The sequence below is a fragment of the Parambassis ranga genome, chromosome 4, assembly GCF_900634625.1.
Source record: "Parambassis ranga chromosome 4, fParRan2.1, whole genome shotgun sequence".
NCBI classification, from domain to species: Eukaryota; Metazoa; Chordata; class Actinopteri; family Ambassidae; genus Parambassis; species Parambassis ranga.
In genome coordinates this window covers 134,794-276,699 of record NC_041025.1, presented here as the reverse complement: position 1 = coordinate 276,699, position 141,906 = coordinate 134,794, and the positions used below count along the sequence as shown (strand labels likewise).

At 40.8% G+C, this 141,906-nt stretch overlaps 10 protein-coding genes across 16 annotated transcripts in view; 2 read left to right on the top strand and 8 right to left on the bottom strand.

The window, feature by feature from the left end:
* Positions 1–11,228, top strand: part of LOC114434137 (desmoglein-2-like) — a 15,138-nt gene extending 3,910 nt beyond the window's left edge. Inside the window, exons 4-14 of one of the 2 annotated variants that reach the window (XM_028403105.1) lie at positions 737–875; positions 1,651–1,820; positions 2,080–2,214; positions 2,531–2,716; positions 2,852–3,420; positions 3,859–4,001; positions 4,348–4,569; positions 5,266–5,508; positions 5,787–5,914; positions 6,808–7,119; positions 7,225–11,228. In XM_028403105.1, the coding sequence (XP_028258906.1) occupies positions 737–875; positions 1,651–1,820; positions 2,080–2,214; positions 2,531–2,716; positions 2,852–3,420; positions 3,859–4,001; positions 4,348–4,569; positions 5,266–5,508; positions 5,787–5,914; positions 6,808–7,119; positions 7,225–9,438 (4,461 nt within the window). In that variant the 3' untranslated portion in view covers positions 9,439–11,228. Of the gene's footprint in view, positions 1–736; positions 876–1,518; positions 1,542–1,650; positions 1,821–2,079; positions 2,215–2,530; positions 2,717–2,851; positions 3,421–3,858; positions 4,002–4,347; positions 4,570–5,265; positions 5,509–5,786; positions 5,915–6,807; positions 7,120–7,224 lie in introns of those variants that run through there. The other variant, XM_028403107.1, reaches the window with a different exon arrangement.
* A 6,058-nt stretch (positions 11,229–17,286) lies between these two features.
* Positions 17,287–20,233, bottom strand: ndufa11 (NADH:ubiquinone oxidoreductase subunit A11). The gene is made up of 4 exons (XM_028403113.1): positions 20,107–20,233; positions 19,469–19,561; positions 17,892–18,014; positions 17,287–17,464 (listed from the first exon to the last, which is right to left on the bottom strand). The coding sequence occupies exons 1-4, from the start codon at positions 20,183–20,185 to the stop codon at positions 17,352–17,354; spliced, it is 408 nt and encodes a 135-aa protein (XP_028258914.1). The 5' UTR covers positions 20,186–20,233; the 3' UTR covers positions 17,287–17,351.
* A 961-nt stretch (positions 20,234–21,194) lies between these two features.
* mrpl55 (mitochondrial ribosomal protein L55) lies at positions 21,195–23,753 on the bottom strand. The gene is made up of 3 exons (XM_028403114.1): positions 23,611–23,753; positions 22,513–22,720; positions 21,195–21,460 (listed from the first exon to the last, which is right to left on the bottom strand). Exons 1-3 carry the CDS (start codon positions 23,652–23,654, stop codon positions 21,314–21,316), a joined length of 399 nt encoding a protein of 132 aa, XP_028258915.1. The 5' UTR covers positions 23,655–23,753; the 3' UTR covers positions 21,195–21,313.
* Positions 23,754–27,470: 3,717 nt separating this feature from the next.
* On the top strand, positions 27,471–38,591 carry ctns (cystinosin, lysosomal cystine transporter). 2 transcript variants are annotated; one of them, XM_028403111.1, is made up of 12 exons: positions 27,471–27,573; positions 28,017–28,090; positions 29,069–29,163; positions 29,280–29,358; positions 30,090–30,180; positions 32,280–32,383; positions 33,949–34,086; positions 34,431–34,530; positions 34,759–34,878; positions 35,605–35,775; positions 35,901–36,018; positions 36,308–38,591. In XM_028403111.1, exons 3-12 carry the CDS (start codon positions 29,088–29,090, stop codon positions 36,454–36,456), a joined length of 1,146 nt encoding a protein of 381 aa, XP_028258912.1. In that variant the 5' UTR covers positions 27,471–27,573; positions 28,017–28,090; positions 29,069–29,087; the 3' UTR covers positions 36,457–38,591. The 2 variants fall into 2 exon arrangements, with proteins under 2 accessions (XP_028258912.1, XP_028258913.1); XM_028403112.1 differs by lacking the exon at positions 28,017–28,090 and having other exon boundaries at positions 27,486–27,573.
* Positions 37,076–70,931, bottom strand: trappc8 (trafficking protein particle complex subunit 8). Its single transcript, XM_028403108.1, has 29 exons — positions 70,618–70,931; positions 64,467–64,676; positions 62,295–62,384; positions 61,796–61,970; positions 61,438–61,591; positions 56,310–56,403; positions 53,775–54,037; positions 53,191–53,306; positions 52,915–53,065; positions 52,235–52,335; positions 51,669–51,774; positions 51,447–51,578; positions 51,094–51,318; positions 50,319–50,424; positions 49,174–49,368; positions 47,214–47,380; positions 47,054–47,119; positions 46,648–46,753; positions 46,319–46,476; positions 44,986–45,419; positions 44,318–44,474; positions 44,110–44,206; positions 43,470–43,538; positions 43,331–43,380; positions 42,691–42,897; positions 41,758–41,859; positions 40,970–41,109; positions 39,012–39,101; positions 37,076–37,897 (listed from the first exon to the last, which is right to left on the bottom strand). Exons 1-29 carry the CDS (start codon positions 70,772–70,774, stop codon positions 37,663–37,665), a joined length of 4,353 nt encoding a protein of 1,450 aa, XP_028258909.1. The 5' UTR covers positions 70,775–70,931; the 3' UTR covers positions 37,076–37,662.
* A 2,458-nt stretch (positions 70,932–73,389) lies between these two features.
* commd2 (COMM domain containing 2) lies at positions 73,390–76,936 on the bottom strand. Its single transcript, XM_028404848.1, has 6 exons — positions 76,783–76,936; positions 75,527–75,604; positions 74,809–74,891; positions 74,558–74,632; positions 74,388–74,486; positions 73,390–73,841 (listed from the first exon to the last, which is right to left on the bottom strand). Exons 1-6 carry the CDS (start codon positions 76,847–76,849, stop codon positions 73,635–73,637), a joined length of 609 nt encoding a protein of 202 aa, XP_028260649.1. The 5' UTR covers positions 76,850–76,936; the 3' UTR covers positions 73,390–73,634.
* A 513-nt stretch (positions 76,937–77,449) lies between these two features.
* On the bottom strand, positions 77,450–94,751 carry lmnb2 (lamin B2). 2 transcript variants are annotated; one of them, XM_028403024.1, is made up of 14 exons: positions 94,642–94,751; positions 94,259–94,505; positions 92,487–92,623; positions 90,247–90,403; positions 88,792–88,917; positions 88,412–88,510; positions 84,704–84,775; positions 84,509–84,634; positions 84,177–84,397; positions 82,999–83,236; positions 82,745–82,852; positions 81,926–82,045; positions 81,760–81,846; positions 79,062–79,097 (listed from the first exon to the last, which is right to left on the bottom strand). In XM_028403024.1, exons 2-14 carry the CDS (start codon positions 94,475–94,477, stop codon positions 79,062–79,064), a joined length of 1,746 nt encoding a protein of 581 aa, XP_028258825.1. In that variant the 5' UTR covers positions 94,478–94,505; positions 94,642–94,751. The 2 variants fall into 2 exon arrangements, with proteins under 2 accessions (XP_028258824.1, XP_028258825.1); XM_028403023.1 differs by having other exon boundaries at positions 77,450–79,097; positions 94,259–94,698.
* Positions 94,752–95,525: 774 nt separating this feature from the next.
* lrrc40 (leucine rich repeat containing 40) lies at positions 95,526–108,806 on the bottom strand. Of its 2 annotated transcripts, XM_028403022.1 has the most exons (15): positions 108,612–108,806; positions 103,500–103,678; positions 103,211–103,284; positions 102,622–102,751; positions 101,706–101,829; positions 101,245–101,384; positions 100,971–101,143; positions 100,708–100,798; positions 100,250–100,295; positions 100,014–100,116; positions 97,431–97,538; positions 97,248–97,358; positions 96,649–96,726; positions 96,084–96,269; positions 95,526–95,897 (listed from the first exon to the last, which is right to left on the bottom strand). In XM_028403022.1, exons 1-15 carry the CDS (start codon positions 108,751–108,753, stop codon positions 95,792–95,794), a joined length of 1,791 nt encoding a protein of 596 aa, XP_028258823.1. In that variant the 5' UTR covers positions 108,754–108,806; the 3' UTR covers positions 95,526–95,791. The 2 variants fall into 2 exon arrangements, 1 of the variants encoding a protein (XP_028258823.1); XR_003670468.1 differs by lacking the exon at positions 95,526–95,897 and having other exon boundaries at positions 96,129–96,269; positions 97,282–97,358.
* A 4,491-nt stretch (positions 108,807–113,297) lies between these two features.
* On the bottom strand, positions 113,298–122,151 carry pde6d (phosphodiesterase 6D, cGMP-specific, rod, delta). 2 transcript variants are annotated; one of them, XR_003670505.1, is made up of 6 exons: positions 121,866–122,151; positions 116,618–116,706; positions 115,710–115,835; positions 115,002–115,107; positions 114,670–114,816; positions 113,298–114,547 (listed from the first exon to the last, which is right to left on the bottom strand). XR_003670505.1 is itself a non-coding variant. In XM_028404137.1 (5 exons), the coding sequence occupies exons 1-5, from the start codon at positions 121,913–121,915 to the stop codon at positions 114,735–114,737; spliced, it is 453 nt and encodes a 150-aa protein (XP_028259938.1). In that variant the 5' UTR covers positions 121,916–122,151; the 3' UTR covers positions 113,300–114,734. The 2 variants fall into 2 exon arrangements, 1 of the variants encoding a protein (XP_028259938.1); XM_028404137.1 differs by having other exon boundaries at positions 113,300–114,816.
* A 2,208-nt stretch (positions 122,152–124,359) lies between these two features.
* Positions 124,360–127,711, bottom strand: rpl36 (ribosomal protein L36). Of its 2 annotated transcripts, none has more exons than XM_028404138.1 (4): positions 127,618–127,711; positions 125,294–125,388; positions 124,823–124,957; positions 124,360–124,487 (listed from the first exon to the last, which is right to left on the bottom strand). In XM_028404138.1, the coding sequence occupies exons 2-4, from the start codon at positions 125,384–125,386 to the stop codon at positions 124,398–124,400; spliced, it is 318 nt and encodes a 105-aa protein (XP_028259939.1). In that variant the 5' UTR covers positions 125,387–125,388; positions 127,618–127,711; the 3' UTR covers positions 124,360–124,397. The 2 variants fall into 2 exon arrangements, with proteins under 2 accessions (XP_028259939.1, XP_028259940.1); XM_028404139.1 differs by having other exon boundaries at positions 127,622–127,681.
* Between the last annotated feature and the right edge of the window lie 14,195 nt (positions 127,712–141,906).

Genomic DNA, 141,906 nt, shown 5'->3' with positions numbered 1-141,906 from the left:
AACAACACACTGTAACTGAGTACTTTGAAATGAACCTGTGGTGATGCTTTATATGGGTGGCATCTAAATGGGTCCTGTTCTCATTTCTATTTTATTGAAGCCAAAAAGTGGCAAAGAAAAACTCCCTTTAAACAGGAAGTAACCTCGAGCAGGATCCGGGTCATAATGATAGCCAGCTGGGTAAAGGAGGCTATTGTCTGTTCCATTTGCACAACAGCAGCTGAAACTGTTTCACAATCAGTGTTGATCCTAACTGCACAGGCTGATTTCACAGAAGTCTGACTGACTTGGAGTTACATTTTGTTCTTTAAGTGTTCTCTTTATTTTTTGAGCAGTGCATATATTTTGCTAGGTAATTGTACTTCTACTTAGGTACCTAGCTTCAGTACTTCCTCCACAGGTCGTGATCAAAAATATCTCAAAATTTCCTCAGTTGTGCTGGAGGCTATGGTGATATTTTTCTCACTGATATATATATATAAAAAAGTTATGATATTGAATCAATATTATTTTCAAATCGATGACAAGTCTTATCCAAGTGCCAACTTTCCACTTGCTAGATTTATTTAGTACAAGCTGTACAAGCAATATTCAAAATATAAATAATTTATAGGTAATACCAATATTACCTATAAATTATTTATATTTTGAATATTGCAGTTGTTTCATGTATACCTGGGTTTCTGTTTCTGTTTGTAAATCTGTCATTCTTATGCTACTTTTGTAATTTATACAGCTGAAAGGAATTGCTAGATACAGTAATGGGAGCACAGCTGAGGAAGACATACCCCTTACTGTCATGGTTCTGGACAAGAATGACAACCCCCCTTACTTTGAACTTCACACTGGCAATATCTCAGAGGCAAGCGAAGCAGGTAGTTTAAATTCCATTTCCTACAACATTTTGTGAATTTCTGCCAGGTTTACAATGTTACGTTTTGTGTAAGGAGATCCAAGAGATCCTCTGAAGGTTTGACAGTTTTTATTGTATAAAAAGTAGCAACTAAAAACTTCCTTGAGAGAGAAAAAAGTCCAATTCGAGCAGGTCTGGAGGACTGCAGCAGAGACTAGATAGGACCAGACTGAGCGACTCCTACAAGGAAAAGAGGTTTGTATTAATAATTGGTAGAACAGGTCATACCGACCTTTTTCCGGTCAAGAACCATGGTCTCAGACATTGAGGTGCTGATTCTCATTCCTGCTGCTTCATACTTGGCTGAAAAGCGTCTCATTGCACACTGGAGGTACTGGCCCGATGAAGCCAGCAGGACAACATCATCATCATCAAAAAGCAGAGATGAAATGCTGTGGTTCCAAAACCAGACCCCTCCAGCCTCTTGCTGCACCTAGAAATTCTGTCCATAAAAATTAGAAACAGAACCGGTGACAAAGGGCAGCCCTGCTGGAGTCCAACAGGAAAAGGTCTGACTTACTGCCGGCAATGAGAACCAAACTCCTGCTTCAATCATACAGGGACCACATCTTCTCCAAATCCACAAAACACATGGTTGGGTTGGGTCCAATGAACCCTCCAGTACCCTGTGGGTTGCAAAACCACATGTAAATAGTTAGGAAGTAAGACCAATCTCACCCTCACCAGGAGTGAATGTGTGTACCGCAACTTTGCTGACCTGATGTGTTTTATTGCAGGAACCTTTATTATGCAGCTGGAGGGTAAAGATAAAGACCAACCTGGTACAATTAATTCACAGATCTCATACACCATCATCAGTCAGGAGCCAAGAAGCACAGGCCACATGTTCACTTTAGACAAAATGTCAGGCAAACTGTACGTCAAAGAGCCCACACTGGACAGAGAGGTGAGCTCTCACAATACGCTCATTTATTGTTCATTACTTACCTATAAAATAATCATCCTCATCCTATTTCTTGAGCTATGCTCTTTAGATCACAATTTCAAATGAGAAAACTTTAAGCATTTTACTCATTATGCTCCCCGAAGTAGGCTGTAGACAGTACTACTAAATTATACAGACATCTAATTTTGGCGATGTGTGTAGGCACAGTCTTTGCATTTTAACTGCTGATACAAGTATGTGCAACTCTTTTTTATGACAGACTCATGACTTCTACAAGCTGATTATAAAAGTCACTGATATGGGAGGGGCTGAAGGGGGGCTAACGGGGACAGGGACTGTGGAAATCAAAGTGCTTGACATCAATGACAACCTCCCCACTCTGGAAAAATCTGAGGTAAAAAACTACATGGAACTGTACACACACACACACACATCATTTGTCTAGGTAGCTTGCCACCACTGTATTGTAGCCTTTCAGGTCATTACCTGGTCATTACCCATTGCCTTTCAGTCAGTAACCTTACATGCTGGCAGGTGTGCATTCTCTAACAGTGCAGAATACTTTTGCATTCTCTCACATTTGCCTAAGTCTCTGTCCACCCTCTTACTAATCATTTAACCTGCTGCTTTCTTCTTAGAATAAGCACCATTGTAAATAATAATTAGTAAGCAACACAGTGGGGCATGATGAAATCTCGTTCCCTTTGCAGTACTCTGGGTCAGTGGATGAAAATGTTGTCGATGTGGTTGTGATGAAAATCAAAGCACTGGACAAGGACCTCATTCACACAGACAACTGGTTAACTGTCTTTAAAATTGTGAATGGAAATGAGGATAATCTCTTTTCAATTGAAACTGACAAAGAAACCAATGAGGGCATCCTGAAGTTGATCAAGGTATTTAGATTTGTGTTATGTCCCAAAATACCTTTCTGCATTTCTTTTTATGTTGCATTTCAAGATATTTTTCCTGCTTCTAACATTTGCTGTTTTTCTCACCTCATCTCATAACCTCCATCCTGGACCAAACAGCCTGTAGATTTTGAAGAAGTCCAGAATCTTGAGCTTGGCCTGCTGATTGAGAATGTAGCTCCTCCTGTGAAAGGTGCTGCTGTATTGATGGATGTGAATGTTCAGGTTGGAGAGGGTGGTCCTATAGCTGCTGGGACTGGAGCTGGAGCTGGAGCTGCATCTGGAGCTGGAGCTGATTTGAGTGTAAATGCAGACCTGGGAATTGATTCGGATTTGGATGCAGGAGTTAATGTAGATGTAGACGCTGACCTTGAAGGAAGCATGGCCGTAGGGTTGGATGCTGGACTTAAACCTGAGGCAGATCTTGGTCCTGGAGTTGGGGTTAAGCCTGGTGCAAAGCCCGGGGTGGGTGTTGGGCTCAAACCAAAACCAAAGAAAAAGCCAAAGGCACAAGGAAATAGCTATCCAATCAAAATTGCAGTAAATAATGTGCCAGAGGGCCCAGCATTTGTTCCTGACACAAAGAATGTCCCTGTGTCTGAGGACCCAAAAGATGCACCTGAGAATGGTACAATCACTGTGTTTGCTGCTGTCGACCCGGATACAGGAAAACCAGCTGAAGATGTCAGGTTAGTGCAGCTGCAGTAATCTGGAGCCAACCTAACAGCTAAAAAAGTTTGGTATAGGTTTAGTGTACTGTTACAAAGTGTTGTACAAAACATGCAGTATATTCACAGTTTTATGGGAGTAAGCCGTAAATTAACGTACTGACAAGGACTGGCATTTTGTCATGCTCATAAAAATCTAGTAGCTTTCAAGACATTTCATTTAAAACCTAAACTATCAACCTTACATTCTCTGAAGTGTTAAATAAAACAATTGTTATCACTAGCCTCTCTGCACAAAACCATAAGTCAGCCATTGAGTTTAAGTTGAGTTGTTTGGAGACACACAGGATAAAGCAATTGCATTTTTACCAGAAAGTTGAACTACTGCTGACCTATCTGCTTTTGATGTCTTGAAAAAAGACTGTAAGCACCATTACTCATTTTGTCTTTTGTTGTCAGTTATGCCAAAGCCTATGATCCAGACAACTGGTTTACTATTGATGAAGAAACGGCTGAAATTAAACTCAACATGGTGCCAGACAGAGAGTCACCATTCTTAGTCAATGGTACCTATTTTGCAAAGATTCTGGCAATAACCAAAGGTAATGAAAAAGTCTCCTACTTTCTGCCTTCCCCACAGAAGGACTTGAATATCATTTCCAAGCCTGCTTTATTACCAGTGAGAAAAGCTTCAAAATCCTGTTAAACCACCTAGCCATAGAAGAGAGGCAAAAGAGGCACCGTTAAAAAAAAGGCTATATATAAAAATATAAAGAAACGTTATTTAATTAGGATTCTGTTTACGTTTAAGGATACCTGTGGTGTTAGAAAGAGTAAAGAGTAAAAATTGCTTGTTGTGTACATTTGCTGCAAAAACATATTGTGTATGTGTTTGATGTATTGACTGTTGATGTTCCGTTTCACTAACTAAGCTGTTATCACCCTCAGACATGCCATCGAAGACAGCTACTGGAACAATAGCTATTCAAGTCATTGACTCTAATGACCACTGTCCTAAATTAACCACCACCCACAGCAGAGTGTGCTCAGATGAAAAAACTGTTTATGTCACTGCCCTTGATGAGGATGCTAGTCCTAATGCTGCTCCATACACATTCCGAATCATCCCAGATGGGACACGAGGTAGCTGGGATGTAGAAGTCCTCAATGGTAAGGAGAGTTAGAAGAATTTAAAGGTAGGGTAGGAGATTTTGAAAACTCAGTGAGAGTCAGCCAGATTTTGAAAGTAAACACACGCCCCTTTCTCTCGGAGCTCACCCCGAAGCCACGCCTCCCAACCAGTCTGTGACTTCAGCCATCATTCACGTACCTCTCTGGTGCTCACAGAGCAGGAAGAGAGTGACAACCAGCCAATACTCCGCGCAGGATTGGCTGATGTTTTTAGTGTTTTATAGCTTCCACAGATGATTCATATTCTTCGTTTTAAAGCGAAACTGCCGAACTAATCGGTTGCTATTGGATTGTAAAGAGAAGTTACACTTATTTAACAAAAAGTGCATCAGAAGGAAATCTCCTACCCTACCTTTAATGAACAATAGGAATAAAGTTAAATGTAAAAAATCATCTAGTGTTATGATAAAGTTATAAAGGAAACCATTAATTGTTGCTAAAGATGCATTCAATATTGAATCAATGGCCAATAAATAATAAGAGTGGCTAAAAGCTAATAAATAATGACATGTTCAAAATAGGTTGTATTTGCCAAAAACAAGGACCCATAACAATTAGATATGTTTTTACACACAATAAAACAGCTTGCTTCAAGTCAGTTGAATACGTGGCAGTGTAGAGTAGTAAAATGACTAATGACAGTTTGTCTGACAGCTTTCTATTTGTTGTCTCCAGAGACAAGTGCAGCTCTTCATGCCCAAGAGTCACTGTGGCCTGGCTCATATGAGCTGCAGGTAGAGATGTTGGACGCTCAGGGCCTGGCATGCCCAGTCAAAGAAGTTTTCACTGTGGATGTTTGTACCTGTGTGGGAAAAGAAGACTGCACAGTTTTAAAAGCAGCCAGACTAGGAATGACATCAGCTGATCTTTCTGCACCAGCCATTGGTCTGCTAATAATGGCATTGTGCTTACTGCTGTGTGAGTTGAGATTTAACCATTTCCAATAGAACTTTGTGTGACACTTGCTTAAGGTATGCAAGTTTCTATAAAACTGATATAGATGCTATTAATAAAATAATATAATAATAATTAATAAATAAAACTGAAGTGAAAAACTGACAGAAAAAGCAATACACATGACTGACAGTTGTTCAAATATCTTACCGTATATCACATTATTGTAGCCTATTACTTGACAAGATAATAGTTATTTTTTGCCTTAAATGTCATTCGCGATGGTTTTCTTCTCTTTGCAGTCATTCCACTTTTCCTGCTGTTCTGTCAGTGTGGAGGTGCAAAAACCATCTTTCCCGACCAATTTAGTGATCTTCCATTTGATACCAAAGAACACCTCATTTCTTATCACACTGAAGGCAAAGGCGAGGTGAGTTGACATTTTTGTCTTCCTTTAAGGGAAAATGACAAGTCTAATTAAACATTTTGTTTAATTCATCAATGCACAGCATGAGGTACTTCCAGTATTAATGCAAGTGTTTAGAAATCATGCAGCATGTTAAAGGGGAAAGAAGGGAGCGCATTCAATTACATTTTCTTTGCACAACCTGCCAACACACATTTTATTTTAAAAAAGGACAACCCTCATTTTTTCTGACACCCACTATACAGTGTTTTCATAATAAAAGCATTACACATAAAGGATCTGCAACATTCATGCAAAAGTTCTGAGCAGGCATGCAAACTGAAAGCATGATCATCACTAATTTGGGGACAATTAGTAAAGCAATGATAACTGTGAACAACACTTAGGCCCCGTTCACACTGGAGAAAGTCATTCCAGCTAGAGTAGGATTGAGCCCAGACAGCCTTTAAGCTGGATGCGTTCAGACCTATTTTCAAATCTGGCTAGCACACAGTTGTGTCCGCACTCAATCTGGCTTCATCCAGCGTGTTTGCTGTTCTCCATACCACTAGGTGGCGCCTCGTAATATGGCTAATAATGTGGCAAGCCGGATTCGCTAGCCACATTTGCGTTCACACCTGAGCCACATTTGAGCCAATCCTGCTAGATCCACCTCTCGAGGGTGGATCTAGCCGGCTTGAAATCAAACTGGATTCAGCTGGATTGGAGGTGTTCACACTCGGAAAAAAACACATCTGGATTGATCTGGATGCGGCCAAATCCTGCTTAAGCCACATTTTTTCCCCAGTGTGAACGGGGCCGTAATGAGCTTTCTTGCCAGGTGGGTGAACTCCTTTATATGCAGGACTATAGATTATGTTGTATGTTGTTATGTATTATTATTTCTTATTTTTTAGGAAGCCCCACTCCAAAGGCATGCCATTATGCTGGGTACCCAAAATAAAGTTGAAGCAGCACCAGCACCAAACCACATAATCTCCTCAGCATTCACAGAAACTCAACAGACAGCAACCTACAATGAATCTGTGCAGACATTTCAGGAAAGATTTAGTCAAAATTTAATGGAGGTTGACAACGCTTATGAGTCATTCAACCATGGAAATGTGAGTGCTACATTCAACAGGCAAACACTTGACATCCAACATATGGCAGCTCTGTATGAAGATATTGCCCTTCCCGAAGCTTTCCTCAAGGACTACTACTCGCAGGTAGTAGTCCTGTCATGCTGTGTGTTTAGCATACTTTTGTCAACAGATTTACATACATATATTTATCATTAACATAACTTTATTTGTTTTTTTCCCTTCAAACAGAAAGCATTATGTAATGTTCCAATGACGGACAGCCTGTTGGAATATGATTTTGAGGGCCAAGGCTCCTCTGCTGGATCAATAGGTTGTTGCAGCCTTCTCGAGTCTGATAACGACTTGCACTTTCTCACTGATGTTGGGCCAAAGTTTAAAATGCTGGCTGAAATTTGTTCTCCACTGACACCAAGCCTGCAAACCCACCTGGCAAACAAAATCGTAGCGCCTGTCAAAATTACAGATGGTAATGTTAAACCAGTTTCTAAGCCCACACAGGAGCATATTTCTGAGACAAGCCATAATGACATGAACTCTAAAAAAATTGTGTCAACCACTAACATTTTAAAATCATCTGTAAGTATGGTAGGAGCTCCCCCACCACCCATGACACTTCCTCGCTCCGAGGTAACTAATATTAGTCATTCCTCTAGTATTAGTCGCTCTGCTACACTGCCCTATCCCGCTCATCCAGTTGTACTACAGCAACAGTCAATTTACTACACCACTACCCCTGTACTGCAACCCAGCCACTATGTAGTTGAGCCACATTTGCAGAACTCACTTCTACTGGCAGATGGGTCCAGTGGAACAAATCTTGTGGGCCTGTATATAGTCAGGGGTCCCCAGAGTCCTTCTGGGCTTGTAAGTAATAGACCCCAAGGCTCTCCTTCTGGGTTACTTATCCAGGACACTGGTAATGGCAAGGGTCCTAAAAGTCCTACTAACACCAGTCCAATCAACCCCACTTTGTTGATACCAGGTAGTCCTGTTGTGCCTCAAGGGTCTGTGCTTATGGCAGACTGGAAAATCATGGGGCCTAATGCTGTTGGTAAATATATTTTACCTAAAGATCAGAGTCGTCCAGAAGAGGGATTTGGTCCAGGCTCATCTCAGGGTACTTTGCCCAGTGGTGCTGTCCTGGTAAAAGAGACTGCCCCTCCTCAGGGGGTGTTTGGTTTGGCAGCCCGGGGAGGAGAGACTAGCAGTCTGCCAAGACACATTGTTACTAAAAAGGGGGATATTGCTGTAAATAGACCTTTGGAACAAACATGGATTGGACATAAAGTGAAGATGGAGTTAGGGCCAAATGTTTTGGGACTTGGAACTGAGCAACCAGGAGTAGGGATAGGACCTGTGGTGATAGAAACTCCAGAAGATGGGATAAGGCCAGCTTTAGATGAAAAAATGGAGGACACAGTAACAAAAAAACTCTCAAAACAAAATGTGATTACCAGCACACCAGAGGATAAAGTTCTAAACAGGGCTGTCCAAACATGTCCAGAGTCTTCCACTTTGAATACTAAAGAAAATGCTGTTGAATTACTACCAGGGCAAGTTTTGCACAATCACTTGGATAAAATCACTAAGATTCCAACAAACAAATGTACAGATGTAACAAATGTGACAAATGAATACATTTCCTCCCCCGAGAATGCAGACAAAAGAAGCGTTGTGAAATCAGAGAAAAAATGTCATGTCTCCTCTTCTAAGAATCATAAATCTCTGACCACTCAAATTTCCTCTACAGAAGCCTTTTCACATATATCAGATGCCACTATTTTATTTAATACAAATGGAGAAAAGAAAGAAACATCAATGTTTCCTCGAGGAGAGGAATCCACTTCTACTGAAGATCATAACATTGTAGATGATGAAATACGTGATTGCACAGAACATTGTGCAATTAGTCCAACAGAGAAAGGTGTATCAGACTTTGAAAACAACCTGGTTACTACTTCTACTATTCAGAAAGAAGAGAATATAGAGATGCCACCTGCCACCAGTGAGATAAGAGACCTGGGGAACTTGTTAGAAGCAATGCCAGAACTGCAGGTAAATTACAGAGATGGAGATGAAGAAGAAATTGCTCAAGCAGAGACAGAAACTGATAAAGCTAAAGCTTTGCATCAAACTGACAGCACCATTTTAACTGATCAAGAGAAAGGAGATCATAGTGAGTCCTGTGAAGTGCAAATAGAGGGCACAAATATTCAAACCGTTACAATATTTGAGCAACATCTACTCAGGCGAGAAGATGGTCAATGTGGCTACTCTGAAGCTAACAATGAACAAAATATATCAGTATCAGTAGACTGGGATCCACTCGATGCAGACTCAGTCAGTGTGACTGGTGAAGCGAATGAGGAGATTATTTTGGAGGAAGTGTCTCAGCAGAGTATGAGCAATGGCTATGGCCAACACGGGGACAGGATGCAATGAACTCAAATTCTCAAATGGAAGATAGATCAATCTTAGACATTACTGATGAGAAGGAAGATGAGTATGAGGAAAAGATATTGTCACTGGTACAGAATATATAAACTTCTGAGATAACGATTGAAACTGAGGATGCATTGAAAGATGTTCAGATCATTGTGTTTAACAGCATAAATACTAGAGAAAAAACGTATGGAAAAGGTAGCAGACTCACCTGTAGACACCCTCTCAGAAGACTGAGATGAATACATTTAGGATATAAGTGATTCGGTGACAGAAAAGCTGTCAAGACTAGTGTTACTTTACCAAAAAATATGGTTTCAACAGCTTTATCTCTGACATGACACTGTCCAACCAAACAGACTAATATCACATTATTGGATTGTCCTTGTGATGGGACGTGCTTGTTAGGTGGATTGCCCCTTCGAGTCTGTGTATGTTGCCCTGCAATCAATACCTGTGCAGGGTGTACTGTGCCCGTGGATAGCTGGGATAGGCCTCAGGCTCCGTGCAGCTGATCTTCTTTTCTGTCACTACATGTTTGCAGGAGGCTCTCTCTCTCTTTCTGTCTCTGCCATGCTTTACCCACTACCTTTGATAAAGTATTTTATATACAATGTTGCATATGTTTTGCTTTGCTTTGATTTGTTTTACCATATAACCATGTTTTTAAATGCAAAGAAGCACATATTTGAGAATGAATATATCGGGATTGAACGTGAATGTAACTTGCACATGCATATGGAGTGATTATAATTTCATCTTCTTGTCAAGGGGTAATTGCAAGCATCTCTTAAAACAAGGCACACAGTAGGAATCCTACATTTCTGTGTGTTTTGTGTGAAGTGAGTGTGCTGTTTGGGTTTTTCATATTAGTGCTAAAATAATTTTATTTAGCTTTCTTTGTAAAGTAAACAAGGGAAAGGTGTCTGTTTCTCTGCAAAACCATTTTAAAAGGTTTATTATTTTTATGATGACTATTCATGATGATTTTCCTAACCTTTTGTAATTAAATGCTTTTATATTATTGTTTCTTCTTCTTTTACTATAAAAGGCTGTGTGTTGTGGATTGAACCTTTGTGCTGTTTCTGTTGTTTTTCCCTGCCTCAATTGTTATTTTTACCCTTCCTGTCCTTACCTCTCTCATGGTGTTCCTTGTGGTCCTTGTTTTTCCTGCCTCTGTGATTACCTGCTCCTCCCTGATTGTTCTCACCTGTGTCTTGTCTCGGCCCTCTATTTAAGTCCCATGCTCCTCTTTGTCTTTGTCAGTTCCTTGTTTGTCATTCCTCTGTTTTGTGCTCCACCGTCTTACCTGAGATCAGCCTGATGTCTCCCTCCGTTTCGTCCTCCGTGCCTCGTTTACTCCTTTGTCCTCCTGTCACCCTCTGGATTGTCTTTCATTGTTTGGTTTGTTTGTTGATTTCTCTTCTTCGTCATTATTAGCACCTTATTGTTTGGAGTTAGTTTTTCCCTCATTCGTCTCCTTTGTTCATATGACCTTCCCTGGATTATCCTTTTGGTTTGTGTAGTAGTTTTGCCTTTTTGCCTCACATGGTTTTTTGTTATTTCTGGACTCTGATTTATTTTGGTACTTTGTGGTTGATTATGTTTTTCCCTCTGCCCTGAGTTTGGGTTTATCTTCGGTTGGTTTGTGGAATAAAGATCGTCTTTTTTTACCTTAGTTCCTTGTCTGAGCTTGGGTCCTATTAACTGTCACATGACACTGTTTGTGCTCTGTGTCTGGAGTGATGAGAGACTTTGGTCAATATAATTAATCAACAACCTCATTAAATGTTTTGTGTCTTTTCTTAGGGGTTACTAGCAAATGATGGAAGAGTTCATCCCCGACAGCACAGAGAGGGTCAATGCACAATAAAAGTCCAGGGTACATGGAAAATACCACTTTACATACAGCATTTTTAAATGAATATCTTCGTAGGTGGTCTAACTGTCTGCTGCTGGATTTTCTATTTATTCAATGATTTTTGAGCCTCTAGTTCTGCTAAAATCCTTGCACATCTCAGCTGGACCTGAATTCATTTTATCACACTACTCTTTGACAAAGATTATATTTTATTAGGTTCATGGTAAACACAGGCCTATTCAGTTTAATACTGTTCTGTGTTGCTTGGCAAAGATAATAATACATTATTTGTAATGCACTTTACATTTGTCAACAAATCTCAAAGTGCTGCATAAAATCATCAAGGCAATATTAATAATAATATATAATTATAATAATATGAATCAATAAATAGGAGCTGAAAGAAGAAAGAACAGCACAGAAAGAAAACAGCATAAAATGTCTTAGCGAGAATAGCTTCTGATTAAAAGCTTCGACCGTCTGTGGAGTTCTGAGGTGGTCTGGCAGGGTGTTCCACAGACAGGGAGCTGTATTTTTTATTAAATGTTTTTTGTAAAACAATTTTTTGTGTATTTATAATACACAATATATAAACAATGACATCAGATACTATAACTACTACTATGAAACTATCAGCATCATTTGTGGAACTGGTTTTGTGTCTGGGTTTTACAGTGTAAAGTTTGAGAATGTTTGAGGTTTCTTGTTCTCATGTCAACAGGTGTTTAATGTGTTTTGTCCCAAGGGCTATGAGGTGTACTTGTTTTTGTTGCAGTGTCACGCTCAAACCGGTTTTCATTTGCACACACACATTATTAACACATTGGCACAATGTGTTCGAACAAAGAATTGCAATCTGTTTTACAGCTTCTCTGTTTATATCAATGTGACTACTTTGTAGTGAGAGAATGATTAAAACATATAGCCCCACTTTCAGTCACAGAGAAGAACCATGTTATTTATCAACAAAGCCAATCTTTATTCAGCCAACTTTAACACTCCCACACAAGCCAAGAATTACTTAAATAATAAAACTGGTTACCAGGAAATTACATTTTAATGCAGACAATGTTTTACCAGGGAAGTTAGCGTGGTGCTAGAGTACATCTTGCAGGTATACAACTTGTAACACCCTTGTGTTGACAGCCTAACCCTGTGTTTGCACCAAGAGTGACCAAATCTGTAAAATTGCTTTGGTCGCTCAGAAAGTAGAGCTGCTTTAAAAGTTCTGTTCGCTGTTCTGTTCTCATGACGTGAGAAATTCAAACGTTCGATTTTGCTTATCTATGTAAAGTTGCCGTATGTTTTTAGTACAGGCAGCTTGACAGCTGTATGCTAAGACAGCTTCCACTTTTTGTGGCACACCTTAACTATTGAACAGACAATGGAAAACACACCTGTCATTTGGTATCGAGAGAACGTGTGCTCTTACTTTAAGGTCAGGCTCCGTTTAGTGCAGGAACCATTTGATAAAAGTAGTAGCAAGTGTTTAATCAAACAAGTGCACATTTTCTCAATAGATGCCTTGTAGGAACACTAACAACTAGCATGCTAGGAGCTCGATTACCAGGCAAGTATCACGCCTCCTACTTTAAAATATTCTCACACATTTAAGATTAAAAAACCCTTTATTTGTCCCACAATGGGGAAATTGCATTGTTGCAACATCACGGATACAACAGTAATAAAAATAGGATAAGATAAAAATAAAAGATATAAAACCACCAATAAAGATACAATAGGGATCAAAATGATGTTGCACACATGAGTGGAGGAGAGGTTTGTAGATTTAACTGTACATAGTGAATCAAGAAGCTAAATGAATAAATATTGTACTGTACAATGTAGTGTAGGAATACTGCACATGAAAGGCTTTCTGAATCTCTCTTTACACTGTGGAGCAGTCTGTCACCGAAGCTTCTCTCACACGTCAGTTTGATTGGAGCTGAAGTACAGTAGGAACCAAAGTTTGTTCCTCGAGTGCCATGCAAGTGAAGAATGTCTACATTCTAATTGGTTGTCAGGGTTTGATGTCAGTGGGCCTGATTGTTCTTATCCACCTACTAGTATATGAATGATAGGTTAAGTTCTCAATCTTTTTGACCTCTTTTCATTTCAATTGTTTCGAGTCTTGGTTTGATTTGTAATAACTAGATCAAGTCCACTTAAGGATTAACAAGCTAAAACATGAAATGAATGACATGACCTTTATTTTATTATAATCTATCGTGTATGTGAACCTGCACCTACAACTAAAGGCATTATATATCACAACTATCTAACTATAAAGTCTCAAATCAAGTTCATTAACACATAAATCAAAATGACAAAAAAATATAGAGACTTAGATAGACTCTCAAAAAACTGAAGAAAGAATAAAATTCTGTAGTAATGAAATAATAATTCAGCTCTGCCTTCAACACAATCCGCCCAGCTCTCCTCCAAGACAAGCTGTCCCTGCTGCATGTTCCAGACTCCATCTGCCGGTGGATCACTGACTTCCTGACAGACAGGAGGCAGCATGTGAGGCTGGGGATGAATGTCTCGGACACAAGAACCATCAGCACCGGTACCCCCCAAGGCTGTGTACTTTCCCCTCTGCTCTTCTCCCTGTACACCAACTGCTGCACCTCCAGCCACCAGTCTGTCAAGCAGTGTTAATTTTGTTGACGAATCATCGTCAATCATGGAGACGAGATCCAATCAGAGCAGATTTTGTTTGTGAAAGGGAGGGACGAATCAGGAGCCGGCGGCAGAGAGCCAATCAGTATGGCAAGCCATTCATATCACATTTCCGCCATACTTTAAAAGCGTTTTCCAAACGGCCACTCATAATGCCGTACAGCGTTTTCTAATATTCTAATGATCTCCGCCCCATAACTTGCTCAGCCACTGCAGTTTACTCTTTATCAGCAGAGAAAAAGGTCAGACCACACTAATTCATCACCGATCTCCTGTGCCAAAAAGGATCGCTTCGGTCTGGATCATAGAAGACTGTATATATAAGCCTGGATAATGCACAGCCATCATGTTTCATGAAAGAAATAAACTGAATTTTGTTTACAATAGCATTTGTTCTCCTTTCTTCTTACTTCTTCTTCTTGTCTTACACACTTAAATCACAGAGAAAAGAACGTATGTTTACTGACTTTTTAAATCAGATTGGATTGATTTCCATGTTCTTTGACACACTATCCTGAAGGACACACACCACGTTTTGCAAGTTATGGGGCGGAGATCATTAGAATAGTAGAAAACGCCGTAAGGCATTATGAGTGGCCGTTTGGAAAACGCCGTACGGCGTACGACGTGAAAACGGCGTTTTCTGCGGCGTACGACGTAAAAAACGCCGTTTAAAGTATGGCGGAAATGTGATATGAATGGCTTGCCATAAATCAGAAGCGCTCCCTCTGCGTAAGGACGTTACCCCGCGATGCTGGAAGAAGGCGTCCTCATGCATGGTAACACAACACAGGAGAAGAACAGACACACAGACACGTTTGATGTCAAGACAAACAGGACGGTTCAAACCGTGCGGAGCGACTATCAGCGGTAAAAACACAACAAACCTGAAGCGACATTTGCAGACGAGTCATCTTAACTTCCGCTCAAAGATACACGTGACAAAATCTATAAATGAAGACACCGCTGCTGATGGTTTTACAGCATGTGACTGTTTCTAAGTTGTCACTGAAGTGTTTTGCTGTAGTTATGGAGGATTCATGAAGAAGGTCATGACTGAACAGTGTGTTCAGGGAGAGCAGCTCACTGTTCACTGCTGCTTTTGTGAAAAGGTAATAGCAATTAAATAAAGAGGTGTTTGTTTCAAATAACACAAGTTAAAGCTGTGCCTGTTTTAATTGCACTTCAAACCTTAATTATTTCATGAAAAAATATATATCATAGAATTTTAGTCGACTAAATCCACGGCAGATTTAGTCGACTAAAATTATTTGATATTTAGTCGACTAAAACAGACTAAAAGTTAAAACATGTTGATGACTAAAATGTGACTAAAATCAAATGACATTATCAGAAACATAATCATAATCAGAAATTACTGCCAAAATTAACACTGGTGTCAAGCTGATTAAGTTTGCTGACGACACCACACTCATTGGACTCATCTCAGACGGGGATGAGTCTGCCTACAGGAGGGAGGTGGACCGTCTGGTGTCCTGGTGTGCTGACAACAAACTGGAGCTGAATGCCCAGAAGACAGTGGAGATGATTGTAAACTTCTGCCAGCTCCATCGCTCCCCCCCCATCTCCACAGTGGACTCCTTCCACTTCCTGGGTCAACACCATCACACAGGACTTTAAGTGGGAGCTCACCATCCAGCCAGGGTGATGGTTCAGTTCTACACAGCCATCATTACGTCCAGCCTTACCTCTTCCATCACCATGTGGTACGCTGGGGCCACAGCCAGAGACAAACACAGACTAGACTGGAGGGCCTTTGTCTCAGAGTTCACTGGCGGGCCTTCATCTCTGGGTTCGTGTTCGGGCCCTGGTGGGCCTTTGTCTCTGGATTCCTGCTCTGGCCCTATTGGGCAGTTGTCTCTGGGACCCTGTTCCCCAGAGAGTTGTCCCCTCTGGTGGTCTTTAGTCCTGACACTGGAGGGTCTGGGTCTCCATCTTTGATGGTCTCTGGATGTTTGATGAAATTTTCCCTTGTTGAGATAAAAAGCAAAAAAGACTTTCCCTGATGATTAGTTACTTTTAAAACGATGTAACTCAGTTACTAATTTTGTTACTTTTTGGGAGAAGTAACTAGTAACTATAATTAGTTACTTTTTGTAACTAATGTGCCCAACACTGCTCATGGGGTAGGCTGCTAAATGGATGATAGTAAAACGCAATCAAAAATAGACATTACCCATTTTTACCATGTATTTCAACTCATAAAACTAGGCAAGGAAATTATTCCTACTTTAGTTTATTGTTAACCAGCCTGTCGTGGATGGGTAGACTTATCTTAGCACACAGTGGCTAAATAGTTAGCTAACTAACCTGCCAGTGCACTAGCAGCATGTTTGTTACAAAAACACCGCACGCACATATAAACCACATGTTCCCACCAGAACTGATCGAAACATCTTCAAGAAAACTCTACAAGTCCAGATGCTTCAATCATAATACCTTTATCTGTTAGCAAACAGTATCAGCACTGATTTAGCAAGTCTCGAAAGTATTTGAGGCTAAAGACAAGTCTCAAGTTACTTTGTAACATGGGTCTAAATAATAGGTTCTTTCTGTGCTGTCAAAACATAGAATAGAATAGAATATACTTTATTAATCCCTTTGGGAAGGTCCCTCAGGGAAATTTGGGGATCATCTGCTGGTGATCAATTCATCAAGGACTGGAGCCCATCTAATTAAATCCTATGGAAGCAGCAAGAGGACAGTGTTAAACACATTTAAGCTTCATTTTTCTATGTTCTAAAAAAGTCAAACTTAAATTTCCCACATTGGGATGAATAAAATACTTCTATCTGGCTCAGTGAACAAAGTTATGTTATTCATCTGAGGGTGTTATTGCCTAATACTAGGACCCACTATGATCAGATGATTTTTATGTTTTTACATACAAAACATAGAATGAAAAGAAAGGGCTAACTTTACACATAGTGAGTCCATTCATTTCATTTCATCTTGATTTGAACTGAATTGTATTTATAGAGAACCACACCTGTGCACCAGTCAAAAAAGGTCTGTTGGTGCCAGAGCCTGAGAATGAATCAGAGGCATCAAGGAACAACTCCTTCCTTACAGAAGAAACTTTGAGCAGAACTAAGAGCATTTGGATTGTAGATCGTAAACATATATCTTGATGGTGCTCAGGTAGAACAAGAGAACAAAAAGAACAAATGCATTGGGACAGAGAAGACGCACACATTTAATACTGGCTTATAAATTTGAAAGTTGGCCTCAGAAGATCCAGCACTGCAGCCCCATGCAGCTTTTGAGAGACACAAAATCAAATACACTTTTCTAAATTACTTTATTACATTTTTATTTTTTACAACATACGCATACAGCTATCCTCCTCCTATAGTTTGGGAGGTCCAGCGAGCTTCCATCCCTCCATCTTGCCAACTTTTGTGAAGAAAGCCAGTGTTCCCAGACCCAGACATGCTGATGTACCGGTCATGGCACTGTGGGCTGAGGGTGGACACACAGGGAAGTTAATATGGCACAGGATCACTTTGCAAATTATGATTTGTCAGCTGGGTTTGTTTTCATACACCACAAAATGTAAACCAAAGGAGAAATTTTATTGCATTTCTGTTAAGGTGAATGACATAGTGGTGGTTTGGGACAGAGATAAAACATCTCATCTCATAAACATCTCATGTCCTATTTGATTTAAACATTGACTGAAATTATACTGACAAGTTCTTTGACATTAATAGACTTCTATTACTATGACCCACACATTATGAATGAACTAACCACACAAAATCAAGGTGTTTTTACTTCTATTCCTAGCAGTAATATTCTCACGCTGACACTGTTGCAAAACAGCATCCCAGAATAGTAGATCCCTGTGGAGCAGAAAAATACACTGAGTCTAGTGCCAGATACTTACTTCTGGCTCCCATGAAGATCCCAGAGGCACAGCCTCCAATAAAATAATTCAGTGGGTCATCTGGTGCTTCACGAGCCTGCGCACTGAGACAAGTGGCCATTCCAAAAACTGCTCCCATGGTGGCTGGCACAACAAAGAGAAACAGACATTTCAGGACTCCTCATACAATCATGCTGCGCAAGTATATTCAGGTCAACAACTTCATACACTTGATTTAAACAACACAATGCATTTGATGCCACTTCATCAACAGTCATTATCGACCCCAGGGGTGCTAAAAATTAATCTGTCAACCAATTAATCTGACAATTTTTTAAAAATCAGCATCTGCTAAAAGCAGAGCATACTAAGCCAATTTAAAGAGAGGTGCATCTGTAGGCAGCCCAGTGTTGCTGCAACACCAAAAGCTGGGTCCTGGGGCTAAATCACATAGACTGTAGTATTTTCTGTCTCTAACATTACTAGTAGCAGAAAATGTGCACTGCCGCAGAGGTGGTGTGTGGAGCGAAGCAGCTCTGTCACATCTGTGCTGAATCAGTAGTGCGTGTAAGTTAGAACTGATGAACCTGCTTGGAAGAGCAGAGAAACATATGTTTGGTGGGGAAACATGGTGGTGGAGAACCTCAGTGGGTGGGTCTGGGTGAAACTAACAATAGCTCTAATTACCTCTGTGTTGGTCTGACTGACTGTGTATGGTGTGTCTAACGACTATGAGACTGCCGGAGGGGCACTGGTTGACAGCCATTTGTTCTTGCTGTGAGTATGCCACTTGGAGTGAAACTTCATGGGAATGGATAGAATCACTGCATTGTATGTGGTAGAAAGATGATGTCCGAGTCCACCACCTCTGTTACATTTTAGACAGAGAGGACAGATGGTTTGAAAGAGGATTCAAGAAAGCCATTTATGTTAAGCTGGAAAAACCTTCTCAGAGGTGGTGGACTCAAACTCAAGCTCACACACCAGACAGTCTGCCAGACCAACACAGTATGAGGTAATTAGGGATATTGTTTTGTGAGTTTCACTCAGCCCCACCCACTGAGGTCTGCCACCACATATAAACCATGTTTCCCCACCAAACAGTTAGAACTGATGAGGCTGCTTGGAGGAGAGGAGAAACATCTTCAAGAAAACTCTACAAGTCCAGATGCCTTGCTTCAATCTTCTGAATAAAAATGACCTGGATGACTGAGAATCTCAACATACAGCAGTGATTATATCTTAAAGGAGTTGATGCTGGCAATGCTAATCTTAGGTGGGACAAGTTTGCTCAGTAGGGGGGATACAAGTAACTTGTCGAAGAAAGTAGCAATAAACTGCACATAGCTTAGTGCATATATCTATATTTTTGATTGATTGATTGATTGATTGACTAGGGAGGAGTTGGGTTTTTGCAGTGGCATGTGTACTTGTCACCATAGCACATATAAGTAGTTTACTAAATACTAAAGGTTTTTTTTTGCAAACAAAACAGATTATGCCCACTCCAATTGGAACAGGTACTACATGTTGTCATAAGAACAGACATATGTACATATGTACAAAGATGCAGTTTTGAAGATGTCTATTATATTTACCCATGGTGACTGTAGCACTGGTGGCCCTCTGTAGCGCTGCCATTGCAGAGTCAGGCTGGAATGCGACAATGTGATAGGCTGAACCCACAAGGCCTAACACACAAACACAAACACATTAAAAACAACCAAATACTACCTGTCATGTGACAAGTGGTGACTACTGCTGCCTTAACTACACAATACTATGGCTGTGCTGTTTCTCATCTACCATGGAAACATTTAGTCTGCAACAACAAACACGAGTTTTCATCTCTGAAATTAAGTTACATAAATGTAGTTTAAGACAACCACTATAAAAATGGCCGTGTAAGGGCTTGTTTTACTAAACAGTCCTACCCTGTTCCATACACTACAGTCTATAGGATCCGTCAGGTAGACGATTCCTGCTCACTACTATATAAGCAGCCGTAGAGTGTTAAACAGAAACGTAAACGTGTAGTGTTGACAAAGAACAGCAACTGATTATAGTATATATAGATTATAAATGTATGATAGCTACATACTCGCGCTGGGCTGCTAACTCAAACACGTTAGCATGTGCTAAAGCTTGAGTAGTTAGGCATACAGCCGGTTTACATCAACACCCAGCATATATAGTGACCATTAATCGAAACACTTTCACCAGTGCTGACATTTACCCAAAGCCGTGCCCAGTTTTGTAGTGATCCATGTTTTTTCCACGCAGTTCGTGCCCTCTGGTACGTCCCAGTACCCCATGTCGGATTTAGGAAGGACACAAACAAAATCGCGAGAATCTCGCGAGATGATAACTCTTCTTCGGGTTTTTACGGCATTTGGTACCTAACAATTTGCATTGCTGCCCCCTGCTGGAATTGACGAGCGTCTGTGATAGCAATTCTTACTCCACTTACTATGAAATATGGAAAGCCGTTTTAATCATAAATGTTATATTTCATAAATGTTGCAATGAATACATAAACAAGCATTTATTTCTACATTACGTATTTATCTATTTCTATATAATATATATTTCTCGGTGTATTTATTTCCGTTCCTAATATGCAAATGCATTGATTTCTTCAGATCAGAGCAGCTGCCGCAGGCTGCAGCCGAAGACATCCGATAGAAGCATTAGTTAACCTGCTGTAATTTTGACAATAACTACAAGGCTAAACAGATTAGAGGTCGCACTTGTTTTGTCGCTGGATGCAGTGAAGTTTATAGTTGACCAGGGAACGACTGTGCACCTTCAAGCTGTATCTCTAGCGTTGGCTAGCAGTGCTTAAACAGAATGCTCATGTTGCTGTTGCCAGCAAAACTGAGCATTTGTCTATGATGACTAATGCTTAGGATGTTGATAGCAGGCATCATAACAACCCATGATGCATGGGGACTCTATTATTACATTTGTTGTTTAGGCAATTTTATTTATTTTGCCATGCATTTGAAAATTCTTTTACAACATAACACTGATTGTTACTCTCTGAAGTCAATGCTGAGATTAACACACAAAAAAAGCTGTTCCATTGGCAGATCAATTTCAGACTTTACCTCGCGGGGTTAGAAGGGAGTTTCCCTGTCTGCTTTTAAGTGCTTGCTCTGGGGTCTGGGTTTTTGTTGTGGTTTTGTTCTGAGTGCCTTGAAACTATTCTGATGGTAAAACACGCTATATAAGCTTGAATAAAAATTAAATTGTTATCTATTGCATATCTATTAAACCATTTCACAGTCTATATCTAGAGCAGTCAACCATTCACACAATAAATGTAAATCTGAAATTCAGTTTTCTTTATTTTAATGAAAAAAAAAACACTTTTCCGGAATGAAAACCATCAAATCGAATAATAAGCAAGAGTCTTGGTGTATAGCATGCTGTATTGAGAATCACTTCTTCCACAAGTGGCTGTATTTCTCAGCTCTGAAGTCGTCTTCGAATTGGACTGCTGTCTGCATTTTAGTCTTTTTCACTTCTCGTTTCTTCAGTCGAGCACGACGTTCCTCTTCAGATAGTGTGGACAGATTAACTGGCATCTGTCACAAAATATGAAAATACAATTTACAAACAAAATCAAATACAGACACAATAAACAATTCGATAATTCCCTGTTTGACATTCTGTGTGTTATGGAAAAGCCAAGGATACTTACAAGGATACTACATTCAGTGACATTGACCACCTTGACACAGAATTAGCTGTAACAACCCATAGTCCAACCCATAACCCACTGTTATGGTTGGAAATTAAGGTGGTGCTGCCAGGAGGGGTCGATTCTAAGTGGATGTAAATCTGATATCATGTCACCTACAGTATAATTAAAAAAGTTCATTAACATTAATTCAAATGTTGGCAGAGTGCAGTTTCCTACTTCTCATATGACTCATGAGCAAACATCAACTGTGCTATCAGTTTCTGAGAATTATAAATGGTGTCTTTACACAACACCACTATGACTTCTCAATCCCTTTCCCATTGTGCAGCTTGTCTGCACATATCAGTAATCTTATTGGCTGGTGTAGGTATTTCAGCAGGAGGTAATAATGTAGGCGGTGTAACACCTGGTATTAACATGGATCTGCAGTCATACAATCAGAAGTGGTCAGCATTTTAATATTTATTGATATTCTCTGACCTTTTTGACCTACCATATAAAATCTTAGTGGCTGGTTTTTCTGACACATCTGTTCTGAAATACATTGTGACATTTCAACAGAAGAAAGTCACAGGAGAGAGAGATCTAGTCACACTTCTTGCACCTCAGTACACTGCTCGACTATGTGAGGGTAGGCCTTATTCTATGCCAATTGGTTGCACCATTGGTGTGTAAATGTGTGTGTGCTTGTGTGTGTCAAAGGGTAAATGTGAAGTAGTGTAAAGCAGTAGGTAGAAATGTGCTATATATGTGCTGTACAGACCATTCACCATTTAATAAGGGGTGGGTGATCTACAGCTGAGCCCAGGTGTAGATGTAAACCACATTTTTATTACACACAAAAAAAATCTACATTATAGTCTGTGTGCAATTAAAATTTGACTTCATGAGATTCATGACTGCTCCCACTGTATAGAAGTAGCACACACTAACCGTAAGGATGCATCTGGGCTCTTTATATCTAATGGTGATCGTGGATCCATCAGGTCGGACCAGCAGGATGGGATACAGCCTCTCATACTTCTGCCGACCACAGCGCACAATGGCTGTCCTGTTGGAACTGAGCGGAGCCACTGGAATCCGGCCACGCTGTGCTAACAATGACTGGCACCCTGTCTGTGTTAACACAGAGGAAATACACCTGCAAACACATAAAACATGCAGAAAATGTAAATATACACATTAAAGTTGCATGGGTAAAACGTCACTTCCTTTCATCAATCCGTTTTTTTAGAACCTGGATTCCACTGTACTCCTGGGTCGGAGCCTACTCCTGCTCTCAATAGGCAACTTTGAAAGCTCACCAGTCCACAGCTGCTTTCTTTCACTTTAATGAAAATTGCACATATTTGTTTTTGCATGTACAATCTGTAAACATATGTGCACATTCTAAACATCCTACCTCTGACAATAATGCATAAACAATGCACCTTAAACACCGATCACACTTTACCCTCTGTACATAGAACTGCACATTTTGCTTATTTTATTTTTCTTATTGCTTATTCGTATTTTTATTTATTCTAATGCCTAAAATAAGTCTACTGTTTTTTAAAAACAATTACAAAGGCATTAAAAGAAAGAAAGTAAATTGCTACAAAAATTATTTATGTTTAGTTTACTTACATATAATAACGATAAAACCAAACTAACGACCAGAAAACCATATTGACTAAATCATTAGTTATAGTGATCAATAGCAAACGACGACATTTACGATTGAACTTATCGTGAGTTAAGAACTACTTAAATATACGAGTTGTGTACCCCTAAGTGTTACCAAGGTTTCCTGTCATGTCCTAACTGAGCTACAGTTTTGACATTTGAATAGTTTTAACAGCTAAATGTATGGTGAAGTATGACGGAGAAGGAATGGTGAAAAATAAGGGGAAAGAGGTTGAATAACTGAAGTTAAATTGTGTCACAGCAACCAGTCTTATACATATAAATCACCCGAATTCCAAAATATACCACTGCAAAGTAAAGACCCAGGGAAAATCCTCCTTCCAAGCGTTCTTCAGCGAATCTTACCATGAAAACAGGCGCGGTGGAGCTAAATATGTCCTTAAAAACATGTTAGCCACAGGCGACCCAAAACGAAAGGTTACTCCTACATTTGTAGCAGAACGCTGCTCACTCTCGACAGGAAGAACACCATCAGAAGGTCAGGCGCTTCTTCTTCTTTCTCCCAACTTCGGTTCAATAGCGCCCCCACTAGGGCTGGAGTGTGAAACGCTGACACTTTTATGTAGATTGGTCTCTTTCAAAAACGTTATGACATGTTTTGCCTATTGCTTTAATTAAGATAATGAAAAGTCACTACGTTGACCCTTTCTGACAACTCAAAATGTTTTGTTTCCTTCTGTATACCTACTGTGTGTTTACAGTTATAGCCTACTGTTTTGTATAAATGGTTATTTAGACCCAGTTGACCTTCTTTGACGTGTGGATTACTCTTATGTAGATGCCTTTCGTTATCATCTCAGTAGGCTTACTTCTGTCAGACTCAATGTACATATAAATCAATAACTTTGTTTCACTTTGTGGAAATTTACCAGTCAAAGGTTTGGCCTCACCTTCTCAGTCAATGGTTTTTCTTTATTTTTACTATTTTCTACACTGTAGAGTGAAACTAGACATAAAAACTGTGAAGGAACACATATGGAATAATGTAATCAAAAATGTTAAACCAACTACAAAATGTTTTATATTTTAGATTCTTCAAATTAGCCACCCTTTGTATTGATGACAGCTCTGCAGAACTTGGCAGTCTCTCAGTCAGCTTCATAGGGTCGTCACTTTTTTCTTTCAATAGTATAGAGGTCAGGTCAACACAGCACTCCATCACTCTCCTTCGTAGTCAAATAGCTGTCACATAGCCTGGAGGTGTGTTTGGAGTCTGTCAAGTGGGGTTGAGATCCTAGCAGCCCTGCATTGGATAATTTACATGTGGGAGTGAGCTAAACCTTTAACATCAGGCCTAGAGTTACAGTGATTGGGTCTTTGATCGAGATTGCTTAAACATAATCAAAGTGCTGGCCTATTTGTTATTTATTTAAATTGATTCAGTCCATAATGTAATAAGTGAAACTATTGAATAAGATTACAATAGTATCATACTGTGAAAGGATGCGTGTTGCTCATCTTTTCTGCTTCTGACAGGACATGGTAGGTGAAACCACAAATCGTAAGTAAGATTTTCACTGGACTAAGGTCTGTTTCTGCGTTTCTTCGCCCAAGCAATTTCTATGAAAAGCAAATACCCGAAGAAGACCACAAATTCTACAGATTAACTCAGGAACAAAGTATAATAATAAAAATTACATTACATAAAATTCAATTTAGATCAGTATTTAGATTATGATAGATAGATTTAGATTATGGTATTCAGTATTCTAATTGCTTCAAGGCACCGAAACACCTACTATGGTTCCACAAGAGGGAGCAGTGCGTAGTAACCCAAAAACAATAAGGGGTACAATACTGAATCCACAAATTCAGTATTGTTTCTTTAAAGGGGAGGAACACTCTAGCCCCCCTAGACTATTGTGCGTTTTGTATTTTGTCAGTTATTCATTTAAAAAAGCAGGTCGCTGCCGTGACGTGGCATTACTGCCACTTGGTGAATTGGATTACATGTGTATCTGAAATACTCCTCAGCAACCTTGTTCTTTCAGCAAAGTGAACTTATTTTAAGATGTACATTAAGATCAGACAACATGAAATTAATAAGGTTCAGGCTCATCCACACTTTCCATGTATAACAGCTCATTTTTAGGGCCCGAGCACCGAATGGTGCAAGAGCCCTATTGAAACCCTTAGGATTATTATTTTTTTTTTTTTTTTTTTTTTTTTTTTTTCCCCCTCCGAGATCGCATTTTTGGAGGCCTTAACATGCCCAAAAACTCACCAAACTTGGTAGAAAAATTCATTCGCCCGAAAAATTTTGAAATTTGCTGACTTTTGAAATGCACATATAAAAATGGCTCTATAGCGCCCCCAACGCGTAGCCCCTCTGGCCGGTTTGACACAGGATTATGAAAATTGGCACACATATGTATCACCTCAAGACGCACAAAAAAGTCTCTTGGACCCCCCCTCCAAACCCAACAGGAAGTCCGCCATTTGAAGGTTTGTGGCCATTTTTGGCGATGTGTGACCCTGCTGCCAAACTTTTCACGCCTCGCATACTTCAACGGATTGAGCTGAAATTCGCCGTGTCCACTTAGGACACCATAGGGAATAGACGCATTCCAAAACTCTTACAAAAGTCTGACGGTGTGGCCGGGGCGTGGCCTCAAAGTTTGACCATTTCTGAGGACACAGAAAGTCTCTATAACTTCTTCGTTTTCTGTCCGATCTGTACGAAATGTCACATGTATGATCAGAGTCTGACCCTAAACACATCTATACAACAATATTGAGGCTTTGACAGAGCGCCACCTACTGGCTACACAAAATGTTGTGTTTTCATAGGTTTTTCTGCCTGCCCCCCTGGCCTGTTTTGAGTAGGGTCATGAAAATTGGTACACATGTGTATCACCCCAAGATGCACAAAAAAGTCTCTTGGACCCCCCCTCCAAACCCAACAGGAAGTCCGCAATTTTGAAATTTCTGTTAATTTTTGGCGATTTGTGACCCTCCTACAAAACTTTTCACGCCTCGCATACTTCATCCAAATGAGCTAAAACTCACTGTGTCCACTCAGGACACCATAGGGAATAGACGCATTCAAAAACTCTTACAAAAGTCTGACGGTGTGGCGGGGGCGTGGCCTCAAAGTTGACCATTCGCCATTACAAAGGAACTCACTGTATTTATTGCCCTAATGCGTAGCCCCGCTGGCCAGTTTGACACAGGATCATGAGAATTAGCACACATGTGTATCACCCCAAGACGCACAAAAAAGTCTCTTGGACCCCCCCTCCAAACCCAACAGGAAGTCCACCATTTTGACTTTTGTGGCCATTTTTTGCCTATTTGTGACCCTGCTTCAAAACTTTTCACGCCTCACATACTTCATGCAATTGAGCTGAAATTCACTGTGTCCACTCAGGACACCACAGGGAATAGACGCATTCCAAAACTCTTACAAAAGTATTACAGTGTGGTGGGGGCGTGGCCTCAAAGTTGACCATTCGCCATTACAAAGGAACTCCCTGTATTTTTTGTCCTAACGCGTAGCCCCTCTGGCCAGTTTGACACAGGATCATGAAAATTAGCACACATGTGTATCACCCCAAGACGCACAAAAAAGTCTCTTGGACCCCCCCTCCAAACCCAACAGGAAGTCCGCCATTTTGACTTTTGTGGCCATTTTGTGCCTATTTGTGACCCTGCTTCAAAACTTTTCACGCCTCGCATACTTCATGCAATTGAGCTGAAATTCACTGTGTCCACTCAGGACACCATAGGGAATAGACGCATTCCAAAACTCTTTCAAAAGTATTACCATGTGGCAGGGGAGTGGCCTCAAAGTTGACCATTCGCCATTACAAAGGAACTTGCTGTGTTTTCTGCAGTACTACCCATATACTTTATGCAATGTGGACAAAATCTTACAGTACTGCTATGGACCTGAGTGTGAACAGATATATATGCTAATAGGATGATATGGTCATAGCGCCACCTACTGGTAGCAGGAAAGTTTGGTTGTAAACGTGTTCGTTGTATATCTGTGGAAATGAGAGGAGGAGAGCATAGGACAGGAGAGTATAGGAGACGAGAGCATAGGAGAGAAGACTGCGATGACCCCGCGGATCGCAAGGTGCGCGAGGGCCCGCAATGCTGCTTGCAGCTTTAATTGGATTTTGGATTTTTTGGAAAACACTGAAAATGTTAGTGAATTTATGGCGTTGTCTGAGCCACACCGAAGGTGGCGGTATGGCGCAGAGGAGAAGGAAGAAGAAGAAGAAGAAGAAGAAGAAGAAGAAGAAAACAGGAAAAGGGAATACTTGTCTCGTGATCTGTTGTGGAATAACCAACACAATTAAGGTTGAATTTTATTTTTCTACTACTTTAAACAAAAAAAAAACATTTCGCTGCTTCCAGTAACTCGCTGTATTCATAGTGTGTGATTATTCCATTATTCCATTATTCCAGCAGGGCTCTCAAGTCTCACGCAATGAGACTGAGACGCATTTCAACAACTTCTCACGGTCTCACGCCACACACGGCATTTCTCACGCGAGAAATGATAAAGTTCACCGCACAGACATTTTTATAGCATATAAGCATTCGTAGCATAAACAGCGTACTGCGCGCTCTAACAGCTGTCTGCAATTTGCGACCTATCAGCCAATCAGAAAATAGAATTTCTTGTTGCCGGGTGAGGTTTCCATGAACGCGCAGCGGACGTTATGGCATATTGATATTGCAAGCAAGAAATAAAGAGCTGCGGTTTCCTTCTGATATTGATCCCTCCCTTTGTTTTTCAGCCACTTCATTTGAGCTGCGTGTGGCCAATTGCTGATCAAGACAAGCAAACAAATCAGTTCAGCACAGGTTCATGGTGAGCATGTTACCTGTTGAGCAGGGGTATCCTAACACAGATTTGCACCACAGATTACGTTCAACGGTTTGGTTGTTGGAGTGCTGACTTAGGGGTGTCCAGTCTTTTAATTTGCTGGTTCGAATCCCTTTTTGGAAGATTTGAGTAATCTGTTTAATCTGATCTGTTCTTGGAAGTCTTTCCAGGTGTATAGTCTCGTAAGTGAGCAATATTCATCCTCCTTTCTCTTGGTGGGGCAGACAGGTGGCAGGTGACGCTACAATGGGTTCATGTTGAAATATGTGGTATCCAAACTAGACTAAATCTGCACATATAGCTGTAGCAGACATACTGAAATAGCTTTCTGTATTGAAAATTAGCATTTGGATTGGACATTTTCCAGTGATTAATCATTTTAGTTGAACCTTTTATTTAAAATCTTGTAACCATGTTAAAAAAAGGAACTTGGAATCATCTTACTAAAATAAGCAAGTGACATTGTGCTAAAGCTGTTATGTTAGGATGTAAATGCTCTGTTTTTCTGTCCTTTGTCTTTGATTGGCTACATTGCAGGGAACATACAACAATGGCTCACAGTTTCTCTGTTGAATACCTGAACTCTTTACTGACCACAGCTCAGATTGCTTGATAAATCTGCTGCAGGTTTTCAGCAGGTCGACATTGTGTTGGAGCAGAGTAGTTCCTGGTGTAAAGTCCAACAGGGGTTTTTGCAAAACTTCACCTATTTCCACAGTGCTTGTAAAAAAACGATGCAAGCTCCAAACCTCTGCAGCACTCGTACAACTTTCCTTATCATAAAACACATTTATCACTCTTGGTTACTTGTTAGTGTTAATACATAGTATTGCAGCAGATGCCCCATAGAGTTTGTGCTTCTTTCTGTTACCAAGATTGTCTTCTTATGACTCAACACCATATATATTGGACTGACACCAGTGCTGTGGTGGCTGACTTGCTTTGTGTGAATTGTGTTATTAGGTTGCCATCGTTTGCAACGATGACTGCTCTGGACATGGCAAACAGATGGCTTCCTGCTCAGCTGCTGCTATTCTGGATGCTGACCAACATCTGTGGTGACTAATCTCTGTACCTGTACACAATAGTGTACAACTACTATTTAATGTTTGTTTAGTTGTAAAACTATAAAAATAGTATGTGTTTTTTTGTGTTGTTTTTTACTTGTCCCCAGAAACCAGTGTGTATCTCTCTGCGCCTGATACTGTCACACTTGTGGAACACTCCAAAACTACAGTCACTCTCACAACCAGGTAACCACTTGCAGAACTGCGTATATTTCAGTCAGGTAGCAGCACACAACGTTTCTGTCTTAATATTTCTTCTGTTGTATTTCTCTACAGTTACAGTTGTCTGAGTATTTGTGTAGTGAGACAGTGAGCATGCCTTTGTAGTGGCCTGATGAACCCTTAACACTTGGTCCAAGATATCTGCCTATGAACTTTACCAGTAAAGCAGGAGTTTTATGCATCATGTGTCATCATGTGAGAACTAGGCGGTTATTATAGTGACAAATAAAGATTTACAGTCAAATATAAGGCTGAAGAGTAAAGGTCGCAGGAAAATGTTGATAATGTTGTAAAAACATTCAACCTCAAAGGTGTATCTGGCCAACAGTGTTTTTTTTTAAATACATTTTTCAGTGATTGAGAAATGGAATGGAACTGAACTCCAGATGTGTTTCATGCATTTACAATACTGTGTACTATGTATTGTTGTCTAGTGCTGTTAACATACAGTCTAGCTAGTGTTAATTAATTAATCGACCTACTCTCTGAAGTAATAATCTTCCACCTGTGTGAATTTAAACTTGAGGACCAGCTACTGTGCAACACTTGGAGTTTGTCTTTGAGTGAAGAAAAAGACAGTATGCCTTCGTTAGTACTACTGCTCTACTGCACTGCACCACTGCTCACCATCTCTGTCATTGTAAAACATCTTAAGATTGGAATTATTCTGACTGAAGGTTCTTGTCCTGCTCTAGTGCACCAATGAACCAGTCAACTGTGATTCACTTCAATGTAACTCACAGCTCCAGGACAAACTACTCCTCTATAATCACAATACCTGAGCAGGTAAGAAATGAATCCAAACATATGAGTCTTTTAAACGGATCTTCTTTTAGTGACCACAGCCCCCCTTTGCAGGCGTTTATGGTGACACTTCACAAAAAGACATTTAGAGTATCAAATGATAAAACAAAAACCAGAGAGTAACTTTATTCTTTCTTTGATTACAGTCAGAGAGTACTCATGGGACATCAATGATTTCCTTAAGGGTATCTCAGCAGCTGCATTATTCTCATCTATATTTTCATATATATATATATATATATATATATATATATATATAGTCAGACAACTTATATATAACATATATTAATATTCACATTTTCTGTTCTGTTTTCTTGTTCTCGTTTAGAACAGTGTTGGGAAGTGAACAAAATACAGCTGCATCATAATTAGATTTTTAGCACAAAGATCAATTAAAAAAATAAACTGAGGGGACAGAGGTCTGTTCTTTTTCTGATGTTCCTGATGTTCATGTAAAGTTACAGTTATGCTCAAGTTGGAACATAACAGACCTGTTTTTATTCTATGGGTTTGTGTGTGAAAACAATCAAAATCTTGTTGTGTCTTAGCATTAGGCAAATCCAACCTCAGACATACAAGCCTTAACTTTTGTCACAGTGTTTAATATTTATTTAGCAAAAATGAAGCGAACAAGAAAAAAGGTGAAACACAATACCCCTCAAGTGTTGTTCTTTGTTCAGATGCATTTTAGTGAACCTCAGTCCTGCCTCCATGAGCTTTTTACACAGAAGAGTCTTTCTCCTGGTAACCCTTCAAACAAACTGTACTTGTTCAGTCTTCTTCTGACAGTAACACTGAGCATGGGCATCTTGGGGCATCTTTTTTGTATTTCTCTGATCTTGGGGTGAATTAGCTGGGACACCCACTCCTGTGAAGACTGACAACTGTCTTGCAAGTTTTCCTCTTGTGAATAATCCTTCTCACTGTAGAACACTGAACTCCAAATAGTTTGAAATGGTTTTATAAGTCTTTCCAGATGTGCAGCAACAGCTGCTTCTCTAACACCATCGTTTATGACTTTCTCTCTTGTCATTGTGTTAACACACACCTGAATGCTGCAGAGCAGCAAACTATCAAAACGTCTTTTTTATAGGTCTGTACACCTGCTGATCATCAGTTTATCAAGGACTGATGATCAGCCGCACACGTTTAGTTTTTCTTATTGGCTTCATTTTTGCTAAATAAAAAATAGTAAAATGGAAAAAAATAAGTTTGTCTAAAGTTGTATTTATCTAATAAACAGTGAAAGTCTGTCTGTCTGTCTAGACCTAATAAACTGCCTACAAATATCTCTATAGCAGCCTTGCTATTGCTATTGGCTAGTTCAAAAACTACTAAACCTGAAAGTGCCCCATAAAATCCAGCCGCGCAGTTTCTTATTATACACAATATTTTCTACTGAGGACAGCTGCTTCCTTAATTGGAATCCTTTCCAGTGAGACCCTTCAGAGTCCATCCTAGTTTCTAAACTTAGAATTTGAGGCCCCACCCTTACTTCATAGACTTAATTTAGTTCAATTTTACTTGTATATCATTTTGACAATCAACATTGTCTCTACAGAAACCCAGAGGCTGAACAGAGGCAAGCAGACAGTAGCAAGAAAAAACTCCCTTTCAACAGGAATTAACATTGAACATAACATAAGTGCATGCTATCTAATAATTGCTAAAGTCTCAACAAAGCCAGTAAACAATTAAATAATTTAAGTGTAATAGAAATATCCTGACAAGCAAGGGGTGAGCAACATGCAGGTTATAAACTGTGTTTTTTTTCATGATGAGACGCTCAGGTGCTCAATACATTTACACTCCTTGCATTATTTGTACAGAGGATTGTGGGTGATTTGACTTCTCTTAGAAAACACACAAACCTGCTTGAAAAGGTTTAGAGAAGAGAATAAAAAGCTTAGCTAGATATACATAGGATTTGACAACGCTGTATCCTAAAAGTGCATTCAAGCGTTAAGATTGAGAAACAGTGTTTGTGTGGGGCTCAACATTTTCCCACAGGTCACAGCTATGTAATACTTCGGGATCCAGAGAAAGTGCAACATTTCATTTTCATATTGTCTTTTGTTTAGGTGTTGCTGTCAGAGGAGGCTACCTCGGTCAATTTCACCGTGACAGCCCAGGATGTGGGTCAGGTGACCACATACCTGCTAAGCAATAACACAGACTTAAGCAGGTGGGTATGTGCTCAAAAGTAACATGTCCTCCATTTCTTCATGCCTCTGGTCCACTGCTCTGTCTTTTTGCATAATGAAATGAAATAATCGCCTTTATCTTGATGACAGTCACTGTCCATAGACCAGTGTGTCCCAACCTTTGTTGAGCCACTGCACATATTTTACATTTGAAAAACCCTGTGCTTGCTGGTGTGCTCTGGTGCCACTGTTTGATATATTTCACCTACCTGCTGCGCCTGGAATCAATTAACCTCCCAGACTACCCACCAGCTCAGAGGGGAAGAAGAAGGAGCAACACCACATCAGGAAGGCCCTGCAAACATGTGGCTACCCGAAGTGGGCACTCGTTAAAGCCACAAAAACAAGACCCCCCAACAACAAGAAGAAGGACAACACCAGGCGGAGAAAGAACATCTCCATTCCATATGTGTCAGGAGTATCAGAGAAACTCCGCAGGATCTTCAACAACCATGACATCCCGGTCCATTTCAAACCTATGACAACACTGAGACAGAGACTGGTTCACCCAAAGGATAAGATTCCCAGGGAGAAACACAGCAATGTGATATATGCAGTCCAGTGCAGTGAGGAATGCTCTGATCTGTACATTGGAGAAACTAAACAACCACTCCACAGAAGAATGGCTCAGCACAGGAGAGCCACCTCCTCAGGACAAGACTCAGCTGTTCACCTCCACCTCAAAGACAAAGGACACTCCTTTGAGGACAACAATGTTCACATTTTAGACAGGGAGGAAAGGTGGTATGAAAGAGGAGTCAAGGAAGCCATCTATGTTAAGCTGGAAAAACCTTCCCTTAACAGAGGTGGTGGCCTCAGACATCATCTTTCCACCACATACAATGCAGTGATTCCATCCATTCCCAGGAAGTTTGCACATACTCACAGTAAGAACAAAGGGCTGTCAACCAGTCCCCCTCCGGCAGTTTCATAGTCGTTAGCCAGTCGTTAGACACACCTGGCCCAGTCAGCCAGAACATCACAGGTAAGTATGGAAACATTTAGTGCTATTGTTTGTAAGTTTTTTAAAGTTTTACCCAGACCCACCCACATAGGTCTGTAACCACATATAAACCATGTTTCCCCACCAAACAGTTAGAACTGATGAAGCTGCTTGGATGAGCAGCGAAACGTCTTCTAGAAAACTCTACAAGTCCAGACGCCTTGCTTCAATCTTCTCTACTCATGCAGCAGTTCCCTTGTTTCCCTCTGCATATCCACATCTTGTAGCAAAATGTGCATTATCAAATGCAAAAAGTTTCAAATGTTTCAAATGAACGTATAATACACAGACCATGCATAATAATGTTTAATTACACACTAGACAAAATCATTTTGACAATTTTCAATTGTCATTTTGTCAAGACTCTTTATTCCAGTAACTTTCCAGTAACCATTTGGCTGCTTTGCCTGCAAAAAAAACCACTCACCCAGAGGACAAAATGACTAACAAGGGTATTCCTGTTAGAGCTCAGAAAGCTGCATTTCTAAATTATAGTTATCTGTGTAGTTTCTTATTTGTAAGCCTGTTTTGTCTCCCATCCAGTTTGTCTGCCAGGGTCCGCTTCGTTGTCATCCACAGCGACGTTCTGTCAGTGTTGGCTCAAGTGATTGGCTGGATTTACTTTCTGGCCTGGTCAGTGTCCTTCTATCCACAGGCCTTTGAGAATTGGAGGAGGAGAAGGTACTTTGCTTGTTCAATTACAGATTTGTTAGTGTAAGCATATGTAACATTGTTCTGAGCAAATGTAGAAATGTTAAAAATGTAAAGACATATAAAAGTAGCATGCAGCATACAGACACAATGCACCCTGGCCTTATTAGGAGAGCCAGCATTCATCCCCCCTGAGGTGGTACAGCTCTTGTTTCTAAAGGTTTCTTCCTGTTCAAAGAGAGTTGTTCTTGCCACTGTTGCTCTTAGGGGGGTTCAGGCTCTGGGTTTCTGTAAAGCACCTATAGAGACATTTCTGATTGTAAAAAGCACTATATAAATGAAATGAAATGTAATCATGTGTTCATTTGTATCAGTGTTGTAGGTCTCAATTTCGATTTCCTGGCTCTCAACCTGACTGGCTTCATTGCATACAGTGTCTTCAACATAGGGCTGTTCTGGGTTCCTTATATGAAGGTAATTTCATTATTCTACTCTCACACAGTGAGCCATTTTAATACTACTAAGGCTGCATCTGCCATCTTACCTTCTTTCTAGATTCACTCCAGATTTTAAATATAAAATTGTCTGACAGTGACATTACCAAATGTTTAGGTTTTGAACCAGGCTGTTCTTTAGAGCTACAGCAGGATAGAGTGATGCTGTCAATAATAATAGTGTTAAGCTGCTGTGTCTGCCTTATAGGAGGAGTTTCTAAACAAGAATCCAAATGGAATCAACCCAGTCACAGCTAATGATGTTTTCTTCAGTCTTCATGCTGTGCTGATCTGTTTGGTCTACATCTGTCAGGCTGCTGTCTATGAGGTATGTATGTTACTAGACTGACATGTTTAAATTTGGTTCCTTAAAATGCCAACTGTTGCTGACAGTAGACCCTTGTTGTAAGTAGACTAAAATAAGATTATGTGATAAACACTACTCTAATGACAGAGAGCATAGAAGTTGTAAAGGTGTCTAGGTTCAAGCACATTGCTCTGCTCAATATGTTTTGTACCCTGCCCGGTCAAAAGGGGAAGTAAACACAGTCCTGCTAGAAAGTTGAACCCTTTAGAATTTTCTAGATTTCAGCATAAATATTACCCCTAACATCAGCAGATATCACACAAGCCCAACACAAGTAGGGCCCAATGAAACCTTTGGACATAAATACTATCCTTGATCATTTGTTTATTCAGGAAAATGATCCAATATTACAGATCTGTGAACTTTAAGTAATAGCAGGTAATTTGAACACCAGCCGTAAGATGTTTTCAATCCATGAAACAAGATTTTGGCGTCTACGAGTGCTCTATCAATCTTCACAATATGTCTGTGAAAGTATATTATGGCATTCTCATCAGGCTGAGGAAGATTACAAGTTTTACAACTCTAAAGAATTTACATATGATGATAGCCAATAAGGATAAAAGTGTAAATGAAACAAACATGCAGTAAAGAGAAAATTATGAACAAGGAAACCATATGATGCTGTGGTTGTACTGCTGTGTGAGTACATTGAATTTTGCTTGATCCTGCCCTTTCTCTCTTCAGAAAGGGAATCAAAGAGTCTCACGGACAGCCTTGGTGTTGTTGCTGATTGGCTGGACATTTGCTTTTATTAGCTTATTTCTTGCTGTAGCCAAACAGATCACCTGGTTGGACTACCTCTACTATTTCTCCTACATTAAACTAGCAGTCACTCTGATCAAATATGTGCCACAGGTAAGCTTTGTTTTATGTTGTCTTGCTGTAGTTGTGTGCTTTGACATCAGTCTCTGGTTGCTGGATGTATCGCACTGTGCTGTGTGACATATTTTGTTATATATAGTGGTATCTGTGTGTTCTAGGCCTACATGAACTACAGGAGACAGAGCACAGTGGGCTGGAGTATTGGTAATGTGCTGCTGGACTTCACTGGTGGAATTCTCAGTATTCTGCAGATGATCTTACAGTCTTACAACAATGGTATGTATCGTTGCTCACGCTTCACTTCTTCTGCTTACGTATATTAATATAGAGTTGATAATGGACTTATAGTCTATTAATAGGCTTAGATTCATAATTCATCCATTGCACTCATCTCACTGCACTGTTTTGCACTATTAATATCCTTTTTTTATTTTTATTCTTAAGTTATATGTTGTGGGGTTGAGAGTTTTTTGAGTCTAAGTATGTCCTGTACATACTGCAGTATTGACAATAAAGCTGACTTAATGTGTTCAGTGTACCAAATGTAATGTTTGTGTCTCCTCAGATGAGTGGACGCTGGTGTTTGGTGATCCTACAAAATTTGGCCTTGGTCTGTTCTCTGTGATGTTTGACATCCTCTTCATGACTCAGCACTACTGTCTGTACAGACATCTACCACAGTATGAAGCTGTCACCCAAGAACAAGCAGACTGATTCAGAGCTCTGATATAAGCACAAACCTCACGGAACTGCTGGAGTCTGGATAAAGGGGCCGTTGACCTCCATCACAATGTTACATCAGAGTGGCTTTGATCCCCCCAGAGCTCATTTCATCAGCCTTTATTTTACCATCAAATGATTGCTTTGAATATATAAGAGGAAAAACTGAAGACTTGAAAAATGTAATTTCGGTATCCCACCTAAAATGACAAATTATCAGCTGACAGGGATGTCTCTGCTCTGAACAATTAAGTAAAAGCTTTAAACTATTTTCACTTGTCATGAAAGTAACTGGAACCAAAACATTCAAGGCTAGTGACAACAAAAACATTTTTCCTGGTGCATATGGAGTGATGATCACACAAAGGTGTTCTGAGTCCATACAGTAAGATGCAGTCCTGTCTGTAGTTAATGCACTGATGTCAGATGACCTGACATGGATTCAGCCTCACTTGTTTTCAGATTTCTCTAAATCTTTTTTAAATATTAAGTATCATAGAGGGAGAGTTCCAAAAATATCTTAAAGATCAGTTTTTCAAATTTTATGTCCCAGCATTAAAGAACAAAATCAGTTTTAGAGGCTGAGTTTTTTTAACAGGCATCAGTCAGACCATTATTATCCATTATAGTATTATTACATTCAGAAATGTAGCCAGAAAAATACAGATACAATGACCTTGTTGGAGTTACAGTAGTCTGCAGTAGCATCATGAGGTTACAATTTTATTTACATCCAATATGTTATATAAATATAATACATCATTTTCAGAAAAGATGTCAAGTGCCTATGAGATCAAAATCACAATAAGGTTAAGCACAAGTTTATAACAGGTTTTGGAAAATTAAAATGGTCATTTGTTTTACTAGCAAAGAGGAAAAGAGCAAGTTCTGTTGTCAAAGTCTATACTGCCTTCAAGAGCACTGCAGACACAAAAAATAATGTAAACAGCTGTCAAGACTACAACTTAGTCTGTCTAGAAATCGTATTTGTTCTTCGGAGAAAACGACAGCCACAGTGACAGGTGGACAGTGTGGGTATGTGGGGAAAAACATGCATTTTAGCAGCTGAGTTTAGGTCCACTTCAGCTGTCTGTCAATCTCTGATTCAAAACTTTAGATTTTTTATTATTTTATAATTATTTTCAAGAGTATGTATATTGATCTAAAAAAAATAATGTTCCTATGTAGCAGCTGCCAGGCTCAGATGTTGTTGATGATAATGAGAGCAGGACTGGCTGACTGCTGGCTTGCCTCACACACTGCGGAATTCTCAGCCAGCTTAGCAAAGATGCGGAGTGTGTTCAGGTTGTAGACTCCTGCCTGAAGAAAACAGGCTCGCAGAGGTAGACAGTGTACCTCCTGAGGTTTCAGCTTCAGCTTATACTGGCTCTGCCCCACCCAAGCAAAGGAGGTGTGGACCTCCACAGAGTCTGGGCTGCAAAAGAGATGCAAAGACATCAAGAAAATAGCTTAATGAAAGCAGATCGTTTATATCTTTACTGTGTACATTGTGACACTCCCAGGCCTCAGATCCACTTTCGGTTTTGAAGTGTGCTGGACCTAGGAGTGGTCTATCAGGAAGACTGGCTGACACCTGTTCATCTGATGGTTGCACTATATATAAATGCCTGGGTTGTCAGAGGCTCTCTTTCCTTTTCTTCAGGGTTCTGGGGTTTGTGAGTTTTGGTTTGGTTTTGCTTTGTTTTACCATTATGCAGGTCACACATGCAACACTACTGATTTACTGATCTGTTTAAATGAATGAATCTTGTGTGGTTTTCAGTTCTGTCCGTCCTATGAGCCAGGTCGTGACAATATACACTGGACCGTAAAATCTGAATTGCAATTATTTGTCAACAACGTTACCCTTCAGTACAGGCTGATATTATACATATTGTATTATACAATTTATATACAGGTGTGATTTTTGAGTGATATGTAGTGGCTTTAAAAAAAGTGGTAAAAAATATGTTGCTATTTTCCACTGAATTTAATGTGAAGCCAGATATAAAAGAAGGTCCGATCAATCTGGCATAATCAATGAATTGATTGACTGTCTCCAGAACGGGCAATCGGAGGAGCTGATCAGATGATGGTGTTTGATTAAACCACTACAATGTGAAAAAATACTGTGACGACACTGAATCATGGATTCTTTTCTGATTCTGGCTAACAGGCAGGACTGTCTGCGTGCTACAGCACCTTTATATCACTCTCTCTTATACTAGCCAAAGAACACAAGCCAAGAGCTGCAGGTCTTAATAATATTGAAGGGCTTGACTTTTACATAGATGTTGACTGACAGTCTTAAGATGATGAGAATTTACTTTCAAATTCAGTTGGCTTCTCACAAAAAGTAAACAAACCATCCCAATGTTTTAATTACACCCTTGGTCACAAATCATATATGGTAACAATTGGGACACCCTGCACCAGACAACAGCAGTTTTCCTACACACACCCAAGCCTGTAGTTCTACACAGATTTTTGATTCACTGATTAAAGTCTCTTCATGGCAGCTTCAATACTAAATCCATTCAGAAACTTACCTAGTGTTTTTATGTCTCAGGTCAATGAGGACATCTACATGAGCCAAGGAGCAGTTGGACAGAATCAGAGTAACTGGCACCAGGCACAGACTAGAGACAAAAAGAAAAGCAGCTTTATCATCTTTAACAATCTTTAACAAAGCACAGAGTTTTCCTGTAGCGGCACTGTTACTCAAAAAACATTTAATGAATACAAAGAACTGTTCAGTCAAACTGCCTCTAAAGCACTGGCAACGGGCACACTAGGTTCCAAATCTGCCGTCTGAATGTTTCTGACTGTGTATTAATGCATATTATGTGTTGCAAGTCAAAAGGCATATGAATGACGAAAGTTCTTGTCATTTAGTGCATTATTACACAGTAGGGTTGTGTCCATTCCAATATCCACTGATCTGAGTACGTGTGATCAAAATGAGTTGCACATATGGCACAAAAGTAGCACTTAAGTGATTAAGATATTCATAATTAAAGAGACAGAATTGTGAAGAAATAACAAATGATGTGTAGGAAACTGAAAAACCCAAATTACATGTTATCTTTATTCAGAAGGTTAAAGCAAGGCATCAGGACTTTTCTTGAAGACGTTTCTCTGCTCCTCCAAGCAGCTTCATCAGCTCTAACCGTTGGTGGGGAAACATGGTTTAGTATATGTAGTGGCAGACCTCAGTGGGTGGGTCTAGGTGAAACTCAAACAATAGCACTAAATGTTTCCATACTTACCTGTGTTGGTCTGGCTGACTGTGTCTGGTGTGTCTAACAACTACCGGAGGGAGACTGGTTTGACACTGCATTGTTTTTGCTGTGAACGTGTGACTTGCAGTGAAACTTTCTCGGAATGGATGGAAGCTGCATTGTATTTGGTAGAAAGATGATGTCTGAGGCCACCACCTCTGTTAAAGGTAGGGTCAGGTAGGAGATTTCCTTCTGATGCACTTTTTGTTAAATTAGTGTAACTTCTCTTTACAAACCTATAGCAACCCATTAGTTCGGCAGTTTCGCTTTAAAATGAAGAATATTAATCATCTGTGGAAGCTATAAAACACTAAAAACATCAGCCAATCGGGACGACCCTGCGCGGAGGATTGGCTGGTTGTCACTCTCTTCCTGCTCTGAACGCACCAGAGACGTACGTCTCCTGTGCTGAGCCATTCTTCTGTGGAGTGGTTGTTTAGTTTCTCCAATGTACAGATCAGAGCATTCCTCACTGCACTGGACTACATATATCACAACACTGTGTTTGTCCCTGAGAGTTTTGTCCCTCGGGTGAACCAGTTTCTGTCTGAAAGTTGGTCTTGGTTTAAAATGGACTGGGATGTCATGGTTGTTAAAGATCATGCAGAGTTTCTCTGATAGTCCTGACACATATGGAATGACCATGTTCTTTCTCCGCCGGTTGTTGTCCTTCCTGTTGTTAGTGTGTCTGTGGGTATGAGGCAATTAGAACTATTGTTTCTGAGTGTCACACAGACCCACCCACTGAGGTCCTCCACCACATATAAACCATGTTTTCCCACCAAACAGAACTGATGTAGCTGCTTGGATGAGCAGCAAAATGTCTTCAGACAAGTCCAGATGCCTTGATTCAATCGTCTCAATGAATAAGACCTGAATGACTGAGAATCTTCATCAACATTTCTTTTAAAGGGTTAGGGCTGTCTATCAATACCGTAGTCAACACTGGTTCCTTGCTGATAATTTTGCACTATGTATTTCCTTACAGACTCAAACTTCAACACCCAATGCTGGTGTTAACTGCTAAGTCAGCACTCAAGACATTCCAATGATTCAATGACTTTCTGCGTGGATGTGACACCAGGCTACATATTGTTTCAAAAGGACATATAATTCTTTTGTATTTTTAAGGACCTTGCTGTAAGTTGCATTCAAAATAGCATTGATGTGCAGTTTGAACAAACTGACAAAACAAGTGAGCGGTCAGTGAGAGAGTTGTGTCTTACCTGTCCTGGACAAACGGATGCGTGTAGGTTTCAGGGTATTGCAGATTACTTTTGATAAGCTGAGAGAGTTCTGCAGAGGGCAGGATGACAGGGGGAGGTAGCTCTGATTTAAACTTGAGTAGCACCATTTCCTGAGCCTCCTAAATACATACAAAGTTATACAATGTCAATATTGGATGTTATTGAAAGAGATCAGTGCTTGGAGGTAACGACATTGTTGAGTTTTTACACAATATCTAAAAATGCAAAGTTAAAGGTAGGTACAGCGAATAAAAATAATTTGAAATGGTGGGGTTTCAAAAAATGATCAGTTTATTATGAATGAATATATTCATTGGTAAACAAAGTTCGTTTTCTGGACATTTCATACTTATGCCAACGTGTGCAGAGCGCTTCATACGGCCCTCCCTGCAGTTTTCTTAAAGATGTTTTTGCTGCTAACTTGTGGCAGAAATGGCAGTTGTTGAGTTAATAAAGAAAGAGGCAAATATGTTTGAAGGGTGGTGGTTTTGCTCGTTTGCCCAAATATGTTTACCTGAACGAGGGGTGACAACGAGCCAGTAAAGTTCAGGGGGTGCGTCGTGCTCATAGCGCACTGAACAATAGGTCTGACAGACAGTATTGTTTGAAATGTGTGGATTCTGCACTAGTGGAGAAGCTTTTCCACTTTTCTGCATTAACCACACCCACTCCAAAATACTCCCAAACCAGCACTCTGAGAAGAAAATGCATGAGAAAATGTTCTCGTGGAGTATATAACAGCCTGTGTGTGTGTGTATTTGCTGTACCTCTTTGGGGGTCAGAGAACTGGCCTCTTTACCAATGGTCTGCAGTGCCACATGGAGCTGGCCCTCTAGGATCAGCTGCTTGTTGTCCTCCACTACATAGGCCTGCACAGACACAATCATTAATGACAGAGGTTCCCCTGAAGATACCACACACTGGGTTTCTAGACATTTTTGTCTATTTTTTGAATGTAAGGGTTAATTTATCATATTATGAGCCTCAATGTCACTTGAAAAACCTCAACTCTGCTTATCGAGGTATGAGTATCCATAAGGTCCTAATATCGAATCGAATAAATAGGGTAATTAAAATAGAGTACAGGGGAAACCTGGCGAGAGCAGCTAAAAACTTTATTAAATAATGCCACTACTATTTATATAATCTAATATTTTCTAGATTGTTTTTCACCTTAATGTGTACCACAATGAACACATCTATGCTGTAGTGCCATGTTCTGGAAAAAGAAAGTTAAGATCTCCATCTAGTGGTTATTAACAGATCTATTTCAAATTTGATCGAAAATGTTTCAATGATTTAAGGAGGCTAATTTTCTAATTTCCCTATGGGGATTTATAAAGTAAATCTTAATCTTGAATTTGAACCCCTGTGTGTTGCCATTAACAACACATCTATTGTGGAATCTTTACCAAATGTTTGGTAAGGTGCTCGTTCTAAAGACATGTCGAAGTATTCATCTATATTCTTACTGAGATTTCGACACGCCTTCACTGTGTCCGTCTAAACTTACAAAAAAAACTTCACCTTGCAGTTTTTATTTTGATTGCCTTTGGTTAGATATAACCACTGTGTGTGTATGATCTACAACACATGCCTGTATCAAACAGAGAGTCCTCCATCATCACATGTTTTCTGACTTGTCTGGCCTCACTGAGTAGGCTATAACACTGACCTCAAGTTATTTTTGTTATTTATACCTTCCAGATGACAATTATGTTGAGGTCCAACTCATTACACTTCTTAGCAATGTTGGTGATATCTGTGCTTTGCTCCAAAGAGGATACAGAGCCCTGACTCTTGTTGATGGGTGCTGGCCTGGGTGGTACCACATCCACTTGCTGAGCCTCCAAGGTCTTACAGTAGCGGAAGAAAAAATCTCCACAGGGTGTAGAAGAACTGATGATCTGTAAAGACACACCAAAACGGTGAAGGGAAGCTACTCTTTTTCTTACACACCCCTGCACTCTCCCTGTTTTGGAGATTTGGGAATCTGACATTTTAACAGCAGTCTAACTACTGTCCCTCATAGCAACACCATCTCACCAAACCAGGCAGAGTCCAAATTTGATCGTGTGTTGTGATTTAACAACCACACATACACTGGTGCAGTTTTAACAAGCATCTGTTAGGTTCAATTATTAAACTGTGCTGATGAGTCAGTCCTTATGTTTAAATGTTTTCAAATGGCTCATGTTAAAACATTTTCAAAAGGTTACCATTTACATGCACTACCTTATTCCAGTTTACGCCTTCCCTAAGTATACAAAAAAATCTCGCTGTAAATTTAAAATCCAGAGGTACCCACAGGACTGTGACAGTAACCAAAAATGTGTTTACCCGCTCACTTCCCAGATTCAGATCTGCAAAGGTGTATTTTTCTATGGCATCTGTGGTATGTACAAAAGATAGAATCAGTTAAATTTTTCAAATTGTTATTTCAATTAATAACCACCTGTGTTTGTTCTGTATATAGTACCTGGGTAGACGTCACATCGTGTGGCCCTAAAACACAGCTTGGCTCTTTCTCTGCTGCTGAGTTTACAGTCTGTAGGGACAATAGCAAGGTTTGTTAGATGGCATGGCTTAAGCACACAACACCAGAGTTTATAATGACATTGAATAATCTATAATGACACAGAACTCCAATGACGAATATCAAGACATATGGTTTAAAGTTTCTAAACTTTAAGGTAGTTGTAAGGTAGTACATAGATGAGTCTTGGCTGAAATTAATTTATTAAAAGCAAGAAGGTCTTTCTGGTGTTTATTCTTACAGGTTCCAAACACAATGATCAGAAATGTGATAACAGTGAACTGCAGTCAGCATCCTTGCTCAATACCTAGCATTCCATTAGTTAATACACCGCAGCTAGCTGTAACAACTAGAGCTCATGCAGTTGAAATCATAACACTAGTTATGTTAAACCAGCCAGCTTAAGGCAGATCGGTTGGCCAAAATGGTTCTGTTGAAATGGTTTGTTGACAATTACAAACATAAATCCTAAGCTTAGCCTGCTAGCTGTAAAGTAACTATACTGCATTGTTCCTGCATTGTGTATTTTTATAAAATCATATATAAATTAAAAAGTACAGATGAAAGAGTAAGGCAAACACACCTTTGTCCTTGTCTGGGTTAATGTATTTGTGGAGACGCCAACACTGACTGCTGCTGGACACCTGAATGATGTGGAATTCTCGTACACCACCTTCACTCTGGGAGTCAAGAGGAGGGAGATGAAAGTTTAAGTAGTTATAAGTTGTTCAACCTGATAGTAAAAGCATAATGCTGTAAACTAAATGCATACTAGAAGTGTGTGCACTTACCATATTGATGTTTTCCACATCAATAAAAACAAGTGCTCCACCACATTCTTTGTTATCCGGACAGTGATGTAGGGGAACACTGCTGCGGCATGCCAGAACTTGTACACTTAAAGAACGACTGACACAGATAAACACTGTGTGACGTAACACCCGATGACTTCATGTAAAAGAGGAGAAATGGTAAGGAAAATGGTGACTGTCCAGACATTATAAACATGCATACAGTCGTTGAACAGCCGAAAGACAGCCTCTGCTAACACTAATTCATCTATGACAGAACTAGTGCTTTGATAAACACTCAAACAAAGAATACACTACACCTTGACATTTTAGCTGAATGCACATCATCTGGACAAGTGAGTCAGCACTGAGCCAACTCATGCCTTGGTCATTTGGAAAATTAAGAGGGTAAAATATCTAGTTGTGTCAGTGTTGCAGGGTTTAAATCCTGACACCTACCTGTATTACAGATGATGCACTTGTCAATAATCAAAATTTCTAACTAACAGAGTGTAATTAAAAAAATCCTGAGTGTTGACATAACATTTTCATTTGTTTTAACTGGCTAATGTGAAGATACTGCAGTAAGGATTGCAAAATACAGCAACTTTTTGTTGTAAAACATTGACTCATTGCTGCACACTTTCAAAACTGAAATTTGTTTTTACCTGATTTTGAGTCCTTTCTCAGTGCTCTCATAGTAAAACAAGAAGTTGATTTCATGGACTCCTTCCTTGTCTGGTCCCCTGAGCCAGAGAGGCAGCTGAATGGATGCCCCTGGTTGCAGCACGCCACCATCTATTGGGATTTCTAACACACAAGAGGGCTGGCTGAAATTCTCTGCTGCAACCAAGATCTGTGATGCTACAGCCCCTGGCTGGGGGGGTGCAGCCAAGGTGTTATAGGCTGAGCAGTTTTCAGCTGTAGTTGGGCTGAGGGGTGTCTGGGGTGTTGTGGCTTGGCTGCCAAATGTAAAGAAATCAGGGTGTGTAGATGCCACGCGGAGCCCAGACAATGCAACCCCACTGACATTGCAGAACTCAACGTAGGCTTTTCTGATCTCACCACACAGCAGAGCAGTGGGGAAATGAAGGAAGAAGACCTGAGAGACACATAAACAAACAGAAAGAATTTGCATTACTGCATTAGACTACATACTTTCAGTAGTATCAAAGAATAATTTCTAGAAAAGCATTTCCTGAAGAAAATGCAATTGCCTTGCAGCAATCAAACTAATTATAGTAGTTCAAAGAAATAACAATGCTTCATTAAGGCCTTAATTGAAGCCAGAGACCTTACTAAATGTGTAAATTGGAAGTATCAGTGTTATGATTACTGACATAATTATGGTGTGCCCGCTGGGTACACATTAAGTGAAGTTAATGTTTTTATTTATTTTATTTTTAACCAGTATACATTACCAATGACAAACATCCTTATTTCAAAGTAATCAATTGAAGGTTGAACGTCCATTTGAACCATGGCAAAACCAAAGGTTACTGCTTTACTATTATTATTGAATACCACAAAGCTTTAATCATGTTGTTGGAGTGATCACATCTTTTACCCTGAAAATGGAGTTCCAGCTCACACCTAAAAACCAGCAAACTCCTGCATCTAAGGCTGTGGAAATACAGGTTAACACAGCTTTGCTTACAGCACACAGTGGCTAACTTGAATAATCCAAACAGCCCAGCATCACCAAAATTCTCCATTCCCAACCTCCCTGGGTAGTGTTAGCACCCTGAGCTCTATCCATGTCAGCTCTTTTTACATTTTGGTTGATTGCTCTTGGAAATACAAGTTTTTGGCCTGATTTGAACACATAACTGACAAACTTACGTTAACGTTATCGATATTTTACCTGTGTCCAGTCTGTGGCGTGGGTGTGTGGAGGAGCACCCAGACACAGAATTTATACCTGAAGCAGGTTTTTGGCCTGATTAGAGTGTTCAAATCAGGCCCTCAAAATGTTACCCCACCCCTTCTCTAACATGTTACCTCCATCAGGGGCATTGGTGGTGTTATAATGGGATCCAGGCGTCGATCTGGACCATGGCGAACAAACATTTTATCCTCTTTGGTCAAGTTCAGTCGTGGTCCTTGGATCTTGAGGTCCTGTTTTCCACGGACTACCATCAAATCCGAAGTCTGCAGGCCTTTTAACAGGAAGTAATTCACGTGTGTTACTATGGCAAGCTAAACCCTTCATTTAAACAATGATCTATCTATCTATCTATCTATCTATCTATCTATCTATCTATCTATCTATCTATCTATCTATATATATATATATATATATATATATACATACACACATACATATGTACCTTCAGTACTAAGAGCCATTTCTTCAGAGGAAGCTGCTGCCAGGTTGTAGACTACACCCACTATGTTTAGCTGACCAATCCTGTGAGGCAGCAGCTTGAGTCGGGCCTGAAGTAAAAGAGACCAACTGTCAACAGCAGAACATATTGTATGAACATATGGTTCATGCTAAAATCACATGAGCCAAAGAAGGTTTAGTTACCAATTACAATTTGCTGTACATTTTGAACACTTGAAACACCATTTATATTTTTTGTGGCCAATGCAAGTGGTTTTAATTTATTGATCAAGTTGTGCACAAACTGTGATGCCGCAGAACAGAAGGTCCTCTCATTCTGCTGTCATCCCTAAAGCAAACAAAGGGTGCAAATTGTACAATAAATGTAAAAACCTCAGCAGGGAACTTACTACTTTGGTTTCCTCTGGACCCAGTAGAAATTCCTGGATGATCTCAGTTGTGATAATGTCATCTTTCTGTGCAAAGACATCATTATTATCTTAGGCACTTCAACTAAATATACAGTTAACTAAAATACAGTTTCTGATGTAACTTTTTTAGGCTGCCCACCCCCTGTGTTGGAGTATTCTCACAAGTGATGTTCTCCTCATTGGTGATTGTTGTGTCGTTTGATGAAGGTATTCCATTAGCACTGAACCTCCAGATGAGCAAAAGGTTTGACAGACCCAACGAAACCTTCAAAGGGTTCCTGAATGTTACCTCCACTATAACTGGTTCTGTGGAGACACAGAAAGAGTCACTACATGGCAAAAAAAGCATGTCAACCCTTTGGAATTATCTAGTTTTCTGCATGATTTGGTCATAATACACTGCTCAAAAAATAAAGAGAATATAACACATCCTAGATCTCATTGAATGAAATATTCCAGTTGAACATAGTGGAATACATTGAGGACAAAATACTATAAAAATGATCAATGTAAATCAAAATTATTAACCCATGGGGGTCTGGATTTGGAACCATACTCATTAAAGTGGAAAATCACATTACAGGCTGATCCAACTTGAGTGGAAGGTTTTTTCCTGTTAAAGGGGATTTTTTCCTTGCCACTGTTGCTCTTAAGGGGGTTCAGGCTCTGTGTCTCTGTAAAGCGCTTTGAGACAATTCTGATTGTAAAATGAACTATATAAATCAAATTGAATTGAATGTAGTGCTTGATTGGATTAAGGTCTGGGGAATGTTCAGGCCAGTCCATAGCATCAGTGCCTTCATCATGCAGGAACTGCTGACACACTTCAGCCGCATGAAGCCTAGCATTGTCATGCATCAGAAGGATCCCAGGGCCCACTGCACCAGCATATGGTCTCACAATGGGTCTGAGGATCTCATCCTGGTACCTGGTGGCAGTCAGGGTACCTATGGCTACCACATGGAGAGCTGTGCGGCTCTCCAAAGAAATGCCTCCCCACACCATCACTGACCCACCACCAACCCGGTCATGCTGGAGGATGTTGCAGGCAGCAGAACATTCTCCACTGTGTCTCCAGACTGTTACGTCTGTCACATGTGCTCAGTGTGAACTTGTTCTCATCTTTGAAGAGCACAGGGCGTCAATGGTGAATCTGCCAATCTTGGTGTTCTCTGTCAAATGTCACCCTGCATGGTGTTGGGCTGTAAGCACAAGCCCCACTTATGGACATCGGGCTCATACCACCCTCATGGAGTTTCTGACAGACTTAAGCAGAAACATGCATATTAGTGGTGGTGCTGCTGGAGGTCATGTTGCAGGGCTCTGGCAGTGGTCCTCCTGTTCCTCCTTGCACAAAGGAGGAGGTAGCGGTCCTGCTGCTGGGTTGTTGTCCTCCTACAGCCCCCTCCACATCTCCTGGTGTACTGGCCTGTCTCCTGGTATCTCCTCCATGCTCTGGACACCGTGCTGACAGACACAGCAAACCTTCTTGCCACAGCTCTCATTGATGTTCCATCCTGGATGAGCTGCACTACCTGAGCAGCTTGTGTGGATTGTAGACACCACCTCATGCTACCTCTAGGGGTGAGAGCACTGACACAATGCAAAAGTGATCAAACATCAGGCAGAAAGGATGAGAGCAGAGAAATGGTCTGTGGTCAGCACCTGCAGAACCTCTCCTTTATAGGGCTGTCTTGATAACTGCCTCTCATTTCCACCTGTTGTCTGTTCCATTTGCACAACAGCAGCTGAAACTGATTCACAATCAGTGTTGATCCTACCTGGACAGGCTGATTTCACAGATGTGTGACTGACTTGGAGTTACATTGTGTTCTTTAAGTTTTTGAGCAGTGTATTTTATGCCAAATTAATGAAGAATGAACTTTTAAAGAAAGAATTTCCCCCCTGGGATTAATAAAGTATCCATCCATCTATCTATAAGGGCTCATACACACTTCTTCTTGCCACTGTATGTACTGAGAAGGTGTAACATATGATTAATCAGTGGGAGGTTGGCTGATAGCTTATAATTAGTAAAACCATGGCAAACAAAATTCTATGGTACAATTAGTTTTCTGTGTCTGGTCTGGACTTCTTACCTTCCACTACAGCCAGTGGGTGACGGAGGTTGTCTGTCTGGCTATTCAAGCAGCACTGTGTGGGCTGGAAGTTTGGTGTGACACTTCCTTGGTTGGCTGAAGCCACAAGCTGCTCCTCTAGATGGCCCCACATAGCTGACAAATTTTGGTCATACTCCTGGTCCAAAGACACATGGGTGGCTGCTTGCTTTTCCCCTGCACAAAGCATAATAAAAAAGTACAATGACACACTTTTATTGAGTCTCTTGATTAGCCCAAACCTCAAAATCATCTTTGTTCACAGTGTTATTTTAATATTGAACATAAAGGTAACATAAAAGAACATGGATATCAATGGATAACACAAGAACCTGATTAAGCAGAGGGGCAGCATTTCCTATGCATGCCAATAAAATATCAATACTAATAAACTGATAAATTCAGTTCAATTTTATTTTATTTGTATAGCTCTAGGTGCTTTGCAGAAACCTTCCCGTTAATATCTTCCTAATATTCAAGTGTTTTCTACTTTTCAAAATAAAAGATCTTCATCTTTACAGATTCTTCATCGTGTTTCAGCAAGTTAAATTCACATTGCAGATTCTCCAGCAATTCAGAGCAATCATTCACATCAGTGTTTAAAGCAATGCTTCAGCTGCAGCAATCAAACTCGCATTTTCTTCAGGAAATGCTTTCGTTTTTTCTTCTTCTTTTTAGTCCTTCTCCTCCTTTGTGTTTTTTGGCAGCATTACCACCACCAGCTGGTATGCTTGTTTGTAAACTGTTGCCATCACTAGAGTTTGCTGCGTTTGTTGGCTTTAGTTGGTTGGATTAATCCTGTAGTCTGTGACCCCCTTTTAACCAGGTGAGCTATCTGGGCACTTTCTTTTCTTAAATCAATATTACACTGATCTTAGAAGATCCCTTTTGCATGTGTAATTTGTTGCGACTGCTTCCTGCAGGCTTCTTCAGAAGTCACGTGATGTTACAGGTGATGTATCATGTGACTTCTGAAGAAGCCTGCAGAAAGCAGCAGCAAGAAAGCAACATATCAAGGTAAAAACACACAACACTGGTCTGATCAAAAGAATACTCGTAGGTTATAAAAGGTGAAGACCAAATTAATCTTGTTGAAATAGATCACAAATAATTAATTAGCTTGTTACCTTGTGCAAGGCGGCGTTCATGTCCAAAGTAGATTCTTGTGGCTGAGCTATTGATGCAGGGCAGGGGCAGCTGAGGCAGGCAGACTTCATCTGACCCCATCACACTCTAAATGCATGCACACACACAGACACATACACACCTTGGTTATTCATGCACCAACTTCGAATCTAAAACGCATTTCAAAGTCCTTTGCTTATTCATACATCATTTCATCCATTATCCATACATAAACTCCTGACCAAAATCTTAGAACAGAGAAAAAAATACAAGTATTATATTGTGGATCAAAACCAGGTTGTGAGAAGAGCTTAAAAATGCAAAAAGAAGAAACAGACGCAAAGCTCAATTTTTATTTAATCAAAACTGAAAGAATCTGTTCAGTGGCTGATTAAAATTATCTGAACCCACTTTGTCCTGCAGTGCAGGGTCACGGGGGGCTGGAGCCTATCCCAGTTTTCCATGTCGAGAGGCGGGGTACACCCTGGACAGGTCACCAGTCCATCACAGGGCAACATACAGACAAACCATTCACACGCACACTTCTTTTAGTTTCAATGAAAAATTTATACATTTCCTACTGTTTTGTTGTGTGGCTCTTGTTTCTTCTTTTGCATTTTGAAGCTCTACTTACTACAACCTGGTTCCATCCACTAGAGCAAAATCTGAATACTTGTTATTTTTCCTTGGTCCTAAGAATTTGATCATGAGTGTATTAACCATACACACTTCAACCAAAAAAAGAATGGTAAACAGAAGAAAATCTTTTTAAGTTACCTTGGAAACATAGAGGTACTCTCTGAGAAAAGCACCCTGCTGTGTGGCAGTCTGTCTACTGTCATTGATCAGGATCTGTCTGAATGCTTTAACAGCATTCTCTGGCTGGCGAAGTGTGAAGGACTGGCGACCAATTGTAAAGTTGATATGATCCTCTGCCAAAGACCAGCCCCTCTCCTTATACACTTGCATGGCTTGGCAGTAACACCGCAATGCATGTCTCTTCTACATATGGAGACAGTGAGGGACAGAAGGATGATGAGGTACTTAAATAACCAACAAATTTGCTACTTCTTAATAATAGCCAGCACCTTTCTTAGAACACATAGAGCAGTTAAGTATGAGGGATTTACCTGTCCTGCTTTGCCAAAACGATGACCAGCCAGAATCATATGGAAGGCAAATTTACGCACCATAGGGTTACGCATGTTAATAAAACAATGAGCGGCCTGTTCCAGGAAAAGAGCACTGCGCAGGTCAGAGTCCTGGACAAACACAAAATTCAGACCGAAATGAACTGACTGTATTCAACAATGCCACTGCACCTATGGCAATTATACACCAGGTTTCCCCACCTCACTCGTCATCTTGATGAGAAGAGTTGCAGCATCTGAGTATTTTCCTTGACTCTTAAGTATCTCTGCACTTAGCAAAGCACAGCGCTCCCCAAGGACCATGTTCCTGTGAAGGGCAGACATTTTTTTTCAGGGAGAACTACAATCGGTGTCAATCACGTAACTGCACCAAGCTCAAGTTGCAGTTTACATCCACTGTAGTTTACTCATTTAAAGGACCCATTCCAGGTACACTAAATATCTATTTATATATGCAATAGGGCTACAGACATCCACTCACTAAAGTCCACAGTGTCTACATGCATATATGCATGTATGCATTTCTGAGTATTGGTCTATTTACCAATTGGCTAAAACTGATTCTACCAAGTAGTAGTTCTATGTGTTGTTAGTTTTTAATTTGTTTTGAATGTAAAATATAGCACAGGTCTACTTTATTTCTGTGCAATTTAATTCCAGGCAACTGAAAACAACAATGTGGCAACGTTCTGAGCCTCCACAACAACAAAACAGCATATCCCAAGAACTGATAAAAGAAAAGTAGAGGGAGTTAACATTAACCATACTTGCAGACATCTTTGTAAGTCTGTATTGCAGTGTCCATGTAGTGTGCTGGATAAGGTCTGGGGGCTCCACTCTGCAGAAAGGCTGACACTGCAGCCATTTCCTACAAAAGTGAATATGATGGAGACATGAGGAGACCAAATATTTGAATTTGCAATTAGCATGTATCTGTTTTGCTTTGATATTTAAGCTAAATTAGACTGTTCGATGCACTCTGAGCACAGTTAAAATTAGATAGCATTAGATAGCTGAATAGATGTAAAAAGCAGACCCTGGCAGCTAATAATGCTAAGACATATATAACCACATACATCTAAAAGAGCCATTCTTTTCTGTATCTTTGGTGATCGAAGGTTAATGACATGATGACTGTTGCTGCCACCAACCACACTGTACATTAATAAAGTCAATAACAACAGATTTCTTCACACACTGCTAAGATAAGTACACCATACATACATCTCCGTTTCAAAAAAAATCTAAGTTTTGCAAGCATTACAACAAATTCTTACTACAATGCAGGCATTTGGGTTGAACAATTATGGTAATTAATATGTCCTAATAAGATACGATAAGATACGCTAAGGATAAAATAAGATAATCCTTTATTAGTCCCCCACAGGGGAAATTCACAATAATAATAAGAATGTATAAAAACATGTAAACATGCTTGTGATCTCACCAGCGCCCCTGCAGCATATAACATGGCCTGGTCTGAGAGAAAGTCCTTCTTGGCAGTGTGGTAACAGCTGTAGGCCAGCTCATAGTGCTGAACCAGGAAGCACAAGTCAGCCATCTTCCTAATCTGCAGCTCAGGGGCTTCTGGGGGATATCTATTACCACAGATGACAAATGTCAAACCAGCACTGTACAGTATGGCACTAATGATGATCACATGTATATGTGGACAGTTGAAGACACATGCAGTGTAATGACGGTATATTACATGGGTGCTTACAGAATGCCAAATGTGCTCTTTGGTTCACTGATGCTCTTCTCTGGAACTTTTCCTCCACCAAACCACTTCTTGGTAGCACTGAACAGAGACCGACTCAGACCTTTCCTAGACACCAGCTGTGAACAGAGAGGTCCATGTGTGAAGATGCTGGGAGGATAGTTTCTGCCAGGCAGAATAATACTAGCCTTTTAGAGCCGAGTGTGTGACAGCTAGAACTGCTTTTATAAGTCACTCATTAAAATTATACCATGGAGATTTTTGTCAAGTGGTGACACAACAGCTTCCAAATCTACCCCAAAATGTATTCCCCTATGTCTCTCCTCTATCTTTCTAAAAAAGAAGTAATACCAAGAGAGCTTCATTTAAAAAAGTTCACTATTCAACGGATTCAGTGTTCACTTTAAAGGAATTCTAATTCAGATACTGAAGATGCAGCTGATCCTTTATTGCTGTAATGCAATATACTAGTAGCTACAGGCAAAACAACACATTTTTATAAAGTGATCACACAGTCGAATAAATGCGGCTCCTCTGAACATAGTAATAACAATGCACATGTAAGGATTGAGACTTGGGAGTGGTACCTGGTCATTGAGTTGTCTGATGTTTTTCTCTATGTGTGGCAAGAGGCCTCTGAAGGTAAATTCTTGGACAAACTGCCTGATGTTGTCATGGTCATTTAGGGTCAGACATGCCCCATGGCTGCCTGCTCCCACCGTCAGGGTGTCTGGATCTCGAGAACCTTTTTTCACGTCGGTGTTGACAGCACTGAGGGTGTGCAGGCTGCCAGAGCTGCATGCTGTGTCCAGTTGAAGGGGATGGATTTCCATGCTGCTACAAACACCATCTAGTAGGAATTTCAAATCTCACTCACATTGTAGCATTTAAAAGAAAATACAAAGTCACACAAAGATACATTTTTTGGTGTCATGTGTGAGAGGTGGTCAAGGAGGGGCTTGATAACTGTATAAAAGGAGGGGTTTCGGCTTTGTCAATTTTGCGACCGGTTGCCAACTCTGAACTTTTTGCTGCATCTTTTTTGATCTGCAATAAAGACTTTTGCCTATCACCAGCAGTCTTTTTGAACTTGATTTTTATTAGAAGAACCAAGTTATTCTGCTGCAATATTGAATGTACATTGAGTATCAGAAGACTTCTGCCCAGGTAACAGGTATTACCACTCTTCCTCAAAAGAAACCTAGAAATATGTGATTATTATAAAACTAATAAGTAATGATAAATTAAGACAAAAATAATAAAATAGAAGTCTAAATACAATGCTGTCATGTCTGACTTGGTGCTATAAAGGTAAAGCAAACACATTTTGAACTAGCTGACAAGCTGGATAACTCAAGAACATCCGGGGTGAGCAGAATCATTCATAAAATTGAAATCTCCTCAGAAACTGTTGTTACAGATCCTGGGAAAATTAATGATTGCTTTCTGAAGTTTTATTAAGATCTTTATACTTCGAAGTCCATATCACACACAAAACGCATCTCTAAATGCACTCCTACCCCTCTGTTTCCCCATCCTGCCCAAATGCAAATCAGCTGAGGGAACTTTGGGCCATCTCTTCTGGGTCTGCCGCAAACCAAACAAGTTATGGTCTGATATTTTTAAATGCTTTTCTGATGTTTATAACTACAATATACCCCCAGACCCTCACATTGCAATTTTAGATGCCTCAACACTTTTCCACACTCATTGTTATGCTGATGATACCCATTTGTATTGATCCATAAAGCCTGAAGAAACAAAGCCATTAGTCAGACTACAGGCATGTCTAAAGGATATAAAGGACTGGATGACCTCCAATGTTTTACTGTTATACTCAGACAAAACTGAGGTCACTGTTTTTGGCCCCAAACATCTCAGAACTAGATTATCTGATAACATTCTCTGGATGGCATTACTTTGGCCTCCACTACGACTGTGAGGAACCTCAGAGTTATTTTTGATCAGGGCGTTTATCGCTTGTCTCTCATATTAAACAGGTCTCTTAGACCGCCTTCTTTCACCTCCATAATATTGCTAAGATCAGGAGCATCCTCTCTCAGAGTGATGCTGAAAAACTTGTTCACGGTTTTGTTACTTCTAGACTGGACTACTGCAACTCTCTATTGTCAGGATGTCCACATTACTCCATTACCAGCCTGCAGCTGATCCAGAACACAACAAGAAGAGTTCTGACAGGAAGCAGCCAAAGGGATCTCTCCTGTTCTAGCTTCTCTTCACTGGCTGTGAGTGGACTCAAGAATACACTTCAAAATCCTTCTCCTTACTTAGAAGGCTCTACATGGACTAGCTCCACTATATCTGCAGGATATAGTTCCTAGAATTCATAAAAGTAGAATGGGAGGACAAGCCTTTATCAGGCACTGATAAAGGCTAAACCACCTCCACCTTTAAAACCAGGCTTAGTTATATAAGGTGTATAACTAGTCTAAACTATAGTGTGTAGAGAAGTTAGGTATAGATACAGTCACTTGTTGACATGGCCTCAGCCACAGGTATAACAGGTATCATATGGCCGATAAATTCCTAACTTTTAGCACAGCTATGCTGCTATACACCTACGCTGTACGCAGGGGACATAAATGATCCACTGAGCAGTTCCCTGTCTCCTCAAATCCCCCTCTCACCTCTCCTCTCTCATTAGTCTGGTCCATACTAGTGATTCATGTCATTAACTGAGTTTGTTGTCTTTCTCGTAGTTTTGTGTCTTTCTCTCTCTCTCTCTCCGCAGGTCTCTGCCTCCAGACATGCATGCAGTCCGGCCCTGATGAGTCCAATACTTATTGCCTGCAACAGTCTGTCTATCACTATATATTAACTCACTTTATATATCCACTATAATATAAACACAATAGTTTTAGCTTGACAACAACACATGGAAAACAAATAAAAACAATGACTGAGCGTGTTTGTACAAACTTGATTGGTGATGTATATATACCTAATTAACACAGCTTTCTGTCTCACACCACCAACCCCTCACCTTTGAGTAGTATTCTACAGTAATAGTACCACTCAGCAAAGACTCACATGTAAACAAATAAGAGAACATCTCTCCACAGCAGGATAGGAAGATAAAAGAACCTGATGGATTGACAGACCTTTCTCTTTCGAGTAATTGCTTTCCATGTCAGCTGTAATGGTACTATTCATGACAGGATTATTTGCAGCTGGAGTAACATCCTCGCACATATCCTGCAAAGAGAGATAAACACAAGGTACATTTAATAAAATACAGGACAGAACAATCAGACTAAAGTTGCAACGTTACCCTAATCACATCCACAGTCAAAACATAGCACTAGTTATTTAGTAGATGTCTCCAGCTAAAGCAGGGCTGACTAACCTTTAGTCTTAGTCATAGATGTGCTGGTATAGGCTGACGCTACCAGGGACCACAAATATGATCTACTAAGCCGCTTGCCTTATGACAAAAATAACATGTTTTCCCTTTTGTTTTATATTGCTCCCCTCTTTCTTCCTCTCTTATTCTGTCTATCCTAACCACATACTCTCCTTCTGAACTCCACTGGCTATCAGCAAAAGGGATCATATCTCTCCTGTTCTAGCTTCTCTTCACTGGCTCCCAGTGGGCTCAAGAATAAACTTCAAAATCCTTCTTAAGGAACAAGGTTCTACGTGGACTAGCTCCATTATATCGGCATGGTAGTACCATATGTTCCTAATAGAACACACAGATCTCAGAGTGCAGGTTTACTTGTAGTACCTAAAATTCATAAAAGTAGAACGGGAGGACGAGCCTTTAGCTATCAGGCACCGCTACCATGGAACCATTTACCAATCTGGGTAATGGAGGGAATGACATTGGTACATGACATGATGACATGATCATCCAGCTCTTCTCCCTACTGAAAGGGGAGGAGTTATACAGTCTAATTGCCCCTGGCAGAAAGGACCTCCTGTGGCGTTCTGTACTGCTCCTCGGTAGTCTCAATCTACCGCTGAATGTGCCCCTGTAGAACAGTGTGTCATGCAGAGGGTGAGACGTGTTGATAAGAATGAGGAGTTTCCTCAGTATTCTTCTCTCTGTCACCTTCACCACAGACAATTCAATTCACTTCAGTTTTATTTATATAGTGCATTTTACAATCAGAAATTGTCTCAAAGCGCTTCACAGAAACTCAGAGCGTGAGACCCAGAGGCTGAACCCCCTTAGGAGCACTGTGGCAAGGAAAAACTCCCTTTCAGAGGAAGAAACCTTGAGCAGGACCCGTCTCTTAAGTAGGAACCAGTCCTGCTGCCAGTCGGCCAGGTAGAGGAGGAGAAGGAGAGGGAGAGAGGACAGAGACGATGAAGGAGAGAGAGAGAGAGAGAGAGAAGAGCAAACATGATACAGTACAGAGCCAACATGACAAGCAAGATGAAACGGTGATTATATTATAATGGATGTCTATATATATCGTCAGTCCATAAGTAGTAATAGTAATTTGATAGTAATCAAAACAAAGATGAGTAGCAGGGGTTAATGAAGTCAATGAGCACAGGAGAGTTCAGGGGCCGGACTGCAGGTCAGTATGCAGGTCTTGAGACCTGCAAAGAGAGAGAGAGAGAGAGAGAGAGCGAGAGCAAGGCACAAAACTACGAGACACTAGCTCAACTTCCAGGACCGAGCCAGCCTTCCTAATGATGTGGTGTATTAGCTTGTTGGTCTCAGTGATGGTCTCAGTAGGGATTGTTTCTAGTGCTGCATTCACATCCTCTAGTAGATTTTCAGAGAGTACTTCACTTGTTCTTGGTTACCAGCTGCAGAGGTTCAAGGTGTCCATCTTGTCCATGATCTTCTCTCTCAGGTCAGCTGCTCTTGTGTTGAGCAGGTGGGGGCTTACTATTGGGGCTTGGTACCCAATCTCGAGTGAGGATGATGTTGCTTCCCCCCTGATCTTGTGTCCTGGCTCCCCCTTGCCATAGCATTTGTGTTGTATTTCATCAATCTCTAGTTGTGATAGCAGTTGTCGTTTGCTGATGTTGGAACACTGAGCCACTAGATGTTTTGGCTGTAGTGTAGATGGTGGGTTTCGAAGTTTCCATAGGTCCCACATCCGCTTCATGTAACCACTAATGCTGTGGTTACTCGTGTAGTAGCATTTCAACAGTTCTCTGTTGTCATCTCTCATCAAGAGTGTGTTGTTCTTGTTCCAGTAGCCCATTTCTCATTAGGTTGCCCTGGCCCCTAACACCTGACACGGACCTTGTTGATCCTGGCGACGTCCAAGCTGGTATGACTCCAGTATCACTCGACTGAAGTCGGCAATTGCCAGACTTCTGACGGACTGCTCTCATCATCTCGGCTGTTTTTAACCACGTCTCAATCGACAAAACGCTCCCTAAATTCACCCAGTATGTGACCTGTAAGACCAGAGAGGAGAGGACCCTGGACTTGCTGTATGTAAACGTGAAGGATGCATACAGCTGCACCCCCCTCACCCCTCTGGGAAGATCGGATACACCTCACCCCCTGTTATGAGCCCTTGGTTAAGAGGCTGCCTATGACCACAAGGACAGTGAGGAGATGGTCAGAAGACAGCTGTCTGGCACTGCAGGGCTGTTTTGAGACAACAGACTGGGAGGTACTCTGTGAGGACATTGATGGGCTTACAGGGTGCATCACTGACCAGCTAGCAGAGGGGTCGATGGTAGCGTGGAAAGGGCCAATGAATTAAACCTGTTCTTTAACAGATTTGACACTGCAGTCCTGGTCCCCGCTGAATTTCCTGTTTTGAAACCTGCACTGCTCCCTCCCCTCCCCCATCTTGATGCCTCCATCACCTGCAATGGCCCCCCAACTCCAAACACCTCCTCTAACGGTCCTCTTCTGTCTGTGCACTCCCCTCCTCCGCACTCTCAAGCTGGATCCATACTCCACAAGAACAGAGAACTCCCTTCCCCCTGCCGATGTTACGCCCACAAAATGACGTCATTTTTTCTCTCGGACCGCCCATTGTGCAGCGCTCTCAGACACATGGCCCGGGCAGAACTTTTTCTCTCAAGGCTGTGCGTCAACCATGCTGTGATTGGTCGGAATTTATTGTGGGTGTGATGAATGTGGAGAAGCGCAAGAGCTTCTTCAGGTGCAGAACACACAGACAGAAGGAGGAAGTACAACGACGATGGACAGTTTAGATGAGCAGCTGGCAAACAGCTCCTGGGAGGAGAAACACGGCGCACAGAGGAGAGTGTCTGTCCAAAAGGTGGCGCTAAAATTTAATCCCAGTATTGATTGATTGCAGACAGTCATCCACACGTTCACCAGACCAGACCAGAGGTCTGCTACAGTCAGCTACACTGATCTTCTGTCTATTGTCAGCTGTACGCCCTCTTCCCTGAACATTATCAGCTCGTTAGGCCAGGTAACCACGACTGTGCTCACAATTTGCAACACAATTGCATCGTCAACCTTTTGTGTGTGACGTGCGCTGCATAGGAGGGCCGTATGAGGAGTTCTGCAAACACACGTCTGGCGGAGTATGGTACCTCCGTGCCGAAACAAACTTTTTTTTTTACTCTTACCACCCGTGGAGCGAGTTCTCTGTTCTCGTGGAGTATGGAACAGCCTTCAGTCTCCACTCTTCACACCTCTCCAGGTAAGAAGACAGCTGAGCAAACTCCCCACCAGCAAGGCTGCTGGACCTGATGGTGTTAGCCCTCGGGTCCTCAAAGACTGTGCTGACCAGCTCTGTGGAGTGCTTCACCGGGTCTTCACCATGAGCCTGAGTCTCCAGAGGGTCCTTGTGCTGTGGAAGACGTCCTGCATAGTGCCGGTGCCAAAGACGCTGCGGCCCAGTGGTTCTTCGGACTACAGACCAGTGGCACTGACATCACACATCATAAAGACCCTAGAGAGACTCATTCTGGAAGAGCTCTGGCCTACTCTTAGGCCTCACCTGAACCCTCTCCAGTTCGCCTACCAGCCCCAGCTGGGAGTTGAGGATGCCATCATCTACCTGCTGAACCGTCTACACCCACCTGGACAAGCCAGCAAGCACTGTGAGGGTCATATTTTTGACTTCTCCAGTGCCTTCAACACTATCAATGGACAGCTTTGTCACATGGTGCGAGCAGAACCATCTGCTGCTCAATGTGGCAAAGACAAGGGAGCTGGTTGTGGACCTGAGGAGGACCATGACACACGTGACTCCAGTTTCCATCGGTGGGCAGAGTGTGGACATTGTGGAGCCAGAGCGCCTCTATTTTCTGAGGAGGCTCCTTTCCTTTAACATATGTCGGACTATGCTGAGGATGTTTTATGAGTCTGTGGTTGCCAGTGCCATTTTGTTTGCTGTCATGTGCTGGGGCAGCAGACTGAAAACAGCGGACACAAACGGACACAAAAAACTGATCAGAAGGGCCGGTGATGTTGTGGGGGTGGAGCTGGACTCCCTGACAGCAGTGTCAGACAGAAGGATGCTGTCTAAGCTGCAGGGGATCCTGGAGAACTGCTTCCATCCTCTCTACAACGTGCTGCTGAGGTGCAGGAGTACTTTCAGTGCTAGACTGATCCCTCCTAAATGCACCACTGAGCACCACAGGAGCTCATTCCTTCCTGTGGCCATCAAACTGTACAACTCCTCCCTCTGACATCAGACAATCTAACACACTGTCTTGTAATTATATCCATATTGGAATTATTGTCGACAAGATTTTACAGCACACAGTATTAGTTGTATTATACATGATCAGTCTTCACTTGCCTGGATTTTACTTGTTTATTAATGTTTAGAATGTTTAGGTTTTATTTTTATTTTACTCTTACTACTTTACCTTATTTATATTTCTAACCTGTTTTTTGAGTATACATGCAGCACCTGGAATGCAAGCAATTTCCCCCTGGGATCAATAAAGTAATTCTGAGTCTGATATTTTGTAATGAGGTAGGGGGTAGTACTAATAGCGTTAAGGACCTTGCCTAAGGGCACACACTGGTGATGCCCCAGTCAGAATTGAACCGGGACCTGCTCTAGGTTTCCTGCCATTTAAGGGGAGTTTTCCCTTGCCATTGTTTTTGTCTTATCTCAAGCACCTACAGACCATTCTGATGAACTTGAACTTAAACTGGAGTTGGACTGAAGGCTGCCTTTCTGGCTAATCACTAGTTCTACTCATTCTTTAATTGTGTTTAAGAGGAGTGTGGATTTACTGGCTGAAGCGTTGTCATCATTCAGATGAGTAGACCATGGTCAGACATTGATCATCAAAGAATACAATTCTTACCTGATTCCACAGATTGATCTTATGCAGGTACTGACTCCATGGGTCTGGAATCTGTTCATCCTGTTCGGATGAAATGCTATGCGAGTTCATTTTCAATAAATAGCAACCCTGAGGCCCATATCTCTGTTTCATATCCTCATAAACCATGTCTGCCCTGTAAGATGGAGGAGCACTGATTAACACAGAACATGTTACCCTTAACAGAACTTAACACAACAATATATTCAATAGTTCAACACTGTCTTCAATAAAACTTACTACTATGGCTTTAGTTTATGTCACAAGAATGTACATGTATGTCAAAATAATGGAAATGAATAACTTTGATAGGACTTTACAACAGATTTTTGCCCAGTACCTCTGTTCGTCCCCTTCACTCATGTCATGTAGTAAAACGTTGTATTTGAGTGTGTTAGGGGTGAACCACTTTGGGTTAGTGTATTCTCCACTGTGCTGAATCCTGTGCTGCTCCTGAGAAAGCTTGAGGAACTGCTCCACTGGGACCGCCTCAGTGGAGGACACCACTAACAGGCCTGTCAATCAGCATGTTAAGGACACAACTATACACTATGTGCATAACAATGATATGACTGATAAAGTAATTTCCCCATTTTGGGACAAATAAATGTTTTCTTAGCTCTCCTCCTATAGATGTATGAGAGCAAAGTATTACTATGTCAAATAAGAACATGAACAAGCAAACAACAAAAATTTTGTCTCCAAAACCCTTCTGGCTTTCCCCCACTTTTGAGAATATGTCTTTCAGGGTTGGCAAGAACTTCAATTTAACCAGACTACTGTTTAACCACCACATTATAGCATGTTGACTTGAAAAATGCTTTCTGTCAGAAGGATACAGGCAAGGTAGTGATTGAGGAACTCATGATCAGAGGCTGGCATGGAGCGCAAGAAGTTTTCCCTGTAGGCCTCAAACCAGGGTGTGGTTGCTAGAAATACAAAAAAAAACATTATTCAGCAAGCAACAATAAGCACTTTTACAGTATATATTTTTTTTGTTGACTACATTAGTATTGCAGTGTGAAAATCTCTTTAAAAACAGGCTCATTGCAGGATGCAGTTTATAAAATAAAATAAAATAAAATAAAATAGAAGTATAGCCATTTTTCACAGAAAATAGAAATACAAAAATAGAGATAAATTATAAATACAAAAAACAAAAGTGTGCAATTTGAAAAGCTAAACTTTATGTAAGATCTGTCAGTTACAGCAGTTATCTATGACACAGAGATGAGGTATTATACAGTCTTATGGCATGAGGCACGAAAGATAGAGGATAGATAACGGTTTGTTCTCCTTTTCCTCCTCTCCACCACTGCTTTCTCATCCAAGCAACTTTACGTTACAGTGTACTTCTAAGTTGATGGGAGTTTTCAGTTCCACAAAAGCTGATCCAAGTTGTTAAAAAACTCTGAATATGTTAAACTGGACTAAAGGCATGCATTGTGTCAATGCAGCCATTTTTCAGCCAATGATAATATTTTTTGCTATCAGCCACTAGGCTTGTGCAAAATCGTATTGTGTGCAATTAATCATCAGAAAAACTGTCACCGATTAATATTTGCCACTTATCGATTACGGCGTTTTGTGCCTCGTCATTATGACGCATTTTTGTGTGCGACGTACTCTCACCATCACCCACAAGCGCGCACATGTGAGCCCACAATAACAATAATGGTGAAAGGCATACTGTGCAGGTATCCGACCATGATTGTTTCAGCCACAGCAGTGGTTTTTATACTTTTCCTCTGAATAAAAATTGGTTCAGGTGATCACCTAATCAATGTCTAATTAAGTCCAATGAGGTGTGCTTGTGTTGGAATGACACAGACACTGAGATGCTGATTTCAGAAAAATCTGCAGTGGTCTCTTAATTTTCTTCCAGAGCTATATGTGCAAAAGTACATGAAGCCCAAGATCAGCAGTTTATTTGAAAGCCAAATTAGAATCCATCTTTTTAGAACTATTTTTAATCAATGGAAATTTCCTTTAACAGCAGTGATCTACCAAAGTCTGATATTTACATGTTTGTGGAAGTGTATAATGGCATAAGTGCTCATCAGACACACCCATTTACACAGAGTACACCACACCAAAGAGTTTTGACTCTACAAATGCACAGACAAATTATGAACAACTGGGGGAAAGTCAATTCCATTGCTAGGTGTGTTAGACCAGGTGTGGTCACTCCAAAGATCACTCCAAAAACAAGTCATGTGACAGGCCACAAGGTTATAAAATAACCCAGGGTAACCTCTAAGCAGCTAAATGTCTCTCTCATATTAGCTGATGTTAATGTTCATGAACCCATCATCAGCAGAACACTGAAAATCCATGGTGTGCATGGTGGAGCTGCAAAGAGAAAGTTACTGCTTCCACAAATAACACTGCTGCCTGTCTGCAGTTTTATAAAGATCATGTGGACAAACGAGAGGGCTGCTGGGAAAGTATGTTGTGGATAGTTGGGACCACAAAACACAGCTGGCTTATGAAGGCTAGTGTTAGGAGAAAAAAAGTGACACTGCATTCCAGTATATGCACCTGAACCTGTAAGACTAGTAGTATCGTGGTTTGGGCCAGCATTACTGCATTGATGGAACAGTAAATTCTGAACTATACCAGTGAATTTCACAAGAAAATGTTGGACATCTCGCTGTGAGCTCTAGATTAATTGGGACAAGCAATATCGGACTCAGCAGATTGATATGCCGATATGCTACAGTCACTGCGTCTGACTACAGCAAACAGCACATCATGCGCCCCAGGTGACTATGCTCATTCTATCCTGAAAAGAAAAGGAACATTGCATATGAGCGAGGGGATCTTGTCTGGGTGATCTAGTCCATCAAGATTTCACTCAACATACCACCTCAGTGACTGCTACAGGAATTTTTTTTAAATATTGATGTTAGTACATAATGCCATCTGAGATGCCCCTACATTCAAAAATGAGACTGTCAACATATTAACTGCTGTTCAAAATTCTTTTATAGTTAAGTTTTAGTCCTTACCAGTGAAGTTGAGTTCATAGTCGCCTGCTGTCATCACGTTTGTTACAGCACCCTCTTGTGGCTGGCAGGATAACACCACTTCATTGAGTAGTCGGCGCTGGGCAGGGCTAACAGTTGCGCCTGTTGGGCTTGGGCTTGTTGTCACATTGTTCACACAGATACGCAGATTTTTCACAACCTGTACTTGACTGTTGGGATCCCGGATGTGACCTGAATGAAAGAGGACATGAAGAACAGCTCTAGTTAATAAAAAGTACATTTGCTTAGGAAGAAGATCCAGCTAATCTGCAGTCACTAAATACAGAGAACAGGAACAATGTTTTTGTAAACATATCAGGTTTATAAACAAAAAAACCAAAAAACAAAAAACAAAAAAAAACACAATAGAAACAACAATGCTATGTTTTCTAAATATTTTCACATGACATACACATATCCAATTCTAGAACCTTGTGCTTTCACATGGTTCAAGGTTGGTAAGTTTTTATCTCATTGTTTTGTTACTTGATACAGTGTAGTATTCACTTGTTTTGCAGAGATCAGATATATTTTTGTTTATAATGGAATGTTTTAGTTTTCAAGCATTAAATTTGAACTCTATATGGTCTCGTGCACCCTTATCTGACCGTAAGCTGATTACTCTAAGATTAAGTGGATCCAATGAAAAATCAAGCATTAGAGGTCATTGGAAATTAAACAACACTATCTAAGATGATAAAATAAATTTAAAGAAGAGGTCAATATAAAAGATATATTTAATGGAAAGGAAATGTATTCAATTCAAAAATGGGAATTCTTTAAATTTACACTCAACAAAAATATAAACGCAACACTTTTGTTTTTGCTCCCATGTTTCATGAGATGGACTTGAAGATCTAAACTTCATTCCAGATACACAATATTACCATTCCTCTCAAACATTGTTCACAAATCTGTCTAAATGTGTGATAGTGAGCACTTCTGCTTTGCTGAGATAATCCATCCCACCTCACAGGTGTGCCACATCAAGATGCTGATCTGACATCATGATTAGTGCACAGGTGTACCTCAAACTGCCCACAATAAAAGGCCACCCTGAAATGTGCATTTTGTTTCTGCTTTATTGGCGGTCTGGGGACTCAGAACCAGTCAGTATCTGGTGTGACCACCATTTGCCTCATGCAGTGCAACACATCTTCTTCGCATAGAGTTTATCAGATTGTCTATTGTGGCCTGTGGAATGTTGGTCCACTCCTCTTCAATGGCTGTGCGAAGTTGCTGGATATTAGTGGGAACTGGTGCACGCTGTCGTATACGCCGGTCAAGCACATCCCAAACATGTTCAATGGGTGACATGTCCAGTGAGTATGCTGGCCATGCAAGAACTGGGACATTTTCAGCTTCCAAGAATTGTGTACAGATCCTTGCAACATGGGGCCGTGCATTATCTTGCTGAAACATGAGGTGATGTTCATGGATGTATGGCACAACAATGGGCCTCAGGATCTCATCACGGTATCTCTGTGCATTCAAAATGCCATCAATAAAATGCACCTGTGTTCTTCGTCCAACAGATGCCTGCCCATACCATGACCTCACCACCACCATGGGCCACTCGATCCACAACATTGACATCAGCAAAGCGCTCACCCACACGACGCCACACAAGCTGTCTGCCATCTGCCCTGAACAATGTAAACCGAGATTCATCCGTGAAGAGAACACCTCTCCAACGTGCTAGACGCCATCGAATGTGAGCATTTGCCCACTCAAGTCTGTTACGGCGACGATCTGGAGTCAGGTTAAGACCCCGATGAGGACGACGAGCATGCAGTTGAGCTTCCCTGAGACAGTTTCTGACAGTTTGTGCAGAAATTGTTTGGTTATGCAAACCAATTGTTTCAGCAGCTGTCTGAGTGGCTGGTCTCAGACGATCTCGGAGGTGAACCTGCTGGATGTGGAGGTCCTGGGCTGGTGTGGTTACTCGTGGTCTGCGGTTGTGAGGCCAGTTGGATGTACTGCCATATTCTCTGAAACGCCTTTGGAGACGGCTTATGGTGGAGAAATGAACATTCAATGCACGAGCAACAGATCTGGTTGACATTCCTGCTGTCAGCATGCCAATTGCACGCTCCCTCAATGCTTGTGGCATCTGTGGCATTTTGCTGTGAGACAAAACTGCACATTTCAGGGTGGCCTTTTATTGTGGGCAGTTTAAGGTACACCTGTGCACTAATCATGATGTCAGATCAGCATCTTGATGTGGCACACCTGTGAGGTGGGATGGATTATCTCAGCAAAGCAGAAGTGCTCACTATCACACATTTAGACAGATTTGTGAACAATGTTTGAGAGGAATGGTAATATTGTGTATCTGGAATGAAGTTTAGATCTTCAAGTCCATCTCATGAAACATGGGAGCAAAAACAAAAGTGTTGCGTTTATATTTTTGTTGAGTGTAAAATGAGGGAATCTATAATTAAACAAAAAACTAATAAAATGAATTCTCTAATAAATCACCTGCAGCTACTAAGTTCCATACATAACAACTGAAGAAGAATTAACAACACTAAATAGTCTCAGTAAAGAACTTGATAAAAGGTGCTTTCAACAGATCTAGAGACAAATGGTTAGAGGAAGGAGAGAAAATTCAAGATTTTTGCATTAGAGAAAAAAAAATAGAAAGAGATATACTATTACATCTCTTATGTTCAGAAATTACTAATGCTATACATTCTCTGAAATCGAGAAAAATCACCTGCAAACACGCTGGATGAAGCCAGATTGAGTGCAGACACAAGTGTATGCTAGCCAGATTTAAAAATAGGTCTGAACGCATCCAGTTTAAAGGCTATCTGGACTCAATCCTACTCTAGCTGGAATGACTTTCTCCAGTGTGAACGGGGCCATAGACTCTCATGTTAAAATGGCCGACTTTACAGCAGAAATGAACATGTTTACAGCCTGGTCTCAAATGATAGGTTCCTTAGTGTCAACTGTACAGGGGTGAATTATTTTTCACTCACTCCTTTAATTATTTTCTTACTTAAAATTACGCATAATTATGGGTGTTGCCGCTTGAGCGACAGACGGTTACTGTATCACAGCTCGAGTTTCCTGCTTCCCTAAACTCCGCTCGTGCTCCCCATCTTTGTCCATATTTGGAGTTTTGACAGACGTGACGCTGCCAACATGGCGGCGGTCAGAACGTCCCGGGTCTCCCACGAGCTTCAAAACGGCTCTTCATAAACAAACGGGTGACGTCACGGAAGCTCTGTCCATAGTTTTTACTGTCAATGGTGAAATCAGCCTGTCCAGTTAGGATCAACACTGATTGTGAATCAGTTTCAGCTGCTGTTGTGCAAATGGAACAGACAACAGGTGGAAATGAGAGGCAGTTATCAAGACAGCCCTATAAAGGAGAGGTTCTGCATGTGCTGACCACAGACCATTTCTCTGCTCTCATCCTTTCTGCCTGATGTTTGATCACTTTTGCATTTTGTCTCACCCCTAGAGGTAGCATGAGGTGGTGTCTACAATCCACACAAGCTGCTCAGGTAGTGCAGCTCATCCAGGATGGAACATCAATGAGAGCTGTGGCAAGAAGGTTTGCTGTGTCTGTCAGCACAGTGTCCAGAGCATGGAGGAGATACCAGGAGACAGGCCAGTACACCAGGAGACGTGGAGGGGGCCGTAGGAGGGCAACAACCCAGCAGCAGGACCGCTACCTCCTCAGGTAGGAGGAACAGGAGGAGCACTGCCAGAGCCCTGCAACATGACCTCCAGCAGGCCACGAATATGCATGTTTCTGCTCAGACTCCATGAGGGTGGTATGAGGGCCCGACGTCCACAAGTGGGGCTTGTGCTTAGGGCCCAACACCTTGCAGGGCGATTGGCATTTGCCAGAGAACACCAAGATTGGCAGATTCACCATTGGCACCCTGTGCTCTTCACGGCTGAGAGAAGGTTCACACTGAGCACATGTGACAGACGTGCCAGAGTCTGGAGACGCCGTGGAGAACGTTCTGCTGCCTGCATCATCCTCCACTATGACCGGTTTGGTGGTGGGTCAGTAATGGTGTGGGGAGACATTTCGTTGGAGGGCCGCACAGCCGTCCATGTGCTAGCCAGAGGTACCCTGACTGCCATTAGGTACCGGGATGAGATCCTCAGACCCACTGTGAGACCATATGCTGGTGCAGTGGGCCCTTGGTTCCTTCTGATGCATGACGCTAGGCCTCATGAGGCTGAAGTGTGTCAGCAGTTCCTACATGTTGAAGGCATTGAAGCTATGGACTGGCCTGCCCGTTCTCCAGACCTGAATCTATTCCAGCACATCTGGGACATCATGTCTCGTTCCATCCACCACAGACTGTCCAGGAGTTGACTGATGCTTTAATCCAGGTCTGGGAGGAGATCCCTCAGGAGAGCATCTGCCGCCTCATCAGGAGCATGCCCAGGCATTGGAGGGAGGTCATACAGGCACATGGAGGCCACACACACCACTGAGCCTCATTTTGACTTGTCTTGAGGCTCAGAATCAAAAAGTTGGATCAGCCTGTAATGTGATTTTCCACTTTCATTTTTAGTATGGTTCCAAATCCAGACCTCCATGGGTTAATAATTTTGATTTACATTGATCATTTTTATGGTATTTTGTCCTCAACGTATTCCACTATGTAATGAATGAAGATTTTCAACTGGAATATTTGATTTAATGAGATCTAGGAGGTGTGATTTTAGTGTTCCCTTTATTTTTTGAGCAGTTTCTAAATTACCAATGAAAAAACATTTTATCAACAAGCCTTGCACTCTTGGAAATTATGTCATGTTCACAAGGAAATACTTCGGAACAATGGCCATATTACTATTAATAACCAAAATATATATAAAGAGAGTTGGATTGAGAAGGACACCATTTTGTGATGGCTTTGTTTGACGAAAGTTGAAGTCTTTATAGTTATAAAGAAAAAGTTTATTTCTATTGTAAAGGCTATCCCCATCCCCAATGGTATGATTGAATTAATAAAATGTCACTTAAATTATCAAAATCATAAGGTACAGAAACTTTCTCTAAAGATTGAAGGGATTGACATAATAAATAGAAAATGTACGAATAAACATCTAAGAACAGGACATAGTAAGGTTTCACCCAAAGGAAAGTCTTTATGGAATTCGCAGTTAGTTGGCATAAACTGGCGAAAGGCATGGTCATGTCCCTTCTGAATTTGTATTTCTAATAAAATTAGAGAAGTTCACATTAAAATTTTACATACCCTTGTAACAAGTCCATTTCCAAATTTGCTAATGTAGATGACACTTGCACCTACACAGTAATACATTTGTTTTGTGTTTGTCCACTCTCACTCTCGTTTTGTTTTTTTGAGAGACATGGAAAAAGAACTGTCTGTGAGAGACCTCACAGTCCAACACAATGAAACCTATAGATATTATTTCAAAATGTCAATATAAAGACAAGCCAATATGCTTTATAATAAATTGTATGCTTTTTAAGGTTTCCAGGTCCCTCCCTAACTTTAATATTTTTACAGTTGAATTGAATTGTTATATGAATACTTTAGAGCTAATGTCAAAACAACTCTACTGCACTTTAAAGACTCTTTTTCAGTGATCCCAGAATAAGACATGCCTTATACTTTGTCTTATTTTCCTTTGTATTTTAATTTCCATTTATGATGATGATTGTTTTGTAATGAAAATGTTGCCTGCATCTTGTTTGATGTTCAATAAAGATTTGTTTAAAAAGGTCTACTGAGAATAAAGAAGAAATATCTAGAATAAAACGAAAAAACGAGAAAATATTGTTACCTGCTCCGTTAGTGAAAAAAGAATACGGTGTTTACTTGTGCAAAATATAGTCAAACCTCTGAGCATATTGAGCCACAATTACTGCTGCAGCTCTCTGACACCAACAGCGGAATAAAGGGCACAAACAAGTTTATCCGTCAGGTGCTAAACGCCTTCAGAGTGGACCCCTCCGGTCCTTACAGGCCTAGGAGCGGTTACAACGAAGTCTGCTGGCCGCGTAGGAACACAGCTACTCACGCCAGCGGTAGCAGTTAGACAGCAGGTTAAAGACGCTAGCTTTGTTACTGAAGCTCAATTTGTCACAGTTAAGAGAGGGACTGTCGAGTTCAATCCTTCCTCATACCTTCAGACGTTAGTCTGCAGAAAGGCCTCAGCAGTTCGGCGAAATTCAGGTTGTTCTTGCGAGTCACTCTTTCCGCTTCTTCAGTACATAAAACGGCCACCATAGGGACGAACGAGTCCTGAACGAACTCCTGCACTGACTGAACACACTGCGCCATATTGGAGCTAAGTCCACAGTCTGGAATGAGTACACTGTTCTAACAACAACGGGTTTACAATCTCATTGCTAGGGCCGATGCTGCTGTATTTAGCAGAGAACAGCCATGTTGAATTTGCCAACCCTCTTCCTATGCAGAAGCGACACAGTCAGGTGACCGAGGGAAGGACCGGAACAACAAACGTCACATGCCACTTCCGTTTGGTTCCTTCTGCTGAACCCCTATGGCTGAACCACTATCAGAGGAAATACTTTTAAATGAAACTATTTCAAATGAAACTAAATAAATTAAATGGATTATAGAACTCTTAAAGAACCCCTTATAGCACTTCGAATGCTTTCCCTTTATATTAATGTAATTTTGTAGGCTAACTTAATGTAGGCTAACTTTCATGCACAGGGTCTTTTAGTTTGAAAAGGATAGTAAATCAGTTACTTTAGATTTTTTTAAGCTATTCCCACTGGTGTTTTTCTGTCTGTCTTAAAGGCTAAACAAAACTATCAACCATGCAAAACATATTTTTACAATCCAGGGAAAAGAGCCTACCATATTCATAAATCAAAATGGCTTTGCCCAAAACCCCGCTTTGATCAATTCACTGTTGAAATGGATAATATGGATCCATACTGAGCAATGTAGAAAACCAGAAGGCAATGAGGACTTTTAACATCTGAAAATGTAAAAATGGCATGTAGGTTACTTTGCCTTTGAAATACCATATTTTTGTATGTACACATTTTTTGTGACAAAAAACAACAACAAATTCTGCAGTAAACAGTTTTTGCTGAGGAATACATATTTCAACTGTTGCTCAGTGCAAGCACTTAGGTAAATTTCTGAGGAACAGAGAACTGTGTAGTTTTATCAGTCCTACTGTTAAAAGGGTTGTTATTGTCAAGGAGTGGCGTGCTGTACTGGTCTGAATGTTTTTTTTGTGGATATTCAATATGACTGTGTTACAGGTAATAATGAAAGTGTTTGCGCACTTTCATAATAAAATATATAAAATATATATAATGCAGAAAATAATGCAGAAAATAAACAAATAAACTTATTAAAGAGATTCAAGTTTCAAGAAGTTTATTGTCAAATGCACTTCACAGTTACACCGAGCAATGAAATTCTTACTCTGCGAGTTCCCTTCACATGACTTTATACAAAACTAAACTAAGATAAAAAACAGTAGACTTATTTTAGGCATAAGAATAAATAAAAATACGAATAAGCAATAAGATAAGCAAAGAATAAGCAAATTATTGTTTATGCATTATTGTCAGAGGTGTTTAGAATGTGCACATATGTTTACAGATTGTACAGCAAAAACAAATATGTGCATTTTTTGCATTGATGTTACCTGATAAATGTTCGGTCAGTGTTCAGCAGCCTGATGGCCTGCGGATAGAAAGTGTTTTTTAGTCTGGTTGTCCTTGCTTTCACACTCCTGAAGCATCTGCCTGACGGCAGGAGTGTGAACAGTGTGTGCTGTTGGTGAGTGCGGTCCTTGATGATGTTGTGGGCCCTCTTTGTGGAAAGCTGCTCCACAGATGAATTTTAATGACACGCAGGAGAGCCTTCCTGTCCTGAACGGTGCAGTTCCTGTACCAGACTGTGATGGAGTTTGTCAGGACGCTCTCCACTGTACATCTGTAGAAGTTGCTGAGGAGTTTGGAGGATAATCCAAATCTCCTCAGCTTCCTGAGAAAGAAGAGTCTCTGTTGAGCCTTCTTGATGATCTGCCATGTGTTGTGAGCCCAGGTGAGATCCTCACTGATGTGGGTGCCGAGGAGTTTGAAGGTTTTCACCCTCTCTACCTGGGCCTTGTTGATGAAGAGTGGGGCGTGCTGGTCTCTCCTCTTCCTTGGGTCAATAATCATCTCCTTAGTCTTCTCAGCGTTTAAGGAGAGATTATTTTCCTGGCACCAGCTGAGCCACCTCTTGCCTGTAGGCTGCCTCATCTCCTCCAGTGATCGGCCCGATGACGGTTGTGTCGTCAGCAACCTTGATGATGGATGTGCTACTCTGGGAGGGGACGCAGTCGTAGGTGAAGAGGGTGTACAGCAGTGGGCTGAGCACGCAGCCTTGGGGGGGTTCCTATGCTCACAGTAAATAATTAAAGCAAATAATTAAAAGGCAATGTTCAGAGGTCAATGACCTCACACTTGATAAGTTTGTCGAGTGATGTGAAGAATCTCATCTAGAATATATCAATAACCAAGGATATGTTCTTTGATTTTAGCTGACATCCTTCCACACGAGATTACAACCATCAAAGGTTGAAATGTGAAAAATGTACAATCATATAAATACCCTGGGACCATTATCAATTCTAAATTCAATTTTATATAGTCAGATGAAGCTGTCCTTTTTTACATTGACAATACCATCATCATTGTCTTTGGTATCACAGTTTAGCAATAATGTTACAGAGAGAAAACAGACAAAACCTAATAGTTAACAGTCCAGAAGGCTGAGTGTAGAATCCCTGTGAACTGGGCAGTTTCAGTGGATAGCCAGCTACATTTCCATGGATGACTCCCATCCTGTCTTGTGACCTATAAAATCTTCTATCTGGTAAAACACAACAAGTCCCAAGGTACACACAAGGTGCTACAAGAACAAGTGAAATTATTTTTTATTGGGAATGCAGATATTTTAATGCATTTTCAGCAGCACTGTAAAAAAATCTTACATAGAGTAAAATACAGCCAATTCAATTAGTGCATATCCTGATATCTGGGTAATAAAGCAATAAACCAGAGAGACTGGCAAAACATAATCCATGACTTAGTATAAGAAAACACCATGACTGTACAGACACACTGCTTAATTTCTTCCAGCTATACAGGCAGCCAGGGGCACACTATTTGATGTTACGTAAAATGCGCCGTGCATGACTGGTTTTCATGGCAGCCAGAGCAGCTTCTAATGTAGAAATGAGGGAAAGAAGGGTCCTGAGATCTGTCTGGAGAACACTGCTGTAGTCACCGTGGCTCTCACCACCACTTGTCAAGAGCAGACACACTGTCAGCATGGGAATGACCTGCTGATGGACAGAACGACTTGCCAACTGAAAGGAAGCAGGGAGGAAAGCACAAGAAAGGACAAATAACTCGGTAAACTTGGTAAAATTGCCCTATAGAGCTGCACACACGTATGAACACAGGTTATAAAAATACAATATATTGTTACCGGTACATTCAACCTGCAGGTGTCAATGACCAGGTTCTGGTGTGGACTTGGTGAAAAAGCTCTCAACTTAACCATAGCATCAACAACATTCTGTAAAAAAAATGCTACATTCTTCAACATAACTCAAGAGTCACATAACAAAAACTCTGTATTTGTATGCTTTCTACAATTGAAAAACATGTTTGTAGAGGCAGCAAAAATAAAAATAGTTATCTACATCTACAGCATGTGGAGCAATTGGTAACACCTGAAGGCACTTGGAAAATGTATCTACATTTTGTACACACTGATTCTATAATATCTATGAATATTTGTATATATTATTAACAATACTATATATTAGTAGCAAAAAACAACCATGAATGGCTTGGGGTCTCCAAGATTAAATAGAAGTATCTGGCATATATATATAGTGTATACACACCTGTACATCCAGTCTCCACTCCAGGTTGTGGTAAGCAGGCAGGTTAGAGTGCAGCTGACTCAGGATGCTGCGGATCTGACTGTGGTGCTGCATGTAGAGCTGTAACAACATAGAGCAGAAAACCGTCTAACACACTGACTTACACAAAGTGCACTAATAATGTATGTCACCTGTAAGAGGATCTGGTTCACTTCTTCACCAAAACCCAATACCAACACCGAGTTTATGAAATCCACCTCAGAAACCTACACACAAGAAAACACACAACACAAACTGAAATATCTGACTTCACCAGTTTGAGTCATTTATTTGTCATAGATGGCAAAAAGGCAGGTGCAATTATGGCATTCTGGTAAATGTTGAGGTACACTGGTCTGATGTTAGATTAGTCCTAATTACTTCAGCTATGTCGGTTACTAACCATGTGTTTAGCGCTCTCAGTAATAAGGAACATCAGTCCTTCCACTCCATGCTGTACCATTTCCACAGGAACACACAGCTTCCCTGCAAGCAGCGAAAACTCACTTTAGTTATAATGAAATAGGAGAACATGCTGAATTTGATCTACAGCTGAGAGACTTCAATAGCAAAAGCACGTATAGTGGAGATTTTTAAACTATTTGAAGTGACCTGCTGGAGGTTGTCAGTCAGTGAGGTTTTTGCTGGTAGTGTCTGGTGATGAAGTGGACTTGGCCTTGTAAAGTAAAGCCACTTCAAGATGTTGAATAACTAAAACTAAAAGTTTGTCTCAATACATTACAACTAAATAACTGAATAAATTATGGTCAATGACATGTTGACCCACACTTTGAAAATATTTTTGTGTTGATGTTTTAAATCCATCTTGCCAATTTGACAATATAATTGTGTAGCTTAATCAAAGGGCGATGTGTCGAAATTTGCTGTAAATATATCCAAAACTATTATTCATGGTGTTTCTTTTAGGTCCAGCTACACTATTAGGGTTTAAACCTCACAAAACCCCGTTTAAAAAGTCTAAAAGAAAAACTAAAAAAACATTCCTTTTCATTATCAGCTAAAAGAATCTTAGAAATAATGCAAAACATTTACAGTTGCCATTTTCAAACATGTGTGCCTAGAGAAGTCAGCAAGGTTGAGTATGGAAGATGCAGGCTTACTGGCTGCTCCCTCGTAGATCTTGGGGCTAATTCCTCTCCTGAGAATGTCCATTGCTATGCGACCAAACTCTTCAATCACTAAGGATGCACAGACAAATAAATAAGTAACTGTCATAGTCCACAAGTTGTTATAGTTTTGTTTCTTGACTTTATTTTCTCTCTTGCCCTAGAGGTTTTCCTACTGTTGTGAAGTGATCATTGACTCACCCAGTGTGTTGTGTGTCTGTTATTGTAGCGTGTTTGTTTCCTGATGAGCTGTCTGTCTCCCCAGTGTTTGCCTGTGGTTCCTCTGTTTTGAACCATCACCATAAGTCAGTGTGTTCAGTTGATAATTTTCTTGAACTATTGTGGTATTTAAAATACCACAACTACACTGACTACAAGGGAACAGAATTAGCTTTAACAATAGCCTGTCATTATCAAAAACCATCAAGTGATGTCATAAATGTAGTGTAAATGTTGTAAAACAGGAAGTGCCCTTGAAAATGCCCACTCAAATGTCACTGACTTGGGACAGAATAATATAAGGATATTATTTTGTCATAAATTACCCAATGCTCCTAGAATCTTTTAAATTATACATCTGCTCTTGTCTTTTGGCTTTAAAATGAAACAACTGCATTTTATTATAAGAACACGATTTAAAACCTTAGCTCTGTCTTATCCATCTGTATGATAGGCTACCATGAAATATGGGGTACAGCAGCTACAACAACACTCCAATGACTGAAGAAAGAGGAAAGAGGGGGTGTGCGTTTCCTGGACAGGGAGTTTTCCTTGTATAGTGTGTTGGTACACACCATATTGCTGGTTGTGGCAGATCATTTTATGTGTAAACAAAAGCATTCCTAAGCCTAAGCCTGCAACACCGACATATGATTTTCTCCCTGTCAAAACACCTTTGAGGTAATTAGGAATCATCTTAATGATTACTGATGTATATATGTAATGTACTTTTTTCTGTTTTATTGTCAGCCAGCCACACAATTCTCTGTGTTGTGTCATTGCTTCTTTATTTATATAATGCTTTTCTTCGTCTGCCATATAACCCTAAGTTACTCCGACATTTCTCAGTCATACTCACGTTGTGTGATATGCTTTGGGTAACAGTCTGTGTACTGCAGACTCTAAAGTGCAGGCTTTAAAATGATTTCCAATGTAACTGAACCAACATTGCGTCCACACTCAGCTGACAGTCAGCGGTTCTCAGGAGAAGCTTCCGGTGCAGGTTGACTCCCTCGGGAGAAGTTACGTACCTGTGGCGTCAACCTTCAGCAGGAAGGCGAGGTGCTCTTTGTGTTCCTCAGATAGAACCAACAGCATTCTAAACAGCTTTAGTCCAACAGTCCATCAACAACGCCACCCTTATACATACAAACCCGGAAAACGAGTCGAGATTTCTCTTCTTCTATGGTGTCTCATGGTAAGCTTTATGGTTATTAAAGCACTACCGCCCCCTTCTGAAACTGGCTTCATGTTTCCACTGAGTTTAATTAATACCATATATTTTACTATAATGTTATACAAGACAGAATATAACCACATTTCTGTTCAGTTTGTGTTTAAAGTCCTAAATGTACAGTCAGCAGTCGTTTTTGGACCCCCAGCTTGTCTTTTCTTATAGGCTTATGTGGGCGAGGACAAAGTACTCAATCCTGTCACATCCTCTTTATTTATCGCCTTAATTAGTTCATAGTTGATGGAAGGGTTTATATCTTGTTTATTATTTTTGTTCCAAATCCAAACACAACCCTACAAGAAAATAGCACAGCATTGTGTTGTTTTAGAGGCGAATCAACTGCTTTGTGAACAGGCAAGCTGTTAGTGTTAATAGAAATAAAGGTGGGATATTCAGGGCTTCAAAGTCACATGACTTGATGCATTCAGCTCCACTTTGTGCATGTAAAAACAAGATACCAAACATGTGTGTAAAACGTTTATTGTTGGTACAAAACTGTTACTCAAGGACGTAGATTGACATTTGGAAAGCCCCAACCCCACATCTACAATACCAGGCCTACTTATTAAAAAGAGTCAAAACAACTACAGAATCTAAGTACTGACATTTTCAGTGACTGACAAGCATCGTTAGTTTGGTCGATACAAATCATTTTTTCTATCCTTCGTTTGTATTTGCACTGGCAGAGTGTTTGTTTTTTCTCTCTATTTAAATCGACACTGGACCTGCCTAAAAACCCTGCATACAAAATTTACTAAATTTCCTGATAAGCTGGTTACACAGACGGCAATTATACAAAAAAGTAACGGGCAATGTAAAGCACAGCAAACCAAGAAAGCACAAGTTTTCCAAGAAAGCAATCATTCCATATACTACTGTAGAATACAGATGATTCAATTAATCAATTCATCAAGTGCAGGGGGGCAATGTTAGGTAATTTCACATTTCAGACTGACTGAAGTGTTACCTTAAATAGTGTTATTTCAGCTCAAGACCAAATCTAGTTGTATACAGTTACAACTCCTGACTTCTAATCAGTTTAAAACCAGGAGGAATAGTACCTGGTTACTGTTAACAGACTCCAATCTTTATTCCATCCTACATTTAGCTTTATAACCAATTATATACCACAATTATCAGATACAGATGTAGTTTCATTTCTCTCCTAATGTGCATCTATTGTCTGAGCTTCAAGGTCAGAGAGTAAATGTTCTAACACGACAAAATGTAGACCTCATGGGCTAAATAGGAGATTCAAAATGGGCTGTTCTTGACAAGAAAAAACCTTTATTTGAAAATTTAGTTTGAATATATGTGACTTTTTTTCATTGCAAATTGAAAGATTCTCCCACGCAGAGCTGGTCTAATTCAAATAATCTCCTACAGTTGAACTGAAATTTAGATGCATTTATTCCACAGAAATGAAAGGTAACACCACAAAGATCCTGATCAATTTCTGTTTGAATAAATAAGAATCACAACATATTGAAGTTTCAGTAATGTTATCAAGATACTGACAGCAGTAAATCCTAAAGTTCTGCATTTCTTGTTTGTGATGGTCTAAATCTAAATATGCAGTGATTCAAGCAGAGTAATCTGGGACTGGGTATATCCCACATAATAGCATTATTTGGATTTTATTTTTTGGAGATAAAATAACACCCCATTGACAGATGCTGCAGATAGGAAACATTAAAAAAATGCCCTTTTTGGGATACATTATATTATACTATATACATTATACTATTTTGCATTCAGCTAATGTTATCAATCATTGACATGTGGAAAATGACTGAAGAAATGTGGACGATTCAGCTACATCCCCATGGTTTAAAAGATCACACCCATTATCCGTGTGACATCCACTGATACTGGCATGGCTGGTAAGTATTTAAGAAAATCTGACATAAACTAGGTCCAGAAAAGTAGAGCGCAGTAAAAACATAAAAGATTACAAGTCCAGAAACTCTTAGAGACACCAAATGAGGTGGTGGACAGGATTCATTCATCCAAGTGGCTCTTCCAAAAAAAACTTTATCATGAGAAAGTCAAAGCCATCAGTACAACAGGAAGGATTCACATGATGGCACACTCTCTGGATGACACTTTGCCCTGTTGGAGAAACAAGAAGTTTAACTGTCATGGAAATACATTTTATTTTCTCAAGTTTTCATCTGGACTGGTTTAGAGCATAAACATTTTTGGCTGCAAGGTTATCAGTGTGTGTATGTGTGTGTGTTTAGTCAAGCTGTTACACTGAGTGACAGGATTGTGCTGCTGCTCCAATTTCTAATCTGTTGCTACAGAGTGGTGTTTACTCTTAGAAAACCGTCTTCACTGCAAGTGAATGTCCATCAGGTAAAAAGGGGCACCAATGACTGCCTTACCATACTGTTAAGCTGTTGTAGTGGACCTTGCAGTCCCCATTTGTCTAGAGATGCTACAAGAACTGCAATGTTCATGTAAGCATTTCTCCAACACTTCTGATTATCCTTCTCAAAAACAACAATGGCTAGCATGTGCAATCAAATCTGTAAGGTGAAGTAGTTGGGGTTTGCTACTTTTCGACAGTCAGGATGTAAAACATCAGCTGTAGGTACCGAATTTATATTACTGACTTGTTGATAAAGCTGCTCAGTCATCAAGGCATCTGGACTTGTAGAGTTTTCTTAAAGACGTTTCGCTGCTCATCCAAGAAGCTTCATCAGTTCTAAGCATTTGGTGGGGTTTATAGGTGGTGGAGGACCTTAGTGAATGGGTCTGTGTGAAACTCACAAATATTAGTTTTAAATGTCTCCATACAAACCTGTGTTGGTCTGTCAAGTATGTATCTGTACTTCGACATTGAAGACAGAAGCCTCAATGGGGAGGTGTACAGGAAACCCACACACACAGACCAGTACCTACTGTTTGATTCCCACCACCCACTGGAACACAAACTGGGAGTCATCAGAAGGAGCAACAACACATCAGGAAGGCCCTGCAAACTTGTGGCTACCCCAACTGGGCACTCAAAGCCACAAAAACAAGACCCACCAACAACAAGAAGGACAACAACCAGTTAAGGAAATCATTTCATACATGTCAGGAGTCATGTACTCTGCAGGATTTTCAATAACCATGACATCCCAGTCGATTTTAAATCCAACACTGATACAGAAACTGGTTCACTCAAAAGACAAAACTCCCAGGGACAAACACAGTAATGCCATATATGAAATCCAGCGCAGTGAGGAATGCTCTGATCTGTACATTGGTGAAACTAAACAACCACTCCACAGAAGAATGGCTCAGCACAGGTGAGCCACCTCCACAGGACAAGACTCAGCTGTTCATCATCACCTCAAAGAAAAAGGACACTTTTGAGAACAACAATGTTCACATCTTAGTGAACATGGAGACATTGTTTGTCTATTGTGTGTGCGTTTCACACAGACCCACCCACTGAGGTCCTCCACCACATATAAACCATGTTTCCCCACCAAACAGAACTGATGAAGCTGCTTGGAGGAGCAGAACAAACGTCTTCAAAAAAACTTTACAAGTCCAGATGTCTTGCTTCAACCTTCTGAATTACTGAGAATCGTTTTCCTTATTAATGATAATAATTCTTTTATTTTATATGTCTCTTGAAATGACTAAATTTAGCAGCAAAGTCCCTATACATTAGTTTCCTGATAGATAATAAGTTTAGTGTTATCCATCAGGAAACAAATGTAAATGTGATTAACAACCAAGAAAGTACAGAGACTTGAGAACAAAACAGTCACTATCAGATCTGCTGAACAGGTACTGTACCATATGTTAAAAATGCAGAGGAAAAATAAGACAGCACCTCAGGGCAACAGCCACAGACCACAGGGTGTCACGTGGGCTGTGAACAGCACTGTTTTATTTATACAGCACCTTTTTGTCTCAAGGTGCTTTACAGAAACCCAGAGCCTTGAACCCCTGAGAAAGCCAACAGTGGCAAGAAAAAACTCCCTTTTAACAGGAAGAAACCTTGAGCAGGACCCGACTCATAAGGAGAACCTTCCTGCTGACAGTCGGCCAGGTAGAGGAGGAGAAGAAGAGGTAGACAGGAGAGAGGATGAAAGAGAGAGAGAAACAACATGCAATAAACATCATACATTACAAGGACATGACAGGTTGCTGTAATTCAGAGGTGCCCAATTTTTTTTTTGGCTCGGGGCCACATTGACGTAAAAGAAATTGTCATACGGGTCAGCATGAGTTTTACACGCTGGCGACTGGGGGATTGCTTTTTTATATTTCCTTTATTAAAACAGCAGTCCTCGCTATCAACCTTCCTTTTCTTACTACTACTTACACTTGCCATTTTTGAAATGGGCAAAAAAAAAACAGATCACTGGCAAAACGGGGTCACAAGACTTTGGCCACGTTAGCTGCCATCTTGTGGTGAAATATTAAATTGCTTTTTAAATGTGTGTATTTGTGGACAACAGTACTGGCAGGCCACATATTGATTTTATGACAGAGGCTTTGAGCCAGTGAACGCTGGCCACATTTGGCCCGCGGGTCGGACTTTGGGCATGTCTGCTGTAATTGGAATGCTGAAAAGCTATGCATTGTACTTATTTGTTTTTAAGCTATGTTGTTCCGATTAATTACACTAGCACTACAGAGATGGTCGACATAGGCAGTTGTTGACTGTAGACACTGGGTTTGTCAGAGGACCAGATGGGAGATCAGCATGCATTCAACATCTTAGCTTGTGTTTCATGCATGTGCAGTTTAATTTGACAGCACTCACTGTTTGTGCATCCTCCTCTTCCCCCTCCTCCTCCTCCCCGTTTTCAACCTCAACCTGAGTTTTGGTTACACTTCTTCTAGCCACCACCTGCAGGACTAAGAGTCAGTATGGAACACAAAACCATGTATGTACTCAAGGAACGAGGTATAATTTGTCACACATTTACCTCTCCATCAGAATTGATCAGTGAGGTAACTATGTCAATTCCTGTGCCCCAGGAAGCCTGGTTTTTCCAAAGTAAGTCAGATGGGGGACTGTGGGCCACACCAGCATCAGCAGACCACACCTGTACACAGTGCACATAAACAAAATGACTGAACCTTGAAGACTGGATGCAAAATTTTAATGGGTCAATAATAGGGCAAAAATTATTTCTATCAAAGCCTCTTTCAGTATTCTACTTTCGTAACACAGTGTAGAGCTGGGTGATATAACGAATATACTTGATGTATTGCAGCTTGTCCCCTGCGGGATGTAGAAAATGACTATGTCATATTCAAGTATACATTCAATTGTCATGCAGCTGCGTTTTCTCACCTAAGTGTGACTGCATTTCCATCCAAAACTTTACACTACTACATACACACAAATACGCAGTGATGCCCGTGATCAGAAGAGAGTGAGACATTTGTGTTATTAAAGATCTTTGAAGCACCATGAGGATAGATGAAATGAACCACTTCCAAACTGCCTTTTTTAGGCTGCCGGCTGTGTCTCGAGCCCACTTTGAACTACGGGAGCACAGGGATGTGTCAGCGGTGAAAGTTAAAAATCAAAGAGCAAATTCAAACCAATTGACAAATGTATCTCCCAGCCCTAGTTTAAAAATCAGCAAATATTAATGCAGTATAATGTTTTCATTTAGACACATAGATCATACTGGCATGATTATATGCATCGAACTGTTAATTCAAGGCTAAGGCAAAACATGGCCTAAAAATATTGAGATATTAGTAAAAGGCCACATCGCCCAGCCCTAACTCACCGTAACTGAATGTCCAGCCTTGAGAACAAATTTTGGAGAGAACTTGAAGATAACTTCCTCCCCATTGTCAACCTGTCTCTTCAGTCTCCAGTTTCCCAAAGACTGGTCCTGCAAAACATGAGGAAAATGAACATACAAGTGTTGAGCCTGAGGCTGGAATTGGAACAAACTATGTATGTAATGAAAAAAAACAACTATACAAGCATAATTTCAACCTATAAAGCATCATATCTGTGAAGTATAGCGTTGCTAACCTGCTCAGTATCATTATTAAGTGTGACTGCATTTCCATCCATGTCAGTTGGCGATATGTTGACTGCACCACTGGCTGTGGCCTCTTCTGATACCAGCAGCTGCCCCTCTCCTCTTCTCGTCTCCAACACATCTTTAGTCTCCACCTCTCCTCTCTTCCTCTTAGATGAACGGGAGGAGGAAGAGCTGGTAAGCCTGGAAGCGGTGACTCGGGAAGATGGGCTAGGGGACAGCTTCAGCCTGAAAGAAGCACATAAGTCAACATGGAATTCATGGCTCATCACTAAGCTGAGAGAAGCAGTTCTTGCAGTGGTGCTTGGTAAGTGCTGAATGCTAAAGCCATTGTGTAGGCTGTTCAAAAACTGGCAGTAGCCCTAAAGCTGAGCCTGAGTGACAGCAAGAAATTGGTGGATTGGTAGTAGAAGTATCAGTAGCAGAACGTTCACAGAAAAATTAACCTCATATGGAAAACATGCGATAAGAACAGCCAATTTATGGGATATTTTCCCTCATTATTGCTGCCAGTGTAAACATCTGAAGAAATTCCAGGCACTGACTGATATGGGGTTTGGCTGAGGATCATATTGTTTTTACAAAACTGGTTAGCCTGGCCAACCATACCCATCCCTAATGAAACTTCTTTGTGGAAAGGGTCTGGAATCTAGGGCTGCAACAGAGTATTTTGGTACTCGGATACTCTCCGATTATTTTTGCAATTATTCAAGTACTCAAATCACACGTAAAGGTCATAGTTTTTCCATGCAATAAAGCGTCATTGCTTCAGTCCACAACCGCCTCCATACCTGGCGCCAAAACTGTGTGTCGGACCTCAGAACCCAGGCCCTCTTGCGCCCAAAACGTTGATCATCCCACTGCGCCACAAGAGAATCAGTCTCAGTGACGTCACTAACGAGTCATCGATTACTAAATTAGTTGTCGATGCATTATGTCCTCGAATATTACTCGAGTAATCGTTGCAGCCCTACTGGAATCCCTTTCATCCACATTCAATTACACTCAGGACACATCCTACTGTACCAATTATATTATGATATGATTTGATAATTCAACTCAAACCCAGAGAGAAGAATAATTTTTCATATTGAATAGAAAGAGTTCCATCTAATAAATTACTTTCTTGAACAACAGTCATCTAACCTATGATTACAAGTGTGTGTACCTATGCTCCTCTCCCTCGAGTAGTTTCCTGTATGCATTAATCTCCATATCCAGGGCAAGCTTCACGTCCAGCAACTCCTGGTATTCACTGAGCTGAGAGTTCATCCTATCTCTCAGCTCAGTCATCTCCTGTTCTTTTCCTTCCATGGCACGGCGGTGCTTGTCCCGCTCTCCTGAAAGAATTTCTTCCAGCTCTCTGATCCGATCTTCTGAGGCAGCCATCTACAAATATACACAGAACTAGCCATTACTAAATAAAGCCAATTAGCAATACAGCTTAAGAAGATGAATGACAAGCGCAAGATTTTAGCACTGACAACCATAAATCAGTACCTGTTTCTGCAAGGCGTTGAGCTGATATCCAAGACTGTCTATTCTTATACGGGACTCCTGTAGCTCCTCCTTTGCAGTGCTCATTGCCTTGTCATTAATCTCTGAGGACACCTTGGCATTATCCAGCTAGGAAAAGACAGACTGTGTTAGATACAGAGCATCAAAACACAAAAGAATAAAAAAGCCATCTCTCACCTTGGCCTGAAAGGTTTGCTCTAGTTCTTCTTTGTAAAAAGAAACTTGTTCATCATGTTGCCTCCTTAGGTCCTGGTGGGGGGACACAACCCCAATTAATGGTTATTAAACATTTCAAATTAGTGGTAAAACGCAGCACTTTTTTTTTAATCAATACAACAAAGTCATATTTAAAACATTGCTTCTGTCTGTTCTCTACATGGGAAAAATAACAGATTATAGCTGCAACAAGCGTTCCCTCGCACAACTTGCGATCCATGGCCACCGCAGTCTCCTCTCCTCTCATGTACATTAAAAAAACATGTATACAGAGACATTTCCTGCTGCCAGTAGGCGGCATTATAACGTTATCATCATATTAGCATACAGTGTTGGGAAATAATAAATTACATGTAATTTAATTACAAAATGAACGTAATTGTAAGAATTTACATTACTGGAGAAAACTATGTAATTTAATTACAGTTTCTTTTGGAAATTTTTGTAGTTACAAAATTAATTACATTTGATTGGAACTAGGGCTGGGAGACATGGCCTTGTATAGCCATGTCACAATGCACAATATATATCTTAATACTCTGCCTTAAGCTGGATCCGTTACGCCCACAAAATGACGTCATTTTTCTCTCTGACACATGGCCCGGGCAGAACTTTTTCGGAATTTATTGTGGGCGTGATGAATGTAGTGAAGCGCAAGAGCTTCCTCAGGTGCAGAACACACAGATAGAAGGAGGAAGCACAACGACGATGGACAGTTTAGATGAGCAGCTGGCAAACAGCCCCTGGAAGGAGAAACACGGCGCACAGAGGAGAGAGTCTGTCCAAAAGGTGGCGATAAAAACTAATCCCAGTATTGATCACAGCGTTACAGTGGCTGGACACACATTAAACACCGGGAGACGGGATGTATTATTGCAGACAAACAGACACGTTCACAGAATTAAACTCACACAGACCAGAGGTCTGCTACAGTCAGCTGCACTGATCTTCTATCTATTGTCATGCTGTACGCCCTCTTCCCTGAACATTATCAGCTCGTTAGGCCAGGTAACCACGACTGTGCTCACAATTTGCAATACAATTGCATCGTCAACCTTTTGTGTGTGTGACGTGTGGTACATAGGAGGGCCGTATGCACACACTTCTCGCGGAGTATGGTACCTCTGTGCCGAAACTTTTTTACTCTTACCACCCGTAGAGCGAGTTCTCTGTTCTCGTGGAGTATGGAACAGCCATTAGCCTTGAATTAACAGTTTAATGCATATAATCATGCCAGTATGATCCATGGAGCCTACTAGTTATGTGTACATCTGTGAAATCTGAAAGCACTATTATTGCTGACAAAGAATTAGATTATTTCTATAAAATGCAGTCTTATTTTGGTACAGTGAAATATTTTAGTTTTATCTAAATAGGCTATGACATTTTTGATTCAGTGCAATTGTAACATTCTAGAGCACATACCTTCTATTAGTTTAATAAAAAATATAAATCTCTTTTTCTCTGGTATTTTTCACTGGTAGCAGTGCAAGTGATTCATAATAATATTATATATTATATATATTAGGGTAAGATTTCCACCCTACTGTGCAAACTGTTGTAATTAAGGCCTGTCAAAAAGGGAAATACTACAGTAACATGTGTTAATATTTCTTTGAAAAACAGTAACATTTACATAGGGGGATAATTTTGTCTCCAAAGGGTGTAATCTTGAAAAGATGAATGAAATGCAAAAAAAATTAAAGCTGCAAGCAGCGATGACGGGCCCTCGCACTCCTCATCCGCCGCCTCCCCTGTCATCCTACAACCTCTCTCCCACCTGTACCATGAGCTGTGGTCTGCAGGGCAGAAGAGTACAGCAAAACACACATATACAAAAGACAGGTCCTCCTGCCAGTAGGTGGCACAGGGACTGTTGCATATCAGCATATCGGTGCGTGTAGAGTCAGATGTTCAGCATGACTGCAAAGTTATGAGGGAGATACAGCCACAAAAACTTCCTGTGTTTTGGCAAAGGGTCAAATTTGTGTCTCCAAGAGACTTTTTTGCTCGTCTAGAGGTGATACATATGTGTATCGATTTTCATGTGTATAGGTCAAACGGGGACTCAGATTTCCCTAGGAGGAGTTTTTGATAACTTTTGGCACACCAATTTTCAGCCATATCAAGCAATTCCTCTAGGAGGAGTTTGCAAAACTGTGGGGTGAGTAAATTGGAGCAGGGTGTGGTTTTTTCAAAATGGCGGACTTCCTGTACATCGTGGAATTTTCGGCCAAGGGGCTTTTTTTCTTGTCACGAGGCGATACATCAGTGTACCGAGTCCGAAGTCTGTAGCACTTGCGGTGAATATTTTCACACTTTAGGGGGCACTGCAGAGCCATGCAGCCCGCCATGTTTCGTGCTCAGGCCCTAATTAAAGCTGCAAGCAGCATTGCGGGCCTGAGCACACCTTGCGATCCACGGGGCCTTCGCACTCCCCTCTCCCTAAGCTCTTCTGTCCTATGCTCGCTTCTCCTCTAATTTCCAAAGATGTACAACAAACACATGTTTACAAGACAAAGTTCCAATTGCCTGTAGGTGGCGCGATGACCATATCATCCTATTAGCATATATATCTGTTCAGACTTGGTCCATAGCAGTACTGTAAGATTTTGTCCACATTGCATGAAGTGTGTTGGCAGTACCTTAGAAAATAGAGCGAGTTCCTTTGTAATGGCGAATGGTCAACTTTGAGGCCACGCCCCCACCACACAGTAATACTTTTGAAAGAGTTTTGGAATGTGTCTATTCCCTATGGTGTCCTGAGTGGACACAGTGAATTTCAGCTCAATTGGATGAAGTATGTGAGGCGTGAAAAGTTTTGTAGGAGGGTCACAAATTGCCAAAAAGATTAAGATTAAGATTAACCTTTATTAGTCCCACAATGGGGAAATGGCCGCAAAATGCAAAATGGTGGACTTCCTGTTGGGTTTTGAGGGGGGTCCAAGAGACTTTTTTGTGCGTCTTGGGGTGATACATATGTGTGCCGATTTTCATGTGCCTGTGTCTAACTGGCCAGAGGGACTACACGTTAGGGGGTGCTATAGAGCCATTTTCCATATGTGTTTCAAAAGTCAGCAAATTTCAAAATTTGCTGAATGAACTTTTCTACCAAGTCTGGTGAGGTCTCCAAAATTAGATTATTGAGTCGGAAAAAACATTGGTAGCGTCACAGTCTGCCAAAACTCAAAATACAGACAAAGGGGGGAGCACGAGTGGATGGGGCGAGCAATTGCGGAAAGCAGGTAACTCTGTGCACTGTGGTACAGCAACTGCCTGTCCCTCAAAGCAGTAACGCCCATAACTATACATAATTTTAGGTCCGTATATAGTTAAAACAACTGAGTTATAAAAAAGGTAACCTGCGTACAATTGAAAGTAGAAGAGAGCTTATAATTTGAGATGAGAATGTTTTTTGTACCAGGCTGTAAACATGTTTATTTCTGCTGTGAAGTTGGCCATTTTAACATAGGAGTCTATGGGAAATGACTCCCTTCTGGAGCCATCCCCATAGCGGTTGCATGGACTACAAGTTTTAACACTTCCACAAATCTGAGGCCCGGAGATTGCCGCTTGGACCCTACTAAAGGGTCAGTATAGAGTTCACAGACAGTACAAATTGCCTTTAAAATTAAAGAGACATACAAAACAACACACAAAAAATCCAACCTGCAAAGCTTGTGCCAGTTGGACCTCATAGTCTTGCCTGACTCCAGAATCCACCTCCACAATTCTTTGCTCCTGACGACGTCGAGACTCTCGCACCTCCTGAACATAACCAGAGGGATGTGAGTGTAACCTACAAATTCAACAGTCTGGATCCATCTGTTATTCTTGTATCAGATCAACCGCATTCCCTAAAATATCGACATAAAACTGTGGCGCAAAAATTCCTATGACTTCTCATCATCTTTAAAAGTGGACAGAGATTTGTGAAGTCAAATTAAACAACCACTTACCATTGAAGAGTAGTAACAAAACTTTACTAAACAATCAATTGGAAAATAAAAGTGATTAGTGAGAGATTAGTTAGATAATGCAGCTCTCACCTCCTCAAACATATTCTTTCTGAATTCCAGCTCTTCACTCAGTGACTGACAGCGGTTCTCCAGGTCCACACGCATCAGGGTCTCAGCTTCAAGCTGGTGCTTAGCAACAGCATGGCTGTCCTCTGCCTATATTGTTACAACAGAAAAATATCAGCCATGGATAGTTTGAGTATTATACAGTGTGAATATTTCTACATTAAAGCTGTAAATTTTAGTTATTAGAAAGAAAATCAAAATCAGCAAAAAAAGGTTACACAAAAACTAGGAGTTGTAACAATATTAGGTACAGTATCCACAGTTTAATAAGTTAAAGAGTCAAGGTCATTTTCATTTAATTCATTCAGGGGTTGAAGCGCAGCAACTGGATTTGTTAAGTCCAATAAGGAGATCTGCTGTTTTGTGCACATGCTAGAGGTTGACTGATTTATAAAGACCCCAAGCCAAAAGTTTTGGAAGATTCAATAACTGTCCTGGGAGATGGCCACATATTTACTATGAAAAAAACAAACGGCATAGACCCTGGCATCACTGCCGTTATCCTAGCTTAGTAGACAATGGAGTTCAGTCTATGCAACTAGCATGTCATGAGCAACAGTGAGCAAAACACGCTTTCTTCATCTGCCGAGGGAGTGTGCTAATAAAAGAAAAAGGTATAGATTTGTTCTACAAAAAGGCCCATAGAACCTGTGAAAGGGTTTAGCACCGTCCTTGCATACAAAGCTGTGCAACATGACAACGTTTTTATATTTTTTTGTAACTACTACAGTATGGTAATTTGGTTTGTAACTTCTAAGCAATTTGTTAACAAGAAGCAAGAAGCAGAGCACTTATCAGTCATTGGCTGACCCTGACCTCTAAACTTCAGCATTGGTTATAGAAAAAACAATATCGGTCGATCTCTAGCACGTATGTGTATTTACGCGCTCTGTCAGCTGCTAACATTGCTATCATTGTCCTCATCATCATTTATTATCAGAGCAAACTTTCAATGTCACAGAGAAATGATAAACAAATGTATTTACATTCAAACTGATTTGAGGCTGGGTGTAGTGTCATAGTAACCCAGAAAACCCAACTCTGTAGCTGGTTGACTCACTGGCTGAACAAACCATACATTCAAACACACAACTTCTGGAGCAAATACAATAATGTGTTTTTATACAACTCTTATTTGTACTTACGTGTATCAGTGTGCTCCAGTACCTACAACATGCCCATTTTATCCCACAGATAAATAATATGTGATTAAGTGCAGCTCTCTAAATTAATGAAAATAATAACTACAATAGAAATAGGGAAAATATGGCCAGAGGTAAAAACTTACACCTGGGGCAAATAGAAAAGAGAAAAAAATGCTTTTGATCTGAATATCTACCGTTATCTTTCAGAACACTTTGCACATTTATTTTTTAACAATCACTTCAATGAACCAGTAAAGAACCCTGTAGAACCTACCTTAGCTAGCAGGTTGTTCACATCAGCTAGTTCAGAAGTCAGAGCGGCATTTTGGCTTAAAGCTGTTGAGAGAGATGCTTCACTTTTATTCAGCTGGGCCTCTAAACTGTTGACTCTCGACAATGCTGCAGCAAGATCACCATCCTTCTTCTTTGCACTAAAGCACACAGACAAAGTTAGAAGACGATGATTCCCTTTCAACTGACCAAGATTTCAAATGCTTACCTGGTCGCTAGACTAACTTAATGTACAGTTAATGTACTTTAATGTACAGTAGATCTAGTACTATTTATCCATGATGGGATCACATTTTTAAAGCTAAAGTTGTACATTAGATGTTCTTTAAATAGGTCAATACTGATCACAGGTCTATTTAAAGCCAGCATACACACATTACATCAGTGAGGAAAAATAAACCTTGGGAGAAAGTAGAATGTATTTGTGTGCAGGTGATAAAACAATCTTGAAATAGAATCATAACAATCGGGTGGATAACAACAATAAGTTTTGGACATATTTAACCCACAGCAAATGGGTATATCATGTGCAACAACTGCTCATAACCGTCTGCCTGCATGCCAACCTTTTTATTTTGTCAGAGGAGACAGGAGGAGCAGCTGGGAAACAAACCAAGAGGAAAGAGACACTGTTAACCAGACATAAAGTTCCCAGCTGCTAATACTTTAGATTTTTATAGTTTTTCATATAATAAATTACATATACAGTCTCATGCAAAGGTTTAGGTACCCCTAAATCACTGCATCAGCAGTGAAATCATTTGTTTTGGCCCAACAGAAACATTTTTATGTGCATTTAAACAAAAACAGGCACGTGGATAAATTTGGGCACCCCAAAGAAATAATTCCATTAATATTTAGCAGTTTCTTTTTGCTGCAATAACAGCCTGTAGACGCCTCCTATAGCCACAGACAAGCCCCTGAAGTCTGGCAGGTGGTATTTTGGCCCATTACTCCATACAAAACAGCTCCAGCACACTCAGGTTTCTTGGCTTCAGTGCATAGACAGCATGCTCACATCTCCATCAGCGGTTATTCAGTAAAAATCGGCTGGATACGTGAGGAGAGCCGGTGGAGCCTCTCAGCGCGTGACGCAACTCTTGACGGTGGCAGCAACGGAGAAACAGCGTGTGTGTTTCTATGGGCAGAACAGTGACTGCTGCTGAATGCCTGTTGTGATTCGAACTTTATGTTCACCGTTTATTAATAAGTAAAGACCATCTTTGGATATACGTTGTCCCGCATTTTAATCAGATGCACCACAGTGATTCCTAATTCATCCTTACCCGTGGCTGACTCTACAGAACATTTATTACAACAATGTACAATAAACAGGAAACAACTGCGCGAGTTCAAACCTGCCAGCTTCCCTCTCATCACTGTCAGAGTCACACATTATTATTATTATTATTGTTCAGAAATTATTCCGGCTGTCGCAAAAGCTCGGACAACAGTCAATGCAGAAATATTAGTCCACGCATCCACAATCCATTCACATAATGGTGGCGTAACTCGCTCGCCGCCTGCCATCCATTGCTCCCACGCCGCTCGCAACTTTACTTTGAACGCCCTGTTTACATCGATGTCTAGCAGTTACAGTTCTTCTGTTAACCCTCCCGGGATTACGGCAAGCTCTGAATTGATCTGCTTCACCTGGTTTTTTACACCGGCAGTGAGACGGGCGCAGGCGGAGTTGCAGATCAGCAGCGAGGGTGATGCGTGAAAAAAACCACCCGGGCTCTTTACATAAATCTCCCTGAGCCACTCTCACTTTCCCCTCATCCTGACTCCAGCTGGAAACTTTTCTTTTGGCAGCGCCTTCCTCTTAAAAATGACCGTAGGCGGACGTTTTACCATGGCAACCGAGAACAACTGTGAACGCTGACTTCTCGTGCCCCGTGGTCCGCATTGATACCATGCTGGTCCCCGTTCTCTCCACAGTTTGGTTCACGGGGATGTCGAAAGTGAGGGGGACCTCATCTATGTTGGTGATGTGGCTGGGCTGGATGTTTTTGCTGGCGATCTTGTCACTGCAGTAGACGCGGAAGCTTTTCTTTGTAATCCACTGGAAGTTGCTGGAAAAAAACATGTCCTATATTGCTCAGCCCTATTTCCAACTGGCCAACAATACTCTATAACCTGTGCCATTATCTTCTTCTGGAATCAGTGGTCTTAATTATTGTCCTGTAGGAAACACCATGATATAAACATAATGACTTTTACCTGCGTGTGGTTTCTTCCAGCTCGGCGTGAGCCTTGCCAAGGTCTATCTGGAGCCTGGCTCTCTCTTTTGCAGTTTCATCCAAAACACGCCGGGCATCGGCTAACTCTGCCTCATACAGGGCCTTCAGGCCTGTCACCTAAAGAGTAATAAACATTCATTACCAGCTGGCTTCCATTTCACACTGGACAAAAAACATGGCGTTTGTCTGATCTCAAGTCTACTTGAAACCAGCCAAGCACCAGTGAAACATGTTTATGTTCATGTACAAGTAATACATTGATCGAGGCGTTTATATTGCACCCACACAAAAATATTTCCAAAGTTATCAAAGTGATAATGGAAATTTGTAATCTTGACAAAAGTATTTCTAGGCTGAAATTAATCTATAACTTTCACTGTGACCTTTTCTAAGTCTGAAAAATTTTTTATTCAGTGCTCGACCTTCCCCCTCTTCTACAACAGACCAAGCTTAACACAAAGTGTGCATTGAAGCTTTAAACATCTATCTGGTTTTATTCTGGAACAAGCTTTCTTATAATATCAGCAGTACTGTGTAGAATTACAGCACAGACACAGTACAATGCAGCCTACAATGCAGTCTTCTCCAGCCACAACACTGCGCTTTGACTTTCTTCCCAAGTGAGACAGTAAACCAAAATATTTCTTCATTTCTTACTAAACATAGTTAATTTAGTTTTAATTTAGTTTTGACTACACCTGATTCATGGGCCCCAGGGACCCCATTGTACCAAGTCTCATTACCTTTTTTCACCGTGCATTTTGTTTTGAGTATTTGAGATTTCGCTATAAAACTACATAACCTGACGGGTGCCCAATTTCGGGCCAGCAATCCATGTTTTTGACCTCTAATTCTTAGCAATCTTGTGAGGGAGTTTGACAACCCCTTTTAAGATTTTTGAGAAATTGTAACCACATATAAGCTGTTCGCACAACCCTTATGTACATATGAAAGCAGTCTGTGTAGAATTTAAACTTTTGGAACATCTATTATATATATTGGCTCCATTGGTTAAAAGACTGTTGCCAGCCTGAAGACTTTCCAGCTCAGGGGTCATTGCAAATACACAATATTACAAGCAAACATATCAATAATAATCAATAATAAAACGGTGGAGATGACCAGCTCGTGGCAAAATGTCAAAATCCCAATTGTGGAGATTAATGGTTTGGAGACTACGGGGTATCGATGTCTTCAAGCATATGAGCTCCAAGTTAAGACAGTTAAGTTATCAGTGAAAATGAATATCTATAGTTCACACTTTACATGTAATCATTAAGTAAACCGTTGTAGAGTTATTAAGTCCGATGCAGGTTATACACTGTAGCTCACTGGAGATTACAAACATTGCGACGAGTCACTGTAAGAAAACAGCGCAACTAAAATAACACTACAATCAAATTCAAAATAAAGTTATTGAAAAAAAATGTTATGCTTCCCGTTTTAATTTTAAGTTCCGAGAAGTCAAAGTCATGTATAGTCATAACCATAGATTGGCGTCCAATCTGCTTTATTACAGTACAACAAGCATAATGAGGGACTGCAGTAATCATTTGCAAGAATGCACAGTGTTCTGGCAAATCCCCATTTAGAGATATTATAGTCATTTTAACAAAAAGCTACAACTAACGTAGGGTGCTTTTCCAAATATAAATGTTTGAACAATCGTTAAGAACTAGTCCAACGCAAGTGAAGCCGATCTAACAGAGACAACATGTGAACGAGTGCCAGCTAAATATTTATTGGACTCACCTCTCTAGTAGTCACCTCCTCTTTCTCACACACTTTGACCATCAGTCGGTCGTTCTCCAATTCTAGTGCCCGTACACGGTCGATGTACACGGCTAGTCTATCGTTCAAATGCTGCAAATCTTGTTTCTCCTGTAACCGAGATATCCGGGTTGGGGAGAGAGGTGTAGAGGCCGCTGACAGCCCAGCTCCATGGCTCGGGGTAACGTTGGCAGTCGCCATAGCGGTTTCTTCAACTATCCTGTGTACTCTGTGGGCAATGAAATACCGCCTTTAGTGTATTTCTACTTCCCTCGTTGAATCGCAGAGCAAGACGGCTGCTCTCTTTACTTTAAACGTTGATATCAATCATTGACACATAGGCTCACACTAAGTCTCAGACTTGCCTGAAACAGTTACGAGTATCAAAGATGGCTGACACCACTCTCAAGACCGCGCCAAAACCATAGAATACTTCCTGTCTCGCAGGGGCTGATGGGAGAATGGACAGATGACAACGCCCTGTGGCCCAGAGGGAAGAAAAGGAAGAAGTAGCGTCCGAGGAACTAGAGTCAGTGCGTGGAAGCAAACGTTTTAGTTTCTCTGATTCATTAATAAGGACCCTGTCCCACATTTACAGTATTCACAAAGACTTTCTTTCAAAGTCGGGTTAAATTGTCATGTGACTAGCTATGAGGCTAAAACATTGAGTTTATTACTGAAAATAAACATTGCAATTGAAAATAAATATCGGCACTAAAAAACTGAACACATGTGCTATGTGCTAATTTTTTTTTTATCCCAGATGAAGTGCAGATAATAATAATACAGTGCCTGTTGTAGATGTGTACCTGTAACAGGAATTTCAGCACGTCAACAATGATAATCTGTGACCATGCATTCTATCTTACCTGCTTTAACACTGTCAATTTCCCCTGTGAGGGACTAATAAAGGATTATCTTATCTTGCACTAAGATACATTCATAAAAATGTCCTTCACTGTGGCATTTATTAACACATATTAATTGAAAAATTATTAATATGTGAATTTTAATACATTTCTTGTTCCATATTATAGATGTTTACAACACTGTAATGCGTCCTTCACTCCTTCACTCTGCTTGAAACACGTCTAATAATCTAACCTTGCCAGGCTGTGTACAGCACTTTGGCCGACCTTGTTGTTTTTAAAGTGCTATATAAATAAAGTTGGATTGGATGTGACTCACATACAACTCACTTCATGCAGAAAAAATATGTTGTTGGGTAACAAACTCAGAACTCATAACATTACTTGTTACCAATATGGGTTTATGAACTTCACAAAAATCATTATAGTTGATTGCAACAACTTTACTGATAAAGGAGATTTTTTTTCAATTACATCTGCATGCTACAATTTGAACTTTCAGAAAAATAAATCAAGATCATTGCTACAGAACTCACTGTCATACTACACACACCGTGGACTTTCCATACAAATGCAGTGCACTAAAATGTGAACAATAATATAAATGGTTGTTGGTAGCATGGAGCTCTGTCAAAGACACTAGGATTCATGTAGGTATCCGGCTCCGCAGATACTCCAATAATGCATCCGTTCCTTTTGCCATTATAGCGGCTCTGGGGGTGCGGAAAGGATTTCCCTCCAGACAGAGACACCTGAGCCAAAAGATAGACTCATAATGTCAATAAACTCTAAACACATCAGACACAGAATGGGCACAAAAAAAATATTTTTATAGAAATGTTATTAAACTACACCTCAGAACAAGAGACAGTATGAGAATCAGTGACCCTGCAGAGAAGAGCTCCCATTTATATGCAAGCACATATTGTGAAAAATACCTGAGGCTGGTACATAGGCCCACTTCTGGAGGGATGCTCAGCAGGTCATTGTTTGACAGGTCCAGTGTTGACAGACGGACCAGTTTTGTGAGACGACTAGGATCCACTGAACACACCTGGTTATTACCCAGTAACACCGTCTCTAGGGAAATTACCTGATATAGGACTTCAGGAAAGGACTTAAACCTGCGAACAGTACACAGATCGAAAGTGGACACTGTAAAAAATACAGTACAAATAAGCAATGTTGAATATCTTTGTTTTCCAAAGAAAAACACCAGCACAGATGCTACAGCAAGAGGGAGCCTGGACAACAGATTGGTCATTACCATTCCTACGTCACTGCCATTTGAAATGCAACTGATGTACATGTCTGCTGCTTCCCAGTCAACATTCTCAACACTCACAACATTTGATCTGAAGTTTAGGTATTGCATTGACATGGTCCATGGATAACAGCTGCATATGACTGATGTCAAGTTGCTTTCTCTTCTCTACTCCTCTGGAGGTTGCAGGACTTTGCAGATATAAAGGATTTAAAATCGAGGGAAACTGGTGAAATTACCTGTTGTAATTAAGGATAATGGAGCGCAGTCTACATAGGTTCTTCATCTCAGATGGTAAATCACTCAGCTGGTTACTCCTAAAAAAACAATGACAGGATATGCATGCAATATGAACACTATACTGAATTGAATAAGACTTAATTTAAATACAATTTAAATGTGGTATTATTCATGTATTAAGAATAATACACATGAATAATACCACTATATTTTTTATAAACACACACGTTCTGTAATCACAATGCTTGGGCCACCCTGTAGTTTAAAAAACAGATAGTGATGCAGCAGTAACATCTATAGTGTGCAAAGAAACAACAACTTCCTTTAGAAACTACAAATTTTGATTTGCAAATATGCAAGGGGGTACTACAGTTACTAATTATCATTAGTGACGGAAGAACATCTGCTTTTTATGTTTCATACTGAAATTAACACATTTGATTCTCTCTTGAATAAGTTAATTTTACATTCCAAAATTTTTATAAAACTAACTCCAATTAAACAAATGTAAATTCGATGAAGAGTTTTTCCACAGTCCCAACACAGCCCTAACTGTATCCAAGCAGAGACAAAACCCACTGTGTGTGTGTGTGTATACCTGAGATCAATGTGCATCAGCTGCAGTAACTTGCCTATGTCAGGAGAACAGCAAGTCAGTCGGTTGAAACCCAGATTGATGTCTGACAGTGACGAGTGAAAGTCCAGCAGTCTGTTCACAGCACACAGTATGAATCGTCTTCAGTCACACAGTGATCGTGTGTGTGTGTGTGTGTTTCTGTACCTGGAAGGTATGGAAGTCAGCTGGTTCTTGCTGAAGTTAACTGTTGCAACAGCCTGATTTGCTGCAGCATCAAACACTTCATCTGGAATACTACAGGCCAGCTTGTCACTGAACAAAACACACACACGCCAACATGTATCAGCACACCAACACAGAATCAATTTGCTGTGTTACAAACAATATGGTTGGGCTAAATTGACAATATAGAGTCCAAGTACATAACTGAAATGTATCACATACATTCAGGGTTCCTACACAATTTCTGTTCCATTCCACAGTTTTGCAGATCCATATTTCTCTCAAGAGTTTCCAGACAATACATTGACATTGAACAAAATTAAAAAGACTTTTATTACATTCATTTATGCTTAAAAAACCAGTAACTGAGTTAATTCTATATGTGCACAAGAAAACTGACTGAATACACATGAGTACTGTATCTGTATAAGACAGGGGTCTCAAACTTGCGGCCCAGGAGCCCATATTTGGTGGCCCCTCTCTTATACAGATACAGTACTCATGTGTATTCATGAGCATCATCATGCATCAAAGTTTAGTTAGTGCGGCCCGCACATTTTTCTCACACACACTTATTTGCTGTGGCTAACCCTGTGCGTTTTATTTTTATTATTAATTGCCCCGGCAGTATTCCTCTGATATTTAGTTTGGGATTTTTGAAAGAGTGGCAGCCTCAGTTCTGCTCGGTGTGTTGTTTCTGTCACATGCTCGCGCATTTCTCGGCTGCTCTCCGTACTGTGCACAGTGGAGTTCCGCCCCAACACACACATAGGCGTGCGCACACACGTGAGCACACTCCCGCCAGCAGACAGAGTAGGCGCATTGAAAACTGTCAAGCAACGCGCTGTCTGTTGGAAAGTTATCATCAGCCTAGCCATGCTGGTATGTTAACGGTTTTTGTTTTCAGGTGCTGCGTGATCTCTGTGTGCATGTAGCAGTGCTCTGTCAGAATATAGTCCCAAAATAGATTAAGGTAGGAGACTGCCGCGTGATACTCTGCATTTTCATTGCTTGCTGTGAATACTCAGGTCCCATGAAGTACTTGGAATTTCTTTCTTTCTTTTTAATCAGGATGCTGCACACATGCCTGACTCCTGGACATGTCTGTGTGCTATGAAGAGCAACCACACATTCAGACAGCAGTGTTTATGTTTCAGGAGAGGTGACTGTTCTAAAGGAGGCCTTGTAAATTTACAGTCAACTTTCTCAGATTACAGGAGATTATAGGTGCTGCTACTAATGTTTTACTTGTAAATAGCCCACTAGGTTAATAAAAGATAATATTTTGTTTAGCTTTTTATTCAGGATTTATTTTATGTCCCTTATGTTTAACATGCAACAGCTGAGCCAGTGAACAACGTATTTTCATGTTAAAGCATTTTATTTAATTTCTATTCACAATTGATTTTGTTATACTAGCCTACATAAATGTCATAGTCTGTACTGTATCCCCAATGGTACAGCAAATCACTCAAGGAATATGACATGCAGTTTAATTTAGTAAACAATGTTTAGCTTTTAATCTTAGTGAAACTGAGAGAAATTCAGGCCCAGGAGAATCCCCGCTTATCAATGAATCGTTAATCGATCGATAAGGTCAATTAACTAACGATTAATGAATTAATCCATAATTTGCATCCCTGTTCTAACCTGTTATTAATAAAAATTGAGAAGATTGGACTTTTTTGGAATATTTGAAACCCTTTTGTTTGTGGAATACCTAATGTGGCCCAGCCTCACCCAGACTCTACCCCCAGCTGCCCCCCAGGTAGGTTGAGTTTGAGACCCCTGGTATAAGAGCAGTCAAGCGATTACTGAGCATGCAGATGGTAAAGGTTGAAGCAAGGCAAATTGACTTTTTTGGAAGACATTGCGCTGCTCCTTCAGGCAGCTTCATCAGCTTTAACAGGTAAACCTCTTTCCCCACCAACCAGTTAGAACTGATGAAGCTGCTTCAGGTCCAATTAAGTACCGTAATCTAATAATAGGCAGGTTCAACTCATCATTGGTCACTGGTGAGATTTTCAGCAGAAAAGAGCAATGGTGTAGATATTCTAGTAAATGTATTTCCTTTTTTTAACAAATTACCAAAAATCAAATGTCATACATTTCGCAGTCTACATAGCCCTAGTCTATTAAAGGTAGGGTAGGAGATTTCATTCTGAGGCACTTTTTATTAAATTAGTGTAACTTCTCTTTACAAGCCGAGAGCAACCAATTAGTTCGGCAGTTTCGCTTTAAAACGAAGAATATGAATCATCTGTGGAAGCTATAAAACACTAAAAACATCAGCCAATCCTACGAGGCGCACCTGCGCGGAGTATTGGCTGGTTGTCACTCTCTTCCTGCTCTGCGCACCAGAGAGGTACGTGCATGATGGCCGAAGTCACAGACTGGATGGGAGGCGTGGCTTTGGGGTGAGCTCCGAGAGAAAGCAGCGAGTGTTTACTTTCAAAATCTGGCTGACTCTCACTGAGTTTTCAAAATCTCCTACCCTACCTTTAAGTGCAAATATATTTACTCAAAAGACTCACAATGTTGTTGACACAGGTGTGTATCACTAACCTGTATGCCAATATCTTGAGAGTTCTAATGTTGTGTAAATTAGCCACTGCCTGGCTGGGTAACATCATTGCTGGTTGTCCTTCATCTGCCTTCTCCGGCTGATCTACAAGTAACATACAGTACACAAAAACACAACACATGAACATGTGCATGTACACACACATAGCAGACTACAATTTGATGAAGATGCCTTTTGCAACAATTGCAGTCCGAGCAACTTTAAAGGGCCAATTTACCTTTGATTCTTCCTCTTAAATACTTCAGAAGTTCATTGGTTCCTTTCTGTATGAACGCACAGGTAAAGAGAGATTGCATTTAATACAAATGCTCTAGTGAGCATAACCAAATTATTTTCATAAAATACTGACACTAAAATGATTAGTCAGATTTCTTTAAACATTTCTATCATCATCATACATAGGGTTCACTAAATCAGTGCACTATATGCTACTATCTTTTTGTTCAATGCTCACTAAAGACTGCCATTTATTATGCTACATTTATAATGCGGAATGTTCACAACAATCATGGACCCCTTGTTATGTTGAAGGTTTTGGCAAGGCATTGGTGTTGCAGAGACAATCACATAAATGTTGTGTTGTAAAAGAAAAGGGCCAGCATTGTGGGACCAAGCCACTGATACTATTTTTATGCTTTAAAATGGCACAATGGTGGAGTGACTAATGTCACCTACAGTGAGAAGGTCTCGTCTAAGTCCTCGTAGAGGGTTTCCCTCCAACAGCAACACCTTCAGGTTGGGAAGCAGGCTAAGAGATGCTGGAAGACTGACACAATTTATGTGAAAAATCTTTTTTTAACACTCACACTAATAATGCAGAATATCACATAAAACGAAAAAAATACTTTATATACCAGTATTACAAAAACAAGCTGAGTATGCAAAGAGTGGTCGTTTGTGTGGTTATGATGTAAGTGGTCATGGCGTGAGGCACCTACGTAGTAATGTTGTTGTTGGTGAGGTCAAGGCGAGTGAGCGTGCTTAGTAAGGTGATCTGTTCAGGGAGGACATTGATCTTGTTGTCTCTGAGCTCTAGGTGAGATATGGCAGTCAGGCAAGCCAGCTGCTCTGTCTCCAACTGTACAATTTGGTTGTTGCCAAGATACAACTCCTACAAACGGACATGCAGGCACACACACGCACAGCATTGGATGACTAACAAATATGCCTTCAGTAATAAGTGTAATGTTGTGTAAAAAGTGTAAAATTTACCTTAAGTACAGGTGCAGGCAGCTTTGGCAATAGGCAAAGTTTGTTGTGCCTAAGATAAAGTTGCTGGAGAGCGAGCATCTGTGATAGGCTGGAGGGAATGTCAGTCAGCTGGTTGTTGCTGCAGTCCAACAACTCAACATCTGCCAAATCAGTCAAATAGAGCACAATTTACTTTCATACTAAGAATGTAACAGCTATATTTGGAGACAAAGCAGAAACTCACTGTGATTTCAGTCATTTTCAAATTCACACTGTCAAATCATCTGTGAATGTGGATGAATATATGTTTATTAAGATAAAATAGGATAGGACTTTATTGATCCATAGAGTATAGGTATAGTATGTTGTGTGTATATTACTATGCTAAAGGTTGATCTGACTCTTTGATCTGTCATCAGTTGAAAACTATGTGTATATTATTAAAAATGGTCCAACCTCTTTTTTCATATATGATATCTTACTTGTGAGCTGGGCTATGCTGTCAGGCAGACAGCTGAGTTTATTATGGCACAGGTTGATTTTCCGCAGATGAGTGAGACAGCCGAGGCTGCAGGGCAAGCTCTTCAGACGGTTGTTAGACAAGTCCTTCAGTCAATCATAACAATTAAGTCAGTCAATCACAACAAAGCAGATAAGAAACATGAACACTACACATACGACACACACAACACAGTTATGACCAGAGGTCCTGCGGTTGATCCAAGGGTTGGAAGGTTCAGGTGCCAACCAACCAGTGTAGCAATAGACTCAAGTGGAGGTTAGCCAATGTAGGCTAACTATCAAAAGAGTGAAAACAATAAGGACTTTCTGGCAGAAAATGTAAAAGGTTAAAAGGTTATATTCGTATGTACAGAAACCTAATCTGTATGGCAGCAGATAACTGAGCCAACACCAAAAAACGCCAAGTGCAATGGCTCAGACAAGGCTCGGAAAAAACAAAGGCTGGGAAACTGTGACACCTATCTGAAGTCAGCAGTGCTGCTGATGCTCACAATGCTGCCCTTGTCTGTTTGATTCTTTCTTCATGTCAGAATAATCAATGAAATTACTGCTGTGCCAGGTGTCTCTCTGACTAATGTCTCTCAACTTTTCATAGTAGGAACCTTAGAAGCTATGTGCACATTTATCATTGTGCTCTGGTACGTAAACAAATGGCAAAAATAATTATGCATATGTATAAAGTATTTTATCCTACAGATAAAAACAGGGATTGGTGTGCATCATTCACATTGTATTCACTTGTATTTATCTATTGTTACAAAAAAGTTATGAAAATACAAGCAGGTAGCAGAGTAGTAGCAGGTGCCTGCATGCAGATTCAAATGTCCTATAGTTGTGATCTGTGCATCACAACTACAGACTGTAAGGATTTGTTACCAGCTCAGTCAGGTTCCTTAGCTGTCCCAGTTCTTCTGGCAGGCTCTCCAGCAGATTCTGCTGCAGTGTGAGGCTACAGAGGTTTCCTAGAGTACACACTTCCTCTGGCAGTGATGACAGCTGATTGTGACTGGAAACCACACAGCAGTGGTTAGTCCCATTCAGTTCAATTAAACTCACCACACTATATTTATTCACATGACAATTTAAAAGATGCATGGAGTACACTTTACACATAAATAGATAATAAATAAATTGTAGTAAGATGCTGTAGTGTTTTCTCTTGCATGTGGCAGGAGCCTCAATGTTTTTCAGTAAGACCAAGTTATTTTATCCAAATGTGGGCTTATTAATCTAAATCAAAGTAGGTAGTCTATGATGTCATACCACATGGTCTGTGGAGTGTCACTGTCATTTATTTCCAATTATTATTATAATTTCCATACATATCAACATTTTGGTAAATGTCTATTCACAGAAACTTTATTGTTAGTAAAGGTGCTGTGCGTTATATGTAAAAGGTTGTGTTCTGCACTCAAGTAATTCTTCACATTATTCAGCTTGACACTGCCTGTTTGTGTGTGTTTACCTGAGGTGCAATTGCTGGAGCTCCTTTAGTTCTGCCAAAGCACTAGGCAAACTGCTCAGCAGGTTGTCATGAAGCTGTTAGAAACACAATTTAACAAAATTATGTGATATCTTAGTTAATAAAGGTGCTCTCCCATGTTTTTTTTTTTTTAGAAAATACTTGTCAACCACTAGTTTATAGTTTTATAGGAATTTAAAATGTTAGGCCAAAAGCCACATTATAAAAGCTGAATTGTCAAAGTCATTAGTTGTTGAGTCAGGGTTCCAACTAACTGGTTAATGATACTTACATCAAGCGTAGTCAGTGATGGCAGCAGTCTTATGTCATCAGACAATTGTGTAATCTGATTGGATGACAGCAGCAATTTTGTGAGGTCGGTTTGTTCCCACCAGCAATCTGATGCTCCAAACTCCACATTTTTGGCTTCCTCCGGTGTGTCAATATTTAGACGGTACACATTCTGAGGAACTGAGCCATACACAATATTGTTATTATTACACATTATTATTACAGTGGTTTGCCTTTGTTTTTCTAAAGAAAACACTAAAACACATACAAGAATTATAATATAATTTTTATTAGTATCCTTTCATATTGACATTGTCACGATCCAAGTTTTTTCGGTGATTTAATCCTTTGTTCTAGGTAATCGTTCCTGCTCTTGGGTTCTCCTGTGTGTTGTTTCTTGATTATTTTTCATATGTTGTAATTTAATTTCTTTATCCCTCCCGTAGGCCTGGAGGCGCTCTCCTTCCGGCTCTCCGGGGTCCGAGCGACCCCGAGCGACCCCGGCGGGGAGGAAGAGAGGGGAACGGCTACCCCTCCCTTTCCTTCTTCCTCGGGGTCCGTATGTGTGCCTGAGAGACGGTGAGAGGATGGGGGAAAAGAGAGGGGAACGGCTAACCCCCCCCCCTCCTTCTTCCTCGGGTCCGTATGTGTGCCTGAGCGCTGGCAAGGGGGGGGGCGGGGGATATAGGGAGAGAGAGAGAGAGAGAGAGAGAGAGAGAGAGAGAGAGAGACGGTGAGAGGATTGGGGGGGGAAAGAGAGGGGAACGGCTAACCCCCCCCTTCCTTCTTCCTCGGGGTCCGTATGTGCGCCTGAGCGCTGGGAGAGGATGGAGGAAGAGAGGGGATGGATAGCCCCGCACCCATCCTTCTCCCAGTCTCCTCGGGGTCTGTATGTGCCTGAGCGCTGGGAGAGGAAGGATGGAGGAAGAGCGCGGGGTCATCCCTACCCCTGCCTAGCAGGAGGGAGGGAGAGACACAGAGAGAGCGAGGAGGCCTGAGCGCGGGGTCATCCCTATAGCAGGAGGGAGGAAGAGAGGGAGGAAGAGAGGGAGGACGCTCAGGCCTCCTCCCTCTACCTTCCTTCCCCCCTTCCCCCCCCGGGGGGGGTCAGCTACACCCCGCGTCCTTGCTGAGTGTTCCTGAGAAACAGCGCCCCCGCGCGGACGCTGGGTGTACTGGGTGCCTGAAAGGGCACTTGGAAATTGGGTTTCGCCGCAAGAGGGCGCTGCGGCTGAGGGCCCGGGGAATAGGCGCTGCGGCTGAGGGCCCGGGGAATAGGGGGAGTGCGATTTTAAAACGCCCCCCCTATCCCTCCTCCCTATGTCCTCAGGGGGCTTTGTCTCCCCCCGCCCGAGGTCAGCGGGAGGGTTATTAGGGCCCGAGCACGAAATGTGCGAGAGCCCTATTGAAATGCAAGCGTTTATTCCAGATAATTGTTCCGCCCAAGGTATCGTGAATTTGCCCCTGAACGTGCTCAAAAACTCAAACTTGTCACAAAATTCTCCCCTGACCAAAATCATGACCTGACACTGTCGCCATTGACAAGCGTGGCCACATGGCTCTGCAGCGCCCCCTAAAGTGTGAAAATATTCACCGCAACTGCTACAGACTTGACACTCGGTACACTGATGTATCGCCTTGTGACAAGAAAAGAAGCCTCTTGGACGAAAATTCCATGATGTACAGGAAGTCCGCCATTTAAAAAAAAAAAACACGCCATTTTCCATTTTGCACTCTCCGCACTTTTGCGAACTCCTCCTAGGGAATTGCTTGATAGGGCTGAAAATTGGTGCCCTTGCCCTTAAGCGGTTAGGGACCAAAAGTTATCAAAAACACAGCACTTCGTCATACAGTCTGGCCCTTCGCCAACGCACAGGAAATAGATGTTTTTGTGGCTGTATCTCCCACATACTTGATCCAATGTGGACTTCACAGTCATGCTGAACATCTGACTCTGCACGCTGTGATATGCTGATATGCTACAGTCACTGCGCCAGCTACTGGCCAGAGGACCTGTATTTTGTATATGTGTGTTTTGGTGTACTCTTCTGCCCTGCAGACCACAGCTTGTGCCGGTACCAGGGGAGAGAGGACGTGGGACAATAGGGGAGGTGATGGCTGCTGGTCCTGCGTACCGCAAAGAGTGCGAGGGCCCGTCATCACTGCTTGCAGCTTTAATTAGGGCCCAAGCACTGAGTGGTGCAAAGGCCCTATTACAATTATTTGCCTGCCTGTTTAACCACAGTTTCCATGCCCAAAAACTCACCAAACTTTGCACACTCGTCAGGGGTGGCGAAAAATTTGATATTTTGTGGTCGCTGCAAATGAGCGGGGCAAAATGGCTCTACAGCACCCCCTGAAATTTTCAAAACCCCTCTCGCATTTGGCTTAGTTTGGCGTAGGTTAGGGTTGGGCGATATTGGCAAAAAAATTAATCACGATTAATTGTGGCATTTAGCCGATAACGATTCATTTGATGATTAATTGATAACAATTGCACTTACATGTTTTTGACTCTAAATCGTCACATTGTTCTAAAATGATACTGACAAATCATCAGTCAAGTTAACTACTTTATTTTAACAGGTTAAGCTGGTAAGTAGTGATTAGGCAACCAACCATGTAGGGCTGAACGATCTATCGTTTTAGACCGAAAATTGCGATCTCAGACAACGCGATTTTGAGATCGTCACGGCCACGGTTTTTTGCACTGCTCCTAACTGAATCAGGTTTTGTTTTGTCAAATGCTACGGCTGAAACGAAAAGAAAACGGAGGAACTGGTCCCTAAAACTAACTCCACCTTTATGTTCGGTACTGTTTTTGCTGGCAGCAGCGGTGCATCTTCTGTGTGTGCGCGTGACTTGTGTCGCAGTGGAAGGTATGCGAATGTATTATAATGCTCTCTGAACATTACCAGCTCGTTATATTCAGGTTCGCTGCTGTTGTGCCGTCAGCAGCTCTTCTACACCTGTGTGTGCAGTGGGAGTGTGTACATCCGATGCAGACAGAGGCAGCAGCTAATGACGTCACCAAAACAATAACGCAGGCATTTGATGAAGAGGCTCCATATGAGGACTCTAGTAAACGGTGGACAGAGGTGACAGCAGCAGCTCCGTTTTTCCTTAGATATGATTCCCATTAAATGAAACACATTGATCATGTGTTCTAAATCACATTGAACTTTAAGAGTTAATTAAGTCTCAATACTGTATTTATTGTTTAACCTTAGGAGGTACACTTCAGTCTGTTTAAATGATTGTTGAATAACACTTTACAGAACTACATTAGTCTTCTTTTTAACCTATTTGAAATAAAACTTTATGTTGTTCTGTAATTGTTATTTAAATTTTCATGTTTATTAAAACTAATACTGAGTGCACGTTATCAGAGTTTACTTTTAGATCTACTGAAGTGACAGAGTAGGCTACCTGAAGTCATTTACACAGAAACATGCAAATTAGTGTCAATGTAAAAACAAATCGTGATAAAATCGTGATCGTGATTTTATCATTAAAGAATTGTGATATAAAACGTTTGCCATATCGCCCACCCCTAGGTATGATGTAAGTTTATGTGATCTTTGCAAATGCTCATGTGCACTAAAAACTAAAAAAATTGTGGATGAAATCGAAATCGCAATATTTGCCAGAAAAATCGCAATTCAATTTATTCTTAAAATCGTTCAGCCCTACAGCCATGTTGGAAATATTTATTGACAACAGATGCACAATGCACAAACGGCTTCAAAATAATAATGAAGCAAACATTTAAAGTGACTTTGTCCTTCAAATGTTCTTATCTTAAGGTCACAGAGCAGTGCATATCAACATTAAAATTAAACAGGACAAATAAGTGTCTGTGCAAATGTACCTGTGACTGGAATATGTCAAACACTAGTGCATGTTTTCACTCATACTGTAGAACAGCAGCAGAAAAAACAAACAAACAAACCGGACAATTCCACATTTAAATGTATGTCTGTGCAAATCACCTGCGTTACGTTCTTCCAGCGCTTACTTTGATCGTAAGGAGCACAATGACTAAACGTATCGTGGATTCTCGGCAGCTTAATTGCACATGATACGATTTTGCTCAACCTCACAGGAAGTCCGCCATCTTGGTTGGAAAATGGCGATTTACACCACTGGTATGCGGACGAACTCCTCCTAGGGATCTGGCCCGATTGACTTGATATTTAGTGGAGGTCACCTAACGGACCTCCTGATCAAAAGTTATCAAAAGCTTTTCTCTAACTTACAGGGCGTGGCCTCTGTGGCTCACCAAAATCTGGCGACGATTCATGATTTCGCCACAGACTTCCAACTGCTCTCCAAACGTCTTCAAACTTTATGAGCATGATGAGGATTCCACTCTGAACGCCTCCATATGTCAAAACCCTGACTTACTTGTGGCGCCCCCTGCTGGTAACAGGAAATGTCTTTTTACTCTGATGTGTACTGCTCCTACATAGTTGGCACATCAACTTTGTTTCACCTCTGGAACTTTCCAACTAGTTGGTGAAGCTACACTATAAAGGCCGTGAAGCTGCGTGCAATGGCGTCTGTGTGGCGGCACGATGACTGTCGATCCTTCGCCGTGAGATTCCATTTTGGGTTTTTAATGACCTTAATGACCTTCTATGATCATGAAAATTCATACACACGTTCACAGAGGCGTGTCCTAGCAACTGATGGGGGTCTCGTAAGTGGGCGGGGCGCCCCCTTGAAATTTCGAAACTTTTTTTTGGAGTAGGAAGACAAAAGTCGGCACACAAGACAAAAGTCGGCACACACACAGAACACGTCCAGACGCACATAAAAGTCTCTTGCACCATTGATCTAGACCACACAGGAAGTCAGCCATTTTGATTTTGGCGTTCAAATTTCAGCGATTTCCACCATTGTTATGCGGACGAACTCCTCCTAAGGATTTCCCCAGAATGACTTGATATTCACTGGATGTGACCTAAAGGACCTGCTGATCAAAAGTTATCAAAAGCTTTTCTCTAACTTAAAGGGCGTGGCCTCTGTGGCTCGCCAAGATCTGGCGACGATTCTTGATTTCGCTATGAAACTTGGAATGGCTGTGGACTAGCAAAACAATGAACATTACCTTCTACTAGCCCTCGGCCCGACAGGTTGAGCTGGCCGCTCTTCCTGGCTGCCTTCAGGAGCCCATTGGGTACAAGGTCGATCTTTTCGGTCCGGAATCCCGCAATAGAGTCTACATTATCTGTACGTTTGAACCTAGACATTGTCTGCGTGGTGACGAACCCACAGTGTTTTCGTTGTTGCTGCTGTTTCTTCTTCTTCTTCTGCTTCTGCTTCTCTGAGCTTTACTGGCGGTTTTACCGCCACCTACTGGACTTTGTGTGAGAGTGGACAGGAGATTCTACAAAGAAAAAATATATATACAGTATTCCGCATAAATAAGTGCACCCCCTTTAAAAAGGACGAATTTAATCAGTAGCTCAATAAACAAAAGAACAATTTCCAAACTTTTCGCAAGGCTGAGTTTTATTGAACACTTTAAATTAAGGTTAATAATCTAATTTAGGTCACAAAATCTTCCGTTTTACTCAAATTGGTTGAAGCAAAAAATGAATACACTCCACAACAAAAACTACTACAGCTAGTATTTTGTATGAGCACTACTCATATAACCAGTAGATAGACAAATATGATTAAATGTAATTTATATTTTATTCAATTGTAAGACTTGATACAGGGTCTGTTTGTAATTTTAATACTTTAAATTAAATAGCTAAATGTGTAAGAACCCTGCAAATAACCCTGAAACCACTGCTTTAATGTGTCATTAAGCATCAGGTCTGTCACTGCACCAGAGAATTACTGCTGGGTGGAGGAGAGTGGGGCTCCCTGCAGGACCAGCTGTCTGTCCTGGAGGAGGTGTACTGACCATCATCACCTTTGGAGGGTGAGGATACATATTTTATAGCTTTTCATATTTTAAGCTGCTTTGGAAACCGCTCTGTGGAAGTTATTATTTTTATTTTTGCCCTTTTTAAAAACATCTTTAGTAACATGGCAGCCGCCGATCGTCAGCTCTGCAAACCCTGATGGACGATGTGGTGGACAGAGGAGACAGACACCCCCCTCCCCCAGATGATGTCCCACTCACAGCCAGAGGACTCCAAGGTCTTCACCGTGGCATCGTCCAGTCCAGCAGCACCAAGGACTCCTGCTCAGCCAAACATTTATATATATGTTCTTTGTGAATAGTATTTTCTGCTGATCTTTTATAAATAATAAACTGTACATTTTCATAATGCCCCCTGGTAAATAGTTAGAAATGTTCAAACTGTGTCTTTGTAAATATTGTACATAACACAACACACACACAATAAATGATTTACTGTGGTCACTGAGTAGTTGTTCAAAAGTTTACTTCAATTATAAATAGGTGATGAAACACATAATGTAACAAGGTTAGAAGAGTTTAAGAACACAGAGACAATAATTTAGTATACAATTTAATAAGTAACATTTAAATAACAGAACATAAAATCACTGCTGTCCACCATCCTCTCAATGAGCTGAGGTCTGTCCGTTCTTTCTCTGCTCTCTCCCTCTCTCTCTCTCTCTCTCTCTCTCCTCTCCTCTCTCTCCTCCCTCTCTCTCTCTCTCTCTCTCTCTCTCTCCCTCTCTCTCTCCTCCCTCTCTCTCTCTCTCCTCTCTCTCTCTCTCTCCCTCCTCCTCTCTTCCTCCCTCTTCTCTCTCTCTCTCTCTCCCTCTCTCTCTCCCTCTCTCTCTCTCTCTCCTCTCTCTCTCTCCCTCCCTCTCTCTCTCCCTCCCCTCTCTCTCTCTCCCTCCTCTCTCTCTCTCTCCCCTCCTCCTCTCTCTCTCTCTCTCTCCCTCTCTCTCTCCCTCTCTCACTCTCCTCTCTCTCTCTCGCTCTCCCCTCTCTCTCCTCTCTCTCTCTCTCCTCTCTCTCCCTCTCTCTCTCTCCTCTCCCTCTCTCTCTCTTCCCCTCTCCCCTCTCTCTCTCTCTCCCTCTCTTCCTCTCTCTCCTCTCTCTCTCCCTCTCCTCTCCTCCCTCTCTCTCTCCCTCTCTCTCTCTCTCTCCTCTCCTCTCTCCCTCTCTCTCCTCTCTCTCTCTCTCTCCTCTCCCTCTCTCTCCTCTCTCTCTCTCCCTCCTCCTCTCTCTCTCCTCCCTCTCTCTCTCTCTCTCTCTCTCTCTCTCTCTCTCTCTCTCTCTCTCCCTCCCTCCCTCTCTCTCTCTCTCTCTCTCCTCTCTCTCTCTCTCTCTCTCTCCAGCCTCATCTCCTCCGTTATCAATTGTCAGGTTTCTTCTGTTTCTCTCTGCTCCTCCTTCAACAAAATGACAACAGGCAGAATGACCGTTTGATATAATAACGATAATATTGCTCCTCACGTGAACTATACTTTATACTATACTACAGTAAACAGTCCAGAAACAACATTCAATCAAAGCGTTTAGTTTACAGCGCCTCGTATCAACAGGACGTCATGTTTGTAAATATAAAACTCATTTTTTTAATGCCGCTGTCACTACTAGCATTTTAAAACTCTCGAACTACTGCTCTTTACTTACATTTAAATGTGAATTCGGCACTCCTGCCGGTGCCGCTCGCTTGGTCCGTCTGTGGCTGTGTCCCAATTCAGGGTCTGCATCCTTCGGAGTGCGCATTTTAAGGCCGCTTACGTCACAAAGCTGCGCGAAGGCTGTCCCAATTCGCCAAAAGTCGAACGGTCCTTTAAATGCGTCCTCCAAATGCGTCCTCCTTTTGCCTGAATTTGGAGGACGCATCGCTACCATCCTTCGTGGCCTTAAATATCCCACAATGCTTTGCGGACCTACTTTTTGTCCAATAGTACGATGACGGACCAAGCGAGCGGCAGCGGCAGCGGCAGGAGTGCCGAATTCACATTTAAATGTAAGTAAAGAGCAGTAGTTCGAGAGTTTTAAAATGCTAGTAGTGACAGCGGCATTTTTATGCGAGTTTTATATTTACAAACATGACGTCCTGTTGATACGAGGCGCTGTAAACTAAACGTTTTGATTGAATGTTGTTTCTGGACTGTTTACTGTAGTATAGTATAAAGTATAGTTCACGTGAGGAGCAATATTATCGTTATTATATCAAACGGTCATTCTGCCTGTTGTCATTTTGTTGAAGGAGGAGCAGAGGGAAACAGAAGAAACCTGACACTTGATAACGGAGGAGATGAGACTGGAGAGAGAGGGAGAGGGAGAGAGAGAGAGAGGGAGAGGGGGGGGAGAGCAGAGAAAGAACGGACAGACCTCAGCTCATTGAGAGGATGGTGGACAGCAGTGATTTTATGTTCTGTGTTATTTAAATGTTACTTATTAAATTAAAGGATGATATTAAATCGTTCTTGTCTCTGTGTTCTTAAACTCTTCTAACCTTGTTACATTATGTGTTTCATCACCTATTTATAATTTAAGTAAACTTTTGAACAACTTCTCAGTGACCACAGTAAATCATTTATTGTGTGTGTGTTGTGTTATGTACAATATTTACAAAGACACAGTTTGAACATTTCTAACTATTTACCAGTGGGCATTATGAAAATGTGCAGTTTATTATTTATAAAGATCAGCAGAAAATACTATTCACAAAGAACATATATATAAATGTTTGGCTGAGCAGGAGTCCTTGGTGCTGCTGGACTGGATGATGCCACGGTGAAGACCTTGGAGTCCTCTGGCTGTGAGTGGGACATCATCTGGGGGAGGGGGGTGTCTGTCTCCTCTGTCCACCACATCGTCCATCAGGGTTTGCAGAGCTGACGATCGGCGGCTGCCATGTTACTAAAGATGTTTTTAAAAAGGGCAAAAATAAAAATAATAACTTCAACAGAGCGGCTTCCAACGCAGCTTAAAATATGAAAAGCTATAAAATATGTATCCTCACCCTCCAAAGGTGATGATGGTCAGTACACCTCCTCCAGGACAGACAGCTGGTCCTGCAGGGAGCCCCACTCTCCTCCACCCAGCAGTAATTCTCTGGTGCAGTGACAGACCTGATGCTTAATGACACATTAAAGCAGTGGTTTAATACAGACCCTGTATCAAGTCTTACAATTGAATCAAATATAAATTACATTTAATCATATTTGTCTATCTACTGGTTATATATCTAGCGTTTGCTCAGTAACCGGTATATTAATTATGATCAATAATATGGTTAAACAGCAGCTTACCGTCACCTCCCCACTGCGCTCTCCCAGCCTGAAGAAAAGGAGCCGTCACAGGTTTTGCTGCTGCTGGAGCCGCCTCTCCTCTTCCTCCAACAACAAATAAATATATTAAAATATTCCAAATGTCTAAATCCACACTGTTGTCCCGTTTGTTGTGTAGTCCGTGTTGTGTCGCTGTCGCTGCTTTTGTTTTTCCCGGGGCAAAATTTATGACGTCGCGCCACAATCAGGAAGTGCTTTGAAGGCCAGACCGTCCCATTTACCAACGGTGGAGGATCCTCCGGAGGATCCTCAGGAGGACGCGGCCTCCTGAATTGGGACACAGCCATTGTACTATTGGACAAAAAGTAGACCCGCAAAGCATTGTGGGATATTTAAGGCCACGAAGGATGGTAGCGATGCGTCCTCCAAATTCAGGCAAAAGGAGGACGCATTTGAAGGACCCTTCGACTTTTGGCGAATTGGGACAGCCTTCGCGCAGCTTTGTGACGTAAGCGGCCTTAAAATGCGCACTGCGAAGGATGCAGACCCTGAAATGAGACACAGCTCTTGTGTTTTGTCTCGTGTTTTACTTCCTGTGGTTTCCCTGTGTGATTACCTGCTCCTCCCTAATGTGACTCACCTGTGTCTAGTCTGCTTCTGTCTCATAAATAAACACTTTTAAACCCGGTTAGGGTGGTAGGCATTTTGTTTAGAACTGATTTTAATACAGTTCCATCTTAACATGAATCATAAATTTAAAAGCAAGCCAATAAAGTCACCACACACAATATCTTATTACAACATTTTATGACTTTAATCCACAATTCCTGTAATGTTAAAACACTAGTCTATTTTACATATCTCAGTTATCAGCTAAAAAACATGGAATGACATAAACAAAGCAAACTGGTTGGGAAGATAAATATCTAGCCAGAATGTAACCTATGCTAAAACTGTTAACATCTGGGTCTACCTGTTTATAATTTAACTATGGGAAGAAACGGTGCATGTTGGACCTAGTTAAAGAGCTGAATATGTGAAGTAAGTGTTCATCTGAAGGTCAAGTATAAGCACATGAATGAATATAATAAGACCCCATTTTGTTTGGTAAGGAATGTCCCTCATAGGTGTCATCATGACAAAAGTTTTCATTTCATTTTCAATCAAGTTAAACCATTGACACTCCACTGGAAACCAGTGAAAAAACAGAAACTGTTGAGTTGTGGTTCCCACTTTCGAGACCGTTTGTAAAGGTGCGACTGAAGATACAACAGCAGTACTTGGCCTCACAGAGACCACAGTGCATGCAGCAGTGCATCTCATCAACACAGATCAGAACAGCCAGCTTGAAGAACTTTTCATATGTGATCTAGTGAATATATTATCATGAATCTGTCTCGTTTTGATCAGGTCAAAGGATTCTGGTTTCCATCATTCAGCTGGACTTCACTTTAGAACAGGGCAATGCAAAACAAACGCATTTGTTTGCTGCTATTTATTTTTGTTGAATTTGTAGATCTGAGTGTAGAACAGAAATGTTGCAACAGCCATAAATAAAATAAAGGGTCTAATCTTCTGTTTTAATGAAGAATCTAACTGTATCACTTCCATGTTTTAACAGATGAAAGAACAGAGAGCAGAGTTTCAGACAAGCACATCTAATCACAGAATCTGATCTGTTCTGTTCCTGAGTAAATGCAACTGCAGATTGAGAGAGGGCACAATTAATAAAAGCACATATATTATTTCAGAATGTGAGTGACATGAGATCTGTGGAGATGTATTTACAAAGGAACAGTCTGGAAGGGGAATGGCCCTGGAATTGAGTCCTCTCTCCATCTTCCCTGTTCTTCCTTAGGTCTAGAGGATTTTCAAGTCAACAAAAAAGGAACAGTCAAACACAACCCTCACATCACTGACTGTGGTACCACAGAGGATCCCAAGTCAGCAATGACTTGTTTACTGCAGCACTTTGTAGCTACCCTTGGTATTTTATAGACCATGGCAGGAAGTCAGCATTCTGGAAGGTAGAATCAAGGGTGAGGATTCAGACGTAGAAAAGCCGCACCCTGGAAGTACTGACGTGAAGGTCATCATCGTAAAATTTCGTTTCGATAATCACATTACCACTAAAAAAAAAGACACATTCAAACATATGGAAACAGTAAACCTACTAAAGCTAGATCTATACAATTGTGATTGTAAGAATGAAAGCACAATTAAATTAGGTGTAACTCAGTGTTTGCTTAGGGCTAAATAACAGCTGTTTAGGATTTATTCGTATTTCCAAGTACAAAGGAGAGGGCAAACTCACGTTAAAACATTGGCTGGCATCATCTGGGACTCTGGAGCTGCTTCTATCAGAGACTGCCACGTATTGGTGGAGTTGGGTATCACAAAACCAAACTCAAAAAACCACTCTGGACAGAGAGACACAGTGTTTCAGCCATGATTCCTATTTATACAGTATGAGAATGTAGAGTATGAGAATAAACAACATGTTAATTTTTTTATGTTGCTAGTAGTAGCAGTAGTGTTCTGTTCTTTTCCCCACTCTCACTCATGGATGACCTTCTACTCACCTCCAGACTCCCCTCTGCTGTTGGTCATTTTACATATTTTACATTTTACATATATATATATATATATATATATATAGTGTTTATATATATAATATATATATATATCTGATGTTGCTTTTTCCATTTTGCCTCACTGTTCTGTGTTTAACATTGAACAAGGTATGATCTAATCTGAAATATGTCATTTCCTGGCTGCCTGAGTTTATGGAATGTTCAGAGCTTAAGTGGATGATGTCATTGCTAGAGTCTGAGGAGAACAATCATACAGAAATTTGTGTCTTTAACCCGCTCACATGTTTGCAATTTATGATATACCTCTGTGGTAATGTGGTAATTCATGCTGTTATAACTTTTTTTTTACCGCATGTGTACCACAGCACCCCCTGGTTCTCATTATGACGTAGCAGTTTAGCTAAAGTTTCATTGTTTATGCTGATTACCTTCTAAACACTGCCCTTTGAAGAAAACTTTTTGCTCCAGTCTGAACTTTTCCAGTTTCTCAGAGGAAGAAAAGTTCAGTTCTCTAGACACTGCTTTACACTTCAGGATCTTCTTAGGGACACGAGCTGGTGAAACGACGACAAACTGAAATTAATCGTTAGACATGAAAACGTGTAATAGCCTACATATTTTCAACATTTACCCAAGCAAATGTTGGGTACTGCTACTAGAGAAGTACACTCCAGCAACTACTACTACTCAGTTGGAGTAACTCTCCAACTGAAGAGGGTTCACATTTAATTCCTGCGGCTAACCAACAATTCGCCACTAACAAGCAAACAACCTCTCTCTCATCTCGTACACACACACACTCATGCACTCTCACCCCTCCCAGGTATGCGCAAACACACAGCCACTGCCCAGTTTCTTAAAGTAGACATGCCACTCTTATAACATCTGTTTTTATTAGGCTATATGAAGTCGTTTTGATTTGTCTAGTGTACAGTAATGAATGGATAGGATTACTTTTCTGGTACAGTACTTTGTTTTTATTTATGCCATTATCTGAATTCATTCATTAGGGTGTTAGCATTTCAATTATATTTTACTAGGGATCCAGAAATGGAGCTATAATTTATCTTACAACATGCTGGATCTTGCCATGGGGGTAGAACGAAGTCAGAAAATCCTTGATATGATTGTCATGCAGTCAGTTGGCCTCACAATTTAAACAGTTATAAGATACCAGTCCCACAGCAGGCAGCAGGAATAGTTCATTTATTTGTATGGAGTGAGGTAATACAAAGATAAAACAATACAGGGGTCAGAACTGTTGAATCACTGTATGCTACACCTTTTACCTTGCTATACCACAATACGTTACTAAACCGACTTTGTGATAACATACCTTCATGTTCTACTCCTGGTACAGAGAGGTCCTCTGTTCCCTGCCACAGCACTTTGCCCGTCTCTGCATCCCGAAGATTCATCCAGTTTCTGCGATGAAGGTTAAGTAAACTGCAGTACATGTTTACATACATTCTTTGCTTGTCTCAGAGTGCCTACTTAGTCAACAATGGAGCAGTGTAGTACAAATCTTGTTTTGTTATGTCCTGTTGTTATGGCTGTAGTTATCTGAATAACTGTTAATATGTTACATAAGGACACCTATTAAGTTTGTTTTTTATGCTTCATATAGCTAAACAGTCATCAATGTGCCATTACCGTACACCTACTCAGCCTGCTGTTATCTATTCTATTGTTATTATTATAACTTGCCTTATAACTTGTCTGTTCTTGACCCATCCAGGGTGTACCCCGCCTCTCACCCAAAGCTAGCTGGAATAGGCTCCAGCCCCCCGTGACCCTGCACTGCGGAACAAGCGGGTAAATAGAAGATGGATGGATGGATCTCTGTTCTTGGTCTCGGATTTGGTCAAATAAACTTCAACCGAAAATGCGACTTTTCAGCTGGTGTGACGAACAGTCCGGTGCAACTTATATATGTTTTTTTTCTTCTTTACACATATTTTGTGGCTGGTGCGACTTATACTCCAGTGTGACCTATAGCCTGGAAAATACGCTAGTCCTCTTTACTCCATTTATTTAGCACAGAACAGAAATACACTGAACTGAGCTTGGATAATGTGAGCTGTTATCAATGTATCAGATTTGTTAGAACAATAAAATAATCATTTAAATAAATATGCTCAAAAGTGGTTTATGATACTTTTACTATGCCCAATCAAACTAATGAATGCAATCAGTTCCACCAGGGATACATACAAAGCAACAGTGTTACCTAAAGACAGCAGTGTCTACTTGAAGGGAGCCACGGCAAAGCCTGTTGCAAGCTGTCTCATCAATCTGTCAGTGGGTCAGCTGTTCCTGACTTCCACAACCACTGTCAACACTGCATAGGCTACATGTCAATCACAGAGCCTGTATGGACCTTTTTAGTGCATCACTGCTCATGCATCAACAACACAACAGGGAACATAATAGTAAGAGCCTTGATCCATGATGAAAAGGCAACACACCAATATACATATACTACATACAAGTAACACTGTAACACTATGGAATACAATCATATTGCTATAGCCTGTTAGATGCTTAGAATTGCAGTTGATTCATAGATAGGATGAATGCCTGAATTAGTAGTAATTAGTAGTAAGAGGAGCTGGTGCTGATCAAAGTCACATTATGTAGATGTATGTAAGTTGTCATTGTTTAAAAATCATTCTATTCTACGTGACTTTTGTGCCATATTTTATCATACCCAGTGTTTGGATTCTGTAGTGAATGGACAACCTATCTATAGCAACCCAAACTGTTCTGTGTACCAGGCTGTAAACATTGATTCTGTTGTAACAATAGGGCATTGTAACATTTTTGGTCTTTGGAGTTTTGAATGCAGCCCACAAACATAGACTGACACCTCCAAGGTTGGAAAATGAAAGGTTTCATCACTGCATAAAGAACCATTACCCTAGAAGCTACATTTCTGGAAGATTCTTAACTAAGCATCCTGTCACACACAGATACTACTTAGTGTCACACACACTCAGCTTTACACCATCAGTTGTCTCTGACTGTTTTGCAACCACATTAAACTAAAGCACTTGCACTATAGATTTTATGTCAGTCATGTTGCAATCCTAAATTCATTCTGCATTGTACATTGTTTTTTTTATTTGACAGTCGTAAGCCCACAGGTTCCACTGTAATGATTACAAGCATTACATCAAACATGTAGACAGGCCACTGACTTGTCAGTCATCCCTCATCCATCTAGAAGTCAATAAACAAGACTATATTACCTGAGGTCTTCATTTAATCTTTAAATGTGTTCACAGAAACATCCAGAAAAAGAACTGGGATTTAAGTATGATTATGATGGGAACTAATTTTACATCCAACGTAACAGCAATGTACGGTGTAGCTCACCATATAGTATTTCATTAGTGACAAATAAAATCAGTCAAATGCTAAGGCTGCACTGGCCTTCAGACAGCCTTATAGGTCAGATCAGCTGTCCCACTTCCTCCATCTTTCCAGTAAAGTGTGCTGAGTTGAAAGGCTGCTCTAATTGCCTTGAGCATTGCTAACACTAATCTACTTTCAATTCATCGTCCTCCACATCTTCCAGAATAATCCAGGCCACAATGTAATGTCTTAGTGATGCCCCTTTACCAGATTGGCTGAACACTTATCATCTACATCTGATGTTCACACCTAAGTGAAATCACATAGAAACTATGAGTGAAGTGAGACCTTCATCTTCATTTCTCTAAAATAAAATTCAGGACTTAAAAAAATAAATAGCTAAAAAAACAATATACAGGTCCAATAACATTATAAACGCCTGTGCAGTCACCTCCCCAGAGCATTTCACAGGCAGTGTGTGTAAACCACCAGGGTGCCTCCAAAAATCTGTGCAAACATACACACATGTTAATTAGCCCCCAGTGAAAAGCTGCTGTCATCATTTAGTGTGCATTTATTATGAAAGACTTGTTAATAGCTCAAAGTCAGGGCAATTTCCTAACCCAAATCTATGCACAGCTTTATATTCATATATTTATAGATTCACCTTTAAATAATAAATGAAAAGTTGATACATCATGCTGTCCATTTATTTTAAAGTATTGGTTGACAATGTATTTATAGCTCTATGTACAACTGAGCTATAGGGTTAGGGTTAGATAAAGAGAACGCATACCATTACAATAACCACCAACACACACACAAGTTCTAAACACCACACCATTTTAACAGTGTTGTACCAGCTTTCAGATGGCTCTCACAGCTTCTCAAAGCATTATTTTAGTCCCCTTAGGAGGCCTTAAATCGTGCTGTTATTTACAGTGATCATATATTAGATTTTGACTGTTTCCCAAAGTTATTTTACCAAAAAACTCCTGAGTAGTCTACTATGAAAACAAAATAAGATACACTGACCATACAGTTTTTAATGTCACAAAGGTGGCTCCCTTAACTGGGCTAGAACTTGCTAAAAGCTCACCATGGTCAATTTATAGATTTTCAGTTTAAGGCAGTCAGAAAGTTTGCTACTTTTTCCACTGACCACTTGTCCAATCCTCTGGACCTTGTTTTCTAAGTTCTATTAGCATATTTTCAGACTGAGAAAGCTTGAATTCCACAATGATATGTTTAATGATATTGATATTGTTTGAGAGCAATTTGGAATTTTCAACACAGGAGAAAAAATAATAAATGTGACCCTCCGCAAAAAAATGCCAGACCCTCTAGCAAGCACTAAAAGACAAACACAATTCCCCTTTAACAGGAAGAAACCTTGTACAGGATCCAGCTCACACGAGGTTGGACACCAAAACAAGCTTCCAATATTTGAAACTAATACATGTAACATTGTGTTTTAGTTTAAATTCTTAATATGTCTGTTTCAGTGGGAGCTGGATAGATTTTCAAGCAGATTAAGAGTCAACACATGTCAAACACTCACTTTCAAGGGAACCTGCATGAGTCGGAAGCAGGAAGCTGAATCTGACAAGGACAATTCATATCCAGCATCATGGTACCAGTGATCTCCAACTAACACTTCCAACAACAGGGTTTCTGGAGCCAGTTCACACAGAGTCAAGCACCTGCTGCTGGTATACCATCATGCCCTATGCAACCCCAAATGTAGCACATTAACTCAGCCCTACACCATTGTAATTGATTCTCGCATGTGTATTGCTGGAGACCAAATGAACAGTGTCAAGCCTGGAGTCATGGATGAGGGTATTCTGCCTAAAAGCCCATGTCTGTTACGTTACATTACACAAACCAGTACATCTCTGCCTGTTGATTGTTTGGATGATAAATTATCAAAAAAATTTCTAATATTGCAGTGCACTGCTGTTGCTGACAGACAGCTCCTAGAGGTAACTACTTTCAGTGCATTACAGCAAGGGTTAAGGTTAATGTGATTACAATTCCAACTGAACTGAAACCTTAACTAATACAAACAGCAAAGCATAGCCACTATTATAATAACATAACAACAAATAACATGAACTGCACATGGTGCGATTGAGGGGAGTGCATCAGGATCACACACGCTGTACAATATCAACATGACGAACAGCACGATCAGTCGTCAAAAGACCCAACCACACTGCAGGCCGAAACCGTCTGTAACTGTACACAAGCTCAGCAACCTCTGGCACAAGAATTTCCTTCGGGATTAATAAAGTTTTATCTTACCTTATCTTATCTCTTATCTTAAGAGACATACAGGCTGTCAAGTTTTAAAAAATTATGAAAATGAGTGTAGAAATAAATGTCAACAAAATCAAAGGTGAGAATGAGTTGTGTACATATAACACAACAGTTGATTTCCTCTCCCTGTATATGCTGATGTTCACAATTCAAAACTCAAAATAATGCTCTACTTTACATTAAGTTTCGGATCCTGATTACACCATAAAATGTTACCTTTCTTCATCATCAGAGTAGTGTCCCTTTAACAATTTATATTTAGCCAAACACAGTTTTCTGTTTTAACCAAGACAAGAAAAAAGACTAGCTGTGTGTGTTTATGTATGTTGCAGTATGCAAAGACTGGTTCAGGTGAAAGCACTGCTGATCCTCAGCATTTTATAAGACTATTATAAATAGTAGTAACATGAATTAAACAGATTTCTGGTGGAGCTTTCTTGGGGACAACTTCCGAAAACATCGTCAAACCGGAGCTGAATAATAGAAGATGAACATTTACAAAAAGCACCCAGCCCTGTCAACCACCTGTTACAATAACATTATCCCTATCACATGTAACTATTGCTACAGTGTCCTTTAACCAAAGCCAAGCAAGAACGCAAAGCAAAAGCGCTCGTTGTAGCTGCGAGCGGCCGTTTAAATGTATTCTACCTACATAGGAAAACACGGAGACGTTTCATTTACCTTGTATGATGACAAACAGCAGCTATGTATCTAAGCGATGAATCGGACAGGTTAGCCATGGCAGCTAACCTCAATGTATCAGTCGACCCTGCAGCAGTTACTACAACCATTTGGCTAATGTCAGACAAGGCTCAAGCTAGCAAGTAATAGTCATTACTGCGAGTCTATTAACGCGCATCTGACCGTCACAGAATATCACTAGAAAACAGCAAAAAGGATACAGTTTGAAGCCCTTCAATATTTCTTTGGCCCTGTCTTCGTCTGAAGACATTTCAGAAATGGTTTGGTTCCGTACAGATAACCCAGAATTAACTGCGATAACAAGGCTGCTCTTCACGGTAGTTTAACGGGTTAGCTAACTACACTGGCTCTATTCGTCTGAATAGCTACACTATGCACACCTTACACTGTACAGTTCAGCTGCGGGATAAACCTGATCCGATAATACAATCAGCTAAATATACACTGCTAACCAACAAACAGTTAGCCTAACCAGTCAAAGGCGAGAGTAAGTCCTACCAGCCTATCACGTAGAGGCTAACAAATATGGGCGGGACTAAAACGGATAGAGACCGTCACCAGTGGCAACGCCACACGCCACGGATGTATTAAGAGTACAAACCATAATACGCTCCGGTAGATACGCGTACCTCATCCTTTATCATGTAAAGTATTAAAATTTATTCGAATTAACATTTAAAGAAAAATATTTAAATTACATAACTGATCTTATACATACACAAATCAGTTTTCAGAGCAGTCATAAAAAATAAACAATAAAAACAGGTGTATATTGTTGCTTAATGGGGCATCTGAAAATTAAAAGATCGTTAAAAATGTTAAAATGTGGAAGAAAGGATGAGGCAACATATTGGAAAAGTCCAGTATGTTAGATATTTGGAATAAGGCAAGCACACCAAGTTTATTTTGCCAGCATCTGATGCTGATAATGTTCTCCTCCTTTAGGCCAATTGCCATTATGTTCACATATTCATCCTTAAATCAAGCACAAACCTAAAATCTTACTCTCAGTCTCTTTCACCCAAACTTGCAGAAAAACTGGTTGAGTCTCCCTCCTGTTTGGAGCTTACTGCTTTACTTTTTTCTAATTTAGTGCTCAGTACAAATAAAGTGTTTATCTATGGCATTCTTTCTGCATTATTAATTATTAGACTCAATTGGCTTCTGCCAAAAGTAAATGAACCTGACTTTTTAATTAAATTAATCACAGTTATCATATTTTTCTGTAGTGCCTGTACAACAGTTTTACTCAAACAGAAGTTGAGTGTCTTGACTGAACAGATTGTTTTGTTGACAGTGCTATTGTGAATCAGAGGATGCTAACCTTATGGTGTAAGACACAAATTCAGACCCTGAATATTGTCATCACTAAAGCTGGAAAGAGGGTTTTATTTCCCTAAATTATGATATATATTCTGATAGTCTGATAATGTAGCAGTAAATGTATTAACTCTGAATAAATTAAGGATTAATTAATGCATAACTGATCCAAAATACTGCAGCAGGAACACTGATGGGAATTACCAACAGATCATATTCTACAGTAGTGTAAAATCCAAAATACTTTTTTTTTTACCTCACTTAGAAGGTCCTTAAAGACTTCGCTTTGTCATACCTGCAAGAGCTTATAGCCCTGTGCAACTACCTTGTAGTAAATAGAATGAGGGAAAACTTTGAGCTATCAGGCACCCGTCCAGTAAAACCAGGTCCCAGTTGGGTACCTTTAAGATTTTGGTTTGATAAAGCTTATTGGTAACCTGATTCTCACTGTGAGAAGGTCTGTTGTTATAGTTACTGTAGGTACAGCTAAAGCTGTAGCTAGAGCAGGATCGACTAATCCTTAGCTATCGTCTTAGATATGATTCTACCTATAGCAGGGGGAACCAAACATGATCCAATGACCAATTACTCCTCTTCCCTCTCCTTGTTTCATGTCATTAACTAGGTGTCATCTCTCTTGTAGTTGTGAGCTGGTCTCCACTCTGCATTTACACCAGCATCTCTAGCTCCAGAGCTGTCTACCTTGACCAAAGTACAATGCTAAAAAATGGTGAGTTTACAATTCTAAGAATAAGAACAGACTAATATTGGATATAAATCAAATCAAGACACGTCTTTTAATATAATGCCATTCATATGGCTAGTATACTGTATCACACAATGATTGAAGTACTTTGCAATCGATGTGTTGTATATCAATTGCCTGCCTAACAATTCCTAACCACCTGAGGTTTTTTTTAATCCAGTGTAATGAAGTCAATGTGTATGCTGCATTCTTGGTCTTGTCCTCTTTCCATTCCTGCTGTATCTTCTTGACCTTCGTCATTACTTGATCGGCCATCAGCTAGAAGATCCTCTGATATGACCCTGGTCCTGTGCATAGTTATGTTGTATCGTGCTCAGCATCCAACTTGATGTTTTTTTATTATGCTCTGTAAAGCACTTTGATTAGCTTCATGTATGAATTCATTGTTAAAATGTAATCTGTAAAGCTTGTTACAATATGCACGTAAATGTACACGTTATGCCACTGAATGCTTATTCGATATATTCAAACACCTGCCCGAGTCATAGTACGTGTGATGCAGTCATAAAAATCAGACCAGTAAACATCCTCAGCACAGTACGAGGCTCAGTCTTGCTGGTCCATCAGACCCAGATAACACAACTAAGTCAATCAGCAGAACAAACAAGTGCGAAGGTAATTAAACAAAACTTTATTAAGTGACAGTTTAGTCCTTCTTGGCAGCAGCCTTTCTCATTGCAGCCAGCACATTGCTGAGCTCTTCACGCTTTCTCTTCGCACGAATGTGAGTTCCAATCTGTGGGGTTGTGGGGACAAACAACCAACATTAGGCAGAGTCACCTTAGCCATATTTAAGATGACAGGGGAGTATGTTATGTCTGTCTGAGGACAACCATCAAAGACAAATAGAGTTTAGCTAAACACTGTAAAATAAAAATGAATATACACAAAGATACATACAATATGATAAACATATACAACAGACCAAAACTTCCATACACACAGAATTGGAGTTGAAAAGCCATTTACTGCTCAGTATTCTGCTCCAGCACAAAAGAGAAAATGCTTCAGAGATATTTAGTTTACCCTGACGTGCACCTGCAAGTGTTCTGACAGATCAAGCATGCTCACCCTTTTCTTGATAAACTTGAGGGCTCTCTTGTCCTTTGACACTTTTAACAGCTCCATGGCTCGTCTCTCGTACGGAGCAAAACCGCATACTTCACGGATCATGTCTCGGACAAACTTGCTGTGTTTGGTCAGATGCTATACAGTAAAGACATGGTGATTAAAGACAAATTTTACCCTCTATGCAACACAATACTTCATCACAGCCTTAACTGCTAGCTTGTGGTTTATGCTCTGGATCAATACAAATACATTTGAACTGAATAGCAGAAACTGGAATATAAGAACCCTACTTGTGGTGTTAAAGGTGGGTGTAAACAAGTTTACATGTTCCACTAATCTATGCTGGTAATTACACATTTTTAGTGAAATAGAAGTAAACAGGAAAGAAAGCCATGGTACTGGTAGCCCACAACCCACAATGCCGGAAGGTTCATAGTAACATTCCCTAAAGTCACTCTGGCAAATACTCACCCCGCGACGGCGGCTGTGTTTGGGGCCAGTTACATTTTTGGTGACTGGGTGACCTTTGTTAAGGCCAACTGCCATCGGGTAACGAATAGCCATGTCTGCAGAGGACCATAAAAAAACAGTTTCAGACAGTTTTGAATCATCTACATTGCTCTAAAAACATTAAACCCCACTTCAAAACAGACATCTTGACATATACACAAAAAAAGGCAAGTGTCTGTTCCGTTTCATAGCTCCTGTTGTGTACGATGGTTCAAAATGGAATTATACTTCAATGTGAATGTCCACATGCCATAGCAATTAACATACGGTTGTAGAAATTATGTCCAATTCCCCCTAAAATACTAGTCAGTGGTGGGTTTTATATGCTGCTAGCATTCAGCACACAAGGATAATAACACATTCAACTATACTCAAATATTCAAGTATAATTCAAATTAAAGTTTAAGGTTTCAACCTTTATTATAACCGTCAAAGGTCATCTTTTTCCCACAAACTTTTTTCTTTTCGTCAATTGAGGGAACACAGAGTAGGGATGGATTTTCAGCCACCAAAAAACACTTTTTTCACCGAAACACGGCCAAAACAGGATGTTGTGATGACGCAACCGGCACGGGCTTGTCTGGACACTCCAGCATGTTTGAGGTGTCTTTTCTTGCTCCATTTGAACAGCTTACTAAAGAGATCCGCTCCTCTGACGCATCTGGCCCTAATGTTATTCTTTTAAACGCAGCACGAAAGCGTCTAAGCAAATACGTTGAGATGGACCGCGGAGTGAAAACGTTAAAAAGTACACTCGTAGTGCGTCAGCAGGCTTTTCACTGAGATCTACGGTATTGATCAGAGTTATAAGGATCATACTTGGATGTGGGAATAAAGCAGCGTGCACGAGAAATGATCCAGGCCGCATGGGTGCGTAGAGCCCGCTTGGAGACACAAGTGCACAGCGTGCCCTCGTTGTCCGATTGATTAAGTGAGATCCTGCAGTAGAGTGCCTTAAAAAAAACAGACAGGCTATGCTGTTCTGATTTACTATATATGTGACATCAGATTTATTGTTCTGGCGGACATTTTTTTAATTTGACAAAATGTTTATTTATGCACAGGCCCTATTTAAATAAGATACACATAATGAACACGAAAGGGGGTCAAGCTAGGTTATTTTTATTTTATATTGTGCAGCATGAATGTGCTAAATACATATGTTCATCATTTTGTAATTGCTTTATTCTTTGAAACATTAATATTAAGTTATGCATTTGCAATGCCTTGATTTTAGTGAGGTTAGTACACAGTTATAGCCATAAATGTAAATGATACTAATAATTGTCATAATAAGGTTTGTTTCTGCGTTTCGGTTATCGACCTTGGATTCCTCATTTTCTGCCAAGAATTTTCATTTCGGTGCATCCCTACATTAGCGTATGAGTTAAAGTCTGGCAGGAATTAAAAACTGTGTAAGTAACAAACCTAAAATAATTAAATTATATAACTATATAATATATAATAACTCTAAATTGCTCTTTTTGTAAATTATTCTATTTTTTGTTGGTACCTTAAACCTTTATGGCATTCGGTGTGAGCAGCAAAGTAAGAATTTTATTGTACAGGGAAACCAGTTTCCACTTTTAATCTTTGAATCTAACTACATAAGGTACTTTGTCATCATTTTAACAGCGACCATGACATAGTTCTAGTATTTGTACTGAAGTTTTGTGTTTAAGGTTGTGTTTAGTATGAGTTTGGCTATTACGACACATTTTTAAAACAATGCTGGTTGCAGTGAAAAAGCCACTCGGAGGAGTGGCGAAACGTCTTCAAAAAACAAACCTGGAGTCCAACTACCTCGATTTAAACTCTTAGAAATGACCATGCCCTGGATGAATGAGAGCATCCACACATATAATGCTGGCTGAACGTAATTCTACCGTTAAGACTAGATGCTAAATGCTAATAAATACAAGACCAAGCTAACACCGTTAAGCGAATATTTACAACATGACTGGAAATAAATAAAGGTACTGTTCCGCTAAGGGTTCAAGTAAAGACAACCTAACGCCTAATTTTAATAAAATGAGGTTACTGTACCAAGCAATAACTCGTACTTATTACAGCAGCTAACTCGCTGGTACCGTGATGGAGGCTCTAGCGAGTCACTGTCTCGGCTACAAATTTCATTAGTTTCATTATCTGTTAATTAATAATAAGACAGAAATATACACTGAAGTGTGTAGAAGGCAGTTATTACAACTTATCCGAAAGAAAAGACTGGATGACAAAGATTCGACGTGGGTTTTAACTGACACTAGGAACATTAAAATTCGTACCTACTGTGTGTGATGGCGGTCAAGCCGGAAGGACTGTGAACAGAGCGAATCCGGGTAATGAAAGCTTCAAACCGGAAGACACATCTGCTCACAGTGATCAGTGCCCCTTTCGGCTTGGAGGAGGTACTGCTTTCTGATCATATAATCAAGACAACTGCACTGTTTTTTTTACTCTGTTCTAATGGAATCAGAAAGAGCAGGGAGTAAGCAGATCATAGAGGTCAGGACAGGGAGCAGGTTATGAAAAGAATAATCTCAAATGAAGAAAATACAGAGCCCCAGAAAGCGAATGAAGATTTATTTTATTTTAGTTTTTATTATTTTATATTTTTTTTTGCAAGAAATGTCTTTTCTGTTGCAAAGTTTATCAGGGTCTCGCAAAAGCCCGTTGGGCAAAATAAGATAAGAGATAAGATAAGATAATCCTTTATTAGTCCCCGCAGGGGAAATTCACAGTGTAACAGCAGCAGCAGCACACGTAAGAAGAAAACAAATATATGTAAAATAGATAAATGAATGAAATAGAAAAAGGGCAAAAATAATAATAATAACTTAAACAGAGCGGATTCCAAAGCAGCTTAAAATATGAAAAGCTATAAAATATGTATACTCACCCTCCAAAGGTAATGAGGTAAGGTAATGCCAGGGAGCACCACTGGCTCCTCCAACCAGCAATAATTCTCTGGTCAAAGTTTCTAAATCCACAGTGTTGTCCCGTTTGTCTGTTGTCTCATTTATTGTGTAGTATGTGTTGTGTCGCTGTCGCTGCTTTTGTTTTTCCCGGGCTTGGGGGGCACAAGTTATGACGTCGCGCCACAATCAGGAAGTGCTTTGAAGGCCAGACCATCCCATTTACCAATGGTTGAGGATCCTCCGCAGGATCCTCAGGAGGACACGGCCTCCTGAGACCGCGTAGGCTGCGTCCTCCAAAGGACGCAGACCCTGAATTGGAACACAGCTATTGTTCATCTGCGCATGCGCATTAGCTACACCCAACTTTTCAGTCTGAGCGGGAAAGAAGCCCTGTTTGAATTGAGCCGTTTTGTTTCCAGCCGACAGGATTGCCTGAGTTTGAACGAGTTTAGCTTTTTTGTATTTCACAGTTGTCACTAAACTGTGGTGTGGACAATTACTGGAAATATACTGTGTAATTATTTGTTTCACATGCTCATTACAGTGAGTGCAATTGAGTAGGGTTGATTTATACTTATATGTCACTCCCTGTTTTTCAGATTTCTCAAGAATTTTGCAGGATCACAAGCAAAGACCTCCTAGAGCAGACCCGGGCAAAGTACGGCCCGCGGGGCACATCCGGCCCGCTTGCGTCTTCAATGCGGCCAGACCAGTTCACATCATCAACACCCTCCGCCACACATTGATTCTGAGCCTTTTTTCCGCCAATGCGACTTTATAATATCGCTATCTTTCCATTCATTCAACTCCGCGCAACTCTCTCTCTCCCTCCCGTCCGCGTTCACACACACGTACACACATAAGCGCGGATATGTTCACAGAGAAGACGACCAACGTTCTTGATAATGGAACATCGCACACCCTAACTCAGCACAGACAGAGCTGGTAACGCAGCAAACATTATAGGTGATTTAAGGTGAAACGCGGTTGCGGTTGAGATAAACTACGTCATATGACAATAGTCACATATGAATAATAACATCAAAAGCTGTTTTATTAATCAGTTAGTTGCCTTTAGTAGTTCCATATATCTGATTATAGTATTTATGCTATTAATTTATTTATGTGGTTATATCACATTATTTATTTTAACCTTAACCAAGAACAGGCTGATATATGAGGTCAGTGTTGACTTCATATAGTGAAATAAAAACCTTCAGCTTCAGATGTTTTTGTATGTTTTTGTGGCCCTTTGCTTTTCTAATGGAAGTCTATGTGGCCCTCGCAAAAAAATAATTGCCCACCCCTGTCCTAGAGTCATTCAGAGCAACCATCGACATTTATGTGCCTTGTCTGCTGAGACTGTACCAGGCTAGGAAGGTGGCCAGAAAATGGAGGATGTATGCATGTATAAATTAAGGTAAATTAAGTAAAAATCATTTTATTCACACATAGACCATCAAACTGACTTTGATGTCAACAAATGCCAAGGGTTCATTGGTAACATTTAATAACTATTTGAATTTGTGAACATTTATTTTTAAAGCAAGCACAACTAGTTGCTAGAAACAATAACTGATTACCTAAAATAGACACTTAAGCACAATGCCTAAGCTTTTGATTACTTTTGCAAATTAGTTTATTATGCTATCTAGACAGATGTACCAGTGAATGAATAAAATGTATTAATCACATGTCTGAGTTCTAAAGCATGATCTGACCTGATGTGATTTTTGTGACATTAAAGATGGCACTGTATGCACTAATGGATCGATGCTTGTGTTTTTCTGTTCAGACCTCAGATATTCTGGCTCATAGAAAAACAGCAGCTCTGAGAGGACTCCCCATCTGTGTCTGAGATGACACTTCCAAGTTTTTCCTGGAATGTTCAGTAAGTTTTCTTTACAGTCAAGAAATCTTTCTTAATGTAGCCTCATTGTGTAGTTGTGGAATTATTCTGTGTCCTAGTTGTCATTAACTCTAAATCATGTTTCCATTCTGTGTTCCCACAGACTACTGATCCCGAAGAACAAGTGGTACGTGATGTGACCGTTGCCATCATCACTGTTTTCGAAGACGACGATGCACTGTATGCAGTTGATGTGGATGTTGTGTTTGAAGGGGCCATTTTAACAGCGTTTAGTCAAGTAAGAGTGAACAACAGTTGTGTAGGCTGGTGAGTTTTATGACTGCACATGTTTAAAGGCCAGACACATGTTGAATGCCTTTGATTGTCATGTTGTCAATAATAATAATATTATTTACATATGTAACATATATTTGTGAAACATGTTACTGCAGCAAGAATATCGTAGTTGGTATAAAAGCAGAGTTTGGTCATGTTGAAGGAGGAATTGTTTGTTTATCCCACTAATTATTTATCAGTGTTGAAAGTTGAAAATACATGGTATTTGAATAAGAAAGTAATTGTTGCTCCAACCCAAATATCCTTTTTAGATAAACTAAGAACTCCAAGTTGGCAGAACTCATATTGTAACTTGAAAATTTTAGTTGAGTGGACAACTTCAGAAATTAGTTGAGAAAACCCAAAAATCTATCGCATCATGTTGCCTTGAATATTTGAGTTTTCTCAGCCTTTTATTGTTAGTGTGTATTTTTATGAGGTTATTATGATTAATATATCTTAACTTGTGTGCTTGATGAACTGTGGGAGAACGTGTGACCGACACCACTATAATAACATTTTAAGCTTAGTGTGTCTATGTGTATTCATGTTTTTAAACGGGGCGGCAGTCCTCCAGAAGCGTGTGTAGGACAGCGACTCTGCCTCCTGGCCTCGACCCTGGGTTGTCAGGTTGGTCTAATAAACTTGGCTATGTTGCTAGAAGTCAGAGCTGCACCACCCTGGGTGGGATGGATTCCGTCTTTCCTAATAAGGCCAGGTTTCCCCCAGAAAGTTTCCCAGTTATCTATAAAGGCCACGTTGTTTTCTGGACACCACCATGACAGCCAGCGACGGAGCGAGGACATGCGGCTAAACATGTCATCACTGGTCAGATTCGGGAGGGGACCAGAGAACGCTACGGAGTCCGACATGGTTTTAGCTAAATTACACACCGACTCAATATTAACTTTAGTGACCTCTGACTGGCGAAGCCGGGTGTCATTGACACTGACATGAATTATAATCCTACTGTATTTATGGTTATCTCTCGCCAGCAACTTCAGGCTACCCTCTATGTCAGCCGCTCTGGCCCCCGGGATGCACTTAACTATAGCCGCTGGTGTCGGCTTTACATGCCGCAAAACAGAGTCGCCAATAACCAGGGTCTCGCAGACATCAAAGGCTGTGTTCCAAATCACTCTGGGGGCTGGCTCCAAAAGCAAGTAATTTCCCATAGACTCCCATGTTAAAATGGCCGACTTCACAGCAGAACCGTCTGTCGCTTGAGCGACAGACGGTTGACTTATCACAGCGTGAGTTTCCTGCTTCCACAATCACCCGCCCCCCTAAACCCCGCAAATGCTCCCGCCATTTCTCCATAGTTGGAGTTTTGGCGGACGTGATGCTGCCAACATGGTGTCGGTCAGCACGTCCCGGAACCTCCCACCGAGCCTCAGAACGGCTCTTCAGAAACAAACGGGTGATGTCACAGAATCTCTGTCCATAGTTTTTACTGTCAATGTTTCAAACACAGCCAAATACAAAAGGGGAGGGAAGACAATTAGACACAGGTGGCACACATTAGGGCGGGCCAGGTAATCAACGGAGGGACACATGAAAAAAGGGAAGACAAGACATCTGAAACAAGCGAGAGAACAAAATAAAACAGGAAACACAAAATATTTCAAAATAAAACCAAACCAGATCTGACACGAAACAACACCCTACCTTTCATTGCTCCCTTTGTTTTTCTTGTTTGCGTCTATGTGCTAATTCCAGGATGCCTAGATTTTGACACTCAATATTGTCACCTGATATGTCTACATAAACTTCAGACTATGTATCAAAATATGCATTCAAACTCTGTGCACCACCCACTATACCACCACACTACACATATTTATTCCTATACATAAGTTATATAATGTGGAGTTGAGAGTAATGCACTTTCTCTGTATGTCCAGTAGATAGGGCAGTACTGAAAATAAAACATACTTTGAAGCAAACTTTTGACTTTGATTAGTTTCTGTGTAATGACTAGAAGCAGAAAAACAAAACACTACTGTAACCAAATTAAAAACATTCATGTTGTTTGTTAGTTCAAATGTTGTTCTTTAAAAAACAGGTAGTAACCTTTTTTGTCTTACTTCTTGTTATGGGGGTTTTTGGTTTGTGTTTTGTTTTTTTGTGCAGGAGTGCTGGGCATGGCTTCTTGCTAGCTGAGGGTTGGCCTCATCTCATCTCCTCACTCCTTTGGTGCATGCAGAGCAGGAAGAGAGTGACAACCAGCCAATACTCTGCACAGGGTCCACCCGCAGGATTGGCTGATGTTTTTAGTGTTTTATAGCTTCCACAGATGATTCATATTCTTTGTTTTAATGCAAAACTGCCGAACTAATTGGTTGCTATCGGATTGTAAAGAGAAGATACACTAACAAAAAGTGCATTAGAATGAAATCTCCTACCCTACCTTTAAAACAAAACTAACCTAACTTTCGCCTGTGGTCTGCTTCTGGGTCCTCATAATAATAATAATAAAAAAAACATTTCTGTATACAAAGCAGATTTAGGGGCTAGCAGATTCTCTTTTCTCTGTTCATAAATGAATTGCGCCCACATAACATATATATATATGTGTTATTATTTTCCATAACTTTACATGTTGAACTACCCAGGATTAATTTATGGACTTCAAATGTCACCCTGAGATTCAATATTTTTTAATCTCTCTTTTCACCCTCTCCCAGTATTCTTTTATCAATGGGCATTCCCAGAAAATGTGAGAAATGTCTCCTATTTGGCCACACTTCTGCCAGCAGAGGGGGCTAGCACTATTATCTGATCTTGCTACAATTACTGCAGTCTTAAATCTTATCCTTAGTTTCCAACTAAACTCTCTCCAATTCGGACTGTTGAGACATCTATGCCACTCTCCCTAGGAAATCTCCCAATCTTTGTCTCCAATTAGTATATTAGGCTCTAATTCTTATTTTTACGGTCTATCTTTCTTGTTTTGTATAACTCAGAAATTATTTTCTTCTGATCTTGTTTGCCCTCCACCATGTCTATCCAGTACTGTTCAAAGTTTGTTGGTTGTTCTTTACCTTGTCGTTATGATTCTCCAAATAGTGCCTTATCTGCAGATAATAGAAGAAGTCATTATTAGGGCCCGAGCACCGAACAGTGCGAGAGCCCTATTGAAACCCTAGGGATTATTATTTTTCATTTTTAGGGCCCGAGCACCAAATGGAGCAAGAGCCCTATTGAAACCCTGTAAACAGTTGATTTGCTGTTATCAAACTTTTGTCTGCCCATTTATCAAATCCTAGCTTTGCAGGCAAGTTCAATTTCTTTTTCCCACACTCCCAGAGTAAAAATAATCCATTTGTTTTGTATCCTAAGGCTTTGCCATTGTTTTTTTATCTAAAAAGGGAAGAGCTGAAATTGGTGTGTTTACAACTTTGTTCTATTTGCAGCCATTTTGTGTCTATATCTAACTTAATCCATGAAACTAGTGCTTTAAGCTGTGTAACTTCTGAATTGTAACTCCCCTGCACTGTAAAATGTAATTGTAACATTACTTAAAAATATCAAGTGGTCTTAACTCATGTGCTTACTTTGTAGACTCTAAGTTACATTTAGTTATAAAATGTTCTAATAAAGAAAGTATTAAAGGTAGGATAGGAGATTTTGAAAACTCAGTGAGAGTCAGCCAGATTTTGAAAGTAAACACACGCCCCTTTCTCTCGGAGCTCACCCTGAAGCCACGCCTCCTTTGGGCACTGGGCAGGAAGAGAATGACAACCAGCCAACTCTACGCGCAGGGGCGCCTTGGAGGATTGGCTGATGTTTTTAGTGTTTTATAGCTTCCACAGATGATTCATATTCTACGTTTTAAAGCGAAACTGCCAAACTAATGGGTTGCTATCGGATTGTAAAGAGAAGTTACACTAATTTAACAAAACGTGCATCAGAATGAAATCTCCTACCCTACCTTTAAACTCATCAGCTTCGAGTGATGAAGACCAATCCACAAGACACATGTCATGATTTGCATCAGTCAGGAGGGGGTGTATAATAGTGAGACAGGTGAAGGTCTGGGTGGTTGAGTACTCCTCTCCACCTATGTGGCCATGCAGACTGAGGTGGACCCCTACCTCTTGCAGTCTTGCATCTTATGCTATTTTTTTGTATCAACACACAGGTGTTGGTAAATTTTATTTACACTTACAGACACTTTAGGCATGTTGAATGACACTGTAAAAGTGTGGTCATAAAGTAATTCATCTGTGTGGTGTTATGTTTGGTACAGTATTAAATTAAGGCCAAAAACACATAAGTCCCCCAGTAGTTATAAAACAGAAATCTGGTAGGAAACCCACTTCCGGGTCTCCTGATTGTCCTGAGGGGAAGAAACCAAGGAGTCCACCTCGTCCACCTCAGATTTGAGGAACCTCTACTGTCTTTCTATTGCATTCTAGGCTGAAATAGGCATGTGGGATTTTTATGGTTAGTGTCAAAGGAAACAACAGTTTTCCCACCAGGTGACGCACTGAGAACATTCGTAAAATGGTGTGCAGGCAGTGTTGGGGAGTAACGGATTACATGTACCGACCATTGACAGTAAAAACTATGGACAGAGCTTCCGTGACGTCACCTGTTTGTTTCTGAAGAGACGTTCTGAGCCTCGGTGGGAGGTTCCAGGACGTTGATGACCGCAGCCATGTTGGCAGCGTCACGTCCGCCAAAACTCCAAATATGGACAAAAAGGGGCAGCACGAGCGGGGTTTAGGGGGGCAGGCGATCGTGGAAGCATGAAACTCACGTTGTGATACGTCAACTGTCTGTCACTCAAGCGGCAACGCCCATAATTATGCGTAATTTTATGTCAGAATACCATTGAAACGAGTGAGTTGTAAAAAAAATTCACCCCCCCTACAATTGACACTAGAAGAGAACCTATCATCAGAGACCAGAGTGGTTTTTTGTACCAGGCTGTAAACATGTTTTTTTCTGCTGTGAAGTCGGCCATTTTAACATGGGAGTCTATGGGAAATTACTCGCTTTTGGAGCCAGCCCCCAGCAGTTGCGGCGTGAATTACAAGTTTTGACACTTCCGCATGGGCTTCAACTTTGAGCCCCGAAGGTTGCCGCTTGGTACCGACGTTACGTATTTAGAATACAAAATATATGTAACTGTATTCCATTACAGTTACACTTTAAAAAGATGGGAATCTGAATACAGTTACATGTTGAAATCAGTGGATTGCACAATGGTATTTTCATGTGTTTATTCACTCTGCTGGATGAAACAAGTCACATAAAAAAAATCATCTTCATCGTCATTCTTACAACAAAGATCCTGTTTACGGCAGATGTCTGCCGTACGTGTGTATGATGGTGAATAGTCATTGGAGTGAGAGCTCTTACCGTCAATACAACATCTTTGAGCAAAGCTAAAGTTTTTGGTTCAGCAAACTGGACAGAAAGCTGCAGCTGCGGGCGAAAGAAAGGACAGAGCAGCCGGACTGATGGGGGTCAGAGTCTGAGGATGAGGATGAAGTATTGCGTGCTTAATGCTCCTCAGTCATGATGCTGGTACGCTGCTAGCTGCTAGCTAACTCCGTCCAAAACAGAGGCTGAATAACATTTAAGTAGGAACGTGTCGCTTGCAGTCAGCTAGTTTTATACATGGGTCTGTTTGATGTACGTATTCAAACACTTCTGTCCACTCCCCTGTGCTTCTGCAAACTTGGAGAGTACTGAGTGCTGTCTACGGGAAAGGACAAAGAAACCACTTTAAAAGTGAAATAAAACACTGCACATGCAAAAGGAATGACAGGCAAAAAACAGCCAGTCTAGCAAGGAGCTGTCACATCCTTCATGTTATTGTTTGTATTATAACACCACATCTATTACCCACATTGAGCTAGTGAGAATGCTGTCAAATTCGCTGTGAAAATCTGGAAAGCTGTAGTAACCAACAGCTTTAGTACACATCCACATGTGTGGGAATGTATTCTGCAGAAAAAATTGTGTTTTCTATGAAGTCAATTAGTATTGCCTTATGCAAAAGATCAGATCCTGTACAAAACCGCAGGAAAAGCTGAAGATTATTGCAATCAATTTCCCCAATGTACCTGTTACATCCTGTACCTGTTAGTGCTGCTGACTGTCTGTGCTGCTCCCAAGCGGCAACCTTCGGGGCTCAGACCTGAAGCCCATGCGGAAGTGTCAAAACTTGTAATTCACGCCGCAACAGCTGGGGGTTGGCTCCAAAAGCGAGTAATTTCCCATAGACTCCCATGTTAAAATGGCCGATTTCACAGCAGAAAAAAACATGTTTACAGCCTGGTACAAAAAATCGCTGTGGTCTCAGATGATAGGTTCTCTGCTAGTGTCAATTGTAGGGGGGGTGAATTTTTTTTCAACCCACTCGTTTCAATGGTATTCGGACTGAAAATTACGCCTAATTATGGGCGTTGCCGCTTGAGTGACAGACAGTTGACGTATCACAGCGTGAGTTTCCTGCTTCCACGATCGCCCGCCCCCCTAAACCCCGCTCGTGCTCCCCCTCTTTGTCCATAATCGGAGTTTTACTTGACGTGACGCTGCCAACATGGCGGCGGTCATCACGTCCCGGAACCTCCCACTGAGCCTCAAAACCGCTCTTCAGAAACAAACGGGTGACGTCACGGAGGCTCTGTCCATAGTTTTTACTGTCAATGGCTGCTCCCCTAAGGTTTCCTGCTCCGCCCTCCTGCAGAGATTGGACCTTGGCTGGGGTCGCCGCCCACCTCCAGCCTCTGGGAGCTACTTAAGGGCTGAGGATCCAGCCATCATGGCTGCCTTGCCGCTGAGAGCTTGTAGTGTTTTCTGTGTGTTATGACTTTTGTAGTGTTGTTTGAGTAGCCTGACTGCAGCCAGTGGAACCGGTAGGGGAGGGCTGCCATTTCTGTTTGAAACATTTTTCTCCTGTTTCTGTTGCTTGCTAGGGAGTCACATGCAGGTTTGCACTTCTTTTTTTGAACCCAGCAGCATGTCAGTTTGAGCTCCTGCAACATTCTTCTCCTCTTCAGAAGGTGATGTTGTGGGGGTGGAGCTGGACTCTTTGACAGCAGTGTCAGACAGAAGGATGGTGTCTAAGCTGCAGGGGATCCTGGAGAACAGCTTCCATCCTCTACACAATGTGCTGGTGAGGTTCAGGAGTACTTTTAGTGCTAGACTGATCCCTCCTAAATGCACCACTGAGCAGCACAGGAGGTCATTCCTTCCTGTGGCCATCAAACTGTACAACTCCTCCCTCTGAGATCAGCCTGATCTAACAGACTTTCTTGTTAATTAATCCATATTGGATTTATTGTAGACACTGTCCAGTCTTACTGCACACAGTATAGGTTGTATTATATATGACTACCAGTTTTGACTTGCCTGGATATTACTTGAATGTTTATTATTGTGTAGAATTTTATTTAGGTTTTAGAATTTTTATTCTATTCTTACTATTTTACCTTATTTTATATCTCTAACCTGTTTTGAGTATACATGGAGCACCTGGAATGCAAGCAATTTCCCCCTGGGATTAATAAAGTACTTCTGATTCTGATTTTGAACACTGATTGTGAATCAATTTCAGCTGCTGTTGTGCAAATGGAACCGACAACAGGTGGAAATGAGAGGCAGTTATCAAGACAGCCCTATAAAGGAGAGGTTCTGCAGGAGCTGACCACAGACCATCATCAGATCACTTTTGCATTTTGTCAGTGCTCTCACCCCTAGAGGTAGCATGAGGCGGTGTCTACAACCCACAAGTTGCTCAGGTAGTCCAGCTCATCCAGGATGGCACATCAATGAGAGCTGTGGCAAGAAGGTTTGCATGTTTCTGCTCAAACTGTCAGAGACTCCATGAGGGTGGTATGAGGGCCTGACGTCCACAAGTGGGGCTTGTCCTTACAGCCCAACACTGTGCAGGGTGATTGGCATTTGCCAGAGAACACCAAGATTGGCAGATTCACCATTGGTGCCCTGTGCTCTTCAAGGCATTGATGCTATGGACTGGCCTGCCTGTTCACCAGACCTGAATCCAATCGAGCACATCTGGGACATCATGTCTCGTTCCATCCACCAACACCACGTTGCACCACAGACTGTCCAGGAGTTGACTGATGCTTTAATCCACGTCTAGGAGGAGATCTCTCAGGACTACATCCACCTCCTCATCAGGAGCATACCCAGGCATTGTAGGGAGGTCATACAGGCACATGGAGGCCACACACTACTGAGCCTCATTTTGACTTGTCTTGAGTTGAATTTCACCTCAAGATGGATCAGCCTGTAATGTTTTTGAGTATGGTTCCAAATCCAGACATTTATAGGTTAATAATTTACATCGATCATTTTTGTGTTATTTTGTCCTCAACATATCCCACTATGTAATGAACGAAGATTTTCAACTGGAATATTTCATTCATTGAGATCTAGGATGTGTTATTTTAGTGTTCCCTCATTGTTTGAGCAGTGTATAGGCTATAACCCGGTTAAAAACATGAGGTAACGAGTGATGTTTATAGTATCATTTAGTATAAATTGCTTTTAAATGTTGTAATTAAAAGCTTAAAAGCAGTTAAAAAGCATTGCATGTTTGTTGTCATATGTAAAAGACAACATATTTCAGAAAACTGTCTAAACCAGGCTGCAGGTAAGCATGTAGGTCTGGAGACATTACATAGTCACAGTGATACAGGGCATCCCAGAATCTCCTAGCCAAATGGAGAACATAAAAGACTTCATTTTCTCAGGAGACTGAGGAGATTTGGACTGAGCACCTCTGCCCTCTGCACATTCTACAGGCATCATAGAGAGTGCCGTGGCCGGCTCCATCACCACCACCAGGTGCTACGGACAGCAGAGCACATCACCGGCTGTCATCTCATACATAAGTAAAGAATGGCCAGAATACAGCAGTAATGTGTCACTAAATTGAATTTGGTATTGCCATGACGGGCCCAGTGGCAGCTTTGCACACGACTGGACACAGAGTGGTGTGGGTCTCCTCTCTGCTCTGACTGCAGCTGAACCTGCTGCATGAAGCTACTGTGAGACTGACCACCTGTGAGTGTTCTGGAGTGGGGAGGAGCTCAGGCTGCATTAACTGCTCATACAGTAACTGCAGAACATGTGCTTCAATGTCTGTCTCCAAAAGACACCAGAGAAAGTCGATTTGTCACTAGTCACATTTGACAAAAAGGTTTGTAAAGTCTCTAGATTTAGTGAGAGAGTTGGCAACACATGTGTCTGTGCCAGTGGGAAAATGCCTCCCTGCATTACTTGATGCACATGTCCTGAACAAATAAATTACACCTTTTCCTGAACTGTCCTATGCTTAATATGCACACACAAACACACAAGTACACTAAGCAAGCGGTCATGCTACCAGACCAAGCTAATGCATGCGCTCGTACAAAAATGCGTTTTTTTACTTTTCTAACAGAGACAGTGAATAACCCAGTTTCACAAAATCTTTTTTACCATTTCATTAACATCACTAAAGAAGCTACACCGCCTCCTAACAGCTGGAGGCAGTATCGATATAAAGTTTTTTGCACAGCCCTAGGATCTGATGCTATCAAATTTTGGGTATACTGTGTACTCATAAAGAAAAGTCAAGAACTGAAGTTGAAATCTAAAACTGTGTGTGTGTTCATGCCTGGGTTCTTGCATGTTTGTGCATTTGCTACTGTGTACTCTGACCTGTAATTGTCTCTTTTTATGTTCCACTGGACCCACACTGCTGTGTTTAGTCTTGATTGTGTACCTCTGAGGGAGGTTAAATGTCCAATTTAGTGAGGGGGCGGAATTTATTTAGCTACTTATTACAAGGTTGTGTTTTAAATATTTCATGTGTGTAATGATATGTAGGCTGTTTAAGTACTGTCCTGTATACACATGGAAAATATGGAGATCCTCTGAAAAGGACTAGCAGAGCAGTGCTGCCATAAATTGTTATTTCAGTTACAGGAATGCCTAAAACAACAGTTGTGACATTTGGTGAAGGAGGACAGACTTTCTGTACAGTTGACTGTGGTTGGTCTGCTCTAGCAATCTGAAGTACTCAGCTGTAAGGCTCGGCCCTATGAGACTGACAGACACTAACTTAACCATCACACACTGAAAAACCTTTGGTCATCTAAGCAAATGATCTGCGCTAAAGTTAGAGAGACTGTAGAGAACCTTTAACTATGTTTAGCATATTGCTACACAACTAGAATAAATACTGTGTTTTGATACTTTAATTATGAGAAACATCAACTACAACATATTTACATACAGCAATAAAAGCTTATGTAACTGTGATTAAATGATTTTTAAGCTGCCACACAATGGCAGTGCTGTTCTATTGTTGACTTTAGACTAAATGTATGGTAAGTCACCTGTTAGACATTAGAAATAATGCAATTGAAAGACACTTCACACTTTACAGACCCAGGACAGGTTATTCTCAGTTGTTCACTGTACAACCCTTTTCTTCAGAGTAGCCAGGAGGATAGAAAGGAGAATGAGTGACAGACCAAAAAATGGTCAGTGCTATTATATTGCCACAGTCACAGTGGACAGTCATAATAAAAGCTTGTTTGTGTGTTTGAAACAGCATCTGTACACTATGTTGTTGTATACAGGGTGTGTGTTTAGACCACTGGCACGAGGCATTTGTGTGTGTATTTGATGTGTATACTAGTTCCTTATTCGCCTCTTCACAGTGACAGCCCACTGTGGAATACAGACAGGGGGTGGCTGGCCCGTTGCTTTGGTTGGTGGCTGCTGCTGTTTTTTTGACTGGGGCAGCAAGTTTACTGGATTTCTTGGGCTGCATTCTCTGAGATGGTCAGAGGCAGTCTTAGTGGCAAGAGTATCGTATCAGCTGGAGATTTGTGTGGAGTTTAGCTTGCATTTATATGAAAATTAAATACACGTGGACTGGGACCTGTGAAAACTCTCTGTCTGGAATGGGAGCCCAGAAGAACTGACACCTTTAAACACCTTTAAAGAACTTTCTCTTTATGTAAGGAATCAGAGCCAAAGTACACCTGGGATCTACAAGGACTTTGATCTAAACACAAGTCCACACATTGGAAAAGACTGAAGAATACTAATCCAACAAGCAGATGCACAGGACTACAGTGCTGCATGGGCCCTCTCTTCACTAGGGTCAACAACAATCCTGTATCACTTCCAAAGACATGATTTGACATTTCACCCACTCCATTGTGGTGTCATGGCGATGTCAGCTGCACCAGGAGATTGGGGTAAGCCAGACAGCTCTGTGAAATGGCAGTTGTGCTATGATGTCACTGCAAAGACATGGTGGATGGTAAGTTTGACTTCCTACAAGTAAGAATGTGTCTTGGATGACTGAAACAAATAAGTAAGGCTCAAATGTACTGCTAAATAGTCTCAATGGAGTCAATACTAATGTATAAAAAGGTTCACCTCCACAAAAACACTGAGACCATAGCAGACTTTCATTCTCTCTT

What these genes read in the sequence shown, in the direction of transcription:
- rpl36 (XM_028404138.1), bottom strand. Translation starts at nt 125,386, where the DNA reads ATGGCTATTCGTTACCCGATGGCAGTTGGCCTTAACAAAGGTCACCCA. An exon ending in AACACAGCCGCCGTCGCGGG is followed by an intron (nt 124,958 to 125,293) that starts GTGAGTATTTGC and finishes TTTACTGTATAG; the next exon opens with CATCTGACCAAACACAGCAA. An exon ending in TCAAGTTTATCAAGAAAAGG is followed by an intron (nt 124,488 to 124,822) that starts GTGAGCATGCTT and finishes ACAACCCCACAG; the next exon opens with ATTGGAACTCACATTCGTGC.
- trappc8 (XM_028403108.1), bottom strand. Translation starts at nt 70,774, where the DNA reads ATGGCGCAGTGTGTTCAGTCAGTGCAGGAGTTCGTTCAGGACTCGTTC. An exon ending in TGAACGCCGCCTTGCACAAG is followed by an intron (nt 49,369 to 50,318) that starts GTAACAAGCTAA and finishes TGCTTTGTGCAG; the next exon opens with GGGAAAAGCAAGCAGCCACC. An exon ending in ACATAATTGTCATCTGGAAG is followed by an intron (nt 41,860 to 42,690) that starts GTATAAATAACA and finishes GTGTCTGTGCAG; the next exon opens with GCCTATGTAGTGGAGGACAA.
- mrpl55 (XM_028403114.1), bottom strand. Translation starts at nt 23,654, where the DNA reads ATGTTTTTAAGGACATATTTAGCTCCACCGCGCCTGTTTTCATG. An exon ending in CCACCGCGCCTGTTTTCATG is followed by an intron (nt 22,721 to 23,610) that starts GTAAGATTCGCT and finishes ATGTGTTTGCAG; the next exon opens with GTGTATTTCCTCTGTGTTAA. An exon ending in AGCCCAGATGCATCCTTACG is followed by an intron (nt 21,461 to 22,512) that starts GTTAGTGTGTGC and finishes ATTTTGTGACAG; the next exon opens with ATGCCAGTTAATCTGTCCAC.
- pde6d (XM_028404137.1), bottom strand. Translation starts at nt 121,915, where the DNA reads ATGTCTTCAGACGAAGACAGGGCCAAAGAAATATTGAAGGGCTTCAAA. An exon ending in ATATTGAAGGGCTTCAAACT is followed by an intron (nt 116,707 to 121,865) that starts GTATCCTTTTTG and finishes CCTTCATCGCAG; the next exon opens with AAACTGGATGAATCTTCGGG. An exon ending in ATGCCAGCCAATGTTTTAAC is followed by an intron (nt 114,817 to 115,001) that starts GTGAGTTTGCCC and finishes CTTTTTTTTTAG; the next exon opens with TGGTAATGTGATTATCGAAA.
- ctns (XM_028403111.1), top strand. Translation starts at nt 29,088, where the DNA reads ATGACTGCTCTGGACATGGCAAACAGATGGCTTCCTGCTCAGCTGCTG. An exon ending in GATGCTGACCAACATCTGTG is followed by an intron (nt 29,164 to 29,279) that starts GTGACTAATCTC and finishes ACTTGTCCCCAG; the next exon opens with AAACCAGTGTGTATCTCTCT. An exon ending in TAATCACAATACCTGAGCAG is followed by an intron (nt 30,181 to 32,279) that starts GTAAGAAATGAA and finishes TCTTTTGTTTAG; the next exon opens with GTGTTGCTGTCAGAGGAGGC.
- lrrc40 (XM_028403022.1), bottom strand. Translation starts at nt 108,753, where the DNA reads ATGTCTAGGTTCAAACGTACAGATAATGTAGACTCTATTGCGGGATTC. An exon ending in CAGCATAGCCCAGCTCACAA is followed by an intron (nt 101,385 to 101,705) that starts GTAAGATATCAT and finishes CTGATTTGGCAG; the next exon opens with ATGTTGAGTTGTTGGACTGC. An exon ending in ACCAACAACAACATTACTAC is followed by an intron (nt 100,799 to 100,970) that starts GTAGGTGCCTCA and finishes AAATTGTGTCAG; the next exon opens with TCTTCCAGCATCTCTTAGCC.
- ndufa11 (XM_028403113.1), bottom strand. Translation starts at nt 20,185, where the DNA reads ATGGGGTACTGGGACGTACCAGAGGGCACGAACTGCGTGGAAAAAACA. An exon ending in CAGTGCTACAGTCACCATGG is followed by an intron (nt 18,015 to 19,468) that starts GTAAATATAATA and finishes TTGTTGTGCCAG; the next exon opens with CCACCATGGGAGCAGTTTTT. An exon ending in GATCTTCATGGGAGCCAGAA is followed by an intron (nt 17,465 to 17,891) that starts GTAAGTATCTGG and finishes GTCCACCCTCAG; the next exon opens with CCCACAGTGCCATGACCGGT.
- commd2 (XM_028404848.1), bottom strand. Translation starts at nt 76,849, where the DNA reads ATGCTGTTGGTTCTATCTGAGGAACACAAAGAGCACCTCGCCTTCCTG. An exon ending in GCTGAAGGTTGACGCCACAG is followed by an intron (nt 75,605 to 76,782) that starts GTACGTAACTTC and finishes GTGCATCCTTAG; the next exon opens with TGATTGAAGAGTTTGGTCGC. An exon ending in TGAACCAGATCCTCTTACAG is followed by an intron (nt 74,487 to 74,557) that starts GTGACATACATT and finishes ATGTTGTTACAG; the next exon opens with CTCTACATGCAGCACCACAG.
- lmnb2 (XM_028403024.1), bottom strand. Translation starts at nt 94,477, where the DNA reads ATGGCGACTGCCAACGTTACCCCGAGCCATGGAGCTGGGCTGTCAGCG. An exon ending in AACTGGCACAAGCTTTGCAG is followed by an intron (nt 84,776 to 88,411) that starts GTTGGATTTTTT and finishes TCCCCCCACCAG; the next exon opens with GACCTAAGGAGGCAACATGA. An exon ending in CTCGAGGGAGAGGAGCATAG is followed by an intron (nt 83,237 to 84,176) that starts GTACACACACTT and finishes TGCTTCTTTCAG; the next exon opens with GCTGAAGCTGTCCCCTAGCC.